General features: G+C 46.8%; 3 long non-coding RNA genes across 8 annotated transcripts, besides 8 other annotated features; all 3 read right to left on the minus strand.

Annotated features, from left to right (window-relative positions):
• Positions 1 to 6,632: 6,632 nt before the first annotated feature.
• LINC01700 (long intergenic non-protein coding RNA 1700) lies at positions 6,633 to 9,978 on the minus strand. The gene is made up of 3 exons (NR_109962.1): positions 9,915 to 9,978; positions 9,657 to 9,771; positions 6,633 to 8,051 (listed from the first exon to the last, which is right to left on the minus strand). It is a non-coding gene; the product is annotated as a long intergenic non-protein coding RNA 1700 (long non-coding RNA).
• Positions 9,979 to 17,554: 7,576 nt separating this feature from the next.
• On the minus strand, positions 17,555 to 51,460 carry LINC02940 (long intergenic non-protein coding RNA 2940). Of its 5 annotated transcripts, none has more exons than XR_007067867.1 (7): positions 51,202 to 51,460; positions 43,292 to 49,985; positions 37,864 to 38,988; positions 24,949 to 33,927; positions 23,031 to 23,228; positions 19,795 to 21,630; positions 17,555 to 19,697 (listed from the first exon to the last, which is right to left on the minus strand). It is a non-coding gene; the product is annotated as a long intergenic non-protein coding RNA 2940 (long non-coding RNA). The 5 variants fall into 5 exon arrangements; XR_007067868.1 differs by lacking the exon at positions 17,555 to 19,697 and having other exon boundaries at positions 20,773 to 21,630; positions 43,292 to 43,602; positions 49,216 to 49,985; XR_007067869.1 differs by lacking the exon at positions 17,555 to 19,697 and having other exon boundaries at positions 20,773 to 21,630; positions 43,292 to 43,653; positions 49,216 to 49,985.
• Positions 17,769 to 17,938: an enhancer, noted in NCBI's record as "active region_18464". NCBI's record gives its function as "activates an Ori minimal core promoter by ATAC-STARR-seq in GM12878 lymphoblastoid cells {active_cell/tissue: GM12878}" and the evidence as "EXISTENCE:reporter gene assay evidence [ECO:0000049][PMID:35858748]".
• Positions 21,637 to 23,404: an enhancer, noted in NCBI's record as "VISTA enhancer hs1516". NCBI's record gives its function as "enhancer in: hindbrain (rhombencephalon)[4/5] | forebrain[4/5] | limb[4/5] | tail[4/5]" and the evidence as "EXISTENCE:transgenic organism evidence [ECO:0001131][PMID:17130149]".
• Positions 49,395 to 49,464: an enhancer, noted in NCBI's record as "active region_18465". NCBI's record gives its function as "activates an Ori minimal core promoter by ATAC-STARR-seq in GM12878 lymphoblastoid cells {active_cell/tissue: GM12878}" and the evidence as "EXISTENCE:reporter gene assay evidence [ECO:0000049][PMID:35858748]".
• Positions 54,095 to 54,595: an enhancer, noted in NCBI's record as "H3K4me1 hESC enhancer chr21:40393817-40394317 (GRCh37/hg19 assembly coordinates)". NCBI's record gives its function as "activates a minimal SCP1, AML or CMV promoter by ChIP-STARR-seq in naive H9 embryonic stem cells {active_cell/tissue: H9 hESC(naive)}" and the evidence as "EXISTENCE:reporter gene assay evidence [ECO:0000049][PMID:30033119]".
• Positions 55,603 to 56,168: an enhancer, noted in NCBI's record as "H3K27ac-H3K4me1 hESC enhancer chr21:40395325-40395890 (GRCh37/hg19 assembly coordinates)". NCBI's record gives its function as "activates a minimal SCP1, AML or CMV promoter by ChIP-STARR-seq in primed H9 embryonic stem cells {active_cell/tissue: H9 hESC(primed)}" and the evidence as "EXISTENCE:reporter gene assay evidence [ECO:0000049][PMID:30033119]".
• LINC02943 (long intergenic non-protein coding RNA 2943) lies at positions 60,728 to 116,737 on the minus strand. 2 transcript variants are annotated; one of them, XR_001755055.2, is made up of 7 exons: positions 115,365 to 116,737; positions 114,258 to 114,348; positions 112,953 to 113,143; positions 62,794 to 63,063; positions 62,528 to 62,692; positions 61,205 to 61,340; positions 60,728 to 60,903 (listed from the first exon to the last, which is right to left on the minus strand). It is a non-coding gene; the product is annotated as a long intergenic non-protein coding RNA 2943 (long non-coding RNA). The 2 variants fall into 2 exon arrangements; XR_001755054.1 differs by having other exon boundaries at positions 60,734 to 60,903; positions 62,528 to 63,063; positions 112,953 to 113,060.
• Positions 87,607 to 87,901: a silencer, noted in NCBI's record as "tiled region #7751; HepG2 Repressive non-DNase unmatched - State 23:Low". NCBI's record gives its function as "represses a minimal TATA promoter and a strong SV40 promoter by Sharpr-MPRA in HepG2 cells {active_cell/tissue: HepG2}" and the evidence as "EXISTENCE:reporter gene assay evidence [ECO:0000049][PMID:27701403]".
• Positions 94,496 to 95,078: an enhancer, noted in NCBI's record as "H3K4me1 hESC enhancer chr21:40434218-40434800 (GRCh37/hg19 assembly coordinates)". NCBI's record gives its function as "activates a minimal SCP1, AML or CMV promoter by ChIP-STARR-seq in primed H9 embryonic stem cells {active_cell/tissue: H9 hESC(primed)}" and the evidence as "EXISTENCE:reporter gene assay evidence [ECO:0000049][PMID:30033119]".
• Positions 107,339 to 108,125: an enhancer, noted in NCBI's record as "OCT4-NANOG hESC enhancer chr21:40447061-40447847 (GRCh37/hg19 assembly coordinates)". NCBI's record gives its function as "activates a minimal SCP1, AML or CMV promoter by ChIP-STARR-seq in primed H9 embryonic stem cells {active_cell/tissue: H9 hESC(primed)}" and the evidence as "EXISTENCE:reporter gene assay evidence [ECO:0000049][PMID:30033119]".
• Positions 116,738 to 124,044: the final 7,307 nt, after the last annotated feature.

Consider the following 124,044-nt stretch of genomic DNA (forward strand, 5'->3'; position numbering starts at 1 on the left):
AGTATGCGCCCGGAACAATAGCTGAGTCTTGGCCAAGCCCAGCGGCCGTACTTCAACCACTCATATGCTGCTGAGTCTTTAAGCTGTGTTCAAATAAGGCAAACACCATACTGCAACCAATCCAGCCATCCTGTACCTCACTTCCAATTTCTGTACATCATTTCCCTTTCTTTGTCTATAAATCTTCTTCCACCACGTGGCTGCATGGTAGTCTCTGCTGTGACTCTGGGGGCTGCCCGATTTGCGAATCGTTCATTGCTCAATTAAACTCCTTTAAATTTAATTCAGCTGAAAATTTTCTTTTATCAAAGCTAAGTAAGAATTTGCCAACACGTTGAGTAAACTTAATCATTTCTTCCAACCAGATTGCATCCCCGAGTCTCTCCTTTTGGGAAATTTCAGAACCTACACTGCCGCCCAGCTCTCTGCCTTCCTACAACTCAGCCCACCCATGACCGCACCTCATTCACGGCCCAGGTGTCAGGGACAGGGCAAGGGTAAGGGGGGTTCATCCCCCTGATAATAAGAAACCCAATGCTCTTCCTACCTTCTTGGTAGAAATCGCCTCTCTGGGACTTCATGACAGCCGCCTTTCCTATGGCATACATCATTTCTCGTGTTTTAGTGGCTTTGGTTTGCTTTTGAATGTGTGGTGGGAAGTTCCATGAAATTTATTAAATAACCAGGATATCCTGTTACCTTATCAAGGCCTCTATAGAAAACCATTGCCCTGGGAGAAGGGATGAAGGCACCTGAGACATCTCATATGAATCGTGATGGCAATGTCTCCCCTGCCCTGAGACAGCAAGACTGAGAATCAGGAGAGGTGGTTCTCATTATCCCTGAAAGCATTTTAGCTTGGATGTGGCCACTTTGAGGACTATAGCTGTAGGCACCCTAATTCGTGTTTTGTGATTATCAAAATATCTTCCGAATCCTGGACAGATCATGACATCCTTAAGCCCACTATCGTGAAGCCACATGGAGGTGGTGTCAGGTACAGAGCAGAGAACATTCGAGAGGCACTGGGTTGTCTGGGGGACCTCTGGGCTCCAGGAAGGTCCACATCTGCAGGGAGACAGTCCCACGGTTGATTCTGGAAATCCAAACTCTTACGAGAGTCAACCGCCAGCTTCACTTCGCTGTAATTACCCAGGCGAAGTGAGTGAACAATCTGAGCCTCCCCATAAAGCTAGCCCTCTAATTGTTGTGGTTTAACAGCCTCAGACCTCAGGCTGGGTGGAGAGGAGGGCAGGCCTCGCAGAAGCCAGACACCCGCAGGCAGCCAGGAGCGAACACAGTGCAAATACAACTGGCTCAGTCCTACAGCTCCTGTTTGGTTTACAGAGAATACCACCTCCAAGGCCATTCGCAAGCGCGACGTCACTCTAGTGAGAAAACAAGTAAAGCTGAGCTATTGACAAAAATATCCCCAACCATCTAACAAAATAGTAAGCCCAGCATTATTTTATTCCAGTAAAAACCCAATGACATAGGCCAGGGCCACAGTTACTATACCTTTGGTTGATGATTGTACTGAGGTTTAGGAAAGTCCCACGGCCTATAGGAGGTCAGACAGCCACAGTGGCAACCCTGGGCAGCCCTGGGCCAGGCTCTGGACCAATACACAGGCCACACACCTTTTTCAAAACCAAAAAGGAAGCACACTAGCAACTTATCCTCCATTCTAAACTCCTGTCACTTCCTGGGAGACCAGGTAAGGCTCTCCTGGATGTCTTCACAGAGCGGGCTTCATACGGGATCAGCCTTGACCTCCATTCATGCAGACAGGGATGGCAAGACAAAGCCTGAACACAGCATTCAACAAACAGACCCTGTGTCCAGGCTTGGAATTTCCCACTTAGGGCTGGTGATGGACGAGGACTCTGAGAAGTTCGTTCTGTTTGAACAAAAGAGGCCATGTCAATTTCAGAACCATGTATCTCTTAAATAATGCATAGTAATGTCCTCCATGCCTCTCTCTTGGAGGATCATCCAGAGGGTGATAGCATCGGAGCTTTGATCTTGGATTTTTGTGTCATCTATTCTGCCAATTTCTGATTCATTTGTCTCAACAATTTTGCCACCGTCTTTTCCCGGATCAGGTAAAGCAAAATCCAGATCAGCCCAGGCCTGTCTGCAAACAGAAATGAAGAAACTGTGCTAAATCTCAAAGATTCTGTCCTGCCCAAGGAGTGTCCTTACTTATAAATGGAGCGAAGCCTCCTGCACCTGCTACATGGGCTCGTGTGCGCACCGAACCCAAAGCTGCTTTCTGGGCTCACCATGCAGTCTCTCCACCTGAGGCCCCCACCCAGCCCCACCCTGTGATGCCCACACTGTGGGTCCACCTCGAAGTGCTGACATTCATCACCCTTTGAGGACATTCTGTGTGTCAGGGTCTGGGCTTACACCTTTGCAAGGGCATGTTTGTTTTGACTCTAACTTTCTTCTAATAGAAACTGAACTCTTATGTCTAATGGAAGTGATAGCGGTGTCAAGCACCCCCTTCACTTTTTTGTGGATGACCAAAACCTCATGCATAGGGACCCAGCCCACTGCCTTATGCAGGGTGGTGGGCATGCAGAAGTGTTTGTGGGCTGGATTTGAAAAGCTCCCACTTCAAAGATGAGGGGTCTATTTAATCCTGTGTTGTAATGTCAGTGCAGAAGGTTGAATCAGAGAGAATCTGAGAGGAGAAATCGCAAGCATCATGGCTGATTGCTTTCCTTTGTGTCTGGTGATGTCGCTGTGCCTGAATCCACGTCACTAACAATGGCCAACTGGCTTATGCCACCTACCCCCGTGGTCAGGGGTGGCAAGGTCTGACATCAGAAAGGAGGGCAAGAGGTTTGGGAAGGCAAAACCAACATCCCCTCCAAGAAGAGAGAACCGGCCTTCCTGCAAGGCCTACCCTTGATGGCCCTACCCAAGGCCCACCTGCCCTCTCTTCCCACGGAGCCCTCTAATCTCCCCACAGCACCCATCTATACCCCCTTATGGGCCCAGCCACCATCTTCCTAATATTGCCTTTATTGATGGGCAGTTCTCATCACGGCTGCTAAGAGAGTGAGCAGCTTACATCAGCATAGCCTGTCGGTAAGCGCTAAGTGATTGAAGGAAGGAAGGAAGGAAGAAGGAAGGATGATGTGTTCTCACATCTGTCTGCTAAAACAATAAGAAGTCATTGCTTTTGTCATGCTGTGACCTTGGTCAAGCCCCCTTTTCTGCCCTTAACTCCAGGAAGCTGGACTCCAGCAAAATCCTGCCCTTACACAAAGGCAAGCCCAGTAGGCCCTTGCCACATTGTTGGTGGTATTGTCCTTGTTAACCTGAGTGTTGGGGCTGCTGGGAGAGGAACCCATAGAGAGATCAGTGGCTTAGAAGGGTCCAGACCCAGCCAGTCTCCAACAGGGTGTGAGGACAGAGAAGAGGAGGTTGTCTTGCTGGGAATGGTGAGCACAGCCTCCCCAGAGAGGTGTGAGGCAGGAACAGGTGTGTTTCCACGCACCTGCACTCATGTCCCTCCGCAGGGCCCCAGCCTGCATTTTATGCCCCAGCCTTGTCTTCAGGGCTTCCCACCCCTTTTACTTTGTCCATCAGAACCCTTAGCCAGGTAATGATGGTTATTTGAAACTCCCCATCTGATCACTCCAACCTCTCTGTCACATCTGAGTCAGATTCTGATGCTTGCTCTGTCTCTTCTAACTCCTTTTTTTTTTCTCTTAGTAACCCTTGTAATTTTTTATTCAAAACCAGATATGTTGCACTGGGAAAATGGAACCCAATACTGCTTCCCACAGAGGCTTCTGCTCCTGTAAGTTGTGATATTCTGCATTTGCCTGTCTGCCTTTCCAATTTCGGGGTCAGTGGTTTGCCCTGTGACCTCAACTCCCTGACAGATCTAAGAATTGCTGCTTTGGGGTTTGTCAGGCTCTTTTCTTACTGTGTGGATAGGAGTGATGACGTCCAAGCTCTTCACATGCCAGACCAGAAACTGCAAATGTCTCTATTCTTTCCATTCCCAGAATCCGCTACCTTCTGATATCTGTCTATGGCATTGCCTCCAAGGCTCTGATGACCGTGAACTCCACCTGGGGGCCCTCTCCCTTCCCTACTCTCCGTTTCTATGTTTGCAACCTCTGTTAGGTCTAGCGAAAGGCTCTTTCCTCTAACAGAGGTTTCCCTGACACCCTGACTGAATCTTTGGATGCCCCCGCTCCATCCCCATCTTGGCACATTGGATACACACCAGTCCCGTCATTGAGTACTGTCTCTCTTATGAGACGGAAGGCACCTTGAGCACAGAGCATTGGCCTGGTCATCTTCCCACCCCTAAGAGTGGATGCTTCACAAGTATTAGCAAGATAAATATCTATGATTTTAAATTCCCATCGTACCGCCAACCCATCTTGTATGCATTTCTAAAAATGTATTATCTTGACATTAGAATACCTTTTAGGGAAGCACCTGTTGCTGTTTTCCAAAATATCTCAATACAGCTGCTTGGGGTGGAAATTAAGAATATGAGGATATGGATCAGTGTAAAAGAAATCACTGAATTGTGGCATTAGGAATTATCTTAAGAATTTGAGGCCGGGCGCGGTGGCTCACGCCTGTAGTCCCAGCACTTTGGGAGGCCGAGGCGGGTGGATCATGAGGTCAGGAGATCGAGACCATCCTGGCTAACACGGTGAAACCCCGTCTCTACTAAAAATACAAAAAATTAGCCGGGCGCGGTGGCGGGCGCCTGTAGTCCCAGCTACTGGGGAGGCTGAGGCAGGAGAATGGCGTGAACCCGGGAAGCGGAGCTTGCAGTGAGCCGAGATTGCGCCACTGCAGTCCGCAGTCCGGCCTGGGCGACAGAGCGAGACTCCGTCTCAAAAAAAAAAAAAAAAAAAAAAAAAAGAATTTGAGAAAGGGGCCCGGCACAGTGGCTCATGCCTGTAAACCCAGCATGTTGAAAGGCCTAGGTGGGAGGATCACTTGAGCCCAGAAGTTCAAGATCAGCGTGGGCAACATGACAAAACCCCATTTATACAAAAAATACAAAAATTAGCTGGGCTCGGTGGTATGCACCTGTGGTCCCAGCTACTTGGGAGGATGAGGTGGGAGGATCACGTGAGCCCCAGGAGTTCAGGGCTGCAGTGAGCCATGATCACACCACTGCACTCCAACCTGGGCAACAGAGTGAGACCCCATCTCAAAAAATGAAACCAAACAAACAAACAAAAACAGAATTTGAAAAAAGGAAAAGAGCAAAGTAGAGAGGCAGGAGAGACAAGGGGGCAGAGAGCTGAAAACCGTGAAGAGAGATAGGAGGCTGGAACCTAGCAAATGGCGCATGAAGGATGCTTTTAAGCACAGAAATATGTTTCCCAAAGTTGTTGGTGTTGCTGCAGCATAAATGCTCCAGCTCCCCAAGCCATTGGCCAAATCTGCACACACACACAATGCTTTGTGTGAATGTATTTATAATGGAGGGACCTGGAACTCCATGTCTCAGTAGACACAGAAAGAAATGGGGATTGTGCATGTGTGCGGGTGATGACATGGTCCCTGAACAGAATCAACTCAGCCAAAGCAGGAATTCAGAGGAATTGGACTTCCCATGACCAGCAGAGTGGGTTTGATGCAGCCTAGAACTTAAGAGGCCGAGTTACCACAGCTGACATCTGCAAACAGATGCACGAAAGCACAAATGAATGAACTCATGTAACATTCAGAGAGGACCCGATGTGTGGGCTCCATTTGTGATATAAGAGTCAACACTGGCCATGGGATAGAGTGTCAAAGAAATACCAATCGAGGCAGAAGTCGTATGGAGAAAGGAGGCCCTGGCAGGTCTGTCTGTTCCGTTGTATTTTGCTAAGGAGACTCAACAATGACTTAATCTACCTCAAATGGGGAGAACTCGTAGGGATTTGCAGCCACAATCAGTCAGCCATGAGCTAGGCAGCCATGCAGATGGAAAACAAAGACAATCTGACCACTGGATTCCTGGCCAGCCTCCTGTGTGGGTCTTCCGGGAACCCCGGGTGACTGGTCCTCTCTGGAGGACAGAGACTGGGCTCAGGAATGGCCAGGAGTGGGACCACCTGCCTGGGTCATCAGCCCACTCTCACCTGGGTGCAAGCCTGGACTGGCCCTGCTGCCCAAAGTTGATTAACCTGGGATTAAACAGCTAAAGAGTCAATCTTCCTCTCTCTCTCTCTTTCTCTCTCTCTCTCTTTTTCTCATTTCTATTATTTCTTTCCTAGAGCGAAAGTTCTGAGAAGCCTGCACCCTCATATCCCATCTGTAAATCTTCTAGCTAGACGTCCCTTCAATAATCGCATTATTCAATGCGAAGAAGAAACCCAAGATGTTCCCCCAATCTGTAAATCTTCTAGCTAGACGTCCCTTCAATAATCGCATTATTCAATGCGAAGAAGAAACCCAAGGTGTTCCCCCAAATATATAATACAACATTAATGTAGCTGCTGGGAGACATCACCAGAGATTGCATGGAAACTCTACAAAAGCAAAGCAAATCCAAACAAAAAACCCTCTGCACAAGGCCAAGGAGCTGAAGTAAGTTAAAATGAAACATCAGTAATATTGTTTGGGAAAACAAAGAATCATATAACACATGGCTTCTAAAAGAAATTTATTGAATGCTTTCAAACAGCTTGAACAACAGAGCTTGGCAGATTAACAGCCGTAAGTGTACCTGCAGGTGTATATCAAGTTCAGACATCTGATGCCAGGTCCCAGGCCCTGGCAAGGCCAGAAGGCCCAATATTAGACATAATCATTCTCGCTGAATGCCTTTTTCAAAGCCCATGTAATTCATTGCTGGGGTTGTATTTCATGTTTAGGTTGTCTGGCTTTCTTTGTTCTTAAGAAAACAACCAACCAATACCAGGAGGCCAAACGTTGTTTAGAATCATGAAACCATAGAATGTTACCACTGGGAGGCATCTTGGAAATTCAGACTCCAATTCTTCTGTTTTTCAGAAAAGCTAACTGGGGCTCAGGGAAAGAAAGCAAGTGGTCTCTTGGGCCAGAGGAAGGAGGAGTCCAAAAGAGGGAAGGGACAGCCCTTGGTAAAGAACCAGATTCCAGAGGGCACACAAAATACTGCTTCCTGGTTTCACACCACCTAGACTTAATGATAACAATGACACCCACTGTGTGATTTTTATTTCCAGTTTATAAAGAGCTCTCAATTGGAATTTCTTTTGACTTTCACAATCTGTCTTTAAAGGCATGGATGTGACCTGCGTATTTCAGAGTAGGAAACCAAGATGTAGAGAGATTGGACCAAGATTCCAAGGACTGGGGCTTAGAAGTAAGTTAGCCACATCCTTTTCAGTTTTGAGAGCTGAATGGTCACTAGTATGAATGATGACTGTCCCAGGGAAACCAGAGGGCCAGGTCACCCCACCCGTGCCCCAAGCCCATGCCAGTCCCATTCAGCCATGTGGCTCCCAATCCCATCCTCTATTGCATTAGGCCTCATATTTTTCGAAGCACTTTTATGGTTCTCTTGTGCCAAGTAACCCAGTGAGTTGGGCAGGATGGGCATGCTGTGCCATTTACACAAGAAGAAATGGAGTGTTCAAAAGAGGCCATGTAAACCACGAGAACCGTGCAAAGACAAGTTTCCTTAATTCAAATGCACATCCAGGGACCTTTAGTCCTGGGTACATCGAGGGTTCCTCAGGCCTGCTGTAGATCCAGACGTCTTAGCAAATCCAGGGTTCCTTACTCCTGCTCTAGAATTCTCTTTCCCACATACATTTACTCCACCCAGGGAAGAAGAGAGGAAGGAAGTATTTAATAGATTGTAACATATGAGATCCCCCAAAAAAGTGTTTTTAAGTTAAAGAAATAAATGATGGGGGGAGGGAAGAGGGACCTACCTTCAGTTCAGCCTCCAGGCAAATTTCCAAAAGGCTGGCATGTTGGAGTCAGCTCCGGAACAGCAGCCCCATCCCACTGAGTCTTGGGGGAGATAAGAAGGGTCTCAAGTCCCAACAGTCACAGAGCACTCAGCTAGTGGTCTCCTAAAAAGAATAAAGCCTCAGCTTGGTTAGGTTGGCTCTCTGGGCCAAATGACAACCTGAACTGGGGGCCCCAAATCTGGCAGCCCATGGAAATCACTTGGAAGCAGGGTTATTCCAGATCTGCGGAATCAGAGTCTGCTTTGAACCAGCTCTCCAGGCAATTCCAATGAGCAGGCAGATGGGAAGCAGGGATTTGAACAAGACTTCATTACTATTACAATTATGTAAAGTAATTTCTAAAATCTCCCTCTTCTTTCACATGAGATAATGAAAGAAACCCGTTTGATACATTTTTTTGCATAAACTATATGATTGCTTTTTTTTACAATGTAGTTTTAGGGAATTTAGAGTCAGGCATGGGTTTGGGAAGCAGGACTTGGGTTGAGACTCTGGCCTTGACCCTAATGAGCAGTGAGACCTCGGGCAAGACATGTGACCTTCCCAAACCTCGGTTTTCTTAACTGTGAAATGGTGGTGATGATTGAATGAGCAGTGCAGGGCTCATGTGAGAGTCAAATTAAATAGTTTTTATAAACTGCCTTGTGCACTGGGAGCATTTGGAAAATGGAAGCTTTTAGGAACATTGCTGTGCTGTCTCTATCCTTGGTAATGTGGGCAATTCACAATGTGAAGGGTAATTTTTGCTTCTCTCACTGTATCACCGTGTCAGCAGCCCAGTTTAAGCCAGCACAGTAGACCATAGACTCCCTACACTCTACTCCCAGCCCTGCAGTCTAAGACAGCATCTTGCGGGGATGAGTCTAAGGCAACTGCAGGGGCACAGATAAGTCCTTTTATTGGGCATTTTCCCCAGCTCAGGGTCAGACACGGATGCTCTTGGGTAACAAAGGAGTCCAGTGAAATCCCCTCCCAAGAGTAAAGCAGGAGAATTGCCGTGGCAACCCCAACCTGAAAACAACGTAGGCATGCCAATGGTGCAGTGGGGGTTCAAGGGCGTGATTGGGAAAGTGTTATGGAAGTGTCTCAGCTAGACTTTGATGAACGCATGGGATTCGTGCAGGTAGAGATGGCTGGAAGTGCTCTCCGGGTAAAGGAACCAGCGCAAAGAAGAGCTCAGAGATGGGTTGTGGTGGGTCTGAGTTAGGGTGGCCATGAGACTTCATCAGACCGGTTGGTGCTGCTCCCACACTTGGGGGAGGGGAAGCATGTTGTCAGCCCTACCCACCCCCACACTGCCTCCCCAGCAGATTGGGGCTGCCAGGGAGCTGGGATGGGCCCTTTCCTCATCCGTGCAGGGTGTTTCATTCCACAGGATGTGGCCGACCTGAACCAAGGCCACGGCTTCGGCTCTACAATTAAGAAACCACCACAGTTCTGACTCTGCGAACAACAGAGGTGTTTATCCTGAGAGTTATCCAAGTTAAACTGGAGGACGCCTGTATGCTAGAAGGTTCTATGGAGGCACTGAAGAGGGGTGAAGCCACCATGATGTAAATTAAAGGTGACATCCTAGTCATGTGGTCTTTCTGATGGACAGCACGAGAGCCAGGTCTGGATTGGTTTAAAAAAGTGGAGTTGGTTTCAAGGGCCACAAAGACAGCCTTCATAACTTTAAGACTCATTCCATATGGGTTTAATACTTACAGTTCCTGAGAGCTAGGTGCTTTGCTTAGGCACGGAACGCATTGCCTTGCCATCCGAAGCCATGCATTCAAGACCATGAACTGTGAGTCAAATTAAATGTTGAGTGTTCCTTTTTCTGCAAGAAAATGGATGCCTCAGTTGAAAAGACAGATAAGAAGTGCAGAAAAAGAAAGCAAAGCAATCAGCGTTTCAAGATAACGATCCCACTCCATGGAATGTGGGCTCCAGGAGGCAGGCATGGGGTCCAGTCTCATTTACCTTTTTGTCACCTGTGTCTGGTAATTGGAAGTGCTCCATAAACAGTGGTTCAAGGAATGAAGTAAGAGAAACTCCTCTCCAGCTAATGAAAGTGAATGTTTCTATGGGGATGTGGCAGTTATGAGTGGCAGGGGCACTTGCTTTGTATTTAGGCTTCTGCATTCCCTTTAGCCCTTAAAAGAACATTCTCTAGGTAGAACATTTATCAGGACAGGCCCTGTTTTGAGAAAAATTGAAATATTGGCACTTTGTATCAAAAGCACAGGAGCGAGAACATGCGGTGTTTGGTTTTCTGTACTTGCGATAGTTTGCTCAGAATAATGGCTTCCAGCTTCATCCATGTCCCTACAAAGGACATGAACTCAACCTTTTTTATCGCTGCACAGTATTCCATGGTATATATGTGCCACATTTTCTTAATCCAATCTATCATTGATGGACATTTGGGTTGGTTCTATTTTTATATTTTATTTAGAATAATGTATATCTATATTCGTAAATGAGATTTAAAAAAAAAAAGCACAGGAGAGCTACCGTGCCCTCTGGGACAGTTTCACATGGAGGAATTTTGCTTACCTGACCGTCAGCAGGGTTCCCCAACCTGGAGTTCACTTGGAGGTGCTCATTAGAATGCAGGTTCCTAGGCCTACCAAACCAGATTCCCTGGGACAGGGCCAAAAATCTGCATTTTAAAAAATAATTTCAACTTCTATTTTAGATGCAGGGGGTACACATTCAGGTTTGCTACACAGATATATTGCATGACACTGAGATTTAGGATAGGAATGATCCTGTCACCCAGATAGTGGGCATAGCATCCAACAGTTAGTTTTTCAACCGTTGTCCCCCTCCCTTCCTCTCTCCCTTTGGAGTCCCCAGTTTCTATTGCTGCCATTTTTAGGTCCATGAACACCCACTGTTTAGCTCCCACTTATAAGTGAGAACATGAGGCATTTGGTTTTCTGTTCCTGCATTTCATTCCCTTAGGATAATGGCCTCCAGCTACATCCATGTTGCTGCAAAGGACATGACTTTGTTCTTTTTTAATTGCTGTGTCATATTCCATGATGTGCATGTACCACATTTTCTTTATCCAGTCCACCATGGGCAGGCACCTAGGTTGAGTCCCTGCCTTTGCTATTGTGAATAGTGCTGTGATGAACATATGGGTGTGTGTCTTTTTGGTAGAATAATTTTATTTTGGGTACATACCCAGTCATGGGATTGCTAGGTCAAATGGTAACTCTGTCTTACGTTCTTTTTAAAAATTTTTTTTATTTTTAATTTTTGTGGGTACATAGTAGGTGTATATATTTATGGGGTACATGAGATATTTTGGTACCAGCACACAATGAGCAATAATCACATCATGAAAAATGGGGTATCCATCTCCTCAAGCATTTATCCTTTGTGTTACAATCCCATTAGACTCTCTTCTCTTTTTAAAAAATTTGAAATATATTGGAAAACATGGTTTTTGTTTAGTTTTTTATTTAACTTTTAAGTTCAGGGGTACATGAGCAGGTTTGCTACACAGGTAAACTTGTGTCCTGGGGGTTTGTTGTACAGATGATTTCATCACCCAGGTATTAAGCCTAGCATTCATGTCAAGTTATTTGAGTAATCTCCAAGCTGCTTTCCTCAGTGGCTGAACTAATTTACACTGCCACCAACGGTGTATAAGCCTTCCCCTTTCTCCCCAGCCTCGCCAGCACCTGTTGTTTTAGCCATGCTGCCTGGTGTGAGATAGTATCTCATTGTGATTTTGATTCACAGGGAATCTGCATGTCTGAAAGTTCCTCAGATGAATCGAGTAAATACTAACACTTGTGAGCTAGCACTGACTTCTTCAAGCAGCATGCCTATCACCTGTGACAGCTCCTTCTGGGGGATGTGGTGCACACAGCACACAGCCACCTCCCCCAGGACCACCCTTTGACCTCCTTCAGTGGTGAAACCATCCCAGCTACCAACAAGTGCAGAGGCAGCAAAACCAAAGTAAACCAGGAAGAGAAGTAGGCAAGACCATATATGTGACTAATAACAAAGTTTCTTGCAAAATAAAAAAGCCCTGTTATTTATGTCTGCAGTGACACCCTGACCACGCAGTCAGTGAGTGAGCAGGTTTACAAGTTCTTGAAATGAATGTAAGCAGCACTATGGTATAATTATCTTTCCAAACTGCATTTCACAACCAGAAGACTGGCCTCCACTGGGGCCATTCCCCAGGCACCATCTACCCACACCTGGGAGCAGCCCCCAGTGGGCTTCAGATAATCCGCCCGCCAACCTTTACAATCAGCTCTTCATTCTTTCCTGTGTTCCCTCACACCACATTCCTTCAGCTGATTGTGGTATGTCTCCTTACCCTTGGCAATTAGCCCTTATAAAGAAAAAAGTTTCACCTCCTGCAAGAAGCCTTCCTAGATTACAAGAGAGCTGGTTCCTCCCACCTCCTCACCCCAACATCCCCAGTGAACATTTGCAGATCCCTGAGTTACTGAAGCCGTGCGGGAAGAATAGAAAAACAAAGGAGAATCTAGAAGCAAATGCCAATTTTTTTTCTCTGTTTCCTGGTGGGCTTCAGCAGACGTAGGCTGAAAATGCATAGGCAAGGTGACCTGTGGGCTTTTCCTGCTGGATTAGACAAGCACATCCCAGGGTCAGCCTATGGGACATGGACGCAACTTGGTGCAGGGAACCATACTGAGTGCAGGATGCGGACGGGAAAGGATACTCAGGCCTTGTCCAAGGGCTCGGAGGGGTGCCTCTACCCATTGTCCATGTGTCTGGGCACCTGGGTGATGGAAGATGCCCCATTCGGCCGGGGGACAGGGCTGCCTGCACTGAGCCCCCAGGAGGCTGAAGAAAGCGTTTCCCCACCCCACCCCAGGCTCTGTTTGTGGATGTGGCCAGGTGATCTCAGAGAGCCGGCTGATCTGGGTGGGTGCAAGGGGTGGTTTTATAAGTTCAGGGTTCTTGCCTCTCTCCCCTCCCCATGGTGCCACTCTGCGGGGAATTTATTGGCATTTTGGCAAATCTCAACTTGGTTCACTGCTACCTCTTCTTCCTAAAGACTTTCCAGGACTTCTTGGAGTGTGGGGGTGTTTTCAGAAGGAATCTGAGAGCACCTCCCCACCTCCCACACACATACACTCAGCCTGCAACGGTCTCTGTCATGCCAGGTTAGAGGAACCAGGCAGGCTGAGTGACCCGGGCATGTCTCCTTGTTTTCAGGAAAACCGTACAACTCGACAGAGAGGCATTGAAGCCACTCTTTCATGAATGAGTCAGGATGACAGGTGGAGAAGGATGTCCCCAGACCCCAGGGTCCCAAGCCCTTCACAGGAGAGGTGGGAGCATCCACCAGCCCTCCCTTAAGATAAGGCCACCTGCCACTGTGGTTTGGCTTATACCACAATATAAAGTCTAAAACAGCAACTTCTCTGTGAGAAAGCCAACCAGGGGACCCAAGGCACACAAGGCAGGGGGAAGGTACCTAGAATGGACCCGCAGGCCCCCGGCTGCCTTGTGGCTCCAGAGCCCCTGAGGACAGCAGCCCGGGGATGGACTTCGGCGCACTGTCATCCTGTGACTCCCACGCTTTCCCATGGGTGCGTTCTGGACCTTGATCACAGGCTTCCTCTGTTTCCCCAGCTGTCAGCAAGAACACAGAGTGGGTGATTCTTGTCTGGACCAAGGTATGCACAAAGGCGATTACTATGGCCTCCGAGATTTGCCTACAGCTTGAACCTGCCTCGCCTAAAAGGGCACCGGTTATGGAAGTCACCCTGTGTACCTGCCAAGCCCCAGCCCCAGTCAAAAGTGCTAAGCAACCCTGGGACAAAGCCAACTCCATCTCTCCTTTCAATGCACGCCAGCCACAGTGAATCCCTCAGCCCAATGGTGTCTTCGGGAGCCCCTCTCCATGCCCCGTTCTTCCAGCAGCTCCCTGTTGAGGAACCAAGTGTGCCCAGCCAATTTCCCCCAGCACCCACTCCCTAACAAGCACTACTCAGGCTGTCATGGTTGGAACATCAAAGAGTCACCTCCCTTTGGAACTTTTTCACTAGCATCATTATAAAACACAGATCAATGTTCAAGAAATCCTCCAACCATGAGGAAATGAAGGAATTGGGGTTCAGTGGCCAGCAATTGCCCTTCCCCCAATCCCTGAACACAGTTAAAACTTAATCAAGTGAAATGCTCAAAAATGAGGAGTATAAGCTCATTTTCCCATCTGGTTCAAGGAAGCCATTGCAATCTCTGCACATCAGTGGCGAAAATCACAGTCTATCTTCTTGCCTTAGCAAGGGCAGTAGAGTCTATATAATTTTATCTTGCTTGTTTGAATGCGGGAGTCTGTACCTGGGGGTCATTTTTTTTTTTTTCTTTTGAGACAGGGTCTCGCTCTGTTGCCAGGCTGGAGTGCAGCGGCGTGATCTCAGCTCACTGCAAGCCCGCCTCCTGGGTTCAAGCGATTCTCCTGCCTCAGCCTCCTGAGTAGCTGGGATTACAGGTGTCTGCCTGGGGATCACATTTCTATGGCAATTCCACAAGACCCCGAGATGGTGCTAACAGTTGGCTGCTCCCTGGCGTTCATTGGAATGCGGCTGCATTTTCTAAATTCCTTTGTCCTCTTGTCTGACTCTCCTTTGCTTCTTTCTCCACAAAATTATTTGGCCAAAAAAAAAAAAAAAAAGTTGAGTTAACTGGGGACTCTGGTTAGCTGTTCTGTAGTTGATGCAGGTATAATTATACAATACACGTGAACATTGGTCTAGAGCAGCGCCATCCGTTCATGACGCGCCCTATCCGTGCTATGCAAATGGTAGCCGCTCACGACAATGGCAATGGAGGAATTGGATTTTAAATTTTATTTAACTTTATTTTAGTGTATTGTATTTTCGAGACAGAGTCTTGCTCTGTCCCCCAGACTGGAGTACAGTGGCACGATGTTGGCTTACTGAAACCTCCACCTCCCGGGTTTAAGCGATTCTCGTGCCTCAGCCTCCCGAGTAGTTGGGACTACAGGCGCGCATCGCAGCGCAAGCCACCACGGCCGGCTAATTTTTTGTATTTTTAATGGAGACGGGGTTTCGCCATGTTGCCCAGGCTGGTCTGGAACTCCTGAGCTCAGGCAATCCACCTGCCTTGGCCTCCCAAAGTGTTAGGATTACAGGCGTGAGCCACTGCGCCCGGCAACTTTAATAATTTTAAATCTAAATAGCCACATGTGCTTTGTGGCTAGCTTCCTGGATGGGGCGGGAAGGACATTGATAGGCAGCTCACGGGAGCACTGGGCAGGAGGCCGTCTGGATTCAAATACAACAGCCCTGTGCTGTCCACGTGTGGTTGTGGGAATTCACTGAGACGACTTAGCAGGAGCCCCACACTCAGTTTCGGGCACAGTGTAGATTCTCAGGAAAGCAAGGCCGTGTTGTTCTGATGGAACCCAAGGTTTGGGGTCTAGATTAGGCCAGCTTCAGCTTCTCCATCCCCCTGGTTTCTACACTCCTTCAGGCTCTTCCTAAGTCAGGCACTGTAGCAGGCTGGCTTGTGTCCTCAAAAAGGATATGTTTAAGTCCTAACCCCTAGTACCCATGAATATGACCTTGTTTTGAAATAGGGTCTTTGCAGATGTGATCAGTTTAAAGGTCTTGAGATGAAATCATCCTGGATTGAGGGTGGGCCCTCCATCCAAAGACTGGGTGCTCTTATTTTAAGTTCAAAAGTACAACCGCAGGTTTGTTATATAGGCACACTTGTGTCATGGGGGTTTGTCGTACAGATGATTTCATCACCCAGGTATTAAGCCTAAAACCCATTAGTTGTTTTTCCTGATCCTCTTTTTCCTCCCACCCTCCAAAAGGCCCCAGTGTGTGTTGTTCCCTTCCGTGTGTCCATGCGTTCTCATTATTTAGCTCCCACTTATAAGTGAGAACATGTGGTATTTGGTTTTCTGTTTCTGTGCTAGCGTGCGAAGGATAATGGCCTCCAGCTCCATCCACGTCCCTGAAAAAGACACGATCTCGTTCTTTTTTATGGCTGCGTAGTATTCCATGGTGTGTATACACCACATCTTCTTTATCCAGTCTACCATTGGTGGGCACTTAGGTTGATTCTGTCTTTGCTATTGTGAGTGCTGCCGCAATGAACATTCCCTTACATGTGTCTTTATAATAGAATGATTTATATTCCTTTGGGGATGTACCCAGCAATGGGATTGCTCAGTTGAACGATATTTCTGTCTTTAGGTCTTTGAGGTATCGCCACACTGTGTTCCACAATGGCTGAACTAATTTATACTCCCACCAACAGTGTAAAAGTGTTTGAAAGGGGTTACATTCCTTAGCCCCATCATGAGGACCTGGTTCAGTGAGCAGAGTTGAGGGAAGGTAAAACAGGACCTAGAAATGGCCACAGCTAGAGCGCCACCCGAGCTGCCAGGACCAGGCTGGACTCTGCACACGAGGTTGTCCGGGGCAGGGCAGGGCCAGGGCATGCCTGGAGCTGCCACCACTGTAGCACAGAACACGGGGTCTTAACCTGGGTGAGGAGTCAGGAGGTCTGTGAACTTAGATAGGAAAGAAATTCCATTTTTATTTTCCCTGACTTCTAACTACATGTTGGCCTTTTCTTCCTCGCAAAGTCTTAACCTGGGTGAGGAGTCAGGAGGTGTGTGAACTTAGATAGGAAAGAAATTCCATTTTTATTTTCCCTGACTTCTAACTACATGTTGGCCTTTTCTTCCATTAGGAACACAGGCAATGAAGCACACTGTGGGGGACACACCTGTGATTGTCGAAATCACGGATATTTTCATACTGCATTGCAGCTGTTGCCAGTATCATCAGTGACTTTCATCCTTCTCTCTGCTTTGTAATTATGGTGGTTATAAGGCGGACAACTCAATCTTGTCTTAAGCTATTAATAAAAAACATGTGCACTATCATATCACAGTTGGGAGGGCGGGGTGGGGATTGTTACATTTTGTTACATTTTGTTAGCTGTATTTCAACATACTGGTTTCCTTGGGAAGCCCATGTACTTTTTTTCATGCATTTGAAGTCTGAATTCTGAGAAAGGGTCCATAGGCTTCCCTAGGCTGCCGCAGGGGTTCATGACACAGAACAGGGTAAGAGCCACTGGCATGGACACTAGAAACCTACACCAATGCTGTTGTATCACTTTTCAGACAAGCTCTGTGCAGTCGGAATTTTTTAAAGATGCACTGTCACTTGAGGAAGACAGGTGATCTTCCTGCGGCACAAATAGAAGCAAAGAGATTTCTCTTCTTCTCTGTAGAGCAACACAATTGATAAATGGCCGATAATCTCCACCAAATTGGCAGCAGTAGGCTGCCCGAAGGCAGCAGGCATATTCGTCTTTGTGAATTGTTTTACTATGATGCTGTCACATTTCCAGGAATAAGACGGTTAAAATGATATATTGTTGTGGTTTGGCATTTGCAGCTTTGCTCTGACTTCCCTGGTAACTGCCAACATCTGCAAATTATTATGTGCTTAAAAAAAAAATCAACCGCCACCGCAGGCTGCCCCCACGGTCCCTGGCTGGGCCAGGCCTCCTGCCAGGCCACAGGGCAGAGTTCTTGGACCAGGAGGCAGCAGGGTCAAAACCCAGGTTGCCTAGGAAGCCCCCAAAGACAGTTATGGATAGAGCTGGGAGCCCGAAACACATGCGGCAGTCTCTCAGTTTCCAGGTACCGGTTCTCACATCATCCATGCATGTGTTTGAGGAAAAACAAAAAAAAATTGATGGTTGCCAAAAACAAAAATGCTTCCATATCAAAGTTTATCAGTGTCAATGTCAAGAGACTTCTGGTTCGTAGACTCATTTTGGCTTGAGGCCACCAGAAGTGAACTCTGGTTTCTAAATGCAGAAGCAGAGGCACTGGCCGATCATGGAAGATGCAGGGAACTGTTCAAGAGGCCCAAGCCTGGTGCTCAGAAACTTGGCAGGATCAAGCATCTCGCCCAGGAATTCATCCCCTGCTTGTCTAAGCCGGCTGGCTCTCGTGACTGACTCGGAACAACAGAGCAGATGTTTGCGTGGGAGGCAAGCCTCACCCAACATCTGTCCTGCGGCGGGAAGGCCTGGGTGTTCACAGATAGAGCTGGAGTTCCCCGGTGGGTGGCACAGACAATTAGCTGGGGCTGCCTCACATGTAATCTAATTACAGGGGAAACAGGCTCAAACACCGGGTGATAAGCAGCGCAACTGTTTCGGGTGACTCTGTAATTTTTCCTCCATTAATTTTCTCCATAACGCACATGATTGTCATAAGGGTTAATTAAAAAGAGCGTGAGTGGCCTCATGTCACATGTAGCTGGACCAGAAAGTGTTGAGTACCTGCTCATGCGTGCAAGAGGAGGAGGGAGGAGCACATCACTGAACTTCACATGAAATTGGATACCCGGGATTAGAGACAGTAGAGGGTTTTGGTGAAATCAGATACACATTGCAAAGCAGCACACCGCGATAATTCAATTTGGATATACTGACATGGACTGTATAAACAAGGAGAATGGAAGGCAAAAGGGTGATTCCAGGGAGGCTTCCTGGAGGAGGTGAGCTCTTCAAAGAGGTCATGTGCACAGGTAGAGGAAAGAAATAGAAAAAAAAAAAAAAAAGAGCACTAGAGCCAAGGACAGGAAGGATCACAACCATAGGGACAAGGATCCAAAACCATGAGGTTAGAACCTGAAGACAAGGAACCAGACTCAAGGAAAAAGTTTCCTTCAAAGATAACGGCTGATGGGTGCAAGGAGGTATCGAGGGATAGAGGATGTCCAACCCCAAGCTATAAGCAAAAGTCCAACAACTGATATCTCTTGTTTGCAACCCATCTCAAAGCCACCAAGCCTTGTGTAAACATCACCCAGAGTGGCCAAGACACCAAGTGAGCAGAGCCTGGTGACATCTAGGATTTGCACATAGCAGGCGATGAATAAACCCATGCTGTCTGACTTCGGAACTTTGACCTCAAGTTCATCACCTCTAGTATTTGTGGATGAAGTCAATGATAGAGTTAGTTCTTGCTTGTTCATGAAGCGGATGGTGCATCATTCTAAGCAATGCATAACATATCTGTTTTTAAAATGTTTTTATATGCATCTTGGATCACATTAAAATTACTTTGCATTTTGGACCATACAACAACTGATGGGGTTGGGAGTAGGGAGTGGACACTCCAGCCCTTCCTGCACTGAAAGAATGGATGTGCAAGCCACATGCTCTAAGAGGGTGGAGGCATCCTCTTACCTAAATACTAGACTGGCATCAGCAGCTGCAATCCCCGATCTAGTTGCCTTGCTGGCAGTATCTCAACCAATTGTTTTAATTTGAGACTTCATAATGACAATCCAAAGCTCACTTGATTATGATTATCACTGAGGAAGGCATTATTCAGAGTGTAGCAAATAGATAATATAGCTTTATCTACACAGCATCGCTCAGAGTGCAGCAAGTAAATCATATGGCCTGATCTACACACACACAAACACACACACATGAAGTCAGGAATATCTGACAGTGCAGTTCTAGTGTCCCCAAGCCTGTGATGGGTGTGCAAGATAGCGCCGTCCTGGGTCTGGCCCGATCCACGGGCGTTTGGATTCTGGGTTGGCTCATCCCCTGGGCTTTCTCTGCTTCTGTGGATCCCACTCCAGAGAGTGCTGGCATCGCCTCTTTCTTCAGGCTCTGAAGCCTCTTTCAATTCAGAACTTGAAATTCATTGCAGAGAACCCTCAGTCGTTTTGTCTGCAATCAAGTGACGGTGACTGCATTAGTCCCTGGGGCTGCCATAACAAAGCACCACAAACGGGAGGCTTAAAACAACAGGAATTTATTCTCTCACCGTTCTGGAAACCAGAATTCTGAAATCAAGCTGTCGGCAGAGTTGGTTCTCTCGAAGGACTGGGAGGGAGAATCTGTTCCCTGCCTTGCCTTTAGATTCCGCTGCTTCCAGCAGTCCGTGGCTGTCACATGGCCTTCTCCCTCTGGAGTGTGTCTCTGTGTCTGTCCTCCTCTTCTTGTGATATCACGAGTCATATTGGAATAAGGGCCCACCAGACACCAGTATGATTTCATCTCAGCTAACTGCACTGGCAGTGACCTTATTTCCAAATAAAGCCAAATGCTGAAGCAGCAGGGGTTAGGACTTCAATGTGTCTCTCGCAGGGACACAATTGAACCCACAGCAGTCAAATACATAGTCCTTATTAACCATACATGTAGGTCTGCTTTCTGCTGTGTCTAACAGATGCGCTTTTCTGTCCGAGGTTGAAAATTAAGGCAGCTTCCTCCCTGCCAGGGTACCCCCTGCACAGGCCCCTGCCACAGCTGGTGGTTACTAGAAGTCTTTCATACTCTTCAGTCCTGTGACAATAATTTCGTGTTTCCATGCACCCATATACAGACCCTAGCGCTTTTGGCAGGAAGAGAAGAATTTCTAAGTTGAGGCTGTTTAAAAGCGTCTCCCCAGTGAAGGGTCACCAGATTTAGCAAATAAAAATACAGGACACCTAGTTAAATTTGGATTTCAGATAAACAATGAATAATTCTTCAGGATAAGCATGTCCCATGCAATATTTGGAACACATTTACACTATAAAAATTACGAAAGTTCATGTTGCTGGGTGTCCTGTATTTCATCTGGCAAGCCTACACTGCCGGCACCAGAAAGTCCTTGAAGTGAGTCTCCTGATCCTTCTCCACCCCCACCCTCAGTCCTGGCTCCATCTGCCCTAGAGGCTGAGGGCTTTCTATGTAACCCCCATGGAGACAGGGCATTATAAGATGCAAGGATGTGAATGGAAAAAAATCACAAGATCTATACATCTGGAAAGGGGATCTTTATTTCTTCTAAAGGATTACAGCCTGCAGGGTGGCCATTCTGACAGGCCGGGAGACGCAGCCTCTGGCAGAAACAGCTGGCAGGCACCTGGAAGGAGGCGGTGTTGCAGCAGGAGCCTCATGCTGAATTGAGCTGGCCAAACATACATATTCAGGTTCCAGGAGGAGCTATGAATATTCACAAAGAGAGTCCTGAGCCGTGCCCACTGAACATGCACGTTACATGCGTCCCATGTTCACTTTGGGGTGGAGGCTTCACATTTAAAAGCATTACAATGAGTCCCTACACGTCAAAAGGTGAGGCAGGGACTCGAAGGCATACAAGTGTGCAGCTTCTATAATCAGCCTGAACCAGGTCTATGGTTGGTGGTCTCTTACCAGGAGACTGAAATCAACCTCTTGTCCAATCAAAGCTATAGTCACAGCTGTGGAACGGGGTCAGCCAGCGTCTGCAGGTGGATGAGCTGCAGTCGTTTGAATCTCGGGGCCGGTGCGTGTTTAGCTGCTGAAGAAAAAGAAGACGCTGTGGTGTGAGAGCAGAGTCCGTTCTCTAAGTGTAGAGTGCGCGGCTCGACCCTTACCTGGCGTGGCCTGAGGTGCTGCTTATAATTTGGTGTCTTATTGCCATAAGGAGTCTGTGCTGTCGGTCTCGTGTCTCTATTTTAGCATGACAGCCGATCATCGTCGTTTAAACCACAAAGGGGAGGGACTGTGATGAAGCGTGTCCGATCGCCCGTCCCCTCATGGCTGGGAGCTCAGCTTTCAGGTTTCTCTGGGGTCCCCTTGGCCAAGAGGGGGTCTGTTCAGTCACTTGGGGACTTCGGATTTTATTTTAGTTCTGAAAGAGTAGCAAATGGGGACCAACATGGAATTTGAAATGTATAGGAGGTAATTCCCAAAGTAAACCGCTCCGTGGACGTGATTCAGATCTGACTCCATGACAGTGCTGTCCCCTTCCCTGCCACCGTACTCCTCAAGGAGCTGGACGCGTCCTCGCAGGAGTGAGAGCTGCCTCGTCCACACCCACAAAGAAAGAACTCCACTCACATATTTCCCTGCAAATAAAGGGGCTCTGTATGTAATTAACTGACAAAAACGCGGGTGGAATTGCAGGTTTGGAAATAAAGTATAAGGCTCTATAACTCAGCCTGGCTCCGCACACACAAGCCGTCAACTGACACCTGAGCTGGACTGAAGCGGGAAGGGGGCTGGCCCCTGGTCAACACACACTGAACCCAGCGGCCAGTACACATCCTGTTCAGCTGACATGGGCTCTGCAGAGAATTCCAGCTCCCTCTATTCCCCACCCCTCACACAGAAACCTCTTATCCAGTTTGAGAGAGGTGTGTGCATGCATGTATGCACGTGCGTGTGCAGGCTTGTGTGCGTGCCTAATGAAAAGCAGCTTGTTCAGAGTTAGTCAAAGGCTTTGGGAATGAAACGCGGCTTTGAGCCCTTCCACAGCAGCTTTGAGGGGAGGCGTGTGTTGGTCAGAGCATGAAACCAGACGCCTGGAACACCGCCCAGCCAAACCCACCCGCAGCTCTGATGCAGGAGCTCGCACAGAGCATGACACGTTTCTCTGGGTTTGTTTTTTCTTTATCTACAAAGAAGTAGAAGGAGAAGGGAAAAGGATAGGAGTCCTAAAAGGCTTATTACTGCCCACGAGGGTCACTGGAATTGACTCAAGTCAGTGAAAGGCTTTGAAGATTAACGGGCCCATATAAATGTTAATTTGTTATGAGGTTTCTGCTAGGACGTTAAACAGAGCAGGGAAGACTTGCCTATAAAACACAGCATGCAGTCCTTGGTTATAATTAATGCCTATAAAGGTCTCTATATTGGATTCAGTCGAGGGCCTGGCAGGAGGGCAGTAAGGAGCCATTCCAGCTCCTTTTAGAGGCGAAAGTGGGGCTGTGGACGAATAGGTTCCTCAGAACAGTCACTGCCTGGGAAGCAAAACCACGGAATGAAAAGCTAGGGACAGTCCCCTAACGTGGGGGTGGGGCAATCAAAGGGAGCCGCCTTTGAAGAGCCCTGAGTCCCTTGAGGGGAAGGCGGCAACAAAGCGCCGCTTGTCCACCATCACCTGCAGCATGCTTTCCTTAATGAGGACGAGACCCAGGTGGCTCGGTCACTGCAGCTCCCTGGAAGGGACCCTCAGGCCCCCAAACTGGGAAGTCCCCACCTTCCCGCAGACTCAGGATGCTTCTTGTGGGAAAGCACACCCACACTTACAGTGACAGCAGTCACGCTGACCTCAAAAATCCTCCAGGAAAATCAAAATGACACCAATTCACAGGATGTTCCCCAAAGTCCTAGTTTCACAAACTGGAAAACAGCGCAACCCAGCTGTGGTCCAGAGGTCCTGGTGACCTGGCAGCGACAGAATCTTCTCAGGCTGCCTCTGTGCTGCCCTTCTGTGCTGGGATGCACCTGTTGGGGAAAGCTGGGGTTAGGAAACCCAGTGGGTGAACAGGGAGAACTCAAGAACCAGCGAAGAAAAGCAACAACAGGCATATTCACATTTTAAAATGCTTCAGGTGCAGTTTACATACTCTGTAGAGGTTGGTAAAAGTTACACAAATTATGCAAATATCATGTGGCTCACCTACTGTCATGGACAATATTGTGCACCCCACAAAATTAATATGTTGAAGCCGAACTCCCAGTCAGGGGTGACTGTATTTGGAAGCAGGGCCTTTAAAGAGGCGATTAATTTAAGATGAGGCCGTTTGGTGGGCCTTAATCCAATCTGACTGGTGTCCTTATAGAAAGATACAGAGACCCCAGGATGCATACAGGAGGGGCCTCTGCAAGCTGAGGAGGGGACTCAGGAGAAAGCAAACCCACGGGTGCTTTGACCTTGAACTTGTGACGTTGAGCTTCCAGAACTCTGAAAAATAAACTCCTGCTGTTTAAACCCCCAGTCTGTGGTCCTCTGCCATGACAGTCCCAACAAACCAATACAAAGACAATCAGAGAGCCAGAGGCCACGGGGCTCCTGCCGGTGTGGGTGCCTTAGGCAACACGCCCCATCCCTGGGGTCCTGGGCGCACCAAACCCACCCCTGGCTCCTGGATACCACCTCAGGACCACAGCTCCATTCATCCAGAGGCCAAGTGGGCAGCCTGAGGCAGTAAGAAGAACACTCACTGGAATGAGCCGTTCAGGGCTTTGGGATCCCCTCCTCCAGGCAGCCTTCTCTGGCTGCAGCCACCCTCCTCTGAGCCAGGTACCCTGCACTACTCCTCCAGGCTCTCAAAGAACCCTGGAGTCCCACGTATCAGAGCACTTTCCACACCGTGTGCTGACTTCCCGGCTCCCAGAGCCCAGCCCTAGGAGATCCTTGTTCTGGGGCACGTTTCTGCCTTTCCTTATCCCTATCTTTCTCCTCCTCACTCAGCACCTGGCCCTCGATGAGCAGGGTTCTCATATTTAACAGCTGTCCACTGGTCATGACACCTGGGTGCTGGAGGGAGCAGGAGCATGGGCACTGAAGCCTGCTGGGCGGGGGGTCCAGATGCTACTGAGCGGAGAAGGAAAGGTGTCTCGGCAGAGTGAACAGTGTGTGTGCCGGCCCAGAGGTGAGCCGCAGCAGCTGCGGTGGCTGGAGAAGTTCAGGAGGGTTGTGGAAAAAAGCAAGAGGAGGTGGGGAGGGCTTCAGAGGGGGCTGGAGAGGTTGGTAAGGGCTAGGCCACCAAGGACCCTATGAGCAGTTCAGGGCTTTAGGATCTACTGAGAAGGGAACAACCCTAGGGGTTCTCTGCAGGTTGCAAGCCCTCTGGCCCCCCAGTGGCCAGGGGTCTTCAAATCCCATAACCCCCACCCATGGTATTCTGCCCCTAAGGATGTCCACGGATGAGAAGATTGGCCTTCCAAGATTCTCCATCAACCCCTCAGCGAGGCTTCAGCAGCACTGAGCCCAGCAGAGACTTCTGTAGCACCCGAAAGCCTCCTTCTGTCTTGGGAGCCTCATCTGATCTGCTGTATCATGCGTCCCTGCCCTCTCCTCTCTGGGGCCTCTTTCCTTCCATCATCAGGGGAACTTGCTCCCCTGAAAGGAGAGGGCCAAGATGGGAACATTGTGCTATGTCAGCAGCCAGACACACAGCCCGCTGAGCTCCAAACAAAAGAAGTCCCAGGACCCAGGCACCTTTGTCAAAAGACAGCCAATGTAGCCTCTGTTCCAGGAAGGCTCCAGCCTGTGGCCTGTGGGGGTGAAGACAAGCTCCTGCACAATCTGGCCCATTGGATATAAAACATCTATTTGACTTCGGAGAGGGGAAAATATATCACATTGCTAAGATGTCCTTGGTTGCAGTGAATAGCCCAGGGAGAGGTGGAACAATTCATTCCAGAGACCAGCATGAGTGAGGAAGTTGACAAGGACAACGTGGGGCTTTCCAAACAAAAGAAGGAAGAGGCCAAGATAAGGATTTGGTACATTTGGCCAACAAATGGAGGAAATAATCATTTCCAAACCATTCTTGAATGTGCATTTCATCCATATTTATAAGAATGCAAGCCTGCACACGCTTTCCACCCTGTGTCACCCCATCATGGGCAGGGACTTGGTTTACAGACTTTTATATTTGCAGATGGCATCTCTCGTGCACATACATTTTGCGTATACTTTGACATAAATAAACCCGGTTTGGTTTTAAGAAATTTTAAACAAGTGATGTAAAAATATTGAAATAAGATGCTAAGGTTTATTTGGAGTTCTCCTAGGATGCTGAAGAGGTGGAAAGAATAATTTCCAGAATGAAATAATTCCTCAAACATGTTAGACATTATATCAACTCTAGCACAATGCTATGTATGCAGCAAGAGGGTGATAGTATCTGTGATTGGCTGAATTAATTAATCAATCTTAGGCATTCAACAAATATTTATTAAACAGTTAAATGAATGGAGGCAAGGGATAGGATTGGTGCATTTAAGTTCACATGTTAACAAACCCCCATAATAAGCTTCAGCAGTTGTACAATTTGTTGTTGGCATCCTAAGTTCTGAAATGCAATATATTCTACATTTTCTCCCCCTTATTTCCTCTCCCAAAGTTTCTAAAAAATGAAACAAAACATCCGTGTGCATGAGTGATCCCTGGCAACCTGCCATAGTCCACATTCCTTCTCTCTGAGACTCTCTCTGATATTCAGTTCTTGGCCTCCACTTGTCCCCAGATCATGTCCAGACGGCTGCAGGCTCCAAATGCCCAGAAGTCAGCTAATCCCAGGATCGGCAACAAACCTTGGCTCTGGGCAGACCTCTTACCTTTTCAAGAGCTTTTTCATTGGGTCTTTGATTTTATTTCACCAACTCTGTGAGTCAGGACAGGCATGTTCTCGTATTCTCACTCTCTTTCATACAGACACATACATGCACAAACATGAACACTTACCCCACATGCTCATGCTCACCTCATCCAAGGAACCCAAGGCCCTGGCGTCCAGAGAATGAGAGCTCCCGGGGCTAGCTGCTGAGGGTCAAGGCCGAAACCAGCTCAAGATTTCCTTCCCCCACCAGTGCCGTCCCTGTCCCCATGCAGGGCAATGGTCCACCCATTCCCAAGAAAAGGCCTCCAACTCCCTTCGTCCAGTTCCCTGCCCCTGGGCCTGTCCTCATTCTCGCTCTGCTGAAGTTGACACAGGCCTCGCTCCTGTGCAGGGGTGGGACGCGGTGGGGGAGCTACATTTAGACAAGGAAAGGGCCCCCAGGCTTCTGAGTGCGCGTACACACAGACAGGCCTCTGGGACATATTCTGGATGGCTCTGGGCAGATGGCTGTGTTTCCTCTTTTTTCCAGAAAAAAATTCCAGACGACGCAATGATCACAAATGCCAATATCCTAGTAATTGATAGGACTGGATCACACTATGTGAAAAGAAAAGGCGCCCCACAGGCTTTATATACATGTGCGCCGTGCACGCTCTCTCTGTCTCTAGCTCTGTCTCTGTGGACCTGTGTCAATGCTCTGTTGGTCTCTGTCTCTCTTTGTGTGCTTCTGTCTCTCTCTGTGTGCCTCTGTCTCTCTCTGTAGCTCTGTCTCTCTCTGCCTGTGTTCCCCTATGTCTCTGTCTGTCTCTGTCTCTCTCTGTAGCTCTGTCTCTCTCTGCCTGTGTTCCCCTATGTCTCTGTCTCTCTGTCTCTGTCTCTCTCTGCCTGTGTTCCCCTATGTCTCTGTCTCTCTGTCTCTGTCTCTCTCTGTCTCTGTCTCTCTGTGTGTCTCTCTGTCTCCCCTCTCCCTCTCTCTCTCTGTCTCTCACACACATATCCCTCACTGTGCGTCCAACTCAGCTCAAGCCCGTCTCCCTTGCACTTCCTATAAGCCCCTCTTGGAATGGCCTACCCAGAAGGGGCACTCAAAAGTGGGGACGCATTAACTTTCAGAATATCTGACCTCGCCACATGACCTCAGCCGGACTCTGGGTCCATGCAGGGAGTGGAAAATATCCCCAAGTGTAGCTGAGATGAGGCCTTGGAGTTAAGAGGTGAGCAGAGGAGAAGAAACCAGAGAAGAACATTAGAAAGAAGAGATTTGGAAAACTTTCTTTCATTAAACAAATGCCCGCCATGGCCAAGCACCTTTTGTATGTGAGGTGCTGTTCTAGTCACCGGGCCTGCGGCAGGAAGGATGAGACAGCCCACCCGCAGGAGGCTGACTGGAAGGGAACAGCCTCGGGAGACAGAGAAAGACAGGAATGAAGCGCTGGGCACAGCCAGCAGTAATACATGCAGCAGAAGAATGAAGCAAGGTGAGGGAAGAAAGCGTAGGGGGTGCCTGCAAACTTAAGCAGTGAATTCATCCACCAGGGCTGCCATCACAAAGTCTGCAGACTGGGCGGCTTAAACAATACACATTTAGTTTTTCACACTTGTGGAGGCTACGAGTCTGAGATCAAGGTGCCGGCAAAGTTAGTTTCTCCTGAGGCCCCTCTCCTTGGCTTGCAGGTGGCCTCTTTTCCTCGCCAGGTCTTCAAACGGTCTTCCCTCTGTGTGTGTCCTAATCTCTTCTTATAAGGACACCAGCCGGATTGGATTAGGGCCCACCCCATGACCTTCTTTTATCTTAATTACCTCTGGAAAGACCCTATCTCCAAATTCAGTCACATTCAGAGGTGCTGAGGTTTGAGGCTTCAGCCTATGGATTTTGGGGGACACGATTCAGCCCATAACAGATGTGGTGCAAGCTGGACACCCTCTGTGTGGACCCGCAGACCCACCCTTCCTGCTTTTCTTCTCTGCCCTTTGCCCCAGGACACCGACCTACAAAATGCATTTATGACTCCCTGCCTCCCAGCCCCATGAAGCGGGAGCACATGAAGACATGCCAAGGAGGGAGGAGGGTGTTTATCCCCGGCCCCTCCCTGCTTGCTTGCTTCAGGCAGGCAGCATCTCTCTACCCTGAGGCAACAGCACCTGTTAGGAGATGCACCTGCTCCATCCAGCTCTCTCCCCAGGTTCTGCTGATGATAATGGCTGCCTCCCCTTGGCCCTTCAGACAGAGCACTGGTAAGTTCTCCCCACTGTCTCTAGACCTGGGGTGTTGCAACAACCTAAACCCTGCCCCCAGCTTTGTAATAGTACCTTTCCTAAATTCTACTCTTAAATTGCCACATCTTAGTGGGCCATCCGACCAATACAGGGGGATCAGGCAGGAAGAATCAGAGAAAGAAAAAGGAAATCAAGAAAAAATGGTGTCCCAGAAGCCAAGATCATTTCAAGAAGTGGGGCATGATCTTGTGATAAGAGTTGCAGAGGTTAAGAACTTGAAGAGAGGCCATGCATGTAGGAAGATGTGGGGGGCCCAAGCAACCCCAGTGGTTGGGGCAGTGGAAGGCAGGATGCTCATCAAAGCAAAATAAACTTAGTTAAGGAGAAGTAGGGGCAGATTTCATAGTCAGAAAACACACAACAACCTTATCCATGCCACAGTCCACATTCAACAAGCACTTGTTGCCTTGAAGCCCTCATGACTCCCCAGTCCTGCGTGCAGGACACCCATGAATGTGTGTGCATGTGTGTTGTGTGTGTGTGCATGCGTATATGGACACATACACAGACAAGTGAATGACCTGTGATATGGGGTTTTATTCAATTACTGTATATAGTATACAGATATCTAACTCCCAGAATGCAAGGCTGAGCAATAAATATTAAATAACAATAAATATTAATCTAGCTTTGACAATAAAGCCTTATTTATGAAAGCCAAACCTCTCCAAAGATATGTTTTATATTACTCCTTAATTTATGACACAATCTTTATATTTTTGTTATTTTGGCACTAAAGCCCTTTCTTTTTTAATATACTTTATTTTTAAAGCAGTTTTAGGTTCGCAGCAAAACCGAGCAAAAAGCACAGAAAGTTTCCATGTACTCCCTGTCCCCGCCACCCCACATAAGCCTCCCTCACGATCAGTATGCCACACCATAATGTCCAGTTTTAAAATATGCTGCAACCCATTTAAACAACCATAGAACGTTCCCAAAATCTTCCTGACAACAAACAGCATGAATACGTGCCTACTGGCCGGGAGTGAGAACCAAGAGGTTGAAGACTTTCTTCCATATTGTTCTCAAAGCCAAGACTTAGGCCTACAGCAAACATCCAGCCACCTCCCTCTGCCTTGGCCGTTCTGTCTTGATAACCACAGCTGTATACTTCAGCAGTTTCAACCACTTACTTCCCAAGCCTACAAAATCTCCCTTTTGCTCCAGTTGCAAGGGGGGAGGCATTGGCTAAAGCAAATCATAGTCTCTGTGGGTACACCTGGGAGGCAATGAAACGCAATAGCTGAATGCCCCCATCCCCACAGAGACAGAACTATAGTAGCCTGCCATTCACTCACACTGCAGAAACATCTTTGTCTAAGCATAACTTCGTCCAGCCAGTTACAGGAACAAGTGGCTTCATCTCAAAGTAAAAGTTAAAAAGAAAAAAAAATTAAAGGAAACTGGGATCTTTTGGCTCAACTAGCCAGTCTTGCATCTGGAACTAAAATCAGAGGCCAGCCTCAAAAATGGACAAAGGACTTGAACAGATGTCTCTCCAAAGAAGGCATACAGATGGCCCGTAAGGACCTGAAAAGACCTGCAACATCACTAACCATTAGGGAAATGCAAAGCAAAACCACGATTTACTACCGCTTTTCAACCATCAGGATACCTAGTGGGTTTCTTTTTTTCCATTCCTTTCTTTAAAAAAAAAAAAAAACTTTTATTTTAGGTTCGGGGGTACCTGTGGAGGTTTGTTACATAAATAAACTGGTGTGTCATGGGGGTCTGTTGTACAGATTATTTCATCACCCAGATATGAAGCCCAGTACCCAATAGTTATCTCTTCTGCTTCTCCTTCCTCCCACCCTCCACCCTCAAGTAGACCCCAGCGCCTGTCATTTCCTTCTGTGTTCATGAGTTCGTATCATTTACTTCCCACTTATAAGTGAGAACATGTGGTATTTGGTTTTCTGTTCCTGTGTTAGTTTGCTAAGAATAATAGCCTCTAGCTCCATCCATGTTCCCACAAAAGACATGATCTTATTCTTTTATATAGCTGCGTAGTATTGCATGGTGTATATGTACCACATTTTCTTTATCCAATCTGTCATTAATGGGCATTTAGGTTGATTCCATGTGTTTGCTATGTGTGCATGTGAACAGTATTCCATGTGAACAGTGCTGCAGTGAACATTCGTGTGCACGTGTCTTTAAGGTAGAATGATTTATATTCCTCTGGGTATATACCCAGTAATGGGATTGCTGGGTCGAATGGTAGTTCTGTTTTTAGCTCTTTGAGGAATCGCCGTATTGCTTTTTACAATGGTTGAACTAATTTGCACTCTCACCAACAGAGCATAGGAGTTCCCTTTTCTCTGCAACCGTGCCAGCATCTGTTATTAATTTTTTTTACTTTTTAATCATAGCCATTCTGACTGGTGTGAAATGGGATCTCACTGTGGTTTTGATTTGCATTTCTCTAGTGATCAGTGATGTTGTGCTTTTTTTCATATGCTTGTTGGCCGCATGTATGTCTTCTTTTGAGAAGTGTCTGTTCATGTCCTTTGCCCAATTTTTAAGGGGGTTGTTTTTCTTCTGTAAATCTGTTTAAATTCCTTATAGGTGCTGGATATTAGACCTTTGTCAGATGCATAGTTTGCAAATATTTTCTCTCATTCTGTAGGTTGTCTGTTTACTCTGTTGATAGTTTCTTTTGCTGTGCAGAGGCTCTTAGGTTTAATTAGATCCCATCTGTCAACTTTTGCTTTTGTTGCGATTGCTTTTGGTGTCTTTGTCATAAAATCTTTGCCCATTCCTATGTACAGGATAGGATACCAAATATTTTTTAAAAAGAAAGAAAGAAAAGAAGAAGCGTTGTCAAGGATTTGGAAACATCCGAACACTTGTGCATTGCTAGTAGGAATATAAAGTGGTACAGTGTCTGTGGCATGGTAATTCCTTGAAAAATTAAACATGGAATTACTACATCATACAGCGATTCCACTTCTGGATATCTACATTAGAAAATTGAAAGCAAAGACTTGAACAGATATTTGCACAACAGTGTTCATTATTCACAATAGCCAAAAAGTAGAAACAACCCAAATGTCCATCGATAGATGAATAAAATGTGGTACATACATGTAATGAAATATTATTCAGCCTTAAAAAGAAATGAACTTCTGACTCATGCTGCAACATAGATGAACCTTGAGGATATTATGCTAAATGAAATAAGCCAGACACAAAAGGACAAATACTGTATAATTCCATTTACATGAGTTACTGAGAATAATCAAATCATAGAGACGGAAAATGGAATCGTGGTTACCAGGAGATGAGAGGAGAAGGGAGGGAGGGGGTTGGTGTGTCATGGGTACAGAGTTTCAGTTCTGCAAGATAAAAAAAAGTTCTGGAGATGGATAATGGTGGTAGTTAGGCAATAGTATGAATGTCTTTAGTGCCACTGAATTGTACACTTAAAAAGGGCTAAAATGGTAAATTTTATGTTAGGTATTTTACCATGATTTTTTTTAAGTTCACTTAAAAAACATCAGGAGCCTGCACCCCTTTTTGCACCAAGTCTTCCCATCAGAGCAGGGACAGGCCAGGGAGGCTGCCTGTGTCACAGCCACAGGAGACAGTGGTTTCAGATGGGGATGGGTCCTGGAGACATGGACAACCTCATTCTCTCCTGTCCAATCTCTCACCAGGGATGACACGCAGCTAAGTGGTGGAGCCAGCAGCCAACCCAGAGACCCTTGTCCTTATCCATCTTCTGCTGTCTGTGCCCACAACCCAGTCTCCACCACTGTGCTGAGGTCCGTCTACTCAGGCCCAGGCAGATCATGCACCATACATTCCTCTCTGTTCCTAGGTTCAATCTTTGCCTCAAATGCCCTTTGTTCTCTCGAGCTGGAAAAAGAACATCTGAGGAAGATATTGATGGCTGACAGCAGGAAAATCAGAAGTATCTTTGCAAATTAGAAAATAAAGTGAAAGACCTCATAGATAACACTTTCTACAGAAACTCAGCTTTGTTTCCCTATTCTCGTCCCATCATTGTTACATTCCTGGCCCAGCTCACCCTCGGCACCGGGTGGCACAGCCCAGGAGTGAAACTGTTCCTCACCTCGACAAGCCGGGGGGACATACAATCCACAGAGCCCCCAGTTTATTTGGCCTCCCCGTAGGTTTCTGCTGCAGCCTGAGTGAGGTTTACATTTATAAGGAGACCCTCATTCTCAATCTTATAAGGTCCTCTTGGAATATTCCAGACAGGAATGGAGCTGACAAGATGCTTGGAAGGGTGCAGGGCTGCACGAAGCCACCTGTCCATTTCCCCACCCTGAGACAGGGTCGCAGTGGATGAGCACCCGCTTTAGGGACATTGGAGGTGGGAAGCCCATTGTCACTCCTGTGTTGACATCACACGCTAGAAGGGAGTCTGTTTCCTCTCCCTGAATCCCTGACACTGCAAGGAAGTTATTTCCTCGAACTCTTGGGAAGTAGGGGAACTCCTGGCCACCAGCCTTTGTTTAACAGCCCTTCCTGTTGTCAAAGAGTGATGCCCCCACCGCCCCCTGGCTCTGCTGCAAAGCAGGTGATTTAACTTTGAGTCATCTGGGTGACTTCTCAGAAGCCACAGAGGCTCACCATGGCCTGTCACAATGGGAAGACAGCTGAGTGTGAGACACATGGAGACCCAGCCTTGACCACCACTGGGGAGGACAAGCTCAGGAGAAGGAAGAGGAGTGACTGGGAGGGAGGAAAACACAATAGGACAGTGGCTCCACAACTTGAGCGCCACAAAATCCCCTGGGGCCTGTGAGAACACAGATGTTGGGGCACCTCCCCAGCATTTCTGATTCAGGAGGGCTGGGCAGGGCCTGAGAATCTGCATTTCCAATGAGTCCAGGGTGGCGCTGAGCCTACTGATGTGGGATTGGATAAGGATGCCCCGTGCTGGACATTTCTGGAAGGGACCCACCCACCCTCTACTGCCTCAGGACCAGCCTTGGTGCCCACCCTCCTCCATCCCCACCTTTGTGCCCACAGCAGGGCTGAGTCCTCCCCACACCCACCAACCACCCCATCTCTGCTGCTGCTGTGCTCTGCTCCTCGGACAGTCCTGGGTATTTCCGTGTCCTGCTCTGCTCTGCATCTCTGAACGCTGCCCCAGGCCTACACCCTTTGCAGGGGCCCTGACCTCCGTGATTTGCCAGTTACCTGCTCCTTATAAAGCCCCCACCTGCAACCTGACTGACAGACTCAGGGATCCTCGTACCTGCCTGTGATGTCTTTTCCTACCTAGCCTGACCTCCCATCTGCAAAACCCTCCCATCCTTGGATGCCCAGCTTCACATCCTCCAAGGACCCTCCTCTCCAAGACTTTCCAACTCCCAAGCGCCCACAGAGCAGTCACTGTTTCTCAACTATGACTTCTTATGAGTAACACTGAAAACACAGATTCCTGTCTGTACCAAAAACCTTTAAAAATTAAGAATTAGCTGGGTGTGGTGGCGTGTGCTTATAGTCCTGGCTACTCCGGATGCTGCAGCAGGGGGATCGCTTGAGCCCAGGAGTTCAGGGTTGCAGAGATGTTGCCACTGCAGATTGAAACCCTGTCACTAAAAAAAAAAAAAAAAATACATAAAATAAAATAAAAATAGGTAGATAGATGATTGATAGATATGAAGGTATGATATAGAGATATATGCCATACTTCATTGTTATTGAGTGCGTGCTTTTGCAAACTCATCCCCTATGCACACTGCCCCACCTCTCCAACCCAGATCTGGAATACATCCCCAGGCAGGAGCTCCAATAAGTCACTCATCTATGTTGTATTATAGTAATTGTTTATACATATACAAACATAAATTTACACTTATTGTTACTATTTGTGTGTACATATGTTTATGGTAGGCAGAATAATATCCTCCCCGCCTCCAGCAAAATATGACAAAATAGGGCCATCTCCTAATCCCTGGAACCCATGAATATGTTACTTTCCATGGCAAAAGGGACTTTGCAGATGTGATCAAGGTTGAGATGGGAAAATTCTTCTGGACTATCCAGGTGAGCCCAATCTAATCACACGAGCCTTTAAAGTGGGGATCCTTTCCCCGATGTGGGCACGGAGAGGTGTGAGCATGGAAGGGTCAGAGACAGACGAAGGGGCCACCAGCCCAGGGGCAGGAAGAAGCCGGGAAGCACAGGAGAACAGAATCTCCAGAAAGGAGAGCAGCGCCGCCACCTTCACGTTAGACCCAGGAGACCTGGGTCAGATGGCTAGCCACCAGGAGTGTAAGATGCTAAGTTTGCATTGTTTTAAGCCACTGTGTTTGTGATAAGTTGTTAGAGCAGCAGCAGAACTAATACAGCGTGTGCGTGTGTGTGTGTCTGCATACACATGTGTGTGCACTTGTATCCCTGCTATGCCAGAGTTCTTAAAGACAAGATGCATGCTCAAATCACCTTTGTATCCCTTATGGAACCCAGAAGGAACGTCACAGTGTGAACATATTAGTGTAATTCCACCCATATATTAGTAATTCTTAAATGACACAGAATGTACATTGACCGGGGCTGACATTCATTTCTAAGCCAAGAAAAATGGTAATGAGGTGCAAAGAGGAAACCTGTTGCCCTTGGGATTATCAAAATCTCTCACCTCAGAAGAGGCTTTCTGGGAGACGTCATGGCCCAAATCAGGCCACAAGGAACTGCGTCTCCGGCCTGTAATTATTTCCTTTGACAATGATGCGCTAGACTCATGCTGCTGCCAGTAGAACCCTAGAGCCACTGCACCTCCTTCCAGGGCCTCCACCTCCCACTGATCCGGCCCAGAGGCAGAGCAGCAGCTACAAGGGCCAAGTCACAGCATGGGGCATCAGAAGACCCCAGGCCGGGCCCTACCCTCTAGCCCCTCACCCCTCTCCTTGCTGAATGTGGAAGCCAGCTAAGTCCAGGCAGGTGGTTGGAGGGATAGAGAAGGCCCAGGGAGGTTCTGGGTGCCAGATGCAGGAGAGGAGACCAAAGGTGGGGAGAAGAGGGTGTTCCCAGGAAGGAGACGCCCTGCTGGGAAACCCTGACCCCAGCCAGTGGCCAGGATGCCAGCTCTCTGCTGAGCCTAACAAGCCTGGTCGCACATACAGCATCGAAGCCCCAGTCCCAACCAGCTGGGCCAGGTGTGTGATGACATCACGGCTCTAATGACCCCGCCAGGTGACCAAAATCAACCTCGGGTCTGGGATAAAGAGTCACTGACATGATAAATACTGAAAGCCAAGCCGATAAGATGAAATGGGTGGGTGGTTTCCCTTAAAGAGTTACTGAAGGGTTGTCCAAGCCTTTGACAACCTTCATCAGATGAACAATTATTGGTTGCATGGTTGGTGCGAGCCAGGTGTGGATGCAAAGGTAAGCAACACGTTCCCTATCTAGGAGGAGGCAGAATAATTAAGATTTCTTGGGAATAAAATCTGACCCAGCTCCTAGCACCTGCTCAACAATCTTAGCTCTTTTATTTACATTTATTCAGTCTCAGATTTGCTCCCCGCTTCCTGTCCCCATCCCTCAGCTTTTTCTTTTAGAGCAAGCATCTAGTCCTTCTCTTGATACCAATGCAAATAGCCGAGACCCTTCCATTCATGTAAGACCCCATCTTCTTCCACTGCTAAAGAACTCTTGACTTAGTACAACATAAAAGACTTAAATTGTTTTCGGTTTATCTACATGAAGCCTGGCACTCTAAAATTTCCAAAGGATATGGAGTTGCTTTGTGACCTTTTGCAACTTCCTTTCTTTGCAAAACAAAAAAAGGTGTCCATCCTTCAAGCAGCCAGTTAGGTGGTTGATAAATATCCGAGTTCTAAGAAAGAGGATTACCAAGGGAAGAGATAACTTCTGCACCTCCTCACAAGAGTACAGTGTGCATGGGATCCTAATTTCTGAACCTGGGTCTTCCATTTCTAAGTCATTCTAATGGCAGATATTATGAAAATATTCTCACTCCCCCACATTGCTCAGAATCTTCTTGTCATCAGATAATGTCTCATAGAGGAAGGAGTCATTTTCTGGGAGCTCTAACCACAAAAAACATCTGGAGCCTTCTTAGAATCCAGGGTTAAAGGTCAGGGTGACTGGAACATTTGGGATGGTCACATCGTTCCTCTCCTAGCTTTACGTCAGGGAAACGTGGTACCACAGTGTGATTCGGTACCACAGTGTGATTCAGGGCTGCGTGTGACATCAACCTGCATGCTCTGGGGGCACGAGTGTGCCCTCATTAAAAACAAGCCCTCAAGAGATGAGAACCAATCTTTGGAGACACCAGCATTAAATGCCAGGAGCTTGGCCGTTGGCTGTAGGAATTTCCCAAACAGCAACATCTGTTACTAAGGAAACGACAATATCACTGCAATCCTCTAGCAGCTACTGTTTTACAGCACGGACCAGAGAGACAATAGTCTTGCACCTGCTCACTCACTCTGTCCTCCCAGCAGCCTTGCCAGGGATATGTGTATGACATCCTCAGCACACCCTCGGATGTGATATTGTGTGAATCAGCCCATTCCTCAGATGAGGAGACTGAGGCAGCTGGGAAGTGTACCCTGTTTGGGTCACATAGTGAGGGGCAGAGCTGTGACGACGAAGGTCTCCCACTCCAGCCCCCTCCGTAGAGCCCTGTCCACGGCATTCAGGCCAACTCTCACACCCGCTGAGTGGCTGTTTCTCAGAGTGTTTACATCGGTTTCCTCAGCTCTGCAGACCCGGCCTCCTCTACTTCCTCCCTTGCCTTTCTCTCTCCAGCACACGCTCACAAAGAGGAAAAAGGCCACCGCAGTAAGCCAAGCTGTCTGTCCAGCATGGACCATGGGCCGACACCACGCCAGGCCTCCTCTTGAACCTATTCCCTACAGAGGCCTTGCCAGCAGCCACAGAGCCTTGAGCAGGAAGCGGGCGGGGGGGGGGGGGAGGCGGGGGGCCCGGGGGGGCAGGGGGATTGGCAGGAGGGTGGGGGAGTGCCGAGGCTGGGCCATCACCCTGCCAGATGCTGGAAGGCACTTGCTTTTATGCTTTCAGAGGCAGGTCCCTGGAAGAAGGTCTCCCCAGCTGTATGCATTTCCTAGGGCTGCTATAAAAATGACCACAAACTAGGTGTTAATTCTTTTGTTCTTGAAACAACAGAAATTTATCCTTTCATAGTTCTGGAGGGCAGAAGTCTGGCAACAAGGCAGTGGCAGGGCCACGCTCCCCTGAAGGCTCAGGGAGGAACCTTCCCTGCCTGTCCCAGCCACCATCCTCGGCATTCTTTGGCCGTGGCTGCACCGCCCTCATCTCTGCCTCTAGCTTCACGCGGCCTTCTCCCTGTGTCTCTCTCCCCTTCCTAGAAGGAGAGCAGGCATTGGATTTGGGGCCACTCTAATTCACTATGACCTCATCTTGACTTAACATCTGCAAAGACCCTGCTTCTAAATAAAGCCACATTCTGAGGTTCTGGTTAGACATGAATTTGCGGGGGACATTACTCAATCCACTTAGCAATGTCGTGTACTCACCTCCTCTGCCAGGCCTCTCTGGCAAACAAGCAGGAGTCTACCTGTCACCTTCCAACTCAGGAAGGTGGGGCTTGGGTCCCAGCTTCCCGCTTCCTGCCCCCATCCCTCAGCTTTTTCTTTTAGTGCAAGCGTCTAGTCCTTCTGTTGATACCGACGCAAATAGCCAAGACCCTTCCATTCGTGTAAGACCCCATCTTCTTCCACCGCTAAAGAACTCTTGGCTTAGTAGAACATAAATGACTTAAATTGTTTTTGGTGTATTTACATGAGGCCCGGCACTCTAAAATTTCCAAAGGATATGGATTAGTGGATGGGATGGGGGGATGAAAGGACATCAAGTTTGACTCCATCCATACTTGGGGAACAACTGCAAAGTTTCCTGGGGGTCTATGTAGGCTGGAAAAGACATGGTCCCAAAGTTACACAGCCTTCATTTCTCAGAGATTCAGTCTTGCACAGAATGTCAGGCAACCAGTTTTCCAACTTCAGGTTTCTAAGTCGATTTCTTCTCAAGTTCTATGCATCTGTCTATTGGAAAGTCCTGCAGCTGGGGTCGGACGTCCCGGCTGAGCTTCAGGACTTTATCACATTGGGTGAGCCCATGGGTCCTCAGTCAGAGATTCCACGGTAACATATAGAGAGATGAGGGTAGAAACGTAGCTCACTGTGGCAACCCCATGACCACCAATGGGGACCGCCACAGTGAGAGTGCTTCCCAAGCTCCACGAGCCACCCAACCCTTCCTGGTCAGATCGGATCACCCCAAGTGACTGTTGAGATGCACTCAGTGGGTCAGAAAGGCAAGTGGGTGAGAGCAGATCACAGCCCTCCAAGAGCAACGTTCTCTAGGAAGGAATGATCCAGAGAACAGAGTGGGTGTCAGATGACTTGGGAGAGACACTGTTCCGTGTAGTTGAGGAGATTCAAGATTTAAACTTGAAGAGCTGAGTCAAGTATGAAATGGGGCTTCTGTTTTTCCACTGGGTTTATTCAAACAGTAGGTCCCCTGCTTCTTCCAGCCCTTTCTGTGGTCGAAAGACATCATCGGTCATGTACTTTCTGTTTCCTCTGTCCTGCTGGCCCCCAGGTTCCAGGGAATCCTTCTGCCCTCCAGCAAGATGACACCTGATGAAAAAAAAAGAATATCGAGTCAGTTCAAGCTGTGTGCATCTCCACAGCACAGCTAGCTGCCCCAGGGGACTGCTCAACTCACTTTGTACTTGAAACATTTCTTTTTTTAACCTAATCTAAATTTAGGAGCTAGCCAACAGAATAGAATAACAGGAAAACTCACGCCAAAGCCCTGGCACCTCCCACCCTGTCCCACCCAGCTTCCAGCTTCCTCTTTCCTCAGCCAAGAACCCTGACAGCCTGACCCTGCTGGCAGAAGGTCCTGTATTTCCCAGCAGCTGATGGCGAAGATTCAGAGCCTCACACTGGAGCCCACCCTGCAGAGCTCCTTCCAGCTAAGGAACAGGGGCCAGAGAGCTGTGCACAGCCCACGGCCCCTCACAGAGGGGGATCCCAGGCAGAAAAGGACTCAAAATCCAAATCTGGCCATTCACAATCCCCTCCCTGCATTTACTTCCTCATTACCCTTACAAGTATAGAGAGAACAGAATCGTTTCTGTTTTAGCATAATGTTTGTTAGACAGGTTGTACTCCACGGGTGTGAATTTTCTAGAAAAATGTTTCCATTTTATATTTCCATTCAGTTGACAATATAAATTTTAAAAATTAGTCTACTTTCATAAATTCACAGTTGAAAGACAGTTTTGTAGAATAAGACTAACACAGTATTTTACAAATGAGAAGAGAACCCATTGTTTTTTCCCCCTTTAAGTGGGATCTAAGCATTACTCAAATTTGGAAGAGAGAAAAAAAGCAGCGTTAGAATAGAATCGATAATCCAGTGGTCCTCAAGGTGTGCTCTTGGGGCCAGCAGCGTCAGCATCACCTGGGAGCTTGTTAGAAATGCAAACTCCTGGGCCTCACCCAGATCTTCTGAATCAGAACTCTGAAATCCGTGTTTTAACACGCCCTGCAGGGAATTCCGACACAACCTAAACCTGAGAACCGCTGTTGCAATCTAATGAATATTCAAATTGTTATGCTAGAACCTGGAATTCTAGCATCTCTTAGCACATATTTTTAATTGAACCTAGGGCGTTTCTACACATATTTTCACCTGTCACCTATTTCCCTTTGGAATGGGTCCCTTTGACCTATTATATGATGCCTCAGATCCCAAGAGAGATTTCAGCACAACTCCTGGAGTTGCTGTATGATGGAGTAACTACAATTCACAGGGTTTGCATCATTCGCTGAGCAGGTACCAGACACCAGGCGCTGCACAAATTCATTTAATCCTCCCAACAACCAATGGGATTTAAAATAACAAACTAAAAAAAAAAAACCAACAACAAAAAACACTCTATTAACTTCATTTCACAGATGAGAAAACTGAGGCCCAGAGAAGTTAAGCATCTTGCCCAAGGTCACACAGCTGATTGGGACAGAGTTAGAGCTGGAGCTCACGTTGCCTGGTCCCCATACTCACAAGATGTTGACCCTGCAGGAAAGAAAAATTATCTGGGATGCTTTCTAGAACAGGATAGACATCTAAACCTCTAGGGACTTCAGAGGCAATGAAGTCCACTCCTCTATTTCACAGATGAACATACTAAGGCCCAGGGTTCTTACAGGGCAATGGTACAGGGTCCCCCAGCTGGCTGCAGCAGAACCAGGACAACCCTGAGGTCTACCATACTGTACTCTTCACTTAGAAAAGCCACAGTCCCTGGGTGGCAGATGGAGAGGACAGGGCTTAGGTCACGCGTCCACAAGCACTTGGCCCACTTCAAACGCTTTCACGGTTCCCAAAATGCAAGAACTAGAGGCCTGACCTCATGTGAACAAAGCATTTTTGAATTCTAATTAATAATGAGCCACATAATTATCTTCTTTGGAGGAGCATATTTAACAGGAATAACTCCAGCGCTAATAAATCAGTTTTTTCTAAGGAAGTCACGACTTTTCCCACCTTGTCACCTCAGAGAGGATTTCTGCTCTAAGCTGTTTGAGCCTGTTCCTGGTTTCTATGAGGCAGAGAAGCCAGACTGTGCTGGTGGAAACCTTTTTTTCTTTTTCTTCCTCCGCCACCCTGTTGCTTGTTTTCAGGTGCTCTTGGCCCCCCGACCCTGCTCCCGTCTGTGTGTCTTCTGCTTTTACAAAGGGCGAGTTTCCACTGTTTCTTCTGCAATGCTCAAACATGATTGGCGTCCACCCCTCTCCCTGTGTCCGGAACTGGTGTTTGAGCCGTAACCATTTCCACAGCCTTGACTATTTTTCCCTAACAAAATACACCTTTGAATAAATGGCCTTATTGTGCTACCACCTTGGCCTCTTGAATGACAGTTTCTCCTCATGTGATTACCGTGTAGCTTTCACTGGAGATTTGTTTTTCCCAAAACAGCCTCTGGGATAAAAGCCCTCTGGCCCTGCTGTGGGGTCACTGGTAGCAACATGCCTGCCTCGTGCCCACTTCCACACAAGGCATGGGGCCATCAGCCATCATCCCAGCCCTCCAAGAGGCCTTGTAAATTCCCTGGGAAGACAAGTCATATGCTGAATTCAGGAATATAATGCATCATTCAGTAACTTCAGTAATCCCCATCCTGGGGGAGCCACAGAACGGGGGTGAGAAATCACAGAATTACGACAAGGTGTCTGGGAACTCAGGTGTCCAACAAGCATTGTCTGAAATCTGAACAAATCTGATTGACTGTTTTGCAATAAATATGTAGGTGCTATTAAGGCTAGCAAAACCCCAATTGCCTTAAAAGGGTCAATAATTTATTTATAACACCTATTTGACAATAGTTATTTTCTCAACCAACAAATACCAACCTATCCCATGAGTCTTCAAGATGTGTTGACATTACAAAGGACCCTCATTCCAAAACACTGGGAACCCCTGATCCAAGCAGTCTGTGTCCTGGGAGGTGAAGATATGGGGGTCACCTCAGCAGGGCCTGGGGAAAGGCTCTTTGAGGGGAGGGGCTTCTCACCTGCTTTTGTACAGGCAGTGGGGTGGCAGTGGGACTTAGGTAAGTGGGCAGTGAGTGGGCAGGGCCCACATTCCCCAAAGGGAAGAGACTGCGGAGGTGTGGGGGAAGAAACAGTCTGCCCTCAGCTTTTGTTGTGTCCTCCCTGCACTTTCTTACTAGCAGCTGGAGGTCAGAAAAGGGTGTTTGTTCAGGGCTGCTTGAGTGGGTAACGAGCTGAACCTCTCTGAACATGGCTTCCTCTTCACAGCCTCCAGCACCCATGACCTGGCTCACTCCCCTCCTGGCCAGCCAAGACCGGTCAGTTGGAAATAACAGCCCCCAGAGCCAAGGCTGACGCTGGCCCAAGGCACTGGCTGTGTGTTCTGCCCCAGCCCTGTCGGGCCAGCGCCTCCAGTAAGGAAAAGAGACTTGCTCCGTGGAGCTTCCAATGTGTTTTGGGGTGGGAGGTAGGGATTTGGAGAGGAAGTTGGATCACCTAAAATGCTGACAAACAGACGTACCTTTGCACAAACAATGCCAACATGCTGGCAGGATTAAAGTCATTCTTGTTGCTGTGAAACCATTTTGATTATATAAATAAAATAGTGCATCCCCATTGCTGACCTCCAAGATAAGGAAAGCTTGCCCCACATCCATAAAATAAGAATATTCTTTTGAACTAGCCACACCTAGAGGCTGGCTGTCAGGGCTCCTGAGGGGCCCTACTGGAATCACAAGCCATCCTAGCCGGCTTCTGTGCCCTCATTCCTGATGCAGCCTCTTCCTGGGGGGATAATTGAGAAAACCCAACGCGGATCAGGCCCTGGTCTCCATTGGCTCCCTGACCTCGCAGCCAGGGCTACTATCCTGAGTCTTAAGGCTCAGTGGCACCAGTAGCTTTACCTCCAACAGCCAGACCCCGCTCCCAGTTTCAATCCTTGCTCCTCCCCATGGCTTCCAGGATGGACCCAAGCTCCGGAGAGATGTGCGAAGCCCTCCCAGCTCTGGCCTGCTGGCCTCCCAGGCCACGACCACACACACACCCTCTCTCCTGCCACCCCCAGGCCTCCCTCCAGCTCCCCTAGCCAGGCTTCCCTAGCTGGTGTCCCAGGAGCCCGGCCACTTCATCTGTGCCGCTGCTGTTGCACAAGTTCCTGCCCCCCGTGCTCCTGGTGGACACACCCTCAGCCTTTGCATTCCATGTTCATCTACCCCTTGGTCACTCCACAACTCTTTGTGGCCCTGCCCTGGGGTGGGTGCTGGGGGGTATTGAAGAAGACAGAGGCTCTGGGGTCTCATGAGGCTTATGATCTATTCTACTAGAGAGAAGCTGAACAGTTATGCATGTTGTATTTAGTGACAACTGGTATCAGCGCTACCTCGGAAAAGAAGGCTGAATGCAGGAAGAGGATGCCAGGCTGGGGCACTGAGGAAGAGGTGGCGTGTGGCCCGCGGGAAGGCATGAGGGGCTGTCCTTCTGGAACAGGAAGTAGAACATTCTGAAGGGCATGTCACACGTTCTTCAAGCTCACTCTGCCAGCCACTGGAGAATGGACGTAATGGAGCCAAGGATGGCACCAGGAAGTCACGGGGGCAGTGTTTGCTGCTGTCCAGGTAGGAGATGGTGATGGGTGCCCTGTCCCGGGGGGAAGTTGTGGAGGCTGATCCAAGTGCACAGAACAACTCTGAGCTGTAGGAGAGGAAGGGGGCATATCCTTCAGAATTCTCCAGGAAACTTAACCTAGAAGACATAGACAGATAGAGATGTATTACAACGAATTGGCTTGCGTGATTATGGAGGCAGAGAAGTTCCAAGATCTGTGGTCAGCAAGCTGGACACCCAGGAGAGCTAAGGGTACAGTTCCCATCTGAGTTCAAAGGCCTGAGAACCAGGAGAGCCCAGAGTGTAGGTTCCAGTCCAAAAGCTGCAGGCTCAAGACCCAGGAAAAGCTGGTGTTTCAGTCCTAGTCCAAAGGCAGGAAAAAGCCCATGAGCTAGCTCGAAGGCCGGCAGGCAGGAGGAATTCTCTCTTACCTGGGGGAGGGCCAGCCGTGTTCTACTCAGCTCGGGACCCTCAGCTGATCTCATGAGGCCCCCCGACACTGGGGAGGACAATCTACTTTGCGCACTCATCACCTTAAGTGATAAACTCATCCAAAAACAGCCTCACAGAAATGCCCGGAATCAGGTTAGGCCAAGTATCTGGGCACCCCATGCCCCAGTCAAGTTGCCACATAGAATTATTCATGGCAGGGAGTTATGCAGGTTCTGAGAAGCAGTGTGGGGAGGTGGGTGCAGGATGTGCAGACACACACACAGGTGTGGAGCTCAGACAAGAAGAACGAGCAGGGGTACAGCCAGGGCAGTACAGGCATATGGAGGTTATTGGGGCCCCGGGAGGCTGTGGAGGCCCTAAAGGAAACAGGCTGGAGTTCAAGGCACATCCAGGACAGAGCCCTGAGGACCCCCAAAGACCCCACTGCTGGAAGTTTGAGCAGATCGGAAGATGCTGGAGGTAAAAGCACCTGGGAAGGGGCTGGCATGGGACTGGCCCAGGTGGGTCAGAGGGACCCTGTGCAGTGGGGCTCTGCACCCAGTGCACCTACCACTGACCCCTCATGCACCTGCCCATTCACCCAACAGTACAATTCGAGGAGCGAGTGAGAAAATCCTCATCTCCAGCTACCTGTCACCCTACCCCTAGCTTCCCTAGTCTCATTTAAGGAAAAGCAAACCAATTTCCTTTATAGAATGTGCCTGTAAGGCAACGTGACACACAGCTTACAGCAGCCACCAGCAGACTTCACTCATGCCATAAGTGGCGCCCTCTGCCACACTCTTGTCCTCAGAAGCCCGGAGCTCACCGCACAGGGCACCTCAAGATGGGAGGGGAGCGCCTGTTCCACCGACAAAGTTAGATGAGTAAGACACCTACTGCAACCTCACCCCTCACACACACACTCACGCACACACACTCACATTCATGCTCACACGCTCACACTCACGCTAACACTCACACTCATGCTCACACTCACACACTCACACTCATGCTCACACTCACGCCTGCACTCACTCATACACACTCTCACTCACTCTGGTGTCCACACTCTCGGGCTGATGTTCACCAACATACACATATGCATTCACATGCACACACACACACATACATGAACACCTGCACATATACTTGCACTCACATATGCTCACATACACTCACACATACACAATCACACTCACTTTCCCAATACACACATACACATTCTCATTCATTCATGTACCACATGCACACACACACATGCACACTCAAATGCTCACATTCACACACACCACATGCACACTCTCACACACATTCACACACACATGCACACACCACATGCACTCTCAAATTCTCACACACATTCACACGCACATCACATGCACACACACATGCACAATCTCAAACGCTCACACACATTCACACACCCCACATGCACTCTCTCAAACTCTCACATTCACACACACATCACATGCACACACACATGCTCACATTCACACACCCCACATGCACACACTCCTCACACATCCCCATGTTTCCGGCCACACCTGCCATTCCATACCCATTCCCTGTGGCCTGAGAGCCTGTCTGCAGGAGAAGGGGCCTACCCCAGTGCACAGGGAGTGAGGGAGGCTCAGAAGGCCAAGCCATCAGCAGACCATTTAGGGGACCCTTCCAAAGCAGCGGCTCATCATAGAAGTGGCAGTGAAACGCGGAATAAATGGAGTGAGGAGGTGAGGCAGACAGTAAAGGAAGACACGTTTCATAGGAGGCTTTGCTGCCTCAGGGAAACACAGCAGAAGGCAGGACCAGGGTGCAGCCTGTATTAGTCCATTTTCATGCTGCTGACAAAGACATACCCAAGACTGGGTAATTTATAAAGAAAAGAGGTTTAATGGACCCACGGTTCCACGTGGCTGGGGTGGCCTCACATCATAGCAGAAGGCAAAAGTCACATCTTACATGGCGGCAGGCAAGAAAGAGAATGAGAACCACCCCTTTTTCTTGTTTTTTGGTTTTTTTTTTGAGACAGAGTCTCGCTCTATCGCCCAGGCTGGAGTGCAGTGATGCGATTTCGGCTCACTGCAAACTCTGCCTCCTGGGTTCACGCCATTCTCCTGCCTCAGCCACCAGAGTAGCTGGGACTACAGGTGCTCGCCAACATGCCCGGCTAATTTTTTTTTTCTTTTCTTTTTTTAGTAGAGACGGGGTTTCACCATGTTAGCCAGGATGGTCTCCATCTCCTTACCTCGTGACCCACCCACCTTGGCCTCCCAAAGTACTGGGATTACAGGCGTGAGCCACTGCGCCCGGCCTGGTTTCCCCTTATAAAACCATCAGATGGCATGAGACTTATTCACTGCCACTAGAACAGTAAGGGGGAAACTGCGCCCATGATTCAATTATCTCACACTGGGTCCCTCCCACAACACATGGGAATTATGGGAGTACAATTCAAGATAAGATTTGGGTGGGGACACAGCCAAATCATATCACAGCCCTCCACTGTCAGGTGCCTGGCACTGTACAGACGTGGGAATCCAGGCAGGATTCTCTGCCTGAACCTCTCTCATGAAGACGAGGGAACACACAGCAGGCAAATCCCAGGGACAAGCCAGGTCGTGACTTTGTGCCCCTAGTGAAAGAAGGAGCCGATCATTTCATTCATTGTGAGGTGGTCTATGTGCAAACAACATGTGAGCACCATGACTGGCAGTGCTTTAAGACTTCTATAAATTAATATTCAAAATTGAAAATAATAATCAGATTAGATTATTTTGGATTTGGACTTTTTGAATTCATTTCTCTAGCATTTTCATTTCACATATTTTTTAAACTTTTAATATTGAGAGAAGTATGAGCCAATTATCTTTTTCAGGCAATCACAGTATTGGTGTCGTGTCTCAGCAGGCTGGGGGTTGGGGCCCTGGATTCAAAGCATCCATCTGAACATATTGTCACCCGTGCATCCTGAGAGAGACAGCTTCATGGAGTGGAGGTGTGTGGCCTGGAGGCCCCACGTAGGCCACCAGGCATGTTTTCCACGAAAACCGAAACTTCTGACGGGATTACTAACATTGGGAGATTTCCGTTTCTTGGACGCCAGTGGAGGGGCTGCACCAGCCTTAAAAGAAATCATGTGAGCCTCCACGAATCAGCAAACAAAGGAGAAATTAAGGTTCTGCCCACTTTTGTGGTTTTTGCTTTTCTGGAAAGTTTACGTTGTGCATCCTTAAGTCATTACGTAACACTGTATTAATAAGCAGTTGACTCAGAACTCCAGAGGGCTTCTGAGCTGGTGAAGTCCATTCATGTTACTAAGTCTATTCTTCCTCCCAGAATAAAATCTTCCATCTTCTCTGAGTTAGGCCTTCCTCATCAGAACCATTTCTTTTCTCATTCAGCTCTCTGAGGTTTTCTACTTATCATCCAACTGTAGTATCCACTGATAAATTACACGGATTCACAATCCAGCCACTTACTTTGTTTCCTCCTAACATTTGGAATAAGCTACTTCCTGCACCAGAGCCTCTGTCTGTCATGCCTTTACCGGATCTTATTTTGGGGGGCTGACCAGTTGCCTAAACCCACATGCACCCTCTCACCTGGGTTCTCAAGAACTTCTATTTTGGACATCCACCAAAAAAAAAAAAAAAATCTTGTTAAGTAAGATGAACACTTACCTGATGGCAGAAGCCTGTTGTGCTCATCAAAACTTTGAGATAACCAGGGTTCCTGGAATCTAAATCTTCCTATATAAAATAGCAGAGTAGCTGATCAAATAAGAGTCAGACAAGTAAGGGTCAACTTTGGAATCAATAAATGGGGCTGGACCCAGTCATTCACCTACATTCAAACAGCAAATAGGCTGGGTGTGGTGGCTCACATCTGTAATCCCAGCATTTTGCGAGGCAGAGGCAGGCAGATCACGAGGTCAGGAGTTTGAGACCAGCCCGACCAACATGGTGAAACCCCATCTCTACTAAAAATACAAAAATTAGCCAGGTGTGGTGGCCTGCTCCTGTAATCCCAGCTACTCAGGAGGCTGAGGCAGGAGAATCACTTGAACCCGGGAGGCAGAGGTTGCAGTGAGCCAAGATCACACCATTGCACTCCAGCCTGGGCAAAAGAGCGAGACTCCGTCTCAAAAAAAAAAAAAAAAAAAACAACCAGCAAATACCTGTGAACAGCCACCTGGGCTTTGCTGAAAGGTTCTCCCATTTCTGATGAGGGTTTGTCTCTTTTTAAAATTTCATGTACCTAAAAAGTGAATTGATCACAAGAGATTGTATCCAAGGAAAGCCCCTCTCCCAGGAATGTTAAGGGGAGAAATAAATTTGAGCGTAGAGCTGCGGGCTCCTGGGGAAGGAAGTGCTCAGTAAGTATAGTACAAGGCAGCATGACACTAATATGAGGCTGAGGTGACTCTGTAACCACTGGCTGACTACAGTATCAACATCCATACAAAGACAGTAGCAGATTAAAGGAGGACACACATGGCCTGCCCTCAAGCTCATTCACAGCCCACCAAATCAACTCTTTGTTCAGCTTCTTGACTTTTCACAGTCTGCTGGCTTCAAGATGTTTTCCCTGGCCTTCTTCTAATGCCTCTTCCCTAATCCCAGGTAAAATTACTGAGGGGGGTTACTCATTCGATATATATGTAAGTTATTTGAGAAAGTTTATTAAGGCACAGTGGCTCACGCCTGTAATCCCAGCACTTTGGGAGGCCAAGGTGGGTGAATCACAAGGTCAGGAGTTCAAGACCAGCCTGGCCAAGATGGTGAAACACCGTCTCTACTAAAAATACAAAAATTAGCAGGGCATGGTGGTGAGCGCCTGTAATTCCAGCTACTTGGGAGGCTGAGCAGAGAATTTCTTCAACCTGGGAGGTGGAGGTTGCAGCGAGCCAAGATCGTGCCACTGCACTCCAGCCTGGGTGACTGAGCGAGACTCCATCTCAAAAAAAAAAAAATGCTATCCACAAAGTTGGATAAGTACAGAAACATTGTCCCAGGAAATGAAGCCAGTGATTAGGGCAGGGGTTGGCAAGTGTTTTCTGTAAGAACCACATAGTAAATATTTTCGGCTTTTACTGGCCCATTTGGTCTTTGTTGCAACTGCTCAACTCTGCCATCAAAATGCAGGCAACAGCCGTGGATAATATGTAGTGAATGGGCATGAGCATTGTCTTAGTTAATTTTCTGTTGCTTAAAACAGAATGCCTAAAACTGGGTCATTTATAAAGAAAAGGAATTTATTTCTTACAGTTATGGAGGCTGAGAAGTCTCAGGTCAAGAGGCCACATCTGGTGAAGATCCTCTTGCTAGCCAGGACTCTCTACAGAGTCCTGTGGTGGTTGGTGCAGGGCAACCTGTGGTGAGAGGACTCAAGTCTCACTTCCTCTTGCTACAAAGCCGCCAGTTTCCCTGCCACTGTCTCCCTTCCTCTTCTTACAAAACTGCCAGTTTCCTTGCGATGATAAACCACCAATCCATTAATGCATTAATCCATTAATCCATGAATAGATTAATCCATTCATGAGGGCAGAGTTCCCATGCCCCCATCACTTCTTAAAGGCCCTATCTCTTAATATAGTGACGTTAGAGACTAAGTTTCAACATGAGTTTTGGAGAGGACATTCAAACCATAGAAGTGTGTTCTAATGAAACCACGTTTATGGATGCTAAAATGTAAACATATAATTTTCATGTTCCACAAAATATTGTTCTTCTTCTGATGTTTTCCCACACTATTAAAATATAATACTATGACTAGCTTGTGAGCCACATGAAAAGAGGCGGCAGGCTAGATTCGGGCTGTGGGCTGCAGTTCGCTGGCATCTGCTCTAGGGCCACTCTCTCAGTAACAAAAACGTGCATTCGCCTCTAATAACACGCATGTACATGTGACACTACTCAAACAGTGAGCAAGCTGAGACTGAAAAACGTATCAGTTGACACTCCAGAATGTTCTTGCTGAAATCCTTCAGTGGATCATCTCATAAAGTCCTGGGAATGCACGCTGAGGCATCCAACCTAGAAAATGAGATGAGAAACTCCTGTAAGATTTGAGTGTTCTGTTAGCCCACCATCTCCAGAGATTAAATAAATAATAATAACTATGGTGCATTCAACATCTCAATCTGAGATGTTTTAGTAAAATGAAGGCATGCTCGCATGTATTCACAAAGCCTAGAGGTGAGAAATAGAAAAGATCTCAGTATTTCAAATCTGAGTAGCGCTGTGCTTGTATCATTCAGCTCAAAATCTGCAGAAGCACTTAGACCAGTTAAAACTGTGCAATGCGGTCAAGCGTTCAAATATTTTATCTCGATCAAGAAGGAGGATGTGGGATGATGTGGGATGCCCTGCATCTTCCCCTCCCTTTTTTCCTGGAGGGTTTGAAGCCATCCCAATTCATTTTTTTCCAAAGTCTGACAATAACTCAGTGGGTCATCCCAGCCTTGGAACGAGCCATTCCTGGATGCCATGGAAATTGTCTATGGGGGATGCCTCCCCAGCTATCTTCTGCAGCCTACATCTGGACCAGTCAATAATCTGAACCCTCAGCTTTCTGGATGTGAATCTTTCCCCAGACTAGCTGAGAACTAGGGGTTACTCAAGAATGCACTAAACAATTCTTCCCCCACTACCCTGTACCTCCACAATCAAAAGTGTTAGGGGCCAGGCAGGGTGGCTCATGCCTGTAACCCCAGCACTTTGGGAGACGGAGACAGGTGGCTCGCTTGAGCCCAGGAGTTCGAGATCAGTCTGGACAATATGGCGAAACCCTGTCTCTACTAAAAATACAAAAAAATTAGCTAGGCGTGGTGGTGGGTGCCTGTAATCCCAGCTACTCAGGAGGTTGAGGCAGGAGAATCACTTGAATCTGGGAGGTGGAGGCTGCAGTGAGCGGAGATCGCACCACTGCACTCCAACTGAGGCAACAGAGCGAGATTCCATCTCAAATAAATGAAGAAATAAAATGAAAATAAAAAAGAGTGTTAGGAATAAAGCCTGTCAAATCATCATTACTGCTCCTAAGCATCTCTGGGTGCTTCTGAAATTGCTGTTAGGCTATTTGCAAGACACTGAACATTCCAGAAAGTGTGCTAGAGCATTGAGAATTCCCTCAGGGACTGTAGCTGCAGACCTTGCTCTCACATGCAAGGTGACCACGTGGCCTGCACGTTCCAGGACAGTGCCTGCTGCAAACAGTCTACCCCTTTACCTTTTACATAACTGTACTCACCGATCAGGAAAACAGACCTTGGTCAGACAGAAGCGATGGTCATAATCTCTCTGCAGATGGACTTCTAACTACATTTCTTCAAATTGCAACAAATGTAAATACAATCAGTCATACACACTCTATGCTACCACCTTCTCCCATTTTAGGGTGTTGAAAGCCCAAATTAATCACGGCTGGGTGGGGCAACTCACACCTGTAATCCCAGCACTTTGGGAGGCCCAGGCGGGGGTGGATCGCTTGAGTTTAGGAGTTTGAGACCAGCTTGGGCAACACGGCAAGGCCCCATCTCTACAAAAAAATACAAAAATTAGCCAAGCATGGTGGTGTGCTCCTGTGGTTCCAGCTACTCAGGAGGCTGAGACAGGAGGATTGCTTGAGCACAGGAGGTCGAGGCTGCAGTGAGCTGTGATCACACCACTGCACTCTAGCCTGGGTCATACAGTGAAATCCCGTCTCAAAGGAAAAAAAAAAAGTCACATGTGAAAACTTCTGGAGAGTCCAAAGACAAACACCATAGCTCATGGGCCATTAAGACAATCTGTACAAACACTCAATGAACCAATATGAAGACAGAAATCCTGGTGAATTGTATATGTATTCCAGAAGATTAAAATCAGGAAGGCAAAGGAAAATGGAGAGCTGGCACTTGGCACCCATGAAAGACCCACTTTCCCTGCCCTACCAGGTGGCATTTCTCCTTCCCACCCTCAGGATCAGCCTGGCATCAGCGATTATCTCAGCCCACTGAGGCCTGGATGCTGCTGGCTGATTTTTGTCTCTGCAGTCAGGAGCCAACCACAGGCCTCCTGAACCTCCAGCACCCTGGCTCACCCAGGACAACAACACAGATCAACTCCCAAATAAATTCCTCTCTGTTGTCCTGCAATGTGCTAATTGCCCATAATGAGCACATCATAATAATTAAGGATGACTACGCCAAACCTTTGACTGAGGTAGCAATCCTTCACCCACAAATGGCAAGGCCTTTCCTAAATCTTAATTAAAGAGCACACCAGCCACCTGAGCTGAGGCAGAGTTCTCCCACTTTCGAGATGGGGAAAATGGAGGCTCAGGGTGGCAGGTTTCTTATTCTATTCCATAAGGCACACTTGTACATTTTAATTGGTTTAAATTAAGTGCTATACATAACCTATAAGGAGGTTGTTAAATAAATTGCTTAGCCGTTGCAAAGAATGATAGGTAGTTGTAAAAATTCATGTTTTGAAGACATGGGAAAATGCTTGTTATGGAATTTTAAGAGAAATTAAGAAAGATAAGTGTTGTATTTGTAGGACGGTCTTGGTCGAGTGTGAAAATACCCGTGCTGGTGTGTGTTTGTGTGTATCAAGAGTAGATCATAATGTTAACACGGGTTCGCAGTTTCTTGGGTGATTCAAGATGAATTTTCATGTTTTCTATACTTTTTTGTCATTTCCAGATTTTCTACAACAAACATTTAATCTTTTATAATAAGAAAAAGATACATGTTTTAAAGATTTTTAAAGGTATTTTACTTTTTTTAAAAAAAGATATTTTAAAAGACTTTCCTATTCTGTTTTAAATCAGGCTCCTTGGCCCTCCCTTATTAACTCTTTAAATGCATGCAGGACATTCGCTCGGCAGCCTTCTTCTCCTGGGTCACCTGTACTTGGGTTTGTGGTGAATTGTCAAGCATGTCAGCGGGGTGGGACTCCTGCTTCAGGGGATGCCTCCCTGGAATTCACTCAGAGCGGTTGGGAATATCCAGCAAAGTCTGGGGATGCAATGTGTGGCCAAATCCCAGGTCTCCATCCAGAAGCCCCTGTGGCCCCTGCTCAGAGTCCATGGAGTGACCTTTGTGGCCACAGCTTTCCAGGAAACAGACGTGTGTGCCGGGCACCTCCTTCTCAGCCCACCCAGCTGTCTGGTGGTCAGCGAGAGGAGAAAAGGCAGCCCCAACATCAAAGACATAGCAACTGCCTGGTGACTTCCTCCCCGGCCAGCTGGAGGTGTCAGCTCGAGGCCGGACTCTGTTTCCTGCTGCCAGGGCAGCTGCTTCCCTCTTCCCTTCAACTCAGAGGTGAAAGGTTCGCACCATCTGCAAACGCCACCCTCCAGCATTTGACTCCCACACCCTAAACAAAACAGCAACCAGACATCATGAGCCCAAACTGAAACCCACCCCCCACCCCAAGGATGGGCAATGTGGAGAGACCTTTGCCCACCAACAACATTTTCCCACTACACCCCAAAAGGAAGAAGCCATCCTCCCTTAAACGCCTTCCGATCTGACCCTGGATGCTCAGGCCGCTTGGCTGTTCCCGGGTGCAGGGTCAGGGACCCTGGGAGGCTCCGAGTTGCTCAATGCCTCTGAGCACAGGCTGACTCTCTTCACAGCAATCTGGGGAATTTGGGCTGTTCTGGGGTGGAGCTGGGGACAACGGTGTGTGTCGGGCAACAGCAGCGGCCTCGACTTGTTCTGGCTTTTGGCTCTGCAGGGAAATCCAGGCAGATTGGGACTGAGGAAGGCTGGGTGGGTGGGCAGGGCTGGTGGACATGGGGAGCAAGGTGGTGGGCCACCCCGTTGACAGACCTCTCCGGGAGAGAAGCCTGTTGGAGCTGGGCCTGGGCGCAAAGGGGGAGAGAGGGTGAGGCGCTCTGGGAGGGAGCCCTGAACACAAGCTGCGGGAGGGGGGAAGGGAGGAGGAAAGGGGACGGGCCTGGGTCCCCCTGTGGAGGGCTGAGCTGGGGACAGGCACAGAGCAGAAAGGAAGCCATCTACCCTTTAAAATGCCTTCAAAAAAATAATCCCAGGACTCCCTTGTACCTTCCAACTTGCCTGTCGGCATCTATTCAGTGTTTTTCGTGTGGCACTCAAAGAAGAGAAACACAGTCTGTGCCACGGCGGGCTGGCCAGCTGCGGGGAACCCTCCCATTTGGAGGGAAAATGAAGACTGCAGGATGGTGGAGAGAAACGTGGGGGCCTCCTGGCCAGCCCTCTTTTCCCCGGCTCCAGAAAGCACTATGAGAATTCCTCGAGCCCTCTCATGTTTATAGCTTCTGACCCACACCTGGCTGGTCTTCCAGGTGGGTCCAGTTCTTTCCTCTCTCCTAGCACCCACCCAGCCCCCAACACGCATCCCCAGGATCCCCCAATACCACGCCTCCAACTCCGCCTCTGGCGCCCTTAGGTTCCATGCGAGGGTTCCTCCGGCATGCGCCATGGAAGCTGTGGCTCAGGAAAGCCTCATTCACATGCTTGGCAACCGCACACTGGAAAGCAGCCAGCAGCCCCAGGAGCCACACTTCACCTGATCCATCCACAAAATGGGCTGAACGGACCCAAGGCGAGAGAGCCAGGTCCAGCCGCCCAGCTGGCCAGACCTGTGCACTCGCTAGGGCACGATGTCAGTCATAGCCTCGACTGTTGTTAATCCCACAGACAGGTGGCTTTTGGTCCCAAATTTGTGACAGGCACGAATCACGGAGCTGGGAATCCGGAAGACTTGGATTCCCACCTCGCTTCTGGCTCCCGATGCTGTGGAACTATAATTCAGCCTCCACTTCCTCATTTATCAGAAGTTGTTGATGAGATGCCTTGGAAATTCTTGCCAACTGTAAAATCAAAGAGATGGCAAGGACAAACCACGTGCCTTCAGAAAGTGCTTCCCCAGGCACCTGCATGCTCACTCTCTTACCCATGTCTCCACCCCTAATCCCTCCAATGCCCCAGGAGGGGGCTGGGTGAGTGTTGGGTGGCAGTGAGACCCAGTCACCCAGCTGGTGAGCAGGTGAGCCAAGACCACACCCAGGGCCGCCGTCCTACCTCCCAGTCAATCATGCATATGGGAGATAGATAAAGCCCTAAATGCTCATTTGGAGCTGCTTGAGAAGAGAATATAATTCATGGGCCAAAGATACAGAAATGTCTTTCCCAGTGGGAGGCAAGCCGGTGGCACCTGCTCTCCAGGGCCTAACACCCTCATTTCCGCCTCTCCGGTACCTGATGCTATCAGAGGATTGACTCCCTCTAAAGGCCAACCTGAGACCTTCACTCAGCTCAAAATGTGGTTCAGGGAGAGAAACTAACAAAAGGGAATGGGAGTGGGGGGAAGAAAAATCATCTTTTTCTGCCACCAAAGAACAGCTGCAAACATAGAGAACGTGAAGTAGCCGGGAAGTCGTCGTGGCTGGTGTGAATTCAGTCCCAGGGGAATCGGCCGCACTGAAGTGCTGAGCGAACGCTGCCCAGAGAAAGGCAAGCCCAGCGAAAAGGCAGGCCCCTCCCAAGGTCAAGGCTTCCTCGATTCGGAGGCAGCCTTCCATCGCAAACTGCACCCCCGCCCACAGTGTCAGGCTGCAGCGTCAGGAACAAAACCAGCAGCCCAGAGTTGATGAGGCGCAGGCGGTGCCCAGGCCCATGGGAGGGTTAATTAAGGCCGCCCTGAGCTGCATACCTGAGTCTCAACACTTGGGCTGAACTGCAGACCTGAGTGCCGAGGACATGGGGCCAAAAGCCGAGAAGGAATGTGAGGCTGCCCACGCGGCCATCTTGGCCGGCAGCCACGGCTGACCTGGAGGGGTGAAGGCCTGGGATGCCATTCCTCCACAGAAGACTGCATTAGCCAGGGCTGGAGGAACGCCAAGGCCATGACCCACAGAAGCCCATGAGAGGCTGAGGCCCAGCCCGGCCCATCTTCTCAAGCCTGGCTTGACCCCCACCTGTGACATCCTGCTTGGTCCCGGAATCAGTGTGATGTGATCAGGAAAGGCGAATTTCTGCTGTGTATTTGACAGAATATCAACTCAGAGTCCCTGGGGCTGCCACAACAAAGTAACACAAACCAGGAGGCTTAAAACAACGGAAATGTATTGTCTCACCTTTCTGGAGGCAAGAAGTCCAAAATCAAGGCTGCTGTCCCTCTGAGACTCCAGACAGAGCCCCCCTTGCCTCCTCTAGCTTCCGATGGTGACCATCAACCCTTGGCACTCCTCAGCTGGCAGCTGCATCGCTCCACTCGCTGCCTCCATCGTCACACTCCATGTGTGTCTATGTCTCCAAATCACATTTTCCTCTACCTATAAGGACCAGCCATATTACAATGGGATCCCACCCTAATAACCTCCTCTTTACTTGATCACAACCACAAAGACCCTATCTCAGCATCACTCCAATCTCTGCCTTCATTGTCACAATCCATGTGTGTCTGTGTCTCCACGTCACATTTTCCTCTACTTACAAGAACAAGCCATATTAGATTGGGATGCACCCTAATGACCACCTCAACCTGCTTACATCTGCAAAGACCCTATCTCCAAATAAGTGCTCGTTTCCAAACACCAGGGGTTGGAACTTAAACACATCTTTTTGAGGGACACAATTTGACCCACAACAGAATCCTAACACTTGGGCTGAAAAGAAAGAAAAACGTCACAGCTCAAAAATCTTTATAAAATAAGCATTATTGTTTAAAAATATAGAGAAATAGCCTGAAGATACATCATCTGGAGCTTTCATTTGTTGGACTATTATGCAGTCACTGAAAACTATTATTCAGAGACAATGGGATGAGGTGACAATATATTTCTAACAATCTTAAGTGATACCTATGGTGGTGATGATGTGAAAACGTCACATGAATAATGAGGCCAGGGTGGGGAGATGAAACTGCTGTGGGGGAGTTGGGAGATTATGGACAATTTTTCTCATTATATTTTTTATCTTAAACTTCTTTGTATTTAATATTTATTTATATATTTATTTTTAAATTAATATTAATTAAGTGTATATTTGTATTTAAATATTTTTAAATTAAAAAGAAAGGGGAAAAGGTGAGCTTCAGCTTACACTCAGCGACTATAGGATTTGGGAAGGTATTAACCTCTGCACTCAGTTGTTTTTTTTGTTTTCTTTTGTTTTGTTTTGTTTTGAGACAGAGTCTCACTCTGTCACCCAGGCTGGAGTGCAGCAGCATGCTCTCAGCTCACTGCAACCTCCTTCACCTCCCGGATTCAAATGATTCTCCTGCCTCAGCCTCCCAAGTAGCTGGTGTTACAGGCATGCACCACCATGCCTGGCTAATTTTTTGTATTTTTAACAGAGACAGGGTGTCACCATGTTGGCCAGGCTGGTCTTGAACTCCTGACCTCAGGTGATCTGCCCACCTCGGCCTCCCAAAGTGCTGGGATTACAGGTGTGAGCCACCTGCAGCCGGCCTGCACTTAGTTTTCTAAGTGCACATTAGGCGAAACATACATCCCTTCCACCTCTGAGGGCAGCTGGGGTACTGACACAGCTGAAATGAATGTGTTAGGCCATTTTTGCATTGCCATAAAGAAATATCTGAGGCTGGATAACTTTAAAAAAAAAAAAAAAAAGAGGTTTATTTAGCTCACAGTTCTGCAGGCTGTACAGGAAGTGTGATGCCAGCATCTGCTCAGCTTCTGGGGAGGCCTCTGGGAGCTCTCACTCATGGTGGAAAGCAAGGGGGTGGGGTACACACATCACACTCGAGAGCAGGAGCATGAGAGAAAACGGGAGGTCCCAGACACTTTTGAACAACCAGATCTCACGTGAAATGAGTGAGAACTCGCTCATCACCAAGGGAATGGTGCTAAGTCATTCATGAGGATCCACCGCCATGACCCAACACCTCCCACCAGGCCCCACCTCCAACATCTGGGATCGAATTTCAGCATGAGATTTGGAAGGGGCGAACATCCAAACAGTAGCAATGTCCTAAGGATGCAACCCCCCCACCCCCCGGAGAACTCTACGGCATTCTAATGAAACGGTTCGCCCTTCATGTTATTACAGAGCAAGGCTGCATTTCCATCATTGTCCTTTTAAATGCTTAAGTGAGCCCAGTTACCAATCAATACTACTGACAACAGGAAGAGGAAAAGAAGGAAGAATCAGCGATACAAAGAGCACAAAGTCAAAATGAGTCCAACCACTGGACATGGGTGTCACTGGCAGAAACTTCCAGAAGCTTGGTTCAACATTACCTGCCACAGGCTCAACCTTAAGGCTTTGAGCTGATACAAGAACTCCAAGAATTGTTTCCTGGCACAATTTCACTCATTTGCCAAGTTCTACAGCGTGGGAACCTGCAAAGCCTCCCCATCTCATCACCACTACGTGACCCATTCGTTCCACACTGGCCTACGGGGCGTCCATCCAGGGAGGCGTGTAGCTGTGGCCAGGATGCAGCAGAGGACATCTCGGAGTCCCTGCCCTCATGGGCTCCTGGGACTGTGAAGGGGACAGTCAACAAACAGAAGAGTGCTGGGAGTGTCAAGAGGTGATGATCGCCCAGAGGAAAAGACAAGGTGAGAGGGGAGCCCAGCCCAGGGTCGAGTTCTCGGGGGCGGGACGTTTGCACAAAGATGCTGTGAAGTGTGGGGGGAGCAAGCATTCCTGTACTCAGGGGACAGAATGTCTCATCCAAAAAGGACCAGCAGGTGCTTCCAGGAACATCAAGAAGCAGGTGTGTCTGGGGCAGAGCAAGTGAGCAAGAGACAGGAGGAAAGAGGCCAGAGGGAGGCTGGGGCCAGAACAGTCAGGGCCTGGAAGCAAAGGTCCAGACTCCAGATTTTATTCTTCGTGAGAAGGGGGCCGCTGCAGGGCTTTGAGAAGGCAGTGTCACTTTTTTTTTTTTTTAAATAGAGTCTTGCTCTGTCACCCAGGCTGGAGTGCAGTGGCATGATCTCAGCTCACTGCAACCTCTGACTCCTGGGTTCAAGTGATTCCCCTGCGTCAGACTCCCAAGTAGCTAGGACCACAGCTACATGCCACCACGCCCAGCTTATTTTTGTATTTTTAGAGACGGGGTTTCACTATGTTGGCCAGGCTGGTTTCAAACTCCTGACTTCAGGTGATCCTCCAGCCTTGGCTTCCCAAAGGGCTGGGATTACATGTGTGAGCAACCGAAACCAACCAGCAGTGTCACCTTTAAAGGGATATCTCTGGATGCTGTGTAGAGAACAGCTGGGGTATGGTACCCAGAGTGAGGAAGGGGCCAGGGCAATAGCTGTGGGGTTGCTGAGAGGGGGCAGACTCTGGACAATTGTTGAGGGATTTGCACAGAGCATGCCAGGATTCAACAAGCCCAGCATGTCCACCTTTGGAGCCAGGACCCCAGGGGAGCCACAGCAGGGCCAGAGCAGAGGAGAGAGAAGACACACTGGGATCCATCAGCACCTCTGCCTCCATCCATTGATTTTCTGAGACTCACACTAGTTCCTCTTGAGGGGTTGTTATGTAAAATACAGGATGCCCCACTAAATTTGAATTGCAGATCAACAGTGGATAATTTTTTAGGCATAAGTATTTCCCATGCAATACATGGGATATGGTTACACTGAAAATTTGCTATGATTGATCTGCATTCAACTTTAAATAGAAGTTCTGTTATTTTGTTTGTTAAATGGGCCAAGTTCTATCAGAACTCCCCAAAAAAGGAGACTCTGGAAAATGTATTCCCAGCTTGACCAAGACAGAGCTCCTGTCCCCAGGAACTGACAAAAACAACCACTACCAACACTGAGTGCTTACCATGCACCCAGCACTGTGCCCACATGTTCAGCACTTCATCTAATTCCACAGCCCAGAGGATTACATTTTATTACTACTGGTTTGCAGATGAGAAAACTGAGGTTCACAAAGATACGCCAACTTACCAAAATTACACAGGTGGGCATAATAATAGCTAACACTTACACAGCACATGTAAGCTCAGGCATGGATCTAAATGGATCTCACTTAATCCTTTTTCACAGCTCTATGAGACAGGAACTGTTATTGAACCCATTTTACAGATAAGGAAACTAAATCGTATTGGTGTTAAGTGGCCCAGTCAGGATTTGAACCCAGGCAGTGTGGCTGCAGAATCTGTGCTCTTACCTAGCATCTTAAACTACCACTGAACCACTTCTGAGGCCACCTCCCCACTCTTAATGAAACAACATTAATGCACAAGAAACACTCAGAGAGTCCTAGTGGCAGGAATGGGGCAAACTGACAACAGAGGAGATGGAAATCATTGAGGATTGGGGGAACCTAGGGAGGGTTCATGGAGGAGGAGGCAGACAAGTAGGATATCTGAACAGTTGGAAGATGTGGCAAAAGGGAGGCTGACTAAACACCCATGTTAGGAACTATAAATACATGAAGTAAATATCACTGATTACTGAGTTCTTCATATAAGCCAGGTGCTGTACTAAGCTTAGAATTTATCTCCCTCTAGACTGGGTAATACAGTGAGACTCCATCTCTACAAAAAATTGAAAAATTAGCCAGGCATGGTGCTCATGCCTGCAGTCCCAGCTACTCAGGAGGCTGCAGTGAGAGGATCCCTTGAGCCCAGGAGGTTGAGGCTGCAGTGAGCTGTGATTGCACCACTGCTGTCCGGTTTGGGTGACAGAGCAAGGCCTTTGTCTCAAAGAAAAAAAAATACCTCTCTCAGTCCTTGAAGTCATCCCCAAGGCAATATGGTCCCCATCTTGCACACTAGAAAACTGGGATTCAGGGAGGCCAAGCAACTTGCCTGAGGTCACCCCATCAGGAACAGACAGATGCAGGATTGCAACCACCACGGCAACTTCAAAGCCAGTGCACCTGCCATGTTTCCTTCCCTCTTGGCATGCCTGGAAGGACTTCCATCCCTAAAGTCAAAACAGGCACTTGCAGAATGGCTGGATTCAACAAGGTCATCATGGCTTCTGAAAGAAACAGAGCAAGGGGATTTGCTCTGAGAAATACAGCCTCCATCTCAGAACCCTGCAAAGATGCCCTCCCTGGCTGTCTGAGCAGCCTTTGCTGTCAGGCCCTGTTGGCAGAGGAAAAGTGAGCCGCCTGCCCTGGGTCAGGGAGAGCTGCAGCCCCCTCCTTGGGCAGAGATTTCACCCAACAGAGAAAACCTGGGTGGAAAATTGCATCCAGGAAGAATAGAGGAAAGACAAAGGAAATGGCTGCCTTCTCCCCTGGGCACCCGCCCCCACGGCCACCACCTCTGTTGCTCACAACTTTATCCATTCCTTTCCTTGGGAATCCACGGGTGTTCCAAGAGCTCTTTAGTGCAGTGCTTCAGAGCTTTGACTTTAGGGCAAGATTTGGCCACTGTGAGCAATCTGATGACTCCGTTTCTGTTTCTAAAAACCTTCAGGAGGCAAATGCAGAAATAAGTACAAAAAAAGTGAGCAAACCTAGAGAAAACCTGCCAGCCTGGAAGAGAGAATGGATGTGCCTATGGGCAAGGCCATCCATACGCATGATGACCAGGCTAACTGTGAATCACAGATTAGAACTGGGGCAGCTCTGGGTGTTAGAATGCAACGTGGAAGCATTAATGAATCCCAGCATTCAGCTGGGATTCCAGAAAAATGGAGTTTGGCAGATGCAGACTCCTTGTCTAAGACTTCTTTTAGGAGCCCTCCTTGCGTTGTGGTATCTTCTATTTGCTCCATCAGCCCTGGGCTCTCAGTGATTGGAGGGGTCTGTGTGAGTGGTTCCAGACCAGCTCAGTATGTTACTAGGTTGTATTATCAAGTAGAAGCCTGCAGCTTCTGTAGCAGTCTCTGTGCTTTTTCTCGATAGTGAGCTATGATTAGGGTGAGCTCAGAGCTGAAAGTCAAACAGAAATGCAGATGGAACCAATCAGCCTCAGATTCCAAAGCAGCTGATAAAAGCATAACATACCAAAAAGAATGTTGGTCGCACAGGAAGGAAGCCATAGCCCCTTGCCGTCTGCATTAGGGAGGATTTTAACTTTTTGCTAGTTAATTTTGTAATTTTTAAAATCTTGTATAAGATTGTGCACCATTTGAAATAAGAAAAAAATCTTTAAAAAAATTTTTTTAAAGGAGATAAAGATAATGAAAGAAAGGAGCCTTGAGGACAGTAATTGCCAAACCATACTGCTGAGTTCAATGCCTGGGTGACAGACATTTTACCTGCAAAACACATAAGGTTTTCCTTCTTAGTAAACTCATGCAGGCTTTACTATTAAAACACAGAAGCACTATCGCAGGAAGGACATTGACATAAAGTGCTTTCAGGGCCCTTGAAGCACGGACTTTAATCAATTTTCCTGTGTCTACTGAAGGAGGCTTCAGCTCTTTGGTTTAAAATAACCCAGTGGATGGCCCTTAATTTCAGAAATTGTTCTATGCAGTTTTTTTCTCAGCAGGATGCAGAAAGCAATCCCCACTGTGGCTGAGAGGAGAGCGGGCCTGGTGGGCTCCACTCAGTGGCAGCCAGTGGTCACTTCTGGATCGGTTCCTGGCTGGGGTCCATTGTCCTGACCTGCTGGTCCCACACCCCACAGAGGAAAGTTGCTATTAATACCCTCTTCAGGTCCCTGCAGGAAGCTCGGCCTTCTCCAGATGCCACTTAGGAGTCAATCCTTGTTCCAAAGAAAGAGAGCATAGAATGCAAACTTGTGTCAGGTTGAAGAGGCTGGGGACAGGGGCATCCCAGGCTGCTCATCCACAGGTCATCGTCACTCGGCTCCTAAAGAGTACATCGTCGTGGAGGAAGGACAGACAGAAAACATGATCTGCTGGCTCCAGACCCACACCTCGCTGGCCCCTCTGGCCTCTCCCATCACTCACCTGCAGGGCAACCGCCTCCAGCCCTCACCTGCATTCCTGGGATTCCTGCAGCTACATCCTCCCTGGTCTCCCAGCTCTGCTCTTTTGAGCCTCCACATGGGGCCCAGAGATATTCTTTCATGAAGTGAGTCAGGTGGGAACCACCCAAATGTCTGTCACCTGATGCATGGAGAAATAAATTGTTGTCTGTCCACGTGATGGACTATTCCTCAGCCATGGCAAGGGATGAAGTGCTGGCCCACACTCCGACGTGGATGAACTGAAAACATTCTGCTGAGGGAAAGAAACCATCACAAAAGGCTTGTAGGATTCCATAGATATGAAATACCCAGAATAGGCGAATCCACAGACACAGAAAGTGGTTGTCAGGGGCTGGGGGGAGGGAGGACGTGGCGTGACTGTGCATAGACTAAGAGTCTCTTTTTGGGGTGATGAAAGTGAGCCTGTTTTGGGGGTGATGAAGTTCTGGAATTAGAAAGTGGTGATGGCTGCACAACGTTGTGAATCTACTGAATTAAACACTTTAAAATCACTAAAATGGTGAATTTTATCTTATGTGCCTTTTATACCAACTTTTATTACTTTTTTGAGACAGAGTCTTACTTTGCTGCCCAGGCTGGAGTGCAGTGGCGTGATCACAGCTCACGGCAGCATCAACCTCCGGTGCTCAAGCGATTCTCCCACCTCAGCCCCCTGAGTAGCTGGGACTACACGCGTACGCCATCATGCCTGGCTCATTATTTTATTCTTTGTCGAGACGGGGTCTCTCTATGTTGCCCAGGCTGCTCTCAAACTCCTGTCCTCAAACAATCCTCCCACCTCAGCCTCCCAAAGTGAGATTGCAATCCAATCCAAAGTTGGATTGCAAGCATGAGCGCCAATTTTTTTTTAAAGTAAGCCAGAGCATGACAACACCTAGCATAAAACCGACCAGACCAGAGGCTCCCCCACCTCACCCTAAAGCCTCACCATGACCTACGCGATTCTCCCAGTGTGCTCTCATGCCTGGCCACTTCCCCGGCACCTCCTACCTCCACTGTTCTGTCCCCATGCTCTTCAGCCATGCTGGCTTCCTTGCTGAACCTTGAACTGCCCAAATACACTGCTGACTTGGGGTCTTGGCGTAAGCCATTCCGTTTGCTAGAAACATCTTCCCTGGGTCTTCCCACTGCTTCCTCACTCCATCAGGCCTCATCTCAGAAGCCACCTTCTCTCACACGCTGGGCTAAAATGCCTCCCTCCCCTGGCCCACTGCTCTGCTGTCTGGCCTCCTTCCTTTTCTCTTGGCAACACCCCTCCTGAACTCATACACTTGTTCACTAATGTATGTGGTTGTTTAGAGTCTGTCTCCTGCACAGCAGGTCAGCTCCGCGAGAGCAGGGACCAGGTCTGGTTTTGTCCACTGCAGTATCTCAGTAACCAGGACAGTTCCTGGTACACAGTGCTGAATAGATCCAGTGACATAGCATCGTTTATGTCTAAATTATTAGAAAACCAGGCCGGGTGCAGTGGCTCACACCTGTAATCCCAACACTTTGGGAGGCTGAGGAGGGTGGATCACCTGAGGTCAGGAGTTCAAGACCAGCCTGGCCAACATGGTGAAACCCCGTCTCTACTAAAAATACAAACATTAGCCAGGCATGGGGGTGGGTGCCTGTAGTTCCAGCTACTTGGGAGGCTGAGGCAGGAGAATCACTTGAACTCGGGAGGCAGAGGTTGCAGTGAGCCAAGACAGCGCCATTGCACTCCAGCCTGGGCGACAGAGCGAGACTCCGTCTCAAAAATAACATAAAATAAAATAATAAATAAATTATTAGAAAACCATATTTATTTTGAGTATTGATATTATCAAGTAAGATCATTTGTACCACCTACTACAAGAGACTCATAGACACAATGTTATGGGGTTTAAATAAAGGAAAAGCTTTTCTACCTTGGCATGAGGGGGGCTCAGGGTAGAATGGAAGCCAAGGTGTGTGGCTAGGTAGTCCCTGGGCTGGGGCAGGACACAAGAAGGAATTCATTCGCTCAGGCAGCAAGGGAGCGTGATGCTTCCCTGTGCCCTTGCTGACCCTCATGATCGTCTTTAAAGCTGACCAATTATATTAGGTGACAGTGGCATTTTGTATTAATTAACGCTTCTTTGATTGTTAGTGAGGTTGACTGTTTTTCACATGTATATATTAATCATTTCTATTCATTCTTATAGTTATCTGTAATTGTGTTCATTGCCCATTTTTCCACTGGATGTTTGCAGTTTGTTAATTTGTTGAAAGTGTTCCTTATTAAGACACTGATGCTTACACACACATTTATATACACGTGATACAAATATATAGCATATATAGCAAATTGAAATTTCTGGTTTATTATTTACCTTTTCATTTTAACATCATCTTTAGATATGTAGTCAAATTCTTTTTTTATGCTGTTCTTTTTGCTTCTATATCTAGAAATGTCTTAACTCTAAAAATAGATCAGTATTTATCTTTTTTGTAACTGTTTTTATAATGCAAGAGTATAGAAGATGACACTTTTACTTATAAGTAATAACTTTTATACTTGTGGAATTAATTTTGTTACATAGAAGAACCATATGTACCAAGAATCTTTTAAAAATTTCCCACTGTTAACCCAGCAATTCCATTTCTGCAACCCTCTACGAAGACCTGTTTCTCACCCAGGCACCCCCGAGGCATAACATGAGAAGTAGCAGATGAGATCTGAGGCCTCAGGGTCCCCAGGGCTCATCTCCCTGGACATCCATTGTACTGAAAGCCTTTGCAGGTAGGGCTAAATTAATGACTCATTTCACGGATTAGTAATTGAAGACATTATTTTAACATTAAAACAAATCAGATCACTTTCAAGAAGAAAGCAACATTCTCCTGAAATTCTAAGAAAAAGGTGAAAACCTCAAAGCTTCTCTTTGGGGGATACACTTTGGCAAGATGTTGGAGAATCACTATCCACACCAACAGATCTGAGATATGCGCCGAGATTTATTTACAATGTTCACTGCAGCATAATTGTGCAAAAAAATGGACACAATCTAAATATCCAACAGTAGCAAATTGGCTCAATCAATTATGATATGATCTCATATGATGAACGGGGTCCATTGAAACTGTTTCCATGAAAATAATTTTAGTTGCAATCACTTTTTTCAACATCTAATGTAATCATGAGAACATATTAGAAAAAGTATCGAGCAGGCAGTCAGCTAAAAGGTTCCCAGTGGCAGAACAGCTGAAGGCGGTTCTTTTCTCCTTGATACTTTTCTGAACTTTCATTTGCTCCACAGTGACTTTATGATTTTCTACTCAGAAGAAGAAAGTGTGGGGTTTGTGGCTGCTGTTTGGTTTGGCAGCTCGCTTTGTTTTTGAAAGAGAAGTGGAGCGGAGGGAGCAGCGCTGTTCGTGTAGAGGGCCTTGGGGAGACGCCTGGGAACGGGGCCCCTTCATGCCTTGTCTGCATGTTAGGAATAGAGACGTGAATATTTTTACATCAGTTTTAACACCTTTGCAGGCCTGTAGGTTGGAAATAGCTGGTCAATGTCTGGTGCGTCCCAGCATGGGAGGCGCGTCCCTCTCCAGCCCCATGCGACATTCTCGGGGTTGACTTGGGGTCACAGTTGTCTGCTCCCAGTGTTTGATCAGCTTCATTTCCAAAATGGGTCACTCACAGGGCGGTGTGTGATCATGTGTGCGACGTGGCTCTTCAAAGCTGTTTCCTGGTTGGGAAATCTTCACACACACACAAAGGTCGAGTCTGCTGTCTGTCCAGCGTTGACGGTGCCTGCCACACCTCACGTCTGCACCCTCTCCTGTCCCCGCCTCCGGGCCTTCTGCCCATAGCCAGGTGTGACAGCCAGGGCTGCTGCCTCCCGATCAGGCAGTGCACAGCCCTGGGACCCCCAGGGACACAGACCTAAGGGAAAGTGAGCCCCCAAACCTGCCTTCCAGCCAGCCTGCTTGGAGGAAATGCCCTAGCTTTATTGAACACTTAATTACTTAATAAATATTAGATGATACCATTCTCCACAAAAAAAAAAAAAAAAAAAAAAGATTGAAACCCAGAGAGAGATGGGCAAGTCACGAAAACAAGAATAAAGGGGATTATTCTTCAAGGTAACAGGATATGAAGAGAAGTGCCCCCAGGCTGGTCCGCTGGAGCATTTAGGACAGCAGAAGAGAGGCCTCTTTATAATCTCCCGACCGGAAATTCACCCTCATCGCTCCCAGCTTCACATACAACCTGGAACTCCGGGGGAGATGGGGAAAGCCGGGGGGCGGCCCCTGTGACCTGGCTGACCCAGGTCTCATGACAGAATGTGAAAGACTCCTTTATTTGTAATTCTCAGTACTCCCAAGTTGTAAGCCCCGATTTTACCTACAGGTACCTTTTGAGTATTTAAAGATGTGCCAAGCACACAGTAGAGAAGTATCATAGGTGGAGCCCAGGGCAATGAGCTCAGGCCTGAGTAAATCAGCACCATCTCCCACCAGCTGTGTGACCTCAGGTAGGAGATTCAACCTCTCTGTGCTTCAGACTACACAGCTCCCAAACAGACAGAATTGCCAACCTGCCCCACAGCTATTGTCAGGGTTAAATGAGGGTACATCCATGAAGTGCTCAGAGTGGGGCGCATCCTGAGTGTCACAAAGGTTGGCAGCTGTTATTGTCTTGTTTTGATGGTTGGGTCATCGTCATCATCATCATCATGATGATTAGTATCCCCATTTCGCAGCAGTGAAAACAAAGGCTCAGGTCAGTCTGATTCCAGGGCTCCTTCTTTCTCATCTCCACTTTGCCTCCACCAATAACACCCAGTGGGGGCCCCAGTATGAAATTGTCTAACTCCTTACCTTCTTCACTATCTTTTTTCTTTTTCTGTCTCCTTTCCCCACTCTCTTTCCCATCTGTAAGCCAAAAACCCCAACATCTAGGAAAAGCCAATCATGAAAAAAGTCATCCTCCCACCAATTTGTGCCTCCAGCCCAGACCTCTCTCCCAAGTTCCCAACTTACATGTCCAACAGCCAACTCCACACCTCAGCCTCAGCATCTCACACTCCCTTCGCCCAAGACTAAACTCCTGCTCTTCATACACAACTTGCTGCCTGCAAAGACCTCCCCATCCCCAGTGACGCCATCCTTTTGGCTGCTCCAGCCAAGAGCCCTGGAGTCCCTGTCCATTCTCCTCTTGCTCTCACTCCCTCCTTCCCCTCTTCCAATTGGTCAGGAAGTCCTGCTGGCCCTTCCTTCAAAGTAAACCCAGGAGCCAACCACTTATTATCCTCCCGCTCTGCTCGCTCCTGGATTCCTGAACCAACTTCCTGGCAGTCTCCTAAGGTCAAGTGGCATCTGTCTTCTACTCAGCCTCCTGTGTGGCCCCCATATCACTCAGCGCTAACTGCAGGGGCCTCATCGTGGTCTCCACAACCCTGTGTGATGCCTCGCCCACATCTTCCCTCTTCCATCCATGCCTCCTGTCCCCACCGTAGTGGCCTCATTGCCCCAGCTCAGGGGCTTTGTCCCAGCTGCTCCTTTGCCCTGGAACCCACCTATTGCAGGGAGCTGTTTGGCTTCCCAGCACCTCCTCTAAGCTCATATCCCACCTTCTTTTCCCTCCGGGGCCTACCCTGACCACCTGCAGTGGGTTGAATCACATCCTCCCCAACATTCATGTCCATGGGGAGCCTGTCATTGTGACTTTATTTGGAAATAGGGTCTTTGCAGATGTAATTAAGTTAAAGATTTTGCAATGAGATATCCTAGTTTTAGGGTGAGCCTAAATCCAATGATCGGTGTTCTTATAAAAAGAGGATAATACACACAGAGATACAGAGACAAGGCCATGTGAAGATGGGGACAGAGACTGGGGTAATGGGGCCACAAGCCAGGGAAGCCTGGAACCACTAGAAGGTGGAGGAGGTAGGGAAGGATCTTCCCTAGAGCCTGCAGAGGGAATGCAGCCCTGCCAGCAACTCGATTTTCGATTTCCGGCCTCCAGAAGTGTGACAGGATAAATTTCTGTTGTTTTAAGTCACACAGTTTATGGTGCTTTATCAGGGCAGCCCTAGGACCCAAGTCCACTGTCCTATTGAACATCGAAGCCTGTCCCACCCCTCGATCCCCATAGCCCCATGTCTTCCTGCCAGTCTCTGCCACTTCTTTGTCCTCGTGCAGTTACCACTGCTGGCACGTGCTGTCATTTCTGCCCAACTGTGCTTATTTTTATCAGCCGTCTCCCCACACTGGGACCAAAGGGCTATGAGAGAAACTTCTTTGTCTTGATGAGCCTGGCAGTTCACAGGGCTGAATCAATATCTGTTCAATCAATAATGGAATAATAAACAAACTCCTAAGGAATTGGAAAGGACCAGAAAACCCTTTCAGAATCTACATGAACTCTCCATCTTCCTCCTCAGCCACCTTCATTTAACTTCATCAAACTGACAGCCAGCTTTGAAAACTAATGCTTTCTAGTTTTTGTTCTATTGAGTTTAGTGACAAGCATCGCAATAGTGATTGTATCTACTATACTTCCCTGCACATTCCCTGTGTGGCTGGTAGAATCAATCAGCTCTTCTACAGCAAGATGGAAGAGTACTTGTCACTAAACCCAGGAAGCAGAGGTTGCAGTGAGCTGAGATCATGCCACTGCACTCCAGCCTGGGTGACAGAGCAAGACTCCATCTCAAAAAAAGAAAAGAAAAGAAACACTGCAGAGAGCTGCTGGTGGAAAGCGTCCCTCGTCACGCCCCCTCCCAGGCTCCCCATTGCGTGGGATCTAGTGTGGTGCACTGTGCCCCACCCAGCACAGGCAAAGAAGAGAAACTGATCTTACCAGCCACTCAGGGTCCTTTCACAACCACACACCTCAAAGAAGGATAAAGCCATCCATGAGTAACCCCAAGTCACCATAAGAGGTGCCCTTACTTCAGAGCTAACCTAGCCTCTGGGAGCCAAAAAGAGCAAAGAAAGCCCCAAGACACGGATCTCAGCCCTTTGTCACTGGATGGTGTCCTCCCAGCCTGCTCACTCCTATGGGGCAGGGGGCCAGAAGCAGGGGACAGCTTCCCTCTAAGATCTGCACAAAGAACACTAGGAGGGCATTTGGGCAGTGAGTTGTCACCTACAGATCAGAGGTTGAACGAGCTCACTGGGACCTCCCTTGGCTCCAGTTCACTAAGGAACATGAAATGCTTTAGGGAGCATGGAGTACATATGCTGGGAAGAAAAGATCCCCAGCAAAGCAAGGAGAGCCAGTGCCAACATCGAATGGTGACCGGAAAGGCTAACATCCATTTATCCAGCAAGTCAGGCCGCCTCGGAGTCCTCTGCCTGCCCCAGGCCGCTATTCCCAGGCCAACCCAGGGCCTCTCCTTCTGGTGCAGGGGTTCTCAAGATGGCGCCCCCTCCTGGTTCTAGGTGGGCAAGGGTCAGGCCCTCCTACCTGGGTCCCTCAGTCCTGTCCACGTTCCAGGGTCTCAACCTCAGCCAGGGGCCTGGAGGGGCCTCTTGAGGACACTCATCTGTACCCTGGTCTCCTCTCTAGCTGCCCCACTTTCAGCCTACAGGTTGACTCACTGGGAAATGATTCCTACGTCATTTCCTGCATCCTCTCTGCTTTATGGAGAATCTGTGATGTCTGAACAGGAGGCCTGGCCCTGGGGCCTGTCTCTGACAACATCCCGACTCCTCTGAAAGGTGCAAATGACACGTCCTTCTCTGCAGAACTTCTGTCTTGGCTGGGCTGTGGTAGCCAAAGCCCCTGGGCTTCACGTTCTTCTAGAGAAGTGCCTGCCATGCCCAGCCTAGAAGGCTGGCTCCCAACGCTAAAAGGAAGCTTTTCTCTCTTAAGAACCCAGCTTTGTAAATAAAAGCCTCCTGTGTCGTTATTATTGTTCTTTTAGGTAATTTTTTTCAAGTTGGCATTTTGAAATAATTTCAAATTTACTGAAGAGTTGCAAAAATAATACAGAAATGTCCTATATAAACTTTGCCTACCTCCACCGATGTCTTAAAATTATTAACAGCATTGTTAACACAATCATCCCGTCTTAGCCTCAGTTTCACTTTCTGAGGTTTCAGTTACCCGCCATCAACTGTTGTCCAAAAATATTAAGATATTTTGAGAGAGACAGAGGGAGAGAGAGATCATATTTACATAACCTTTAGTACAGTACATAGAAATCATATTTACATAATCTTCAGTACAGTATATTGTTATAATTTTTCTATTTCATTATTTATTATTGTTATCGATCTCTTACTGTGCCTAATTTACAAATGAAACTTTATCATAGGTATGTGCATATAGGAAAAAAACATACAATGTGTAGGGTCCAGTACTCTCCGAGGTCTCAGGCAGCCCCCGGGAGTCTTGGAACAGATCTCCATGGATAAAGAGGGCTGCCATATTTGAGGAAAGGAAAATGCATGAAGTAACATTTCCAACTTTTGTCTCGTCAACTAAACTGAAACTTTGACACACGTCTATGTAATAGAATGAGAAACATGTGCTTCTGAAACATTTTGAAAGTGATGCTTTTCTGTCAGTACTCAACCCTTTTCTTTCAAGACTCTCATGCTTGAGATATCTACAAAGCCCATATACATTCCTCACCTGCATTTAAAAAGCCGCTACTGTCCATTCCTCACCCTTTGTTGCTTGAGAGCTTCCCCAGAGATGTAAGCCAACCATGCTACCCCTCAGAAGCTAAACAGCACCTCCTTCTTGTAGGAGCTCCTTTAGGGGTGACTCGGGCTCCAACCTAATGGATTTGCACACTCAGGCACTCTCTCGGGGCATGTTCACAGCACATGAAACCTGTCCAAAGACAACTATTAAAATTCTAAAATTCCACCCTCTGTCCAACAAGTTTCTGAACACTTGGTCTCTATGCCTCCCTGCTAAAAACCAAGCTAAAGAGATGAACCATGGATCAATAGAGGTTTGCTTTGCTGAGCCAACTAGTGAGGACTTGGGTTGGTGCCTTTCTGCATTTATCATGGTTACATGGTCATTAAGGGTGACATTTGTTAAAACTGAAAAGTCATTAACCCCAGGGGCAGGACTGCCCCCGGTTCACAGTGGGGCTATTCCCTGTCTAGAAAAATGAAGGGGTTTTAGTTAAAAGGATTTGAGCTGCTTGCCATCTGGATTTTATTTTGCTTTTCTATTATTTTTAAGCAGATTTAATGTTTGAATGGGTAATGCATCTACATGATATCAAAAAGTTTAAGAAGGTGTATATATGAGCAGTTCCTTCCCTTTCCTCTCTCACAGTCACGTTATTCCCACCATGGCCTATGAGTTTCCATTCTTAATAGACGGTTTTATAGTCTTCAAAGGTTACTACACGAATACAAGCAAAGGTATACTCCTGCCCCCACCACAAAGACTGGCACTCTACAAAACTTGCTCTGTGCCTTCATTTTTGATTTAACACTACTTCTTGGAAATTTTTCCCCAATGGTACAAGAAAACACATTTTTGTTTGTTTCAGCCCTATTGTATTCCATTTATATAGACAACATACTTAACTAGTCTTCTCTTAGGGGACAATTACATGGTTGCCAACACTGCAATTATAAAACGACACAAATCTATGTGTCAGATGGTATCTGTTCACTAGCGACTAGGATGGTGCCAGAGGAGGGCACGGAAATGGTAAACAAATCACATGTGGGGGGACCCTCAAAGGCTGTGTCTCAGTTGTGAAAAACAGATTTTCATCAGGCAGTACACATCTATACTCCATTTTACACTTTAGATGGAGCTAAAGATGTTTCCCTCTCCACCTGAGTTCTGCCAGAAATGTGTCTGAGAATTTGCCCCCAGTCTAAGGACATGAAACCCCTTGTTCCCAATATACAAGCATGGAGGGGCACCACAGATTAAAGTAAGATCAATGTTACCAGAACAATAAAAGGGCTCGCTAGCACCTTTAAATTTCCACTAATACTTTATTATTTTTACTCCAAACCCTTTGTTACGTTAAGAGACAGCAAATTCCAAAGAACAAACTAATTTTAGCCAGAGAGAGCACAAGCAACATGCCTATCCGGGAGGAAGTGCTCAGGAAATGATAGCTTCAGATAATACACCACCCATATCCTACTTCCTATAGTCAGAAAAAAAGAGCACTAAAAAGTCCCTCAAAACACACAAAGAAACACTAAAAGGAAAGTCCAATGCCTGCAGCCCACCTCAGTTTCCTTCAGTCCCCAATTTCTAGGTTAATGCTCCAAGATCACAGCCAGACTTCAGGCCCAGGCCTCACCATAGCACTAGATGTTGCTTCTAGAATCAAGCACTGAGTGGCTTCTAGAACTGAGGCACTACATCAAACCTTCAGAAAGGCCAACGCCCGTGGTTCTCAAAGTGTGGTCAGGCCAGGGACCCCTGGGAGTCCCCAGACCCTTTCAGGGTCCCCATAAGGTCAAATGATTTTTATAATCATACTAAGATGTCATCTACCCTTTCCACCCTTACTCTGTAAGTGTGCAGTGGAGTTTTCCAGAAGTTTTGTGATGTGTGGTAGTGCAACAGATTGAGTACAGAGTCAGATAGGAGAATCTAGCCATCTTCCAGCTGTTAAAGAGACTTGAAAAAATGTAAAATCATACTGCTCTTCTTATTAGACCATTTTGCCCTTAAAAATTTAGGGTTTTTTAAATAAAAATGTTATTTATATCAACATGTAATAAGTTTATTATGTTAAATGAATAAATGTTTTTAAATGTCTTAATTCCACTTTCTAATATGGTAAAAAAAAAAATGCTCAGCTTACCATAATACACACACACAAAAAAAAGCTCTTTGCTGTCTTCAATAATTTTTGAAAATGTAAAGGGGTCCCAAAAACAAAAAGTTGAGAACCACTGCCTCTACAAGAAATGAAGGTATGCCGATGATCAGCTCATTACCATGAAGTGCTAGGGGGTCAGTGAGCCTGCTTTCTCAGGTCACTCTTCCCTTCTTCATTTTCCTAGCACACAGCACAGTGCCTGCCCGGGGTGGGTGTCCCATGCATGACAGAGGAAAGGAGGGACAGCATAAGGAAAGCAGGAAGACCTTTCCATTGATTATTATTGAATAACACAACTAAGTCAAATCTAGAAAAACTCTCTGAAAGTAAATGGCAAGTTATTCTGGGTGCCCTGCTTACCAGTGAGGAAAACAGACAAATGGAAAGAGGTGTGGGGATAGATGGGGAAGAGGAGGGACGGGTGCATGTGAATGGAATGTTCACCACCAGCAGGGATTGCCCAGCACATCTGGCCCACCCCTCTTCCCATTCACTGCTCTACAAAGAGCTTCCCCACATCACCCACCACTACCCCCAGCAGTGGGCACCCAAGTGTGTGCAGCTTCCCGGGACCACCCTTCACACCACACACACACATCCTCACCCATGTCCCAAGCATTGAATCCCTGCCCAGCAGCACCACAGCTGCAGAACGGAGCATCTGTGCCAACTTGGATTAAGTGTCCCCATGTGCTCTCAGCCTTCTGCCCCATCTGCACCTCCAAAGCAAGGCCGGAGGGCTGCTCTATCCACTCACCCACCAATGCTGAGTATAGATGGCTTTCTTGTGTGGCCTAATGGATTTGAAGTGATATCTTCTTCTTGTCTTTGCCCCTCTCTCATTCCTAATGAGAGTCTCCTCATATGCTTGGGTATTTGGGGAAGGTTACCTCTCTTGTAAATTACCGTTTCTATCGTTCACCCATTTTCCCATTAGAATTCCTGCTTTCTTTTATCAATGTGTAGGTATTTCTCAGATATTCTTGATTTATTTTAGTTATGGACATAACCTTCTGCAAGCTGACACCCTCTCCAAATCCACCATCTTTCCCTAACTTTGTCTTATGGACAACAACATTTTAACATTTTTTAATAATATCTTTTGCATTTTTGTTCACTAATCCTTTCCCATTCCTAGGACCAAAGATATGATTCTACATTTTTTCCTACTGAATTTATGATTTTACCTTTCACTTTTAGGTCTTTAGTCCAGCTGGAGTCAAAGTTTCTAATGAAGCATTTTTTAATTACAAGACAAACAGGGCAGTAGCCAATTATAAAATCTAGGCATTTCCTCAGCAGTCATGACATGCAGAGGGTCATGGTTTTGAGCCTGTACCTCTGGGGATTGCTCTGCAGGTGTAATGGCTACCTTCATATGTCAACTTGCCTGGGCCATGAGGAGCCCAGATATTTGGTTAAACATGATTCTGGCTGTGTCTATGACGATGTTTTGAAAGAGATGAACGTTGGATTCAGTAGACTGAGTAAAGCAACCAGCTCCCTTATGCCAGTGGGCCTCATCCAATCAGCCAAAGCCCTGCATAGAACAGAAAGGCTGACTTTCCAAGAATAAGGAGGAACTCTTCTCTGCCTGGCTGTCTTCAAGCTAGAGCACCAGTTTTTTCCAGCCTTCAGACTCAGGCTGGAACCACATCCTTTGTTCTCCTGGGTCTCCAGCTTGCCTGCTGCAAACCTCCATGACCACATGAGCCAACTCCTTATAATAAATATAAATCTCTTCATTTAAGGAGCATATGAGATATATGTATACACACACACAAGCACGTACACACACACACACACACACACACACAATCTGTCCTGTTTCCCTGGAGATCCCTAATACAGTGGATATATTCAAAATTCAAGTGGCTGATGGCACTAGTGATGATGATATTTGCAATTCTGGCTGGTGGCACCAGAGAGGAAACTTTAACAGAGCTGTTCCATTCAGACCACCTGGAAGAACATTGTTGTCTTATCATGAACAGCCCCACTGAACACCACCATCTTTGGGCTCATTTTGGTCCATAGTTTCCAATAAAAATGAATGCAGGTTCATATGTGTTAGGAATGGGTGTCACCTGGGAAGTGTGTGAAACACATCCATGTTTCAATAACCGGAGCCTGCAGTCACTAGGACCTGGGTGAGCATTCTGCACACTTCATCCTGTGGTCTCACTGGTGGCCTAAGTTCCCATTCAAGCCTCAATGGAGACACTCCAGGAAATGCTGAGACATGACCAGTGAACACAGAGGGACACATCACACCTGGAGAAGCCTCCCGAAGGTCATTGGCTGAATTTCCTTCCAGCACCAGCTTCAAAAAGCGATTCTTGTGTGACTTTGAGCCCAGGCTTTGCTGGGGAACATGGTGGCAACTTGACTTCTTTAAATCCAACTGAGGCAAAGTCAGACCCACTGTCAGAGACTCTCACTATCAAAGCTGTAGCCAGATGTCAGGTGGAGTTCCCCCTTCCCCTCAGGCCTAGAGGAAGTGGGCCTAAACCCCCAGCTCCATGTGGACTGTGGCAATACCAGGCCCTGTCCATCATCTCCGATGGTTCCTAAGGTTACAGCCTCAGAGTCCCAGTGCCTGGACACGTACTCCTGTATGCACTGTCTCTGTCTCCATCTGTGTTGACCTGGCTGGAACACACAACCTATATATATATATATAACTACATACAACTATATATATAACTATATATATAACAATATATGCATAACTATATCTATAAAATATATATAATGGAATATTATTCAGCCCTAAAAAAGAATGAGATCTTACAATTTGCCACAACATGGATGAGCCTGATAAGCCAGATACAGAGAGAATATTGCACGAACTTACTTATACGTGGAACTCAAAAAAATCAAATATATATATATATATATATATATATATAATGTTTATTTATCCCTTCATCCATTGATAAACACTTGGGTTGTTTCTGTATCTTAGCTACTGTGAATATTATTCCCAATGGCATCTTTTCTCCTAAGGATACTAATCCTATAAGATTAGGGTCTCACACTTAAGACCTTGTTTAACTGTAAGTACCTCTTTAGAGGCTCCAAATATAGCCACAGTGGTTGTTGGGGGTTTAACAAATGCATTTGTGACACACAAACATTCAGCCCACAACATGGTCTTTTACCACTTCATGCTACCTCTCTGCACCAATATATCAACATGCAAAAGTGACATTAATATTTTAGGTATTTTCAGTCACAACATCCTAAACTGAGACTCAGGTCTTCACTGACCTAAACAGTTTTTCATTTAAACTTCTTTTGTTTAACTTTTTCTTATTTATGAAGGAGAGACATTGGAAACACTCAGATGCAGGAATCCAAGTTAGGAAGATAGAGCCAATTGTTTGCTTGATGATTTCCAAGAATTCTTTGTACCTTTGAGCCTCTCTTTCAATTCTCTAACAGGTTTAGATATTACAAATATTTTCTCCCAGTCTGACACTTGCCTCTTCACTTTATCGAAGGTTCCCTATCTTGGACAGAAACTCTTCATTTTAATGTGATCGATAGGATACTGACGTGATCAGGACAGATACATTTGGAAGGACAAAGAACAACTTGCAATTTTCCTTTGATAGGCTAACCCCCACAGTGCCAGCCATGCCCAGTAAATCTATTCCACATTCAGAACACTGTAGACTTAAAATATTCCCAAAAGAATATTGAGACTTCAAATCAATGAAAGATAGGAACAAGAGGAAAATAAGACTTGCTCCCAGCTGTGAAAGACATAATCTTCTAATATACTGGTTCTCTTGCAAAGCAGAAATCATTTTTCTCAGTTCATCGGAGTCATAGGTGTTCTCACCACAGGAGAAAATTTGAAATGCAAGGGGTGGGACTTCACATGGCCAAGTGATTTCATGCAAAAGCTCCTGGGATTCACAGATAGGCAGGGCCTGATTTTTTTTTTTTTTTTTTTAATTTTAGATGGAGTCTCACCCTGTCACCTAGGCTGGAGTGCAATGGCGTGATCTTGGCTCACTGCAACCTCTGCCTCCCAGGTTCAAACGATTCTCCTGCCTCAGCCTCCCAAGCAGCTGGGATTACAGGTGCCCACCACCACGCCCAGCTATTCTTTGTAGTTTTAGTAGAGTCGGGGTTTCACCATGTTGGCCAGGCTGGTCTCAAACTCCTGGCCTCGTGATTCACCCACCTCAGCCTCCCAAAGGGCCTGATTTTTACATACGGTTGGAGAGGAACCCAAGAAGCAGCACCGACATGACTGGTGCACTCAGTTCTATGCAGAGCATGGAGCCACACACAAAGGTGAACAAGACCCAGCCTGCCTAAGAGGGTCCCTGGGTCTCAGGGGGAAGGCAGGCGGGCAAACGAGTAAATGAAACATAGCAGACTTCACCCTGGAGAAACAAGGGGCCATGAGAACGTGCCAAAGGCAGCAGCTCCCAGTCAAGAGACCCAAAGATGCTTTCAGAGGGAAGGGAAATCTGAGCTAGGTTTTGAAAAATGAAAGACAACAAAGAAGAGTAGTCCCACCTGTGGGCCTTGGAACAGACGGACACAGTGCAATCCAGCTTCCAGAACTTTCCATGTGTGGGGTGAGGAAGTGAGGAAGTCGTGCCTCACAGTGTCTTTTTTTTAATATTTTCAAGTTTTTTTTCTACTTTTTATTTTACCTTTTTTATTGTGGTAAATTATACTTAACGTAAAATTTATATCTTAAGCGTTTTAAGTGCACAGTTCAGCAGCATTAAACACATTCAGGCTGTTGGGCAGCCATCACCACCATCCATCCACAGAACTTTTTCATCACCCCAAACTGAAACTTGTATCCATTAATCATTCCCCTTTCCCTCCCAGCCCCTGGCACCCACCATTCTACTTTCTATCTCTATGGATTTGACTGTTCCAGGAACCTCATACAAGTGGAATCATATATATGGTTTTCTGTGATTGGTTTATTTCACTTATCATAATGTCCTCAAGGTTCATGCATGTTGCAGCATGTGTCAGCATTTCCTTCTTTTTCAAGGCTGAATAATATTATTACGTGGATGGACCACATCTTGCTTCTCCATTCATCTGTCAAAGGACACTTGGGTTGCTTCCACCTCTCGGCTTCTGTGAATGACGTGTCTGTACACGGCAGTGGACCCAGGCCTGCCCATGTCCCCGCCACTCCTCATAGCACCTACCCCTGACCTCGGCGCCGGGGGTCTCCCCTGCATTTGTGTGGTGTCTCTGATCATGCTGGTTCCTAGACATTCACCCTTCAGTCCCAGTGGTAGCAATGCTGACTTTGTGCCTCTTCCGCAGCCCCTCTGTACTCATCTGAGGAGGTGACTATTCCAGGAAATGCTCCAGAACAATTCTCTGCAGAATGCCCCAGGCCCTGGCAGCTGGAAAGGACATCTGAGTCTTCTCTTCCTGAGCAAGCATGCATTTCAAGGAGGGAAGGTCAGATGACACAGTACCAACCCACCTTCTGAATGTCCCAGAGAAGCCATTGCCAGGCAATATTTTTAGGACCTCCATGAGCAGAGAACAGCATTTTTTCCTGGAGGTTATTAGCAGGCTCAGTGCAATGCAAACATCAGATAACAGCATTGCACTCTATAAAGTGTGTGTGTGTGTGTGTGTGTGTGTGTGTGTGTGTGTGTATACATGTGATGCAGACTGGCACCCAACAGCAAAAGACCTCCATGTAGCCTGGGCCACCAGGCCACAAGAATGACTCTCTAGGGATCATATGTCCCAAGAGCAAGCTCAATGCTCCTCTAACTGGACAATTCCCACCCACCCCTGGGATGAGCCAGCATGACTGTGCCATTGATACCTGGAGCAGGAATTCAACCTGAAGATCTAGGGGTAGGGGCGGGATTCCGATGGAGGGAAGAAGAGTGAAGTGTTTAATTGGTGATCAATATATGCATATCAAGAACAAACAACTACAGTATGAGGTGGAATACAAAAATTCTCACGAATTTGTGCAGAACATGAGAAAGCATCTATCTGTTTAAACAGCCTCCAAGGACAGTGCCATATTGGTACCAGAAAGAAGGAACGGTCCTGCTCCTTTATTCCTTCCTCTCCTGGCCCCTCCCCTCCCTGGAGACAGGTAGGGGGAGGGGAGAGGAGGAAGGAGCTTATATTAGTCTGTTTTCATGGTGGTAATATAAGACATACCTGAGACTGGGTAATTTATAAAAGAAAGAAGTTTAATGGACTCACAGTTCCACATGGCTTGGAAGGTCTCAAAATCATGGCGGAAGGCAAAGGAGAAGCAAAGGTATGTCTTACATACGTCTCATGAGACATATTCACTATCACAACAATAGCACGGGAAAGACCTGCCCCCATGATTCAATTACCTCCCATCAGGTCCCTCCCACAGCACGCAGTAATTATGGGAGCTACAATTCAAGATGAGATTTGGGTGGGGACACAGCCAAACCTTATCAGAGCTATCCTAAGTAAAAAGACAAGAACCAACCCCCCATTCCCAAGGCATATTTTCTGTCTGCAGCTGGCCCTGGAAGAAAAGAATCTTCTATTTTGAGTGAGGTGAGGAGTTTTCATGAGTAGATGAGGCTGGACATACTAATTACTGAGCAGAGAGAGACTTTATGGAGAATGAAATGCCCAGAGAATTTTTGATGATGAGAAAGTCACCAGAGGAACAAAGGAATCTGCCTTGATTTCAATCAAGGCGTCATGGAAGAGGAGCTCATCTCATGGGAACAACATGCAGAAAAGAATCCAGTTGTTTCCCTGTAGCCTATAAGTCCTGTCATTCACTGTTCTGGGAAAACCCTCCCTGGCCTGCAGGCTGGTTGACGAGTTGTTTGGAGGTTACCAGGGAAACGCCTCAAGGTGGGGCTTTCAGAGAACAGGAGCCACAATAGGGCCTCCGAGCTCAGGAGCCACAGCCGTGATACAGCCTCTGATAGTAAATTCCCTACAGGGATAAAAAGATAGGAGCCCTGGAGGGGATGATTCTTAAAGTCATTCTCACATGCAGTCGACATGCATGAGGTTGCCTGATAAAATACAGGACACCCAGTTAAAGCTGAATTACAGATAAACAATGACTAATTTTTTAGTATAAGTACATCCCAAATATTGCAAGAAATGTATCTGAAATATATTGCAAAAAATAAAAAATTAGCACTGGTTATCTGAAATTTAATTTAACAAGTCATCCTATATTTTTACAGTTTTACTGAGTTATAATTTACATACTATTCAACCCTACCATTTAAAGCGTACAATTCAATGCTTTTTAATATATTCACGAGGTTGTGCAACCATCGCCACAATCAATTTTAGAACATTTTCATCAGCCCCAAAGGAATCCACATCCATTAGTCACACCCACTCCCTATGCCAGCCCCAGCCCCAGGCCCTGACATCCACTAATCTACTTTCTGTCTCTAGAGATCGGCCTATTCTGGACATTTTGTATAAATGAAAGCACACAACATGTGGTCTTCAGGAGTGGCTTCTTTGATTTAGCATGTTTTTTCAAGGTTCATCCATGTTGTAATATGTATCAGTACTTCATTCCTTTTTATTGCTAAATAATATTCCACTGTATGGATACAACAGATTTTATTTATCCAATCATCAGTTGATGCACATTTGGGTTGCCTCCACTTTTTTGGCTATTATAATAAAACTGCTGTAAACACTTGTGTTTAAGTTTTTTGTAAACATATGTTTTCATTTCTCTTGCATATATATATATAGGAATACAATTTCCGGGTCACATGGAAACTCTATGTTTAACATTTTGAGAAATTTCTAAACTGTTTCCCATAGCAGCTGCACTTTTTAAAAATATATATATATGCGGCCAGGCGCGGTGGCTCACGCCTATAATCCCAGCACCTTGGGAGGCCAAGGCAGGCGGATCACGAGGTCAGGAGATTGAGTCCATCCTGGCTAACACTGTGAAACCCCGTCTCTACTAAAATATAAAAAAAATTAGCCGGGCATGGTGGTGGGTGCCTGTAGTCCCAGCTACTTGGGAAGCTGAAGCAGGAGAATGGCGTGAACCCAGGAGGCAGAGCTTGCACTCCAGCCTGGGTGACAGAGCGAGACTCCATCTCAAATATATATATATATATACACACACACACACACACACACACACACACACATTCTCACTAGCAACATCCAAGGGTTCCAATTTCTTCACATCCTCACTACATTTATTAGTTTCTGGTTTTTTCATGATAGACATCCTGGTGGTGTGAAGTGGTATCTCATTGTGATTTTGATTTACATTTTTCTAATGGCTAATGAACATCTTTTCATGTGCTTATTGGTCATTTATGTATCTTCTTTTTCTTTTCTTTTTTTTTTTAATTTGAGACATAGTCTTGCTCTGTCACCCGGGCTGGAGTGCGGCGTCACGATCTCAGCTCACTGCAACCTCCGCCTCCCAGGTTCAAGCAATTCTCCTGCCTCAGCCTCCTGAGTAACTGGGATTACAGGCACGCACCACCATGCCCAGCTAATTTTTTTGTATTTTTAGTAGAGATGGGGTTTTGCCATGTTGGCCAGCCTGCTCTCCAACTCCTAACCTCAGGTGATCCACCTGCCTTGGCCTCCCAAAGTGCTCAGATTATTGGCATGAGCCACCACACCTGGCCTGTGTATCTTTTTTGGAAAAAAAAAAAAATCTTCTCAGATCCCTGGCTTGTTTCTTAATTGAGTTGTTTATCTTTCTGTTATTGATTTTTAAGGGTTCTTTATATGTTCTGGATACTAGACCTCATCAGATATATGACTTGCAAATCTTTCCTCCCATTCTGTGGGCTGTCTTCTCATTTTCTTGATGGTCTCCTTTGAAACCCAAAACTCTTTCATTTTGATAAAGTCCAATTTATCTATTTCTTGTTGTTGTTGTTGCTGTTGTTGTTGTTGTTGTTGTTTTGAGAGACAGTTTCACTCTGTTGCCCAGGCTGGAGTGCAATAGTGCACTCCAGCAACCTCAGCCTCCCAGGTTCAAGAGATTCTCCTGCCTCATCCTCCCAAGTAGCTGGGATTACAGGCGTGCCATCATGCCCAGCTAATTTTTGTATTTTTAGTAGAGACAGGGTTTTGCCATGTTGGCCAGGCTGGTCTTGAACTCCTAACCTCAAGTGATCCACCCGCCTCGGCCATCCAAAGTGCTGGGATTACAGGCATGAGCCACCACACCTGGCCTTATTGTTATTGTTTGTGCTTTTGGTGTCATAGCTAAGAAGGCTTTTCATGACCCGAGGTTATAAAGATTTACTCCTATGTCTTCTTCTAAGAGTTTTATAGTTTTAGCTCTTACACTTAGGCCTATGATCGATTTTGGTATACGGTGTAAGGAAGAGGTCCAACTTCATGCTTTTGCATGTGGGTGTCTGGTTGTGCCAGCACCACTTTTTACAGGCATCTGCTAAATCTGGCAACCCTAGGCAGAGGTTTAGCAACTGGAACAAGTGTAGGGCCTCTGTGAGCATCAGTGGGTTAGAGTTGATCTCTTCCAGGAAAATGTTCATTCTCTTCTTTCCTCTCCACATGAATCCACACCCTCCTTCAGCCCTTGGCCTTAAACACTAAGTGGAGGCTGGAAAGGAGAGACCACTGGGCCCAGCCTCTGGTGGCATGTGATGACAGTGGTGCAATTGTTAATTTTATGATATTGACGTGGCCTTCATTGGAACCAGCTCTTGGCTAGGGCTCAACTATCTGGACTAATCTTCACTCCACTTTAAGTTTGGAGCCTAAATCCTGCAACAGCAACTAAAATTTATGAATGTTTTTCTTTCCTGGAACCAAGGCCCCTGGTCCAGGTCTCCTATATCTCCTCCATTCCCTTTTAAGTTGTATCCTTAGCCATGATGACAGGCATCAGAAGGCATTCCCTCTGTTCAGGGCCTCTGAACCGAGCCAGTGGCAGCTCTTCCTGTCCCCTGCCACCTTGGTTCACAGAAATCCTCTTCCAGTCCCCTAGGCCGTCAGCCAAATTGCACAGTGAATTCTGCCTGTGAGAATTTAGAGAAACACTTGTTGGACTGTGTTCCTACAAGCAGGTGTTGAGGCTGCTCAACAGAATGTCTGTGAAAAGACCCAGCCCCCATTGCCTATGCTGTCCCCTTCCTGGCATTGAGCCTGAAAGCCAACCGGGCAATTTACTTTAAGGCTCAGACTTGACATGGCTCATAACTTTCTTCTGAGCCCATGAAGTTACTTCCCCAGACAAGCTCTGTCATCTGCGTGAGATGACTTATCCATTAGCAAGGATGAATAATGCCTAAACACATCACTGGATCTTCCCCAAGCCCCGCTAGGGTATGGAGAACAAGGAATAATCCTGCCTGCAGAGCTGGAATCAGGCAATCACCCACAATGCCTTGAGTCCTTGATTCATCCCTGGGAATCATGGCTGAACATGCAGCCCAGGCCCATCCAAAGCTCGAGGGATGGGGAGGGACAGCTACACATTCCAAAGAATTTGTGTCAACAGAAGCCTTGGTGTCTCTTAATGACCCTCTGGGATGAAGGCAGAAGAAGCAAAAATAGATCAACCCCCTCCATTAAAGAATGATTATTTTTTTCCTACCTTCATAGTGGGAAACATACCATTGAATTTGCACTTTATTAATGAAATGTATCATCAAGTTTACCTTTACTATGTGTATCAGTCAGGTTCTACCAGAAAAACAGATCAATTTCATATATATGTGTGTGTGTATGTATTCACACATTCTGATCATGTATATACACATCATACATATATATACACACATACACACATAACACATAGGTACATACACACATAAACACACATACGTACACACAAATATATATTACTATTATGTATATAAATATATATAAAATATACATTATATAAATATATATTAAATGTGTATATATACACACATTCTGATCATGTATATACACATCACACACACATACACATATATACATACACACACATAAACATACATACAAATACATCTATTACTATTATGTATATAAAATATAATGTATACTTTATAAATATATATTAAATGTGTGTGTACATATACACATTCTGATCATATATATACACATACACATATACACACACATACATACACACACATATACACGAATATATATTACTATTGTTTATAAATATATATTAAATGTGTATATCTATGGATTACTTTTTTATATATGAATATATATTACTATTATGTATATATACAATGTATATTTTATAAATATATATTAAATGTGCATGTGTGTGTGTATAAAATGTATGTAGAGACAGAGGAGAGAGAGACTGATTTCAAGGACCTGGCTTACACGATTGTGGGCCCAGGCCAGGCAAGTCTGAACTCTGCAGGGCAGGCTGGCAGGCTGGATACTCTCGGGCAGAAGCTGACACTGCAGTCAGCAGATGGAATTTCTTCTTCCACAAGGAAACCTCAGTTTGCCTCTTAAGGCCTTTCCACTGATTGGATGAGGCCCACCCAAATTATCAAGGATAACCTCCTTTACTTAAAGTCAACTGACTGCAGCTGTTAGCCACGTCGACACAATGCCTCCACAGCAATGACTAGACCAGGGTTTGATTAAACAACTAGGTATTGCAGCCTGGCCACATTGACACACAGAACCAACCACGGCGCCAGAAATGCTTCTCTGTTGTTGGATAAGGTGCACGGGTGCAAGGTTTAGATGAAGCAGCTGAGACACACACAGGATGCGGAATCCGCTAAGTGACCCAAGGTAATGCAGACGTGAAAGGCTGAACTTGGAAGACTTGAAGGAATTATGAGCCAGGGCCCTGGACCAAACTTGCAGAGAACTCAGAGCTCACCCAAAGGTCCTCAAGCCAGGGCCAAGCATCGGCTCCCACACGCCAAATCCCACCCACTTCGGGTCTCCTCTTCTCACTACCCTCCCAGTTCTGATCACGTCTGCCACCCGCTTAAAACTTCTCAACCCAAATTCCTTTGCCTGAGATGTAAGACCACTCAGACTCGGTCTTGGCCGGCTTTCCCAGCCCCCTCTGCTGCTGAGGTTAGCCCCCTTGACCGAGGCAGTTACACTGCAGAGTACATGCAGGGTCCCCCACACCCCAGCTCTGCCACGTCCCAGCTCCTTTGCACGTGCTGTGTGAATTTCCCCTGAACACTCTTCTGGTTTTGATATGGGACTCATATTATCCTCAAAACCCACCTTAATCACCACTACACCTGAGAAATCCCCACACCCTCTCCACCTAGAAGTCCCCCACTTGGGCAGGTGAGGGGCCCCTCCTTTGTGCTCCACTAGCTACATCCCTCCATCTGTTCATCTGTTCGACATTCCTCTGTTCTTACCACAGTATGATAGAACTATGCCTTTATAGTCAATAAGCTAAGATCGTAAGAAAACTAATCCTTTTTTATGGAATGAGAGCTACTATAGCCAGGGAGTCAGCAAACTAGAGCCCACAAGCCAAATCTGGCCCACTGCCTGTTTTTTTAAATAAAGTTTTACTGGCACACGGTCACACCCATTCACTTATATATAGTTCATAGCTGTTCTCAGGCTAGAATGGCAGAAGTGAGTACTTGCCCAGATGGCCAGCAAGGCCTAAAATAACCACTGTCTGGCTCTTTATAGAGAAAGTTTACCAATCCCTGCTATGGACTCATCAGTGAGGTGATAGCTGGAAGATGAGGGTGGTGCCACTTCCCAGGGAAGTAGATACTTGATAATGAATGGGATTTCCACCATGGTACACAGCTACTTCATGACAGTTGCTCATCTAGAGAGGGCAGACCGGCATGCACTTGTTCAAGCTGGGAATGTCGCCCTGTCAGGAACAGCAGGAATGGCAGCATGCTCTTTGGGTCTGGAGTTCCTCACACTGAGGGAGTTATAATAGCTGTGGGGTTTCCAGGACTGCTCGTGAAGATTTCACTAACCCTGGCTTTGCCCAAGAAGGAGTAAGTGCTTCATGGAAAAGGCCCTGGAGGCAGAGTCTTGGATCCGGGAGCTTCCAATGTTTCTATGAATCTATGCAAACATGGCTTAACTGCTGGCTCAGTTCTTATTGACTTGAGGGCCTCAAGAAAACTCCAGGGAAGACGCCAGTGAATTAGAGGATCTTTCTCAAAGACTTTGAGATTCTCAAAAATCTGATGATGAACTGGAACATGTGACCATTTCATGGTGCTAGAGGTTATGGAGAAGGGGAGACCATGATTTCACTCCTCAAGGAAAAATCAGCCATGGAGGGTCAAGGAAGAAAGGGACAAACTCCTTCTTCCTCTCCCATCTTCAGATACCCAGGTCTCTGGGGTGGAGATAGCAAGACCTGGGGTTGGCTATGTCTTTGTAACCAGGGGCCCCATGAGTGGGACTGTCCTCCCCAAAGAGCCTGCAAGTGTGCAGTGACAGTAGCCAGAATCCACACAAAGACGCATTCCAATGTCATTTTCCCCACTGGAAGGGGCTCTGCTTTCCAGGTTAGTGAATTACTCTCGTAATTGCAAGTCGGAACAAGAGCCCCAGGGGAGATCTTCGTTTGGATGCCACCGCAGCATAACTGTAGCTGAATGCTGACTTGAAGTTCCAACTGTGGGACAGAGCCACACCGGCTGTGGGCGGGTCTCAGAGAGCTCAGCCACCCCAAAAGCTGAGACTGGTCAGCATTCCCAGCTCAGACATGCACAGGTTGGTCTGCCCTCTCTAGGTGGGCAACTGGCATGAAATAGCTGTGTACCATGGTGGAAACTCCATTCATTATCAAGTATCTACTTCCCTGGCACAGTCCTCATCTTCCAGTCTATTCAGAAAAATTTCCCCAGGATTCCAAATTATTTGCAGAAACTGTGGCCATTTATCGCATCAATGCCATCTGCTCCCAAGGTTCACACAACGGAATCTGGCAAAATCACACACTGCTCAAGAGTGGGAAAAAATATTCCATCTTCCTCTTCCCCAAGAGAAACGAGAAATGACACTTGTTTTTTCCAAGACACTCACTCCAAAGGAGTTACAAAGGATCCAGAGAGATTTCTCATCAAAGGGATTCAAGACAATGACAATTTCTAACATAACTGAAATGACTGATCTGCTACTCAGAAACTTCTTAATTGCCTTGACCGCTCTCTACCCTTGCTTCCAGTAATTTCGTTATTATTATTGTGTTGGTTGTTTCGGAAAACATCTCAATGTGTTTTCAACAGTTGTCATGGAGAGCTGGCATCATAAGGACTTCCTGGAGAAAAATCACCTCAAAGGCTCATGTCCTCCACACACACCCCCAGCACACATGCAAGGATTTTGCAGGAGAAACAGGAAGGAACTTTGAAGACAAAAATATTGTGATGTGATCTATAAATTCATTTCTTTCTTTTGGCACTCATGTGGGTCCTCACCATCTGCCATCACCTACAAATTATTGGCTTTTATTACAATGTTATGATTACACATGACAGCAAACACAAAACTTTAACAAATTAACAAAGCATAATTAACACAACTGAAACGTGATTGAGAAACAGCTGCAAACCAAAGCTCTAACCAGTAAGGAAAGGCACCAGAGAATGTGTCTACATGCAAGTGTTTAGCAATATCTTTGTATTGAGACTATTTGTCAGCTCAGAGGCACAGCTACCTGCCAATATCAAGAGACATTTTCTAACATCTAAGCAGTTGTAGAGAGAATGATTACTGAAAAATCCACAAAATCACCCAACAAGGACGTACAAATTCCATAATGTTGGGCGAAACAAAGCATTCTGCATTTTTCACAAATAGATACCTGCATAAATCATTTAATACTGTTCCTTTCAATCATCAGGATCATCTTTGTATTTGGAGTCCTGTGAAAAGTGTACTGCATACAAAAGCACATGGAACAAAAGAGCACCAAGATGTCACAGGTGGAAGAAAATGGAATCTGTGCTCCAAGACTCTGCAATCTCTATTAACAGCATTACTATTCAAAGTTTGTGAAAGAAAGTGCATGAATTCCGAAAGCCATTTGTTCCCTCTGACATGATGGAGCTTTGAGGAAAGACATCTAATAGAAGAGAAAAGATCAGAAGAGAAAAATCAAACAATTGTGTCTGTGAAGCATGCCTCCCTTCTTAGAACTTTCTAACGTTTAGGGCAATACCCAGACTTTCTTTCCTTGTTGTACTTCCACCCATGTCCCCCTCTTTGGGAGACAGGATCACCGGCAGGTGCTATGCTTTTCTTTGGGACCCCTTCAGTTTCTTCTCTTTACTTCCCATCTCACCCCTGACCATTCAGGCCTATTGCCTAATCCCATTTTTAATTTGCTGTCACTTTTTTTCTCTTCCTTCCCTTTGAGATGCTGCTTGGAACATTTTTCCTTTTCAGTATTCTCCTTTTAGAAATTTAGAACATTCGCCTTTGAAGTCTTATCTGCAATTTTTTTCCTCCTCATTAAGTTCCAAGTTCCACTGGAAAACTAGGAGAGAGGAACAAGTGGCAGATGACAAGAATATTAAAAAGGACTTAGAAACAGAAAATGCCACTCTCACAACAACCAGAATATAGAAAATTGAGCTCATGTAAGCTTCCTAGATCTTAACCGCACTGATGTGAGGCAAATTGCAAAGTCACAGAATTCCTGCAAAGGAAAGAAAAATTCTCTTCTCACAACATAGAGGGGGTTTGGTGTTATTGAGCCACGGTGCACCTGTGTGCTAATTTTAACCGCTCCTTTCCCTCCTGCCCCCATGCCCTTAGGGACATGCTGAAGACTCAGTAAGATGAAGGAGGAGCCCAGACACTCCCTCCTGGCTCCTTTTCCAGCCTCACCTGGAAACCTCCTCAGAGACTCCAATCCCTGCCCATGCCCACCCGCCAGACACTCCTCTTCCCTCTGTGCTCATTCTACAAACAAAATGCTTCAGGAGCATGGCCAGCAGCACTGGCTAGTTGCCATCAGGAGGGAGGGCTCCTGGTGAGCCCCCTCTCTCCTTGCCAGGTGTATTGCTTTCCTGCTGCTGCCATAACAAGTTCCCACAAACACAGTGGCTTACAACAACACAAATGGATTATCTTGCAGTTCTGGAGGCCAGATATCTGCAATGGGAAACACTGGGCTAAAATTGAGGTGTCAGCAGGGCTGGTTCCTTCTGGAAGTTTCAGGGGGGAATCTGTTTCTTTACCTTGACTGGTTTTCTAGACAAGGCTGCCTGCATTCCATGGCTCCTTCCTCCTCCTTCAAAGCCAGCAACAGCAGAATCATATCAACATGAGTTGGCACATGCAGGAATCATTTTGGGGTGGTAGGTGTTTTCATGCATGCGATGGCTTCCACGTGGTAGAGAGAGTTGACAGTAGCCCTTAATTTCTGATTTGGGCAACTGAGATGTGAGACAGGGGATACAGGGACAGAAAGGGACTTGATGAGAGTAGGTCATAATAATAGCTAGCACTGGCCGGGCATGGTGGCTCACGCCTGTAATCCCAACACTTTGGGAGGCCGAGGTGGGTGGATCACTTGAGGTCAGGAGTTTAAGACCATCCTGGCCAACACAGTGAAACCCCATCTCTACTAAAAATACAAAAAATTAGCCGGGTGTGGTGGCAGGCACCTGTAATCCCAGCTACTCAGGATGCTAAGGCAGGAGAATCGCTTGAACCCGGGAGGCAGAGGTTACAGTGAGCCGAGATCATGCCACTGCACTCCAGCCTGGCAATAGAGCGAGACTCCATCTCAAAAAAAAAAAAAAGAAATAATAGTCATAATCATAATAGCTAACATTTACCTGTTCACTCATTCATAAATACTGATTGAGGGTTCTGTGTGCCAGGCTGTATTTTTCCAGGCACTATGTAGACAATAGTGAACAAGACAGATGAAATCTCTGACCTGGGAGTCTTCTGCCAGAATCCATGAAACTATGGCAGGCCCACTTGTTAGTTTGCAAGTAAGGTAAAATCTCAGACAGCTCACAATTCTTCACAATGCTTTTTAAAACTGTGTATCTTAAGGCCTTTATACAAACACGTTAAATCTGGTCTATGGAGTCTGCCTAAACACTGGGAAAGACTTTAATCACAAAATATTAATTTTACACACCTTCTCACCGAGTTGAAAAGCAATGGAATCCCAAGGAAACATAGTAGATGCTAACTTACTATCCTCTGATTCCGTGGAAAGCTTATTTGCCATTTCTGGGATAGTTTGCTATACCCATTCGCAGGTTGGCCAGGATGACAGGGAACACCTTGTGTTCACATCTATTCTTGTCACCTGCTGCTCTGCTTCCTAGACACATGGCCAGACCAAATTTCCCAGTGTCTTTTGCAGATGGGTGAGGGTGTGACCATTCTGGCCAATGGAATAGGTGCAGAAGGAACTTATGCCCCTTCCTGGTCTGGCTCATAAAAAGCTTCTGTGTGGGCCGGGCGCGGTGGCTCATGCCTGTAATCCCAGCACTTTGGGAGGCCGAGGCGGGCAGATCACCTGAGGTCAGGAGTTTGAGACCTGCCTCAACATGGAGAAACCCTGTCTCAACTAAAAATACAAAAAAATTAGCTGGCGTGCTGGTGCATGCCTGTAATCCCAGCTACTCGGGAGGCTGAGGCAGGAGGATTGCTTGAACCTGGGAGGCGGAGGTTGCGGTGAGCCGAGATTGCGCCATTGCACTCCAGCCTGGGCAACAAGAGCGAAACTCCGTCTCAAAAAAAAAAGCTTCTGTGTGGTCTTTCATACACGCAGTCTCCTCCCACATCCACCAGCTGAATGGAGGAGATGGGAAGGCCCTGGAAAATGGAACCACCGTAAGGCAGGAGCCTGGGTCCCTGAGTGATGCTGTGGAGTAGACTTTCTCCCCCGCAAGTTTCTGCCATCACCTGGACTTTACATGAGTAAGAAAGAAACTCCATTGTTCTGAGCCACTGAAAAATTGGGGTTGTGTGTTACAGAGGTTAGCCTATGCTGACTAACTCAAACAGTTTCAGTATGTGGACCTCAAGTTTGTCTCACACACACATACAAATATATACACATAGATCAACGACACAGAAGCCACGCAGACAGAAACGCCAGGACACAGCCACCACCTATGACCGTGCTTAATCTTCTCTCAATTCTTGCAAGCTCCTCTCATGCACTGAGAAATGTCCCAGATTCAAGCATTATAATTGCTGTTATTTTTAGCAAGTTATTAAAGTTATATAAGTTATAAAGTTTTATAAATTATATAAGTGACCACTCTTGCTCGTGGAAAAATACCATAAAATGATGCATGGTTGAAGAGGCTCAGATTATCAGCAAGACGAGACCCTGGAAATATCAACCCTCCTCATGGATACTTGGAATTCAGTGTCTGTGAACTCCGTTTCGGGGACTTATGCCAAAGAGAGTTCCTTGTCACTTTCCTTATGGATCAAATGATCTCCATTTGGGAAGCTTCAGGAAACACCCAGCTAAGGTGAGAATGCAGCCAGCTTCTCCGTCCCAAAGGAAGACTTTGGGCTGTTTTGGGGTTTGTTTAAACCAGGCCCCTTTGTCAAAATTCTGTGAAGCAAGACCCACCTTTGTGGGTAGAGAAGAGTCCAACCCAATGCATGGATTTTAGTCCTGCCTCTGCTTTCTCCTTTTCTAACCTGTTGCTATTCAGGGAATCTTTCTAAAACTGGATAAAAATGTAATGCAGCAAATGCTTATCCAGTATATGCAACGTGCAAAGCTCCAAGTTCGGCACTTAGAAAGACGCTAAGATGGGGAGCGACACGGCCCCTGCCCATCTATCTCTGTCCTAACTCCCAAGGGTCTCTCCTTCTCCACTCCCAACAGTGCTGGGAGGTAGACAAGGGTTGCTGCCCCATTTAATGGATGAAGAAGCTGAGGCTTACAGAGCACAAGTTGTCTGCTGAAGATCACAAGGATCGATGGTGGCAGAGCTGAAACCAAACTGCAGATCTGTTGGGCATCCAGTCCAGCTCCACGCTACTCTCACCTCACTGCACACACGTGGAAACTTTATTGCAAACACTCCAAATTATGTTCAATTACTGGAAATATCAAAATTTGAGACCCAAACAAATTATATCTCAACCAACAACATTCAACCCAGGGGAAAGGCAGTTAAAGGGTATTTTACACACACACACACACACACACACGTGCACACACATGCATGCACATACATACACACACACTCAAATATCAAAATTTGAGACCCACACAAATTATATCTCAACCAACAACATTCAACCCAGGGGAAAGGCAGTTAAAGGGCATTTTACACACACACACACACACACACGTGCACACACATGCATGCACACACATACACACACACTCAATCCCTCACTCCACCTCTGAATTTCCTAGAGCATCATTCCACTCTGCCCTTTGCGAGGCCCATATTCGTAGCCTCTCTTGGTGTGGAACCACAGGGATAAGTCACAATATGTTCCCTCCCGGAATAAATCACCTGTCAGCTGTCCTGCAGCTAGAATTTCTCGGTGACCTGTCCCCAGCTGGTCCTGCTGTGACAGCCGCAACTTGGGATTCCTATTTTCCCTGGGAGCAGGTGACAGCTTGCAGGCTTGCTGAAAGACACCCATCCCAGCTTTGACGGGGCATCTGCAGGGCCCTCACCTTCCTCTGCAGGGTCCCCGAGCCTCCTGCTCATCCATTTCCCCTCCAGCACCCCCAGAGCAGCCTGGAGCCAGCCTGCAATGTCAGACACAGGCAGCAGGTCACTCAGGCCCATGCACAGAACCTGCTGTCCCATCTGCCTGGGCTGTCCCCAAGGCACAGGGGCTGCGGACACCCACCAACAGGGGGGAACCCAGAGGAGGGGCTCATAGAAGCAGGAGGACGGAGCAGGGCTGACCAACAGGCACAGGGACACAGCCCGTCAGCACTACCTCTGCTGTCTCTCTCGGTGGTTTCTGAAGGACCACTTACTGCTCAGCCCATCTTCAGCCCCTCTCCAGATCCCACCAACAGGGTTTAAGAACCTTTGCTATTTCTGCACCAACAGTTTGGTTTTCCAAACTGGGAGGCTTGTGATCAATGTGCCCTGATTGGAACCACCACCGCCACCCCCCACCAGCTGGACTGAAAGGCACCTCACTCAGAAGGAGCTAAAATCCACAGCTTGCAGTGTGACAGAGCTGGAGGAAGATGTAATAGAGGAATCAACGCATTTTCCAAGCCATTTGGGGACCGTGGTATGGTTCGGCCCATAGAGTCTCAGTCACCCCATGGAGGAGCTCATCAATGAGGCTTCAGAACAAGGCCTTAGCTCACTGGCTGGGTTCACATGACCCCACCATCATCCTCAGAACAGGAGCAGAGGACGAGGGATGGACGAGAGCAGCTGGGCGTCAGTGTGACCCGCTCTGAGACTCCCCAGACCTGGCGTCTCATTTGACCTGAGGGACAAGCCCTCTGCCCGCCTCTCACATGGCCAGGCCACCCCCAGCTCTGCGTGGACAGGCTGCTGTCTACGCTTGCAGAGCTGCTGTCATCTGAAGGCATCACCCACTCCTGCTAGATGGGACCGGATGAGCCACCACCAGGGGACGAACTTCCTGCATCCCCATGTGCCCCTGGGCAGTTTCCACACTGCTGGCCTCCCCAGGTATGTAACTCCATGCATGGGCCGACCTCACCTTCCTAATGAGACCTGGTCCCTTGGGGCCAGGACAGTGGGGCCACTTCCTATAGCACAGCGCTGGTCAGACAGGAGAGAGGTGATGAATTCCCAGGCAGTGAGCCCCATTCTCCTTCCCCTCCTCACCCTTCCTAGAGCCTGGGGAAGCCTGCAGGCCACGGCCCCCCTCTGCGGGGTCCCCACACATGAGTCCCCATGCCTGATCCCAGACGTTCTACCCACAGCTGCCCACGGCAGGCATGGAGGTGACCAGCACCCAGGAGCTACCTGGCCTGAGGCCTCCAACACACAGGCTCACCAGCACGGGGGAGGGCTGCAGCCCAGCCCAGCCCTGCCGCTGCAGGCAGAACATGAGACCCACAGGAAGGCACCAGCTTTAGGGTGAGTCAGGCTGAGAGTCACACACAGTGTGGGCAGCTGAGGCCATGAGGCCTCAGGCCATGTGCAGGGATCCTGGATGAGCCTCCACTCCTTCCTGCCCATACCTGAGACGAAAGATGCTCAGGGTAGCAGTAGTCTCGAGGCGGTAAGGCAAAGGCCAGCGGGGACGCTTGTAGGCAGCTAACACAGTGAGAGCAGAAACAAGCACTCAGCCCTCCGGGAGCTGCCAGCTTCACGGGAACGAGATCCTCTCCAGGGGATCTGGAGCGGCTGCGTGTTCCGCACATTAATCCTCTCCATGAGACCTGGTCACCTTTCTCCCCCTGAGTTCCTGAGCATCGCAGCTGGGGAATCTGGGCAGGGCCCCGTCATCGCCTAAGAAAATCGCTGCACCATGACAACCTGCAGCTCGCTAACCCCATTCTGCATTCATCTCAGCCTTCCCTTACTGCCTGTGTCTTACTTAATTTGCAAACATCTTGCACCCTCGCTTTCACCAGATCCTGGACTTAGAGGCAGTGTTCTTGTCCATAGAATTGTGCTCCGAGGCTGCACGCCCACCTCTCCAATGCTATTTCACCTTGCTCCATTCACTCGCCTCTCCAGCCCCATGTTTGTGGTGCCAGCAGCAGTGGGGAAGGTAGGAAGGAAGCTGGTGCATGGGGACAGGCAGCAGGGCTGCTGGATGGAGTGTCCCAGTGTGCCACACAGTGGCATCCAGCTTCCACCCTCCGAGCCAGTCAAGGTCAACCAAGAGCCACCAGGTGTCATGTCTGGAGATGGAGAACAACGGTGGGAGCAGCAAGAGATGTAGAGGGATGCGGAGCCTTCTCAGAGAGGACACGTCTTTCTCACTTCTACCTCATGACAGGTGCCCGAAAATATTGTACAGGTGTATTCAGAAAGAGTAGAGAGCCACGGATGTGAGTAGTGGCGGTGAGCATTAAATGCCACACTTACCTGCAGAACTAAGGATGAGTGATGGTTATGATGGAGAGAGTGTGGCTGGCAATGGCGTTATGCTCTGAGAGTGAGACACAGAACAACCCTATCAAATGGTGGAATGATGGGAAGTGCATATAAAGAGTAGAATAAACCTCCTGATTGCCTTACAGGTATTAACCAGGAATAAAAGGATGTTTTTCAAATCAGATGCTGGAGAAGAGGTAGGAGAAAGAGAAGAAGAGGTTATAGCTGCTTTCAATATTGCTCACAATAGGGAACTGAGAGACCATAGGCAAAAAGAAAAGAGAGATAGGATGATTATTATATACAAGTATTAATAGAGAGGTAACCAAAAATATACACCTTTTGTGGTAGATTTAAGACAGCCACATAGGCTGGTGTCTCACAACTGTCATCACAGCACTTTGAGAGGCTGAGGTGAGAGGATCACCTGAGGTCAGAAGTTTGAGACCAGCCTGGGCAACATAGTGAGACCTGTCTATACAAAAAACATTTTAAATTAGGCAGCCATGACAGTAGACACTAGTAGTCCCAGCTACTCAGGAAGCTGAGGTGGGAGGATCACATAAGCCCAGGAGTTAAGAGGCTACAGTGAGCTATGATTGCACCACTGCACTCCAGCCTGGGTGATTTTTTTTTTTTTTTTTACAGACCCTGTCTCTAAAATATATATATATATTCTTTGCTACTTCTTTGCTGGGTGCTGTGGCTCACTCCTATAATCCCAGCACTTTGGGAAGCCAAGGCAGGAGGATCACCCAAGGCTAGGAGTTTTGAGACCAGCCTGCACAATGTACCAAGATCCCATCTTTGCTAAAATAAAAAAATTAGGTAGGCATGATAGGCAGCTCTATAGTCCCAACTACTCGGGAGGCTGAGGTGTGACAATTGTTTGAGCCAAGGAGTTCCAGGCAGTGAGCTATGCCACTGCACTTCAGCCTGACCTGTCTCTTAAAAAGAGAAAAGAAGAAAGAACATGGTGGAAGTGAAGTGACATTCTGAGACTTGTGAGGTTAGGCCATTAGAACTCTTGCAGTTTCTGCCTGGCCCTGCTGAACATGCTCTCTAGGAGCCCTGAGGCCAGGTGAGGAGTCCAAGCACTCTGCAGGTGCTCGGCCTAAGCCTCAGCTAAGCCTCACCCTCTGGCATCCACTTCAAGTCACCAGACATGGAAGTCAACAGCCACTCAAATACTCTAAACCAACCCATTCACAGCTGAATATAATTAAGTGACTTCTGTTCAGGACGCCTGAAACAGAAGAATCACCCCGCCAGTCCCTGCTCAACTGCCTGGCTCACAAAATCATCTGTCAGTATGAGTTCATGATGCATTTGATCTCAAAGGAAATATAAACTATCTTTAAGAAGATACTGTCCCCTGAAAAGGCCTAGAAATGTATCATCAACCCAGCAGCACTGAGCACTGTCATGCTGCACTGTGGTCTCTAAATACCATTTCCTACCAAAAAGAACGGGGCTGCCTGCAGGAATGGCTGATTCCAGATCCGAAAATGAAAATACACACAATGAATCTAAAATTGTGTCATCCAGAAATCAAAGAAGCTACCAAACATTAATAGGGGCATGCCAAAAGAAATCAGGAGTTCATCTGAATAAAATCTTACTCATCAAAAATAAAGGCCAGGCATGGTGACTCACACCTGTAATCCTAGCACTTTGATAGGTTGAGGCGGGTGGATCACTTGAGGCCAGGAGTTCAAGACTAGCCTGGCCAAAATGGTGAAACCCCGTTTCTACTAAAAATACAAAAATTAGCTGGGCATAATGGTGCACACCTGTAATTCCAGCTACTTAGGAGGCTGAGGCACAAGAATGGCTTGAACCTGGGAGGCAGAGGTTGAAATGAGCCCAGATTGTGCCACTGCACTACAGCCTGGATGACAGAGGGAGACTCTGTCTCAAAAAAAAAAAAGATATAATTTAAGCATCAATAAAAATAATAACTACAATAGGCTGAATCCATAGGTTCATAATAATATTAAAAAGCTCACTGCTCACAACTGGAAGATGGTCATGAACCACATCGCTACTCTGAAGTTGATAAAGAGAAAAGATAAGGCATTTACTAATCTTTGCCTTCACAATACAAACTGCAGGATAACAAAAGAATTGATGGGCGAAAGGATTCCAATTAGTAAACAAAGAAGGGATGATCTAATGTCACATTTTGAAACTCCTAATGAATTCATGGATCAAGGCAATGGAAACCACAAGAAAACCTGAGAGAAGCTGGTTTTAAATACTTTCTGATAGAAGAGCCCAGCAACATCTATGAAGTCATCTTAACACTCAAGAATTTAAACTCAAATCTGATCAAACCTCTAGCTCCAACTACTAAAGTTTAGGAAAAGCAAGGCATAGAGAAACATGTTAGACAAAAGCATGGCACTATAGGAAGTTACAAGGCAAATGCGTTGATTTTTTCAATTAATAAATGACCATACAACCAGAGAGGGACTTATGAACCAATTTAAACAAACTAAACTTGTTTGGATCCCAATTCAAATAAATCATCCAAAAAAATTCTTAAGACAATTTAGGAACTGTAAACACTGACTAAGTATTTGCTGATATTTTAAAAGATTGTTTTTATATGAGATAACAGTATAGTGGTTATTTGTTTTTAAGTTCTTTGTCTTTTCCTTATCTTTCAGATACACACTGAAACATTTAGAGATAAAATTATCTGATTCTTGGAAACTGCTTCAAAACAATTGGGTAAGGGCAAAGATTAAAGAGGTTAGAAAAAACAAGATTGGCTAAATTGATAATTTTTGAGGCTAGGTGGTCAGTACATTCGCTTCATGATAAATGGCTCTCTAACTTGGTATATGTTTTTAAATTTTGCGTTAAGTTTTTTAAAAACCATGCTGACAAATAATTTTCAGTAACATAGAAAATGCTTATGACACAATATTACGTGGGAAAAGGCAGGAAAAAATATCAATATAGTAAGATCCAAGCTATGTAAATCAGTATGTTCAATGCCCAAATGTTTGCAGTGGCTATTTTGGGTGGTGGGCTTATTATGGATAAATGTCATCCTTTACACTAATTTTCCAACTTTCTTTTAATACAATGGGCACATATGACCTGGCGAATTAGGAAAAACAGATAGTTATTTTAGTTTTTAAGAGTAGGTGAACTATGAGCCATTTGAAATAATACTCTTGAGTCTTGAGTCTTGAGTGATGTGTTTAGGTAACATCCTCTGAGAGAGAGCTGGCACCACCCCAGGGTGCCTCTTAGCACCTAAAAGTCACATCTGGTGTAAGATGGCAACGTGCCACTCTGTTTCTGAGGCGCCGTAAACAAAGGATTGATACATTTATGTTTCCACTCAGTATGACCAAAGGAATGAAAAAAGTGCAATAATCTCACATATTTGACTCTCGGATGTCCCCAAAGGAGCGCAGCTTGGTAAATGACTATCACTAGGTAATCACTGTTCTAGAAACTTCTGTGCCAGAGACAACTTGGGCGTTTTACAGTTTTTGTTCTGTTGCAAGACGTGATCCAGGGGATTATGCACACTCCTCTCCTGCCTTTCTCCACAGGAAAGCAGACTGTTAGTCCCTCAGCAGGGCAGAGCATGCCAGGTCAGGGGCTCTCTCAGCAGACATTTCCTCAGAGGCCCGAAGCCCTAGCACCTCCCATAAGCAGGGCCTTGCTTTCCAGTGGAGTGTTTGTGTAAAAGGAATTTTTATGCCAGTGCCCTCTTAGGAATCTTTCTTTAAAATCATATGAAAGAAATGCAGAGAGAGATCTGAGTAAATCCTATACAACCCATAAGCCTAGAAAGTTCCAGAAGCATTCAGAATATTAATACAGCCATCATCAGGCCTTTTCCTCTCCCATGGAGTCATTGGCACCCTGGGAGATCTGGCTGGATAGTTCTGTCCATAATCTCTTAGATTTCTTGGTGGTTTTGTTTTATTTTATTTTTCCTCTTCTTGATATCCCTCCTGAGGATGATTTGACCTTTCTGGTAAAAATCTTAACTTGGGAATTTCTTGGATTTCCTGCCTGGAGATTATCACTCCAACATTTCCATATCGCATCTGCACATCTGTGTGGTTTCCAGCATTTGTACTTCATTCCGTCACTCCCCAGTGGCTCTCAAATGTCTTCTCCAATCTCAACAAACTGCCCTCTGGGGCTGTAAGCTCCATTTTTATCGATGGGAAAATAGAGACACCAAGAGGACTTGGCGAGGAGCGAATTCACCCTTGCCTGGACCCTGCTCCAGCCACGCTGGCCGGCCTCAGCGAGGGGCACCCACACACACAGGCCCAGTGCTCCACTCAGACACCTAAGGAGGCAGAGGCTCCATTAACACACCCTCATCCTCACCAGGCTTCCTTCTTTAGCCACAGGTGTGTCTGCCGTGACTGCATCTACCCCAGCATCAGTATGCAAATAAGCCAAAGGTGCAATGCATGGACTGACCTCCACGTAGATTTCACAGGATGGAACTGCCGTTTACAGGAGTCCTGTATATGGGAATCTAAACTTACCCATGAAAGGCAGAAAAGCTTCGGGAAATCACTCTTCGGGAAAGTAGAAGAAGAACTTAGATAACCCACCACCTCCCAGAGTGCACCCAGATGGAATGGATGCATCCTTCCTCGGGCTGAAAGGTCTGAAGAGAAGCTCCCTAGATCAGAGCCTCTCACCGGATTAAAATCCAGATGCAGATTCAGTAGGTCTGGCACGGCCTGACATTCTGCATGTTAACAGCCCCTAGTTGATGCAGATGCTGCTGGTCCTTGCAGCCCACACTTTAAGTAGCAAAGATTTAGAGCTGAGCTGCCCAATACAATGGCCACTACCTACTGTGGCTGTTGAGCCCTTGAAATGCAGCAAGTTATAATTAAAATGTGCTGCAAGTATAAAATACACACAAGATTCTGAAACTATTCCAAACAACAGATAAAGAGGGACTCCTCCCTAACTCATTTTATGAGGTCATCATCATCCTGATACCAAAACCTGGCAGAGACACAACAAAAAAAACATTTTAGGCCAATATCCCTGATGAACATTGATACAAAAATCCTCAATAAAATACTGGCAAACCAAATCCAGCAGCACATCAAAAAGCTTATCCACCAAGATCAAGTCAGCTTCATCCCTGGGATGCAAGGCTGGTTCAACATACGCAAATCAGCAAAGGTAATCCATCACATAAACAGAACCAATGACAAAAACCACATGATTATCTCAATAGATGCAGAAAAGGTCTTTGATAAAATTCAACACCCTTCATGCTACAAACTCTCAATAAACTAGGTATTGATGGAACGTATCTCAGAATAGTAAGAGCTATTTATGACAAACCCACAGCCAGTATCATACTGAATGGGCAAAAGCTGAAAGCATTCCCTTTGAAAACCGGCACAAAACAAGGATGCCCTCTCTCACCACTCCTATTCAACAAAGTATTGGAAGTTCTGTCCAGGGCAATCAGGCAAGAGAAAGAAATAAACGTATTCAAATTGGAAGAGAGGAAGTCAAATTGTCTCTGTTTGCAGATGACATGATTGTATATTTAGAACACCCCACCGTCTCAGCCCAAAATCTCCTTAAGCTGATAAGCAACTTCAGCAAAGTCTTAGGATACAACAGCAATGTACAAAAATCATAAGCATTCCTATACACCAATAATAGACAAACAGAGAGCCAAATCATGAGTGAACTTCCATTCATAATTGCTACAAAAAGGATTAAATACCTAGGAATACAACTTACAAGGGACGTGAAGGATCTCTTCAAGGAAAACTACAAACCACTTCTCAAGGAAATAAGAGAGGACACAAACAAATGGAAAAACATTCCATGCTCATGGATAGGAAGAATCGATATTGTGAAAATGGCCATACTGCCCGAAGTAATTTATAGATTTAATGCTATCCCCATCAAGCTACCAATGACTTTCTTCACAGAATTAGAAAAAACTACTTTAAACTTCATATGGAACCAAAAAAGGGTCTGTATAGCCAAGACAATCCTCAGCAAAAAGAACAAAGCTGGAGGCATCATGCTACCTAACTTCAAACTATACTACAAGGCTACAGTAACCAAAACAGCATGGTACTGGTACCAAAACAGATATATAGACCAATGGAACAGAACAGAGGCCTCAGAAATAATGCCACACATCTACAACCATCTGACCTTTGACAAACCTGACAAAAACAAGCAATGGGGAGAGGGTTCCCTATTTAATAAATGGTGTTGGGAAAACTGGCTAACCATATGCAGAAAACTGAAAGTGGACCCCTTCCTTACACCTTATACAAAAATTAACCCAAGATGGATTAAAGACTTAAATGTAAGACCTAAAACCATAAAAACCCTAGAAGAAAACCTAGGCAATACCATTCAGGACATAGGCATGGGCAAAGACTTCATGGCTAAAACACCAAAAGCAATGGCAACAAAAGCCAAAATTGACAAATGGGATCTAATTAAACTAAAGAGCTTCCACACAGCAAAAGAAACTATCAGCAGAGTGAATGGGCAACCTACAGAATAGGAGAAAATTTTTGCAATCTACCATATGACAAAGGGCTAATATCCAGAATCTACAAAGAACTTAAACAAATTTACACGAAACAAACAACCCCATTGAACAGTGGGCAAAGGATATGAACAGACACTTCTCAAAAGAAGACATTTATGCAGCCAGCAACATGAAAAAAAACTCATCATCACTGGTCATTAGAGAAATGCAAATCAAAACCACAATGAGATACCATCTCACGCCAGTTAGAATGGCCATCATTAAAAAGTCAGGAAACAACAGACGCTGGAGAGGATGTGGAGAAATAGGAATGCTTTTACGCTGTTGGTGGGATTGTAAATTAGTTCAACCACTGTGGAAGACAGTGTGGTGATTCCTCAAGGATCTAGAACCAGAAATACCATTTGACCCTGCAATCCCATTACTGGGTATATAACCAAAGGATTATAAATCAGTATACTATAAAAGACACATGCACATGTATGTTTATTGCAGCACTGTTCACAATAGCAAATACTGGGAACCAACACAAATGCCCATCAATGATAGATTGGATAAAGAAAATGTAGCACATATACACCATGGAATACTAGGCAACCATAAAAAACAATAAGTTCATGTCCTTTGCAGGGACATGGATGAAGCTGGAAACCATCATTCTCAGCAAACTAACACAGGAACAGAAAACCAAACACTGCATGTTCTCACTCATAAGTGGGAGTTGAACAATGAGAACACATGGACACAGGGAGGGGAACATCACACACCAGGGCCTGTCTGGAGGTGGGGGACTAGGGGAGGGATAGCATTAGGAGAAATACCTAATGTAGATGATGGGTTGATGGGTGCGGCAAACCACCATGGCACGTGTATACCTATATAACAAACCTGCACATTCTGCACAGGTATCCCAGAACTTAAAGTATAATTTAAAACACACACACACACAAGATTTCAAAGATAGAATGAGACAAAGAAGATAAAATTGTTCACTAATCATTTTTATATCAAATATATGATGAGATGATACGAATATATTGGTTTAAATTAGCTATGGTATCAAAATTAACTTCACTGTTTTTTTTTTTACTTTAAATACTGGGATACATGTGCAGAATGTGCAGGTTTGTTACACAGGTATACACGTGCCATGGTGGTTTGCTGCATCTATCAGCCTATCATCTAGGTTTTAAGCCCCGCATGCATTAGGTATTTGTCCTAATGCTCTCCCACCCCTTGCCGCCCATCCCCCGACAGGTGTATGATGTTCCCTTTCCTGTGTCCATGTGTTCTCATTGTTCAACTCCACTTAAGAGTGAGAAAATTCAGTGTTTGGTTTTCTGTTCCTGTGTTAGTCAAAGGACATGAATGAAGCTGGAAGTTCACTATTTCTTTTTTATTTTTTAACATGTGACTACAAGAAAACTTTCCATTATAAAAACACCCCATGTTTCTATTGGTCAGCACTGATCTGCAAGACTCTACAAGCTTTAAAGCTAAAATTCTTGAAAGTGCTCTTAGAAATGGTTTTATATGCTTGCCTTCTCCTTGGAAATATACACAATTTATCAACCTGCCAAAAAGGTCTTATCCATCCACCTCTTCTCACTAGGAAGTAGCAAGAGAAAGGGCTGATCAAAGCCAGATAACCTGTCCCACATAATGGCCAAGGCTTCCTTTGAATAATATCATGGTGGCTTTTGATTTTACATAGCCAATTCCAGATAAGAGAGGCCCGTCCTTGTTAAAATGACTGTTAAGTCCATTCAACATAATATTATCTAAAGACCGACTATCACTCCAATTTCTGATAAAAGCAACAAATGTGGTTAGAGTCCCAGGCTGATCTTTTGCTTGGTTAACACAATCCAGTCCATTTTTTCCTAATGATCACTTCTTTTCTTTCAGCTGAAATGTCTTTCTCATTAGCAGACATTTTTGAAGTAGAGGGGTTGTTTGTTTAAGGCTTCAAGACCAAGGCAAACATTTGTTATAAGGCTCCAAAGGAATTTGCAAATAATTTCCATCCATGATTTCCAAAGCCACAGGCTGCTTGTATAACATTTGTGCAAAATGCGTGGGCTGCTCCCATGAAGCAAGCATTGCCAGAAATGTTTACTCTGCAGGAGTAAAGCTGTGTGTTTGTCACTCTGTTTGAAAACTTCCACATGGCAGCTCAATGGGTAGAGTGTGGAATAGACACTCCATGGATGGCCACGGAACTCTCCATGCCTGTGTCCTCTGATGAGCTGCCCTTGCAGGATTTGACACCTCTTGATTCACTGTGGCTGTCACCTCTTTGAATTGTCTTCAGTTAAGACTGATCACACAAAGGCCAAGTACAGAAGGGTTCTCCAGCTCTCTAAATGCAGGCCATCCCATGAAGTTTAAGAATAGAAAAGCCCTGGACAGTCGTGGGACAATGTTATAGCATAAATTGTGTCCCCAAAAAAGATGTATTGAATTCCTAACCCCTGATATCTCAGAATGTGACCTAATTTTGGAAGTAGGGTCTTTACAGAGGTAATCAAGTTAAAATGAGGGTATTAGAGTGGGCTCTAACCTAGTATGACTGATGTCCTTATAAAAGGGGGGAATGACACAGACACAAAGGAAGAACTACATGAGGAGACACCGAGAACCATGAGAAGATTGGACTTAGGCTGTCACAGCCAAGGAATGACTGGGGCTACCAGAAGCTGGGAGAGAGGCCTGGAACAGATCTCTCCCTACGGCTCTGCAGAGCTTGGATTTGGTCTTCTCTCCTCCAGAACAGCAAGAGAATAAATCTCTCATGTTTTCAGCCACCCAGTTGGTGGCATTTTATTACAGTAGCCCCAGGACTAATACAGACTTGAATTCTAACAGTTCCCATGACTTTTGGGGTTTTTTTTTTGCCATCATTCTCACATGCCATCCCACCTTGGTCCCTTAGTATGCGTCAGTGATCTGGGGGTGACCACGTATAGTGGCAGCATCTTAAAAATGCATTCTATAGGTTGCCAGATTTAACAAATACAAATAGAGGATGCCTAGTTCAAGTTGAATTTCAGATAAACAACAGATAATTTTTAGTATAAGTATTTAGTATACTATTTGTAAGTGTTTAGTATAAGTATTTACTATAAGTAATGTCCTTCAGACATACTTATACTAAAAAGTTTTCTGTTGTTTATCTGAAATTCATGTTGAAACTGGATGTCCCGTATTTTATCTGGCAACCTAAATAATAAGCATCTTTGAAATACTCTAAACTCCCTGGAAAAGACATGTGTTTGGTGCCACGAGGCGGGCTGGGAGAATTTCCATGAGGCTGGGCCAAAACACAGGGTTCATTGCTTGGCATCAGCTCACTTCTGCTTCCACAATGAGAAGCAGAAACTTAATTCCTCCAAGGAACAATTAATTGGAGTAGAAAGCTTGATTCTTGCATTTCCCATGTAGGTCACAAATTTCTGTTGTTGCAATGTACCTAATACCTATGTTGTGGTTCAAAATGTAGCATCATCTTAATGCATGCCCATAACTGAATTGTTCCGCCTAAAATGAGTGTAATCACCCTAACCCTAAACTATTCATAACAGACAGGTGAGCTTCAGGGGTGCATGACCCACACAGCCACACAGGGCCTTGCGCTCAGGACCCCACACTTGATTCAAAACTCTGCAGTCACCGTATTAAAATTCTCAGTAATTTTTGAGCAAGGGGTTCTGCATTTTTATTTTGCACTGGGCCTCACAAACGATGTCACCGGTCCGAGGACAGGTGTACCTAATAACACGTCAGCTGCTGCACAAAATGCTTCCATCACTGAAAAGTGACAGATGCCTCAGCCTATTCTTTGCTGAACTCGCTTCTAAGCAACTAGAGCCCTTTGGCCTGGCACCTCTCCTCTGCCACGTGCTGCTGTCTCCAGCATTGCTTTAATTTAATTAGTGTCTGGCTGGTTGAAAAGACTGTTTTTGATTCTGTGTGTGCTGTATGAGCTGTTGTCTGGATTCTCTTCCAACTTGGCCTTGGGAACACCCAGTGTCGAATCTGCTGTCTTTGGCTCTGTAAGACTGTGGTTTTTAAAGGACAATTGTTGCTCATAGCAACTTGAAGGCTGGATGGAGACTTGCCTGAAGCCCCATGAACCAGCAGATTTGGGGCTATTTAATTTCCCACCAGTAGCTGATTCCAAAGGTGTGCTTGTGTGGAACCAAATCTCTCTGCCATCAGCCACATTTATTTTCTAATCTTCATTTTTTTTCCCTCCCTTCTCATGTACAGGGTTCAGCTTTCTTTCTCCTCCTCTAAGGTTTTCCTTCCGAATTCCCCTTATCCCTTTCCTTGTCCTCTCCCTGTTTGTAACCCATCCACTATTCCACATGCCCCTAGCTGACCCATTTTTTGCTCAGGTCTTTCTCCAGGGGAGAAGAACCAAAAGATGAGATTCAAATTGATTTTGCTGCTCATTAATGTCCCTTTCAAAGTTCTTGACGAGGGTGATGAAGCCAATGCCTAGGGGAAGAAATTTCAAACATTGGCTTTCCAGTTCCATTCCAGTTCCCCACCAATGTCTTCAGTGATGCCACCATGCAAAGAGCATCAGGAAAGGAGCACTGAATTCTGGCTCAAAGTCACTTCTCTGTGACTTTGGCTAAGACACTGAAACTCTCAAGATCTTGATTTCCTCATCTACAAAATAAGAGTGCTCAATTACATAATAATCTCATAGAAACCTATAATTTGCACACCAAAGTTATAACCATTAATTATCCCACAAAGCACAGCAGGAATTTTCTAAATCTGAGGCTTGTGATCCACTGTATTAGTCAGCAATTGCTGTGATAATGCTACATAACAATCCCAACTCTTGTGGCTTAGAACAACAAACATGTATTTCTTGTCTGATGGGCCAGAGATCTGATTTGGTCCAAACCCATCCAAGGATGTCTCTATAGCCCCAGCATGCTCCAAAACACACATGACCCTTGAAGACAGGGAGCCCTGACCTTGTTCTTGGTCCTCTCATTGGTGAGTCCAGTTGGATCTGTTTGTCTCCTATCAGGGAATCTACCCCGATATTCATGTAGGTTCTTTTCTATTTTCCCTAAGCATTGGCCAGCTTGAGAAATAAAGGGACAGAGTACAAAAGAGAGAAATTTTAAAGCTGGGCACCCGGGGGAGACATCACACGTTGGTAGGATCTGTGATGCCCCACAAGCCACAAAAACCAGCAAGTTTTTATTAGAGATTTTCAAAAGGGGAGGGAGTGTGTGAATAGGTGTGGGTCACAGACATCAAGTACTTTACAAGGTAATAGAATATCACAAGGCAAGTGGAGGCAGGGCAAGATCACAGGACCACAGGACCGAGGTGAAATCAAATTGCTAATGAAGTTTCAGGCACCATTGTCATTGATAACATCTCATCAGGAGACAGGGTTTTGAGATCAACTGGTCTGACCAAAATTTATTAGGCAGGAATTTCCTCTTCCTAATAAGCCTGGGAGCGCTATGGGAGACTGGAGTCTATTTCATCTCTGCAGCCTTGACCATAAGAGATGGCTATGCCCAGGGGGGCCAGTTTAGAGACCTACCTGCAGGCGCACATTCTCTTTCTCAGGGATGTTCCATGCTGAGAAAAAGAATTCAGCGGTATTTCTCCCATTTGCTTTTGAAAGAAGAGAAATATGGCTCTGTTCTGCTCAGCTCACCGGCAGTCAGAGTTTAAGGTTATCTCTCTTGTTTCCTAAACATTGCTGTTACCTTGTTCTTTTTGAAGGTGCCCAGATTTCATATTGTTTAAACACACATGCTCTACAATTTGTGCAGTTAATGCAATTATCACATGGTCCTGAGGTGACATACATCCTCCTCGGCTGACAGGATTAAGAGACTAAAGTAAAGACAGGCACAGGAAATCACAAGGGTATTGATTGGGGAAGTGATAAATGTCCATGAAATCTTCACAACTTATGTTTAGAGACTGCAGTAAAGACAGGCATAAGAAATATAAAAGTATTAATTTGGGGAACTAATAAATGTCCATGAAATCTTCACAATCCACGTTCTTCTGCCATGGCTTCAGCCGGTCCCTCCGTTTGGGGTCCCTGACTTCCCGCAACAGTCTCCTTGGGATTTTGATTTGTCTTTGATCAAGAAGGGTTAGGCTTGTGCAAACGGTGGTATACCTACAATCTCAATTGTCGACGTTTGCCAGACAACGGCTTTGCTCGGGGCCTGGGGCATTGGCCACAAATCTGTTCAATTAATACCAATTGACCAAATAACCAAGATGTTATATTGGCCAAACTAACAGACTGCAGTGTTTTACAGGATTGCTTAAGAACTTTAACAGAAATGTTTTAACATTAACAAGAATTTGGTTTCGATTAATAGATATATAGAAACACATATTTTATCATCAGTAACTAAAATTGTAGTATTTAGCATTGAAGTTGTTTATATTATGCTAACATCTAAGAGACCAAAAAATAAGCTAATTGATTGGCCTGATGAATAGATTTTAACCCAAGACACCATGTACAGTTGCAAAGGCTGTGCACTATACCACCTCAAGAACTCTATGTGCATAGCCATGATGTGAGTGTGCCTCCAAAACTGCATAGCACAGCAACCATGGCTTCAACAAATTCACTCCTCCTCAACCTAAGACCCCTGTCTTCATATTAATTGCCCATTTCTCTGTGACCATGGACTTTTTCTCTGGTTCCCCAGAGAAAAAGAGAGATGACTTTTTCTCATTCCCCAAAGCCATCACCATCCTGTCCTTTTCAGAACCCCATAACAAGACCCTCTTTGTTAATGCATTTCCATTCTGTTCTCTGACTCCCCTGCCTGCTTACACCCAACCCCACTCTGCCAAGAAATGTATGCACATCCTAATGCAGACATGTTGTGCAAACAAGTCTTTTACCTAAGAACTACTGCAGGTGCAGGAATCCAGCACCATGAAGGTTGGAATGGGGAAGTTTACCAGCAGCAGATGGGGCATACCTGATGGAGAAATTCCAAAGAGGGATAATAAGACTCTGCCTGCCTCCTTCATGGAAATATACTCTGAGGTGGAAATGTACACAGTGTTCCCATAAGGGGCTTAGAACCATCATAAATGCATTATGCACAGATACAGCATAAATGTGGGGATGGGGGGTCACAAGTGGCTGGTGCATCAAGGACTCCCAGGCTGTAGGTGACACTCTGGGATGTCATCATACCACTTAGCACCCCCATTATTCTTTTTAATTAAAATGAAATTCACATAATATAAAATTAATCATTTTAAAAGGAACAATTCAGTGGCATTCAGTATATTCACAATGTTGTGCAACCACCACCTCCATCTAGTTCCAGAACATTCCAGCACCCCAAAAGAAAGTCTCATACCCATTAAGCAGCGATTCCCCATTCTCCCTCCCCCATCTCCCACCCTGACCCTTGACAACCACTAATCTGCTTTTTGTCTCTTTGAATGCCCCTATTCTGGGCATTTTATATAAATGGAATCGTACAACATGTGACCTTTTGTATCTGCCTTCTTCGACTTAGCATAATATTTTCGAGATTCATCCAGGTTGTAACGCGTGTCAGTCCTCCATTCTTTTTTATGGCTGAATAATGGTCCAATATATGAAAAGACTACATTTTGTTTAACCATGCCTCCAATAACGGACATCTGAGTTGCTTCCACTTTTTAGCTATCGTGAATAATGCTGCTACAAACATTTGTGTGGAACTATTTCTTGAGTGCTGTTTTCAGCTCTCTTGGATATATACCCAGGAATGGAATTGCATCTTCATCATGATATCCTCTCATTTTTCCAGCCTTTATTCTGAATCTTTTTAGAGGTCAAGGAAAGCAAACTTTTCCTGTAAATAAGCAGATAGTAAATATTTTAGGCTTTGCAAGCCAGGTGGTCTCTGATGCAACTACTCAACTCTGCCTTTGTAGCATGAAGCAACCACAGACAATCCATAAAAAGTTTATTGTTCTTCAATAAAATTTATTCACAAAAACAGACAAAGGGCCAGATTTGGCCCTCAGGCCGTGGTTTGCCAACCCCAGCTCTAGGACAAGCCCAAGTGGATGCAGCCTCTTCCAAGTGCCCCGTTTCACAGGAGAGGCACCTCCTCCAACCTAGCTTTCTATTGCCAGTGAGGATGAGCAAGGGAGACGGACTTAGCCTGTGGCAGAAGAGTTGAGGAACTGCCTTTAAAACTGATTATGAAATATGTGAAATCTTGGGATGTGCTTCTGCTATGAAGAGCAGCATTGTGCTCTCTGTTGATGTTTAAGAGTTAGGCTACCATCTTTCAGGTGGTTTTTGAGAATAAAAGTTTGATGAGTACCTTGACCAATCTCTTGGTGTCCTTTCAAACATTCACCCTTTCTGAGATTTATCAGGGGAGAAAGGGTCGCTCATGCTCAAAAGCTCATTCACCCAACAAGCATTTACTGAGCCTTTACTGTGTGCAGGCACTATACTAAATCCTTGGTATTTAAAATGATGCATTCCTGGAGGTTTTCTTTGGCAAGTTGGCTTGGATACCTCTAGTAATGGGGAGCTCACTACCTACACAGGGCATCCTACCCCATGGCTGCGCAGTTCTTTGCTCCTCAGAAGTACCTAAACCTCACCAGTATGCTTACACACCTCCCTCCCACCAGTCAAATATCAACAGGCACCCCCACCATAAACAGGTACACAGAGAACAGGTGAGGAAATGAGGAAATAGCAAGCAAACAAACAAACAAAGAAACACTGACGGCAACTTTTCTTACTCCTGGTATTTCTAAAAAGCAGAACAAAATCAATTTCACACCCAAGACATCTTGAAATGTTCCCAAACTTGGGCAAAGTTGACAGCTGAATTCTAAGGAGCTGCTTCCCATTAAGAAGAGGATATTAGGAAAGAAAATTATCAGAACTCTTTGTTTAAACTATGGTCTCAGCCAGGCACAGTGACTCAGGCCTATAATCCCAGAACTTTGTGGGGCCAAAACGGGCAGATTGCTTGAGCCCAGGAGTTAAAGACCAGCCTGGGCAATGTACCGAGATCCCATCTCTACAAAAACTTAAAAACTTAGCTGGACATGATGGGGTGAACCTGTGGTACCAGCAGCTACTCAGGAGGCTAAGGAGGGAGGATCGCTTGAGCCCAGGAGGTCAAGCCTGCAGTGAGCCATGACTGCACCACTGCACTCCAGCCTGGGCAACAGAACACAGTGAGACCCTCTCTCAAAAAACAAAAACAAACAAATAACCTTGTCTCCAGAAGAGGCAAATGAGAGGCAGGACAGCACAGAGACGGAAAACTCAGGTCTTGGGGCCTGGCAGGTCTGGGTTTGAAGGCCGCTCTTTCCCCCTTTAGCTGAGGGACCTGGTGCATGTCATTTCTTAGAGGAGGCTGAGTTTCCTCAACTGTAAAACCCGGTTAGAATAGTACCAGTTTCATAGGATGGCTGTGGGATGGAATGAGACACGCCATCTGTAGTGGTCACACAGAGCCACGAGCTATTAGTAAGTCAGTTGGCCTTCCCACCTGGCCACTCTCTTGCGGCTAAACAGAAGAAGGTGCAGAAACACCACAGAGATGGCTCATAAGTGCCACGTGGGGCTATGGATTCAATTAAAAGAAAAAATAAAGTCTGGAGGAAATGGAGGCAGGCAGAGGTCAGGGACAGGAGAAAAGGCGAAAAAGCACAAGTGGGGCACCCAAATGCGGAAGCCACTAGAAGCGGCGCCCCAACCCCACCCCTGCAAGAGCCTCCAAGAAACACTTGGCTGCGTCACAGGCTTCACCCCTTCCCGCCCACACGCCTGCAAGATCCTGTTCTCAAGCTGCAGTCTTTGCAGAGTCGCAACCCACGAACAAGTTACGAAATCCATTCCAATGGCCGCAGCCGGCAATGGACAAACATGAAACTAGAACAGGTCAGAGTGCATAGCACATCTGGGGGAAATACTGTATTGTTGAACCTTTTCAGTAATACGCACATGTGTATACCTGCTTATGTCATCTACATAAGGATACAGGCGCACTTACGAAGACTAGAATCAACAATGTCAGCGTGCAGTGTGCATAGTGTATGGTAAGAGTAAGTACTGGTCGGGCGCGGCGGCTCATGCCTGTAATCCCAGCATTTTGAGAGGCCAAGGTGGGAGGATTTGATGAGAACAGGAGGTCAAGACCAGCCTGGCCAATATAGTGAGACTCTATCTCAAAACAACAAAGAAAAAGGTGGAAAAAAAGGAGTATTATTCAGATAAACCTTTCCTATTATATATATGTATACGCAATGTATATATCATACATTCACACATATACACATATGTACGTATGTATATATATATACATTCACACATATATACATATCTACATATGTATATACACACATCCACACATATATACATATGTACGTATGTATATACATATTTTGTTAAATTGTTTTTGGTTTTACACATATGTATATGCACACATGTAATAGAACATGGGCTTCTTGCTGTCAGTTACAGCCAGGGAGATTGAAGCCGCTGGCTAAAGCACCCTTCAGGAGCAGCTCTCAGGGCTCTGGGAGCCCCTGGCAGCTCTATCCTGTGGCTCCACCGTGCTGCCAGGGAGAGCGAGCAGGGCAGAGGCCAGCCAGCAATGGCTTTCCCTGTGGGGAGCAATGGGATGTTCATCTATTTCCTGAAGAGGCCAGGGCATAACATTAATTCTAAATGGAACAATTAAATTCCAATTAAAAATCAATTTTAAAATGTGAAAAAGTAATAGGTACCAACCGATGTCTCTTTGCATCCGTGAGACTTTCCTGGTCCCCTATGCCAAAGTTATAAGCAAAGCTCGCACCAGAGAAAGTTCCGATTTTTCATGAACCTGAGTCAGATTCTCTGGAACCAAAGATTAGAGTATTGATTCTTCCAGCATTCAGCACATCTGATAGCACCCAGGGGGTTATAAATGGCAACAAATCCTGTGAAACATCAGCCCAGAGAATACCGTCTTTATTTTACAACACTTACAAAGAGATCCCCTAAGGTTTATTTTAAAAATAAATAACATTATAAAAAGCAATTTTAGTCACCAGCCTGTTACAGCAAAATATCTGAGCCCCAGAATCCTAGGCAGACATCATCACCAGCCCGTGTGTGATTAGGAAAACGGGGTCTGGTGAGGGTGGCGCCCCACTCAGTTGAGAGGCTCCCCTCTCAATCCCTGTCCATTTATCCTGCTGGGAGCTCTGTGGTTTGGGTCTCTATGTCTTCCTTTTTTTGAGGTGTTCAATTTTTCCCCAAGTCAAAAGGGGTGGCATCCTTCTAAGTCACCAGCTAAGAACATCAAAAACCCCAGGGCTCCATGTCCTGCTGAAGGTCAGGGCGAGGTCTCCGCCCCTCAGCACCAGCCCTCACTCTCCTTCCCCCTCCATAAGAAGGAGGGCCAAGTGCGGTGGCTCACGTCTATAATCCCAGCACTTTGGGAGGCCAAGGCAGGCAGATCACGATGTCAAGAGATCGAGACCATCCTGGCCAACATGGTGAAACCCCATCTCTACTAAAAATAGAAAAATTAGCTGGGCATGGTGGCGCGTGCCTGTAGTCTCGGCTACTCGGGAGGCCAAGGCAGGAGAATCGCTTGAATCTGGGAGACGGAGGTTGCTGTGAGCTGAGATTGCGCCACTGCACTCCAGCCTGGTGACAGAGCAAGATCCCATCTCAGGAAAAAAAAAAAAAAAAAGAAGGAGGATGAGAAGGAGAAGGAGGAAAAGGAGGAGGAGAAGGAGAAGGAGGAGGAGAAGGAGAAGAAGGAGAAGGAGAAGAAGGAGGAAGAGAAGGAGAAGAAGGAGAAGGAGAAGAAGGAGGGGGAGAAGGAGAAGAGCACAGGTGCCAGGCAGACATTCCTGGTAGGGAAGCTCTCATTCGAGGGGTCTAATCACAGACCCCCAAAGTGTCCTGTCTGTGGACAGAATTCCAGCAGTCTGGAACTTGCATAGAGAAACTATGACTTTTTTTTCACTAATCTCTAGCTGAACATTAGCACTTCCTTCCATCGTGAATGTACACAACAAGCCACAGAAGCAAAAACAGTACCTGGTACTTGGTCACCAGTTAGAAATCACAGCTACTTTCATATGACACTACATCTGTTCCAGGAATCTCAGGATAGCGTTCATGCCCATCACTACATGGAAATGAGAGTAGTTATCAGGACTGTTGATGGATCTATGAAAAAATTAATTTTTTTTAAAGAGCACAAATTAAAAAAAAATATTTGGGTAACTATGTATCAGTGTAATTGATTTCCTTTGTAACCCAGAGTGTTTTCTTTTATACATTTAAAAGCATTCTCCTAATAAGGGGTCCATAGAGGTCATGGCACCCAAAGAGGAAGGAACCCCTACCCTCATCAAAAACTCAGCTCACGGGGCTGACACACACAGGAGACCCCTAACCAAGGCTGTGGGCCAAGTGGGTGCAGACTCCGAGAGAGGCTGCGGGGAGATGGCTGCTCCTCAGTCATCCATCAGCATCTTCACCACATTCACACTTTATAATAACTAAACTGACTCAAAGCGTTTTGTGGAGCAGAAATGGATGATGATAAATGTTTTATTCTCACATAACAGTTTACGGACGGTACGCAAGCCACTGCACTAGAACCCCACAACTGCTAGGCTGGCAAGCTGAGTATGTTGTCATTTCTTAAATAAAGAAACTGAGACGCAAAGGAATGTAATGCTTTGTTCAGAGTCATTGAACCCACCTGCCGGTGGCAGAGAAAAGCCTCACAGCTGTCTTCTGACGCCAAGTCCCGGCACCTGGCTGGGCTGCCGCTCCAGGTGCGGGCATATACTGCGCATGCGCTCTGTGCTGGCCTCCCCACCCCTCCCCCGTCCCTCCGGCCCCGCCTTCCACACCCCTGTCCAGCCCCCTGGTATGAACTTAGGTGCATGGGACACCCTGTGACGACGATCATTAGGACAAGTATGCACTTGCTTATTGGCCTGGGAGTCCCTTGGCTTCTCACAAGCTTGAAGCGCTGCGCCCCCATTGTCCCAGTGCTATGACAAGCCATGCAAAGGTAAACAATAACTAGTGGTCACAAGGCGGGACAGTCCACTTTCCCCAGAATATCTGCAAAAATGCATGCCAAAGGTAGTAAGCCATTTCCATTTTCCGACCCGCTGCTGCACTTACAGTCCTCCTGCTCCTCCAGCTGGGTCTCCCAATAAAATCCAACGCCTGGAGAGGGAAGGTTCTGGCTCCTGGCCCGTCACTGGGCTGGCCTGGATGGTGGCCTGGTGATGCCGGGGAAGCCAGCTTCATCCACGCCAGTCCTCTCATCTCCCCGTGCAGGGAGTAGAAAGGACACTTTCCTCCCATCTCCCCGTGCAGGGAGTAGAAAGGACACTTTCCTCCCATCTCCCCCGTGCAGGGAGTAGAAAGGACACTTTCCTCCCATCTCCCCGTGCAGGGAGTAGAAAGGACACTTTCCTCCCATTTTTATGGATTCAAAAACAGAGCCCACCAGTGTGTGTGCGAGCCGGGTTGGCACCTGAGTCCCCACCCCACCCCTTGGTTCAATGTAGGACAAAGAGGGCTCACGGGCTCCACGCCTGCTGCATGAGACTGAATTATCCTTCCTCTCTGTTTTACAGTCATGATTGCCCTGCAAAAGAACTTTCCGGCAAAAACAGCCCTTCGTCCTCTTCCCCCGTCTTCTGACCTCTCAAATTTCCCTCCAGTTTCTGGAACTTCTTTGAAGGGAATCTCCCTAAACTACTCGTCACAAAATTACATGGGGTGGAGCTGGAACATTTTTGTTTAGGATGCAAGATCCTGTTTAAACTGCACTCTGTTTTGCAAGCTCTGGTGTTTAGCCTCTCTATATCTCCTGGGCTTGTGGGGGTGGGGCAGGGGTGGGAGTGGCGTGACTCACTGCAGCAGGTTGCATAAACCTTATTGGTGCAAGATGAGTGAGAATTCAGGTGCACATCTTTGAATGACCACCTGCATATCATCAGCCCTTGGATAGCATCTCTACTTTCTTGGGAGATTGGAGGTAAGGATACAAAACACCACAGAGACTCACCGAGTCTCTAAGCAAAAAAGAGTCAACAGCAGCTGAATGTTGGTGGGCAGGGACACCCTGTGACGTTCAGGTGAAGTTCAGGACCCAGCCCTGTTGAGTTTGAGCAAGGTCAACATTTTCCTAACATCTTCTGGGTATTTCCACAGTTGAGAATACCAAATGATGTGGGCAGCTTGCTGGGTGCCAAGTACAACATGACGGACCCACTTACTGGGTCCATTTACTGCCAAGCCGGGCACTTACTGGGCCCACGCTAGTGGCTGTACTGCTGTGTGGCCAGACCTGGCTGTGGGAGGTGGGAGGTAATCAGGGCTTCACAAAGAGAGAACAGACATTTCCTCCACAGTGAAGGAGGAGCTGCCACTCCCACCTTCCCTCCACCTTCTGGCCAGTGTCTCTAACATGCTCAGCACAAGTGTCACCTGGGGTGCCTGCTAAAGATACAGGTTCTAATGGCTGTAATCCCAGCACTTTGGGAGGCCGAGGCAGGCGGATCACAAGGTCAGGAGATCGAGACCATCCTGGCTAACACAGTGAAACCCCGTCTCTACTAAAAATACAAAAAATTAGCCGGACACAGTGGCGGGCACCTGTAGTCCCAGCTACTCAGGAGGCTGAGGCAGGAGAATGGCGTGAACCCGGGAGGCGGAGCTTGCAGTGAGCTGAGATCACGCCACTGCACTCTAGCCTGGGCAACAGAGTGAGACTCCATCTCAAAAAAAAAAAAAAAAAAAAATACAGGTTCTAGACCCTGTCCCACAGCTACAGAAGCCAGCTTCCCACTCTGGGCAGCTGCCATTCAACAAGCACCCCCATATGCCCGTGGTTCTCGAGTACTGATGGGCATCAGAATCTCCAGACACTTGTCAAAATCCACGCCTTTACATTTACCCCAGTCTATGAATCAGCATCTCCAGAAACCAGGCCAGGTGATTCTCAGGCATCTAAAGTTTGAGATCCTACTTTGGATGAGTGATTTTCAAAGTGGAGTCCCCAGACAAGCAGCTCCTGTGTCACCTGGGAGCTTGTTAGGCACATTCTTGGGTCCCACCCCAGACCTCCTGAGTCAGAAACTCGGGATGAGGCCCCACCCTCCAGGTGAGAGCCACTGGAGTTAGACTGTGAGCTTCCCAAGGCCATGCACTTGTCCTGGTCACAGCTTAGAGTGTGGTACTTGGTGCTGAGTCAGCACGGGGGCTCTCCCTGGCTTCTAAGAGAAGTGAATGAGTTTTCCTCACCACTGACTGCCCAGGACACCCCATCTGGGCCAGAAGGAGCTGCCTGCTGTCTCCTTCTCCCAGGGGCCAGAATACAGCTCCTTAGGCACCTGTATTTGCAGGAAAGGCTGCTGTATGGGGAGAGAGCAGGCCTTGCCCTCAGTTTGGCTAACTTCTCACAGCTCCAGTTTCATCTATCTTGCTCTACCGCTGCAAAAGAATTGCCCCATGCCTTATGCATTTTGCCTCAGAGTCCCAGGAGTGCAATGTCCAATGTGGGGTGTGCTTTCTCTACTAGCTTAAAGTACAGAACAAATACCCCTCTGCTCCTATATGAACATGAACTGTTCATTCTAGTGATGGCTCTGAACAAAGCCGGGGGTCCCCTTTAAGTTGGCTTGAACATTTGCATTTCTGTTCCAGTCCTACTCATTTACAGATAACACACGGAGCCCTCCAAGCCCTTGCCACCCCTTTCCAGTCCTATTCCACTCTTCCCTCACCCTTCCCAGACCAGCTCAAGCACCCCTCATCCAGGAAACTTCCCCAGCCCTTTCCAGCTCTGGCTGATCTACCTGCTCTCCAAAGGTGAAGAAGCCGTTGCCTTCAGTGAGAATTTGGCACTTTGGGGCTCTCTTGAACCTTTGTCTTATTTCCCCAATAAAAGTGATAGTCCGATCAGGGCAGGGTCAATATTTATTGTCTTATTTTCATTCCGTCAAATTACTCAGCACCCCAGAGAGTTTTGATCATGAAGGTGCTCAGTAAGTGTTGGATGGCAGCATAGAGGTCAATCACAAAAGCAAGAAACCACACAGCCACTGCTGCAGATGAATGTCTCTGGATCTGCCCACACCCTTAGAATGGTTCCAGATCAACTGGGCGTCTGTCCAGCAGCCTAGGAGTGAGCTTTGGATCCTTTACAAAAACAAGAAGGCAGTAGCACCCCCTGAAAACCATGCCTTACAGTTAACCTGCCTCTAAGGTACAGGCCCTTCCAACCTGCTGTTTAGCAGGGAGAAGGGGGCCAGGCATGGTGGCTCATGCCTGTAATCCCGACACTTTGGGAGGCCAAGGCGGGTGGATCACTTGAGGTCAGGAATTTGAGACCAGCCTGGCCAACATGGTGAAACCCTGTCTGTACTAAAAATACAAAAATTAGCCGGGCATGGCGGTGCACACATGTAATTCCCAGCTACTCAGGAGGCTGAGGCAGGAGAATCACTTGAACCAGGGAGACAGAGGTTGCAGTGAGCCGAGATCAGGCCACTGCACTCCAGCCTGGACAACAGAGCAAGACTCCGTCTCAGAAAAAAAAAAAAAAAATAGCGGGGAGAAGGACCTTGGATTTGGCTTCAACAGACCTATGTTCAAATTAATCACTACGTATTATTAATATCAAAATAACTGTTAACCTACAGCTGACCTCAGCCACTGCCCTCTGCTGGCCCACTCTGGAGGGATCTGGCTCTGCACCCCGGATTTCTGCCCTTCCTGCACCCTCCCAGGAGGACGCTGCTCCTACCCTATGTTGGGGGGCATTTGAGTTTGGAGATCAAGGAGAACTGCGAAGAGAAGAGAAGAAGAGCTTCAGTCATGGCTGGAGGGAGGCATTGGAAAGGAGGTCAGAAGGACGCAGTCAGAGAGTGTGGGAAAATTGGAATGCCGGAAGAAGGAGAAATGAAATGAGAAGGGGTGCTGGGGATAAGTTGGATCCCCTTTAATATACTTCCAGAAGTGCAAATAAATGATGGGATTTCCTTTACATTGATCTTCAATGATCAAACTGTGCTTCTTAAACTAAACATGATTCTCAGAGACAGTCACGGCTGCAATGCGGTTACAATGATGAGAAGCCTTTCCTGGCCCTGGAGCTAACTACATCCCATGCAACTGGCCCCGACATAGGTACTGCTGTCATAATGACCTTGCAGGTGGGGACAGTCAGGCAGACAAGAGGTTGCCCTAGGCCCCACAGCTGGGCAAGGCAAAGCCCAAAATAGAGTTCATGCTGGTGCCAGGTCAGTGCTCTCAGACACTCATGTCCTGTCTCTAGGCAGGGCCAGCCCCTCCCCGTGCAGGGCTCCAGCCAGGCTCTCACCCCCTTCCTTAAAAGTGAACCGGATCCAGGACCAACAGCTTGAGACAGCACTCTGGGAAGCTGATCCCCAAGTTGACGTCTGAGGCTCAAATTCTCTCTGATTCAACCCCACGAGGAGCCAGCTGGGGTCTGAGCCGGGGCAGCAGGGACAGAGCTGCCGCCGGGGGTCTGCTGCCAGCGGGCATCGCCGAGGAGGGCGCAGCCTGCGGGCTGGATAGAAACCAGACAAAGGGCACTCCAGGCCCACCGGGCCGGCCATCCGGAGGGTCTACAGCTAATTAAGACTGAAGGGAGCACTGAATAACCCTTTTGTGGATCAAAAGCACTCTGTTGGAAACCCAGCTGACAACTCCAACAAAACTGACTTCATGGTTTCTTATGAGAAAACTGTGAATACATCGAGGACTGAAGAAGCGCTTTGTTCCAGACCTTCGTGGGACCACCAGAGATTCAGATTACAAAGCGGCCCTGCCCGGCTGCAACAAACAGCGCCTCGCTGAAGCCAAGGCTGTCTCGGTGTAGGAAAGCCAGAAATAACACATTACACTGAAGCCGGGGCATGGTGTGGCCACGACTGCTCGCTCATGTGCTTCATTTACAGAAAAGGACACACACACCCCACCACAATCCGATTAGAACCAGACAAGACTGGAAGGCTGGGCACAAATCACACTGAGCCCCTCCCCCAAGAGGGTCTCCTCTGAGCCTGTATCAGGATGGGTTCTTCGGACATTTAAAGGCAACTGAAAATACAAAGGCTCCTTTCACTTCTGCACTCCAGGCTGCTCTCGGGCATCACCCAGAACTTCAAACACGCCCCATGCCAGGATCCCAGCCCCAGGGACTGTAATGTAATTGACCTCGGTGCAGCCTGACGTCAGCATTTGTAGGAGCTACCTGGGTGTCGTGAGTTGGATGGTGCCCCCTCCCAGAAGATATGTCCACCCAGAACCTCCAAATGTGACTTGACTGGAATAAGGGTCTTTGTAGATATCATTAACCCTTTTCCCACTTGCCCAAGAATACTCCCCAGCAGCATTTACCCCAAGATAACTTTGCTGCAAAATACCTTGCTTTTATTATTATTTTCAAATCGCTCTAGTGTATTGACTTTGGAAACAAAACACATCATTCCATTTATAGCATTCTGGTTTTAGTAGTGGTATTTCCATTTACAAAACTATAGTAATTCTCGAGTGCTGAAAATGTCAAATCCTAGAAAACGTCGCATTCCTGCACGTGATGTTAACATTGTTCTTGAAAACAGTTATTGGCCAGAGATTCATTTGATGAATCCGATTCTTCCGAAACAGATGATTCTGATGATTTAGACGATTCTGATGTTAGTTCTGTGCAGAAATAACTCCAAGAACAGTTTTTGTATTTTATTTTCACATTGAAAATCCATCAGATTTGCTTCAGCCTCAAAGAGCATGTTTATGTAAAAAATGAGTACTGGCAGTGAGCTGCACTTTATTTTCTAAACGGAAAAAGGGTGAAGGTAAAGATCTCTAGATGAGATCATCCTGGATGAGGGCGGGCCCTAAATCCAATGACTCGTGTCCTCATAGGAGACAGAAAAGGAGATCCTGCAAACAAGGCCGTGTGAAGACAGAGGCAGAGACTGGAGTGATGCTGGTTCCATACAAGGAAGGCCAAGGATGGAGGTCATGAGGAACAGGAGGGAAGCCTGGAATACATGTTCCCATGCAGCTGCCAGCAGGGGCCACCCTGCCCACACCTTGACTTTGGCCTTCGGAACTGTGAGGGAGCAAATTTCTGTGTTCTAAGCCAGCGGTCCTCAACCTTTTTGGCACGAGGGACCAGTTTTGCAGGAGGCAATTTTTCCACACACGGGGGGGATGGTTTCAGGATGACTCAAGGGCATGATGCGTATTGTGCACTTTATTTCTATTATTATTACACTGTAATATGTAATGAAATCATTACACAACTCACAAGAATGAAGAATCAGTGGGAGACCTGAGCCTGTTTTCCTGCAACTAGACAGTCCCATCTGAGGGTGATGGGAGACAGTGACAGATCATCAGGCATTAGATTCTCATAAGGAGCGTACCGCCTAGATCCCTCACAATTCATAATAAGGCGCAACCTCCTATAAGAATCTAACGCCGCCACTGTTCTGACAGGAGGTGGAGCTCAGGCGGTAATGGTCACTCGCCCACACTCGCCTCTTGTCCATACTGGTCCATGGCCCGGGGTTGGGGACCCCTGTTCGAAGTCACCCAGGTTGTGGTGGTTTGTTACAGCAGGCCCAGGGAACTCATTCAGCAGGTGGATTTGGGTGGCCCTAATCTAATAAGACTGATGTCCTTATAAGAAGAGGGGATTAGGACACAGACACACACAGAGGGACAACCCTGTGAGGATTCAGGGAGAAGAGGCCTTCTACAAGCCAAGGAGAGAGGCCTCAGGAGGAATCAACCCTGCCCACACCTTGATCCTGGACTCCAGCCTCCAGAACTGGGAGGAAACAAATGTCTATTGCTTAAGCCACCAGTCCGTGGTATTTTGTTAGGTGGCCCTCACAGAGTCATACACTAGGTACTTGCTGTATGTGATTTTATCTGATCCTCATGGCAATTTTCTAAGTTGTGTTTAGGCCCTGCATGGTGGCTCACACCTGTAGTCCCAGTTTGAGACTACAGGAGTTTGAGACCAGCCTGGACTACATAGTGAGACCCAATCTCTGAAAAAATTAAAAAGTAGCCAGATGTGATGACACATGCCTGTAGTCCCAGCTACTCAAGAGGCTGAGGTGGGAGGATCACTTGAGCCCATGAGTTTGAGGCTGCAGTGAGCTGTGATTGTGCCACTGCACTCCAGTAGCCTGGGCAACAAAACAGGACCCCATCTCTAAAAAAAAAAGGAAGTTGTTGTTTTATTATTATTCCCTTTTTGCAAATGAGGAAAATAAAACTATAAAAGGTTAAGTGGCCCATCCAAACTCACATATACGGTAAATGTCAGAGCCAGGATCCAACCTGGCCTATCTCAGGCCACAGCTGGCACTAGGGCCCCTGGTTCTAGGTGGCAGCCCCTGGACACAGAGGCCTTCAAAGACTGGGAAGTGCTCCCTCTGAGCGGGCAGTCCAGAGCCGGTGATGCTCACTGTTTTGCTGCCCTTGGGCCTAGAACAGAGGGCTTTGCACGTCTCTTGCATTGTCTCAGGGCTGTTTAGTCCCAGGTTGAGGGTAAGAGGAAGGAGGAGCCCCCAAAGCCACAGTTGGGGTTCTCAGTGGACATCCGGGGGCAAGAAAACCTCCAGAAGGTGCACCTTCCATCAGCAACCTGGGAGGGGAAAGATACGTTTCTATGAAGAAAAGATGCATTCACTTACAACAGGAACTAGATTTAGTTCCCTTTAATAAGAACAACACTGCCCATATTCAATATTGAAATAGGCTGTTTTTCAGTATTTTTACCCAGAGTAGCTAATTTGATCCTCAAAACACACCAGCAAAATAAGTAAAGGAAGAATCTCTCCATTTTATGAGAAAATCTCAGGCTCAAAAACATCTGTGTTTGGCAGGGTGCAGTGGCTCACGCCTGTAATCCCAGCACTTTGGGAGGCTGAGGTGGGCGGATCACCTGAGGTCAGGAGTTCGAGTCCAGCCTAGCCAACATGGTGAAACCCCATCTCCACTAAAAATACAAAAATTAGGCGGGCGTCGTGGCGGGCGCCTGTAGTCCCAGCTACTCGGGAGGCTGAGGCAGGAGAATTGCTTGAACCCAGGAGGGTGGAGGCTGCAGTGAGCCGAGATCATGTCGCTGCAGAAATGTCTGTGCTCTCTACATCAGCTTCGTCCCTGCAAAACAGCGGTAACACATCTGGCCTCCCGGGCTGTGAGGAAGACAAAATGAGGCAATGGACCCAATGCACAAGCATGGCTATCACCAAGTAAGTGCTCAGTTAAAGGCCACACATGACAATGTTGTGCCCAAGGTCTTAGCACTAATTAGAGACAAAGACAGGACCAAGCCCCCTGGATTCTAGAACTTCCTGTACTCAGCACAACACTCTCTGCACCCCGCCTTTTTTATGAAGTTGATTCATGAATTCAAGAACAGCCCAACTCAGATGGTCACACTCCCCTGTCCCCTCTCCTCTCTCAGGCCCAGCCCCTGGACACTGACCTCTCCCCACTCTGCTCCTCCTCCTCCTCCTCCCAGCCCCGTCGTGGGGAAGGCAGGGCAGTTCCCTGGCATTTGGCTGGCTCCTAAGTGTCAGTTGAGTGATTTCATGAATGAGCAACTACCCTGATTACTCTGATTACTCTGAAGGTTCAATTTTGATTTTTTAATTTCTATGTCTCATAGTTAGTATTGCCAGTAAGAAACACAAGCCTGATTTATAGATTAAAAGACAAATCTTCTCCATGGCTCAATAAATACTGACTCGTGAACACAAGATAAATACCACTTAGTAAGATCACTGTATGAACA

The sequence above is a fragment of the Homo sapiens genome, chromosome 21 (genome assembly GCF_000001405.40).
Source record: "Homo sapiens chromosome 21, GRCh38.p14 Primary Assembly".
Taxonomy (NCBI): domain Eukaryota; kingdom Metazoa; phylum Chordata; class Mammalia; order Primates; family Hominidae; genus Homo; species Homo sapiens.